The sequence below is a fragment of the Arvicola amphibius genome, chromosome 1 (assembly GCF_903992535.2).
Source record: "Arvicola amphibius chromosome 1, mArvAmp1.2, whole genome shotgun sequence".
NCBI classification, from domain to species: Eukaryota; Metazoa; Chordata; class Mammalia; order Rodentia; family Cricetidae; genus Arvicola; species Arvicola amphibius.
This window is the reverse complement of record NC_052047.1, coordinates 180418045-180562223: the sequence shown is the minus strand read 5'-3', so window position 1 is coordinate 180562223 and position 144179 is coordinate 180418045. Positions and strand designations below refer to the sequence as shown.

The 144179-nt window shown below is 42.1% G+C and overlaps 2 protein-coding genes across 2 annotated transcripts; both read right to left on the bottom strand.

The window, feature by feature from the left end:
• Nucleotides 1-32204: 32204 nt before the first annotated feature.
• Nucleotides 32205-51025, bottom strand: Ccnj (cyclin J). The gene is given in 12 exon segments (XM_038313736.1): nucleotides 32205-34456; nucleotides 34458-34502; nucleotides 34504-34621; nucleotides 35182-35215; nucleotides 35218-35342; nucleotides 35439-35572; nucleotides 35574-35597; nucleotides 35599-35716; nucleotides 41992-42000; nucleotides 44949-45163; nucleotides 50240-50349; nucleotides 50891-51025. Coding segments are annotated over 11 exon segments (1122 nt in total). The 5' UTR covers nucleotides 50309-50349; nucleotides 50891-51025; the 3' UTR covers nucleotides 32205-34225.
• A 3708-nt stretch (nucleotides 51026-54733) lies between these two features.
• Nucleotides 54734-137645, bottom strand: Cc2d2b (coiled-coil and C2 domain containing 2B). Its single transcript, XM_038316070.1, has 34 exons — nucleotides 137604-137645; nucleotides 133487-133544; nucleotides 132483-132553; nucleotides 131521-131586; nucleotides 128372-128455; nucleotides 124900-125098; nucleotides 124609-124745; nucleotides 124402-124530; nucleotides 112930-113139; nucleotides 109518-109615; nucleotides 107803-107943; nucleotides 104047-104140; nucleotides 103774-103892; nucleotides 100982-101159; nucleotides 99982-100132; nucleotides 97782-97929; nucleotides 95039-95177; nucleotides 94138-94341; nucleotides 92724-92816; nucleotides 90511-90602; nucleotides 87144-87314; nucleotides 85373-85469; nucleotides 84516-84625; nucleotides 80395-80491; nucleotides 75680-75778; nucleotides 72842-73024; nucleotides 72473-72670; nucleotides 71431-71520; nucleotides 67035-67148; nucleotides 64640-64774; nucleotides 64207-64329; nucleotides 58914-58972; nucleotides 57007-57181; nucleotides 54734-54922 (listed from the first exon to the last, which is right to left on the bottom strand). The coding sequence occupies exons 1-34, from the start codon at nucleotides 137643-137645 to the stop codon at nucleotides 54734-54736; spliced, it is 4293 nt and encodes a 1430-aa protein (XP_038171998.1).
• Between the last annotated feature and the right edge of the window lie 6534 nt (nucleotides 137646-144179).

Here is a 144179-nt window from a genome sequence, read left to right as displayed (position 1 = left end):
TTGTAAGGTTTCCAGCAATCATGAAACCAGTGTTGAACGGCTGTGCCAGACTGGTTCCAGAGAGGTCTCCTCTAATGGTTGATTTTAAATTGAGGATCCCCCAACAGATTGGTTGAAACTTACTTAGACTGTTAACAGTCTAGGACACTTTCACTAACCTCCCTGACCTCTGTCCTTCCCTCCTTAACTGTTTCAGACTTCGGGATGGATCTTTGAGCCTCGCCTGGTTCTCCTCCTTTTTCTGTGATGGGAGTTCCCTTTACACATTTTCTGCACATTTACTCTCAGTTCCTCCACCCACCATGCCTGGAGAGTCAGATTAACATGAAAAAAATCTCTTTTGGAAACCTGTATTTTGCCAATATCTCATTACAGCAGTTCTTTCTGGCTATGTTACCAATCAGTATAATAGAGTAAAGCAGTATGCTGACAGAAGATCAAGTTTTATTTTGCCCAGTCTGCAACAGATTGCTTAAGACTACATTTTTCCAAGGTTTGTTCCCAGCACAGGAAAATATTATACCCTCCCATAAAGTTATAATTAAAAAGCCGGGTCCTTGATTAAAAGCAGGAGTGTGGCTTAGTACCACTTCTTGGGCTACTGAGCTAAAAATTGCTTGCAGAGGCAACAATCTATGACGACAAGAAATAAGAATTTAAGTTTTCCAAAGAGAGAATCATCACGGAGAACAGAGTATCTGGCTTAGGCTAAATACTACAAGTATGGTCTTGGATAAATCGCTTGCCTTCTCTCTCAGACTTAATTTTTCCATATCTATGTAAATGGTAACAGCTGCTGTCGCCAGGATGGTCGAATCAGGCAATGACAGGGTTTGTGTTAAAGGCCACGCTCCTCCTACAGCACTGTCCCACCAGCAGCGGCCAATTGCACTCACTTCCGGAGACCACTTCACCTCAGTCTTCCTCGGCCCAACGCGTATCCTTCCGCGTCGCGTCACTTCCGGGAGCTTCAGGACGTGGCTCCTGATCAGACCCGGATGTAACTGTCATGGCTGCCGTCTGGGAGCGCCCGCAGTGGACGTCGAGCGAAGGGCTGCCCAAAAGGCGTTTGACGTTCAGGAGTTCGAAGCCTGCCATCTAGAGGCAGCAGAGGAGACTTCCGCGAGGCAGGATGCTCCCAGGCTGCGCTCCCGCCCCGCGCTGTCAACTTGTCAGGCTTTTCTAGAGAAGCTGCCCCCCTTGGCAGGGCGAGGCCGCACGGCCGGCTCAAGCCTGTCTCTGTGCGCCGAGCGTTTGGTCCCGTCGCAGCCCAGGCGCTGAGCAGGCATCGCGGCGGCGACGAGGAGGAAAAGGCGTGCCGGACGCGGAAGAGGTGGGGGCGCTGAGGACTCCGCGGCTGCGCTAGGGACCAGGCTCCTCCACCCCCATGGGGTCCTGGTCAGGTCTTTGTCCTTTCAGCCAAGAGTGTCCTCACTGTTGGGCACTTCTTTGCTGACCCAGCCACACTCAACCAGTCTGCCCTGCTCCAGACTTCTAAAGAGGATGGAAATTCTGAAACTTTAAAGTTTCAAGGATAGGTGTTGATTTCAGTGTGATTGGTTTCAGAGTTCTAAAACAAACAAACAACAAAAAGCCCTCCAATATTAGCAAAGTGTAGTACTTTATAATAAGTACTTATAATACTTTATAATAAGCTTTTATTTTTTTTTTATTTTTTTTATTTTTTATTTTATTTTTTTATTATAAGTACTTTATAATAAGTACTTATAATACTTTATAATAAGCTTTATAATTCAGAATTCATAAACAGATTCACATGTTGAGTCATGATCATGCTAGGATGTGATTTGAAACACAAGTGTTCTTGTAAAACAAGAATAAGTATGAACATTTAGAGAAGCTGAGCTGTGCCCCATGCAGTGAGTAGCAAGAGGAGGAAAGACGACCGAGTTTTCATAAGGTCGTTGTTGCCAGAGTTTCTGAAAGTATTTTAGGAACATTCTTTTTAGTTACTTTTTTCTTTGTGCGCTGGGGGAGGTGTCCTAAAGATCTTGTCATCAAGTAAACAGAAACAAACATGTGAATTGATGTATTTACATTTCATAGTATTTAAAGTCAATACCCATAGATTAAAAAACTCAGTTGAAACTGTTTACTTGCCTGAAATATGTAGTATAAAACATAGAATTAGCTGCCGCATTTATAGAAACAAAATGTAGACACTAGTACTTCCAACAGGCTTGTCTCATTTGAGAGTTCTGTAGTTTAGACTGTTACCTCAAGGCTCACAATTAGCAAAGATGACTTGGAAAGGGTTTTTTTTTTATTTTTTAAGTATAATAATAGTAAAAGAAAGAGCAATGAGAGTCATGACTCATTTTCAGAATATCCCATTATTTTTAAACATAAAGCAACATGACATTAGGAAGCACTTTGAAAAAGAGGTTTTTCTGAGATAGTCTTAAACTATAGTTCAGAGGAGTCTGGAATCCATTGTATCCCAAACTGGCCTCAAATTTACAGCAACACTCCTGCCTCCACCTTCCAGATTTCTTTTTATAATTATGTACTATGTGCAAAGCACTAAGTTGGTAATGAATGAGAAAGTGTTTTAAAATAGGCGTAGTAAATCATAATCAGTTATTATGCTTCTGGCCAAATTATGTGTCCTGTTACACTAATTACCAAAACTTGTGTTTCATTTTTATTCTCTCTCTCTCTTTCTCTCTCTCTCTCTCTCTCTCTCTCTCTCTCTCTCTCTCTCTCTCTCTCTCTCTGATATACTTGTACACAATTAGCTTTAGTTTCTTGTTGTTGTTGTTTGTTTGTTTTGTTTTTCAAGACAGGATGTCTGTATATCCCTGGCTGTCCTGTAACTCACTCCATAGAACAGGCTGGCTTCCAACTCAGAGATCTGCCTGGCGCTGCCTTCTGAGTGCTGGGACTAAAAGTGTGCCACTTCACCTGTCTAGTTTCAGTTTTTTAAGGAGAAACAAAATGAAGTATCTGTTAATATACTGTATTTTGTTCCTTGCATGTGTTAAGATTGGGATTTGTGCCTAATAAAGTATTTAATAATTTGACCATAGGTTGCCTAAATCCTTACTGTTTGTATGGTTTCTTGAATGCAGTTTTTCTGGGTCCATAATTTAGTTTTGAACAAAGCAGTGTTAAAATGACCATTTTTATTGCTTTCGTTCAAGCATTAATTGTTGTATTCATTTTTTATTATTTTAGGACTCAGACCTCATGTGATGACCATTATTTGTGAGATAATTGAGACTTACTTTAAATTATTTCCTGCTAAAATTTGATTGTAAAGACTTGCCAGTTATAGAGGACTTACCATACGCCAATATCTGTTACAGTACTGACTGTAGTATTTAGTTAATATTTATGTCAACACTGTAAAGTGGTGTTTTAACAGGTGGAAGAACAAGGCAAAGAAGGATTTGCCCATGGTCACAAGACTAATGCCATGTTCTTATGTACCTAACCCCTTTCCCCTGCTGTACTGTGGATTTGGAAGACATAAATTGTTACAGTGTATTTTCATTTAATGTTCATCAGGATTACAGGTAGCAGGAGGTGCTAGGCCCCTTGTCCTCTAGTTGGCAACTGGTGCCTGCTTGTCTCAGAACTCTGAGAGTTGGAAAGTTACAGATATCTATTATGTAACTGAGCCCAGGATCAGAGAAGGGGGGAATTGCAAGCCCCAAATGATTCCTTAAAATAGTCTCTGTGTCCTAACCCAGATAGGTGAGAAACATGGGAAGAGGGTAAGTCCTGACCTATGGGAAAAGGAAGTCAAGAATTTCCCAGGGCTGAGGGACATTACAAATCATTATCTTCCACCAAATCAGCCATTTTTGCCTTTTCTCTCTGCAGAACCGTCTATCAAACCTGCTTTGTCTGTACGAGTCTCTTGGATTTATTGTCTTACTGCCCATAGATTGAACCCAAGGCTTTCAACATACTAAGAAATGTTTATGTACTTCTTTTATCTGACGTCCATTTCTTCAAAACTGAATACTTTTGTAAAAGAATGAAAATAGACCTGGACTCAGCTTTACCTACCCTGAAAAGTCTGTTGGGCAAATACTTTAAATTCTCTGAACTTCATTATTCTCATTTTTAGTAAATTAACTCATTGAACCTTAGCTACCTTTAATCTTAAATTTATTTTAATTTTTGAGATTTTAATTTCTTGCTATGTGGCTCACGCTATTCTTGAACTTAGTATGTAGCCCTGACTAGCCTCAAACTCATGGTACTCCTCTTACCCCAGCTTCCTGAGCACTAGGATTACAGGTGTGCACCACTCTACCTCGCTGAGCTTCTGTATTTCTTCAGATCTTGAGTCATGGATCCTTGAGAGGACCTTTTCACTATGAAATCTTGGGTTCTCTTCTAAGCCTTCTCACGGAGTTCTCTGCATCTCCAGTGGTGGTATCCCCACCTACTGCTTAAGTATGATAACTCTAATTTCTGAGATGTCCAAGTTTAAAAGAATATTTATACATCTTGGTTCTAGGCAGCTTTCCCATCCTAATTTTATATCTACATCTTTATAGCATTTTATTGCTTTGTTGTGTGGTTTTTATATATAGAATTTAAAATTCTGTAAGCTCTTGCTGGCCATAATGCAAGCCTGTAACTCAGAGCTTGAGGGGCAGAGAAGGGTAGTAGTTCAAGACTAGCTTGAGCTCCTTGAGGTCAGGTTAGCCTTCATTGCATAACAGACTCTCAAAAACAAAGCAAATCAGAACAAAGTAAAAGCTTCGTGGTGATGGGAAAATAGGAACCATTTCTATTATTTTCACAATTAGTCATTAACACAATGTCTAATATGCAGCACGTTCTAGGTAAACATGCCAAATGAAAACATGGTGGCAGATGCTGTAACCCTAACATTGGAGGAGCACACATCAAGTTGGAGACCAGTCCTGCCTTGTCTGAAAAATACTCCCTCCCAAATTGCTAATAAAATAAACAAACCTTTATTTCACATTACAAATGCATTTTTTAAAAATTACATTTAGCTTGAATTTTACATATAGTATACCAAAAGTACAGAAGTAACTGGGCCTAGTAGCCCAGGCCTACAATCCTAGCTGTCCAGAGGATATCTCTATCTACTATCTATCTATCTATCTATCTATCTATCTATCTATCTATCTATCTATCTATCTGGAGGATTGCAAGTTCCTGTTGGCGTAGGCTGCTTGTTCATTTCCTGACCACCCAGACCTGAAATAATCACACAGAGACCGTATTAATTAAAGCACTGTTCAGCCTATTCGCTTGGGCTTCTTATTAACTAACTCTTACATCTTAAATTAACCCATTTCTATCATTTTATATTTTATCACGAGGCTTGTCGTTTACCGGTAAGGTACCAGGGCATCTATCTCCTTCGACAGCTACATGGCATCTTTCTGACTCTGCCGCCTTTTCTCCTTTATCTCTGCTTGGAATTTCCACCTTGCACTCTATTCTGCCCTGCCATAGGTCCAAAGCAGCTTCTTTATTAACCAACGGTAATAAAACATATTCACAGCATACAGAGGGGAATCCCTCAGCACCTCCCCTTTTCTGTTGAAATAAAAAGGAAGGTTTTAACTTTAACATAGTAAGATTACAAACAACAAAACAGTTATCAGGCAAGAATTATAACAAGAGTTAGTTCATTTACATTTTGCAAATTAAGGAAAATATCATTTATCCTATCTTTGTGAGTCTAAAGTTTTATATCTAATCCATCTTTTATAAGTATAACTATCTTCAACTCCATCAAAGGCTCTAGAAGGATGTAATATTACCTAAGTAAACAGGAAGTGCATTGTAAGAAACTTCTAAAATTCTAGAATTGACAGAGATATTTTGCTGCCTGGACAGTCACTCAAAGTTCTTCTGTAACATTGGGGCATTCATCTTCAGCCTACAGGCCCATAGTATCTGGCAGACATTTCCATGAAGCAGAAAATTTAAAAGACTGCTTTGCCTATATTGGCAGTTTGTCAGTCCCTTTCTTCTGCATCCTGCAGAATGTCTGGCAGTTTCTTCTGTAAAGGAGGAACCCTGAAGGACCATCCCGTCTTTTGGAATGTTCAGCCTTTCATGTCCAGTTCATACAGAATAGCATCAAGCAGTCCAGGCAAGAGTAGTTTCTTGTCCAAACTCCGTAAGGAGCCTTTTCAATACTCATCATTCTCTTGAAGTAACTGGTGCTTCCAGAAGCAGACATGTCCTACTGTCATGAAAAGTCCTAAGTTCTTAAAACATCTTAAATACCACATTCTGTACATCTTTGAAAGATTTGAAGAATACCTATCCATCTGAAATATCTCTGTACATCTAGAAAACCTAACTAACATTACTACAAGTTTGACTTCTATAAATGACTATTCATTAATCTGCATTTCTTAACTATACATTACATTTTTAAATGAGCTGCACAAACCCAATACCTTAAGCAAGAGCAGAAATCCATATAACTAAATTGACCTTAAATTTGTATCAGTAGATCAAGATCCATACCAATGTAAAGTATTCATCTGGGTGGCTGGGCAACTAACAAGCAACCTCTGCCTATACCAGTCCAGAAAATTTAAATTTAAAGATACATTATCTCATTTTCTTTTAAAGAAAGAGTGCTGAGGCTGTAGTGCTTGCCAAGCATGCCTCAGGCCCTAGCTTTAACACTGGTACCAAGAAGAGGAGGGAGGAGGGGCAGACATTATCTTGCTGCTTTTTTTTTTTTTCATTTAGAGAGCAAGCCTTGAATTGGGAAGATAGCTCAATCTGTCATGTATAAGAGACTTTCCTGGGCAGACACAACACACACACACACACACACACACACACACACACACACGCTCACACTTATATTCACACACAGGCATCTACTCACTCCAGAAAGGGAATTCACAGTAGATTACAGAAATGATTATACTAGTATTTAAGTTGGTGAAGCAATAACTTTTTCCTGGGGCTGCTAACAGGAGTATGGGTGAGGGGTTACTTACAGGAGCAGAGATGACCCAAGAGTGTCTGCCTCACAGAAAGGTAAGGACTCAGAGACGCTGCAGTGCCCCCGACAGTTAGGCTAATCTCCTCCAAAGTTGTTTTGCTCCCTTTTTCTTTCAAGTTTCTGTCCTTCCAGACAAGGGACTTTTTTTTTTTCCTTTCTAGTCTCATAAGCTGCTCCCTTCCTTCTGGAGGGGATGTGTTGATTCTGAGGAAAATGCTATAGAACATTGTTTTTTTGTTGTTGTTGTTGTTTTGTTTTGTTTAAAAAGTGTTTTGCAAGAATGAGGACCTAAGCTTCCTCTCCAGAATCCACATGGAAAGGCTGGGTACGATTCTGGGTGTTTGGAATCCCAGCACTGGGGAGGCAGAGACAAGCAGATCCCTGGGGTTACTAGTCATCCATCCATCCTGCTTTGTGAGTTCCAGGAGAGTAAGAGATCCTATCTCTAAAACAATATGGACAGCGCCCGGGGAATGACACCTAAGGTCACACTAGCTTTTACACACATGTGTACACACAAGTATAGACACATACACAAAGCAACATTATTTCCAAATTTCATTCTCTCTCTCTCTCTCTGTCTCTCTCTGTCTGTGTGTGGTGTGTGATTTATTTCTAACTGCTAAAGATCTTCACGGTAAGACAAGTTATGAAAATGGTGATGAGCTTATCAAATTCTTGTGTTATCGAAGATGTATTCAATGTACAAATAGCATGGAGGATTTCTGAGTTCTGAATTTCAAAAATGATAATTGAAAGATATTTGAAGTGTATGAATAAACAGAAAAAATGCTCAGATTTGGGTTGAGGAAGGGTATGATGGATGGAGCCAGAGCAACCTTCCCACCCTTAGTAAAGTGGTGCCTCATGAGGGTCAGTACTTCTGCTGAAATGAGGAGGTGCAAAGGAGTTTTCTTTCTGTCCCAACCAGCCAGTTCCCAAGTCATGACGCAGAGACTTCTTATTAATTATAAAAGCTCCAGCCTATAGCTTAGGCTTGTTCCTAACTATCTCTTATAATTAAATTAACCCATTAAACTATGTTTCTATCATGTGGTGTTACCTCTCTTCCATCTTGCACCTCCTACTTTCTCTCCGTGTCTCTTGTGTCCCAGTTCTCCTCCTCTTCCTTTTTCTCACTGGAAGTCCCCACTATACCTCTTGCCTAGCTATTGGCCATTCAGCTTTTTATTACAACCAATCACAGCAACACATCATCACACAGTGCACAAATAGCCCACAGCAAGGGGCTTGGGAATTACCATAGGACTGTAGACTGTTCTCTGTAGATATTCTGCTGAGTGGTCTGTGTTCTCTCTCTAATCTCACTCTTTTTGGTTTGATCTTTTTTAAAATATTTATTTATTTATTTATTTATTTATTTATTTATTATGTATACAATATTCTGTCTGTGTGTATGTTTCTGCAGGCCAGAAAGACACCAGACCCCATTACAGATGGTTGTGAGCCACCATGTGGTTGCTGGAATGGAACTCAGGACCTTTGGAAGAGCAGGCAATGCTCTAACCTCTGAGCCATCTCTCCAGCCCTGGTTTGATCTTTTTGACCCTCACATTGTCACTTGAAGTGAAATGGTAAAGTTTGGAAAACTGATTATTCTGACTAATAGGCCAGCTAAGGGACCCTTCTAAAAAGTTATTTTAGGGTTTTGTTTTTTTAATCACAAAAGCGCTGATTGGATTATTTTAGGTTTTGGTTTTGTTTTTCCTCTCTTCAGATGAAGCTAGGCAATGTCTTGGTATTGGCAGTCCTAAGCTCAGAGACTTGGTGGTGGGCCCTGAGGACTAAAGGCTTTCAAGGCCAGAGACTTGCAGCTGTAAGCACTTAAGTGGCCTGAGAGGCCTTGAGTGCCAGGGCCTAGCGCTCTGCAGCTGAAGGAACAGCGCAAGCTGCAGGTGCTGGGGCCCCAGCTCTTGACCTTTGGTGATGCTTTGGAACTTTTCCAATGGCCCGTCCTGGTCTCCTCGTGTTTCATGATTAGCTCTGCTGTTTCTTTTCTCAGCAGCCACAGTCACCCATAGGCCCTACAATCTCTCCTCCCAGCCGCACGCGGCTGGAACTCTTCGACCTCCTCCTAGGTGCTGAGTTGAGGGATTATAGCTTGGAAGTCATGAGGACTTGTTAGAGCTTAGGAGGTCATTCTGCCGCAGCCGTCTACTGCTGCCAGCCAGGGGCTTGTCCATTTTTTGTGTGTTTTCAACCATCACATTCTACCCGTGAATAAAGACCATTAAGACCATTTGAGGGAAGCTTTTCTTGGAGCCTGATGTTGAAGGAACAGGGTGCCTGGTGGAGAAGCCTCCTGGACTGACCCAGCGAGGCTGACGAACACATGGCTTATACATCTGAAGAAGGGTGTGGCGTGCTTGTGCACAGCTTCCAGGTCCAGCAACCACAAGCTTCACATGTGTACCAATCACAAGCTTTTCCTGATCTCTGAAGGAAGTGCTCCTCCCTCTTCCTAATGAGAACAGCTACAAGATGGGTGGGGCCATCTAGGTGTCACCAAGGTTTGTCATGGCTGTAGTGAAGTCTCCTGGAGCCAGGACAAGCTGCCTGGAGCTGCTATGTCCAGGGCTTCAGCAACAGCAGTGGCAGTAGTAGTCTTTGCACTAGAGTAGAGTTTCCTCGAGGATCCATGAAGGGTTCACTGCTCAAAATGCTGGGTTGCCTTGATGGACGTCCAGCCTGCAGCTTAAGAAAGAACTGTTTGATCTGCAGTTCCTTTTCCCGGCAGCTGTCAATCAAGTGGCTGGTATGACTGGTTCCTAATACCTGGCTACCTGAAAGAAAAAAAAAAAATATTAGGGATTCTTATGATAAAGGTCTACTGTGAAGTTAAAATTCTCAACGGTACTTATTGTGTTTCAAAAGTCAAATACCCATGTGGGGGGGAGTTGATTTTCGCTGATCTCACTCTGAGAATATTTCTAGTTTCTTTGTGCAGCAGAGCTTTCCCGGTTGCTGTTCTGAAGAAGGCAAACTTAGGTCTTCTATATAACCAGTACCTCTTTACCCTGTGATGGTTGAATACTGCCAACTTGGAAGGATCTAGAATCACTGAGGGACAAACTCCACAGTTGTGGGTAGCACTGTAAATGATGGAGTTCCTAGTCTGGATGAAAATCAGAGAAAGAGATCTGAACACCAGACTTCATTCTTCCCCTCCCACCCCCCTCCTTCCTGACTGGGCATGCAGTATGACCAGCCGCCTGGGTTCCGCTGCCAAGTCCTGTGATGAACTGTATTCTCAAATTGTGAGCTGAAAGAAAACTCTTCCTTCCTTAACCTGCTTTTGTTAGGGTTTTCTTCAGAACATGAGGAAAGTACACCTCAGACATCAAATTCTCTGTATGTCTTACACTTCTACACAACTCTTACCTGAATCTGAGACATTCAGTTTCACCAGCAAAAGAAACCTGTAGTGGAGAGGGAGCTTTCTTATAGCCCTCTCTCTTCCTGAAAGACTCCCTGAGGGGAAAACCCAACACTGTGAGGAGCAGTACACTATGACTGTAATGTCACCTGGCCCTCTCTGTTTTCCTGTCTCCGGAAGAGATTTATCTGTTTACTCGCTAAGTGAGGTAGGGACTGGTTTGTTCACACTATCCTCCAGTTCTGTTTTTGCTTCTTGGGTAGCTCGACTAGGGTCACAACCACTGCTCTGGTTCAAGAACTCCCAAACATCTACTTACCTCAGTTCTCCCTGTTCCTCCAGAGCGGCCCCAGCCCCAACTTCTTCGTTCCCAGCCGATTATGCCTGCGATTCCCAGAGAAGAGAAGATCCGTGACCAGGGGCTTCTCACATTGGTAGCACCGGACACGCCAGCATTCCCCTGATGCTGCTCATCCGGCCTTTGTTGTCTCTCTCTCCTCCTCTCATATGAAATACGCCTTCTCAATTCTGTTTCTTAGAACCTTGGCCTCTTCAAGTCCTGGTAGCTCCTTCCTGTTGACTGTTGGGTACTCTGAAACCCTCTCTCTACCTCGGAAGAAAATAAATCCAACAGCCTTTCAGCACCTTGTCTTTCCCCATCTGTGCTGCACCTTTTTTTCCACCCCCAGGGTTCAGGACAACATTGCCTCCACCCACGTTTTCCCACTTAGCACTGCCTCTCCTTGGTCAGCTGCAGTATTTTACCTACATTCAAATTAACAAGTTTTAAAGCCACCAGTTACCGCACTGTTTCTAAACTCACCAGACGTCTTAGGATTTGTGCGGCTTGGACTGGGTTCTCGGGAAGTCAGCTTAAACACGCTCTCCCTAAAAGCTGTTCCTCTGGCCTCACTAACAGCGTTTCCTGGTGGCCAATAGCTACTTCTCTAGCCATTCTTCCTTGGATTTCTAGAACATATTCATTCTTCTGACCTCTTATTTTCATGTCTATATCCTCATAAAGCATCTGTCACATGCCACTTACTGGAGACTTGGAGAAAAATATTTTTTTTTTGCAGTATTTAGACTCTCCAGAAAAGGCCTCTGTAGCATACATTCAACATTTAGCATGTGTTTTCAAGTGCCTCACAGTTATATGTGTTTGTTTTCATTCTAGATTAAAAAAAAAATGTCGCTTCAAGACCTACACCTTATTATAGTAGAAACTTTTACAGACACATTAAATGTTGGGGGGGGGGGTGGTCAGGGAGATGCCTAAGTAGATCAAAGTGCTTGCAGAGACCGGGGTTAGAATCCCTAGAACCCAGGGAAAAGTTGAGAAACTGTAGTACCAACGCCAGAGGCAGAGACAGGAGGACCCAGTGCAAACTGGCTATCTAGAACAGATATATATTGGCTTGATCAAGGTTCAGTGAGAGACCCTGTCACAACTAAAGGGTGGAGAGTGAGAAAACATCTGACATGAGCTCCAGGCACACTCACACACATGTCTGTACATAATACATACATACATACATACATACATACATACATACATACTAAAAAGAAAAGTGTCTCTCAAGAAGATTAAGTTAAGGCTTAGGCTCCAGCTCAGAGATAGTTATACTTGTCTAGGATGTAGGTGGCTATGGGTTAGATTCCCAGCCCTGCAAAAAAGAAAGAGAAGCCGGGCGGTGGTGGCGCACGCCTTTAATCCCAGCACTCGGGAGGCAGAGGCAGGCCGATCTCTGTGAGTTCGAGGCCAGCCTGGTCTACAAGAGCTAGTTCCAGGACAGGCTCTAAAAAAGCTGCAGAGAAACCCTGTCTCGAAAAACCAAAAAAAAAAAAAAAGAAAGAGAAAAAAGTTAAAAAGAGAGAAAGAAAGGAGGGAGGAAGGAAGGAAGGGAAAGAAGAAGAAAGGAAGGAAGAAGAAAAAAGAAAGGAAGAAGAAAAAAGAAAGGAAGAAGAAAAAAGAAAGAAAGGAAGAAAGAAAGAAAGGAAGGAAGGAAGGAAGGAAGGAAGGAAGGAAGGAAGGGAAAGAAGGAAGGAAGGAAGGAAGGAAGAAAGAAAGAAAGAAAGAAGAAAGAGGCATGTGGAAAGTAGAAATGAAGACAGCTGTATAAACTGAGGGTTTTGGCAGCAGATGTATAAACTGAGGACATGACCGCTCCAAGGTGAGTTATTGTTGATCTGAAGGAGGGTACAGCCAGGGACTCTCGAAGAGCCCAGAGCAGGGAGAGAAAGTAGTACACTGAATATTGGCAGCAGACTGGACCAGGCCATGGGTTGTGGGGGTGGGGTGGAAAGACTGTAGGCAAAGGAGACCAAGGCGGGGCAATAGAAGAAGACAAAGAGGGGAGACCAAGAGAACGAATAGCCAAGATGGTAGGCTATAAGGGAATGAGAAGCTGGGGAAGGAAAGGCCGTGAGCTGGAGTAGTTTAAGAGGGAGAGCAGGGTGAGAGGAGCCACAGGTACTGAGTGAACCTGGAGGCCAGGATGTGCTTTGGGATGATAACAGGCACCATGACAGCTGTTTGTCCCTTCTGACAGTGATAAGGAAATGGCTCCTTTGGTAGAAGGAAACAGGCTCCAGAATTTGCGGGAATGGAGTTTCCTTTGGACCTGACAATTATTCCCTGAAGAGAGAGATATTAAAGCCATTGCAAACTTCCTTCAAGCCGGGCGGTGGTGGCGCACGCCTTTAATCCCAGCACTCGGGAGGCAGAGGCAGGCGGATCTCTGTGAGTTCGAGACCAGCCTGGTCTACAAGAGCTAGTTCCAGGACAGGCTCCAAAGCCACAGAGAAACCCTGTCTTGGGGAAAAAAAAAAAAAAAAAACCTTCCTTCAAGCATGAAGACTGGGGAGGGGTATAGCTTAACATGTGTGTAGTGATGAGCTGTGGGCTGGCTTCCCGCTGCCCGGCTCCCAGATGGTTAGCTTTACACCCGAAATTATTACACGGAAACTGTATTTTTTTAAAACACTGCCTGGCCCATTATTTTCAGCCTCTTACTCACATCTTGCTTTAACCCATTTCTAATAATCTGTGTAGCACCATGAAGTGGTGTCTTACCGGAAAGATTCTAGCGTATGTCCATCTTGGGCTGGAGCTTCATCGCGTCTCTCTCCCTGAGGAGAGGCACGGCAGTCTGACTAACTTAGGAGAGGCATGGCAATTGACTAAGCCATCTACCTCACTTTCTTCTTCCTGTTCTGTCTACTCCACCCACCTAAGGGCTGGCCAAGGCAGTTTCTTTATTAAGGAATGAAATCAACACAAACAGAAGATTCTCCCACATCACATGTGTGAGGCCCTGGGCTGGATCTGCCTGTGGCAGAGGCTATAGCTTGCCATGTGGGAAGTCCTCAGTTGGTCTCCCAACCAAACACCTTTGAGCACGTTGTTCTTTCTCCCCATATATTCTCTGATTGTGTCACAAAGATAAAAGTCCGCCACTCATTTATAAAAGAGGAACGGAGTGAGTGATGGAGAGAAGCTAACTTGACTCTGAGAAGAAGTTGATATGGTGCTTTACCTTCTGCTAGAACAGAGAAGTGTTACAGAGGGGGCCGAATAATTCCTTCCTGAATAAAGTTATGTCTAGTGTCAAGCAAAGATACTGGTGTTGACATCTTGCAGTCACAACAGATGGGCTGTTTGCAACCTGGACATCATCCCCATATGTCCTCTATACTTCACTATAAGTGGGCACTAAGACAACCCAGCTCTGTGTGCCTGGCATAATATACATTAAAGAAAGGATTTTCTAGCTAAAGATCCCAGAGTAGGTTTCCTGCGGATATTGATAACAACAAAAGGAAAAAAAGGAAGTAAGATTCATGTGTCATTAGGGCCTAATGCAAAGACGCAAACAGTTAATGCTCTCCTGTAGTGGATAGCCAGTAACCCCAAATCACGAACAAATATAAAATGCAAATATATACCAAGAAATGCAATTAACGTGAGAACCGGCTATGTCAGGGAGTCAGGAAGTCTTGCTAAAGCCATGCTCAGCTGAAATCTGAAGACATAAGGAAATGTTAACTAGCGGAAGAGGAAATCAAGTATGCCCTTGAAGAGAGCTGAAATGGACAACACCTGCTCTCAAAGAGAGCAATCAGCGGAAGGAAGGGCTGGAGGAGAGCATGGGGAGGAGCTGACATCAAGGCCAGCTTCTAACCTTGAGATCTTAGCTACAGTTGCACAAAGGGCTCAATGAGTCAGAGAAGACACAAAGAAACATCCATCCAGGCATTAGATATCATAGCCCTCAGGAGTGGCAATGGACATTTAGAAAAACAAGTTAGTGATAACCTATTTTTGATATGAATGTTGGATGAATTAGACTGAATATAATTTTTTTTGTTGGTAGTTGAGCAGAAACTGGATTTTGAGTATTTCTTTTGGTAGTGAAATAAAAATGTTACTTATAGAAAGTTTTCATGAATATTATGCCTTTTAGGTTTAACAGCACTCAGGGTGAAGGATGGAGGAGCCTTGAAGACAGTATATCTTCCTCTAGGAGATATAAGAATAAACATTCTTTAGAAAACCAAAGAGGGAGGGGCATTGCATGCAAGCGTCTGTGTGTGTACGTAATGAATCTTCTAGCTGAAATTGTTCAGATAACCAAAGGACAGTATTTTTAGGAGGACATAATGAAATGTATTTATAGTTGGCCACATCGGAGATGTAAAAGATACAAAAATGTCTGCATTAGCTGTAGTGTGTTTGGCTGCAAGTAATAGAAACCCAGAGTCACAGAGTAGTACAATTACAGCAGTTTGAATAAGAATGTCCCAGGCATAGGCTCATAGATTTGAATGTTTAATCATCAGGGAGTGGCACTATTTGAAAAGGAATAGGAGGTGTGGCTTGTTGGAGTAGGTGTGGCCTTGTTGGAGGAAGTGTGTCACCAAGGGTTGATTTGGGGGTTTCAAAAGCCTAAGCCAGGTCCAGTGTCTCTCTCTTCCTGCTGCCTGTGGATACTGATATAGAATTCTTTTTTTTTTTTTTTTTTTTTTTGGTTTTTCGAGACAGGGTTTCTCTGTAGCTTTGGAGCCTGTCCTGGAACTAGCTCTTGTAGACCAGGCTGGTCTCGAACTCACAGAGATCCGCCTGCCTCTGCCTCCTGAGCTCCCTCCCCAGTACCATGTTTGCCTGCATGCTGCCATGCTTCCCACCATGACAATGGGCTAAAACCTCTGGAATTGTAAGCAAGCCCCAACTACATGCTTTCTTTTATAAGAGTTGCTGTGGTCGTGGTGTCTCTCCACAGCAATAGAACACTTAGATAACAACTTACTTATAGAACAGAGACTCCAGATGGCAGGGGGTGGGTGCAGGTTCAGGGTGGGTTGCTCCGATACACAGTGATATCATTAAAGACATAGGTTATTGCCACTGTCTCTGTCACTGCCCACACAACAGCTCCCCCCCACCCGCCATCATATGTGCCCTCCCCACACTCTGCAGGAGATGGAGCCCAGTGCTTCAGGGCACTACACAAACACTACACCATCAAGCTACACTGTCAGCTTTCTGTAGCACTTTTTGTTACGGTTGGTGGGTAAAAAGGTCATCACTTGAGTATCAAGCTGCAGCATTTGGCTGCAGCAGCTCCAGGCATCCCATGCAGAGCTGGCAAGGTTCCCTGTACACCATTTAGACAGCCTCTCCTGGACTCAAACCATATGTCTCATTGGCCCCAAGTCAACCGTATATCAACTTTTGAAACAAGAACACGTTCTGAAGAGGTGAGTATGTCTTTCTAATACCTGCTGGAGGATTATTACAGCAAACCTATTCTGGTGGGGAAGGCCTACAATTATTTTGCCCAGTTTTTCTGGCCAGGAATACTGCAATCTGTTATATTTATTTGAGTGGTCATTGAGTTAACATAACAGAGGCATGTCTTCACGTCAGGGTCTTTGAGTTCTAAAGCTGACAACTTGCTATTTATCTTAATCATGTTTCTCTGTATGAATTGACTTTGGTTTCTCCATGTTTAGGGAAGCAAAGGATAGGCTTTCGTGACCTAGAATCTAAACTGAATTTCTCTCTCTTCCTGGTGACAGAGGAGAGCTGAGCAGTGAGCATGCCTGGGAGAGACAGACAGCAAAGCAAGTTGACTGTAGATTCCCCTGGAAACTGCTTTCCTCTGCTCTGAGGTTTGAGGGACCCTTTTCAGGGGAACCTGCAAATACTATCCATCTGGATCTTCCTTTATCAAGGGCCCAGTTACACAGTCATAACTTTGACAGACACAATCATCTGCTAAGAGGAGCAAATGTGCCGATTGTGTGTGCTGGTTTAGAGAGCTCGCTGGTGAGCTCTAAGGACGGTTCTGCACACGTGTCGAAATATCCTCTCATCACTGTGTCTATGCCAAAGTCTCCCCAAGGCTGGCCGCAGCCATCAAAAGAAGTCTTGCCAGACACAACATGTACTTTTTGTTAGAACCTTGGCTTTGTTTGGGATGACACTGTGTCGATCTTGTGTCAAAATAGGTATGCGTCAGCACAGCAATCATCTCATTGTGCAAGAGCCTCATTAACTTCCTTGAGCCTATCGATGGCCTTGAGATCTGTTTCCGGATGATGAAATAAGAAGAAATCTCCTGGGGACTTCTGGGAGGACTCTTGCTTTTCCGATAAAAGTGACATATATAGCTCTTCCTGCCTGGAACATGGACATGAAATCTTGGCCATGGCAGCCATCTGACTTTGTTCTAATGATAGAATGCAATACATTACTCATGAAGTCCACAGAGAGCATTGACTCTGGTGCCTCATCACTTTGACTGCTGAGCCATAGTATCTGTACCTGAAAAAAGGCTGAGGCACTGAGAAATTTTATCTCAAAAGATCAAACTGTGACATGCAAATCCAGAACCAGCTACCTTTGTGTGTTTTTGTTTTATGTTTATTTTGTTTCAGTGTTCCGAGTACTAGGATTCTAGGGCCTGTGCTACTATATGCGGCTTGTGGCCTACATTTAACCAGTGGCTGACACTTTCCTGATTCATAGAAGCTTCAGGAAAATGTTTGCGGAATGAGAAAAAAGTTAATGGTTGAAAGGTGGATGACTTCTATAATCCTAATGCCGAGGAGGGGGAGGTAGGAGATCCCTGGGGCTGGCTGGGCCAGTCACTGGCCAAATTGGTGAGCTTCGGGTTCACAGAGAGATCCTGTCCCAAAAACTAAGGTGGAGACTGGTTAAAAAGAAGAAGACAGTTGGTGTTGATCTCTGGTCTCCATACATATGCACAGATGTACGTGTGCATTTGTGCGCACATGCGCACACACACATATGCGCACACAGACAAGATGCGTGGGTGAATGAAGGCATTAATAAACCCCCAAACTATTTAGTATTAATTTATAATGTGCTGTGATTTGTTCTTTTTGTTTCAAAGAACAAACAAAATACCATGCAGAAATAAAAGCAAACCGGGTTGACAAAGGTGGCTTAGCATACAAAGATCTTGCCTTGCAAGCCTAGTGATGTCAGACCCCACACATATCACACACAATAATAACAAATAAATTGATTAAAACTTTAAAAAATGGTGACTCTCAAACAGGATGGCAAATGAAAGAAGCCAGCCCCAATCCGAACATATGGTACAGATTCATTTGTTTGAGCCCTAAGTGTCCTGAACCAGTAGGAAAAGGGGTCCTGAACAGCAAGGTGTTGTATGGGAGGATCAAGGATGAGAAATAAAGAAGATAAAAGCAACAGTTGGTACCCAGGGATCTCAAAGAAGCTGATGACTTAAGCTGAGCAATTTTATTTAGAAGTACAGCATCATATATACTATTTACAGGGGGAAAACAACCAAGGACAGCAGAAAGTTAAGTCAGACAATGCTGGCAAAGAGAACACAAGACATCTCAGACACAACTGACTAAGGACTGATAACCACAGCCCAGGAGGAAGAGTCAGCTCCTCAGAAGCCACAACCTTGACTCTCTTGAGGCACTGGCTCCAGCCCTAGACCGGCCTTGCCAAGTCTACTCCTGGACAAGGACATAGAAGGAAAGTTCCCTTTGTCCTTTTATCAGGGACTCTGAGAAAGTCTTGGGTCGGCTTGACTCCCCGTATCTAGGAAAACTAAGCTGATTATACATCAGCAGGTCCTCACCTCAGGGTGATGTTCCTGATGGGTGCCTCGACTGTGGGCGTGGTCACAGGGATGACTGGGTGGGAAGGGACAGAGAGGACCTTTTAGGACAAAGTCTTGCTTGTCGTGGTCATCATACAGGTTTCTATCTGCCAGCGCTTACTGAAGGTGTGCATTCTGTTGTTTGTATGCTACATGCAAGCCAAGTGTGGTGGTGCACACCTGTAATATCAACATCTGGGGTTGAGGCAGGGAGATTACAAGCCTGAGCCTAGGCTGGGCTACAAAGTGAGACACTGTTTTTAAATAAATAAAATGGCTGGGCGTGTAGCTCAGTGATAGAACACTTGATTAGCATGGGTAAAGCCCTTGATGAGAGAGAGAGAAAGGAGAGAGAAAGACAGAAAGAGACGAGGAGAGGAGAGGAGAGGAGAGGAGAGGAGAGGAAGAGGAGAGGAGAGGAGAGGAGAGGGAGAGGGAGAGAGAGGGAGAGGGAGAGGGAGAGGGAGAGGGAGAGGGAGAGGGAGAGGGAGAGGGAGAGAGAAGAGAGAAAGCACAAACATGAAGAGTCAGTAGTAGGGAGGAATGCTAACGCTGAATGTGAACATGACTGGCAATTCACACAGTCATCAGAGTCAAGCAAACAGAACAGAGACTAAAGAGCTACTTTCCAGACACAGCTGGGGCTGGAGAGGTTGGCTCAGTGCTTAAGAGCGCTCGCTGCCCTTGCCAATAACCAGAATCCCAGTTCCAGCACCCACAATGTGCAGCTCACAACCACCAAGGCCAGTTCCAGGGGATCTGATGCTCTCTTATGGCCTGTAAATACACCTACACATAATGGTGTGTCTTAGTGTTCTATTGCTGTGGACACTATGACCCCAGCAACTCTTACAAAGGAGAGCATTCAATTGGAGTTTGCTTACAGTGTCAGAGGTTTAGCTCATTATCATGGTGTTGAGAAGCATGGCAGCACCCAGGCAGACATTGTGCGGCAAGACGTACCTGAGACTTCTACCTCCCGCTCCACAAGCAGCAGGAAGAGATCGACTCTGGACTTGGCATGAGCTATTGAAACCCCAAAGCCCATCCACTGTGACATACTTCTTCTAACAAGGAGCACACTTGTTCCAGCAAAAGCCACACCTTCTAATAATTACTCTCAGGTAGTTGCCACTCCCTGATGACCTGCTATTCAAATCTATGAGCCTGTGGGGGCCGTTCCTATTCAAACCACCACAGAGTGTAACATACTCACAGACATACAGAGACATAGTAAAAAAACTCTTTCCTAAAAAGAGCTGCAAACCTTCCAGTAATAAATCTTATAATACAAAAGACCCCTGAGTTTCTTCAAAAAAAAAATCTGCATGAATACCTGTTGAAGCGTCCATCTAGAACATTCTTTGGAGTAGAAGAAAATTGGTTCACTTCTTGACCTGAGAATTCTTCTCTAAAATAAAAAATATATTTTTTCATATAGTGTGTGTATGTATATTATCTACAATATGCATAAACAGTAGCTACTTATTGTTCTAAATAATTTTATTTCATTTAAATGTTTAGATATAAGACAAATACTCAGTGTATTTAAGGAAAAGGGTCTTGAAAACAAAATGTGTCCTAAAAATAACCATTCTTTAATATACACAAAGAGTTATCTAAAATACATCAGAAAATGCTGAGGTGCTGGAGTACAGGTGATTGCCATGCAAGCATAAGGAGCTCAGTTTTCAATGCTCAGACCCCTCCTAAAAGCTAATTGCAGTGCCAGCAGTGTAATCTCAGCCCTACTGTGGGTCAGATGACTGGCTAAGATGAAAAGAATCCAGAGCTGACATTCTAGTATGGCCAGAGGAAATCCTCACAAGGCCCCCACCCTTCAACAAAGAGCTAGAGATAGCTAATGGCTGTGGAAAGGAGAAGACTTAATCTTCTCATCCCCTAAATACATATACAATAGCACTAAATAGACTCAGCATGTTGTTTTTAGCACACAACGTTGGGCATACACACATGGGGGGAATCATGAAGTAGAGAGGGTATGGGGAAAACACTAGAGGAGTTGGAGAGGGGAGAGTGGAAATAATGTAGAGACAGTATTCATATATGAAATTCTCAACAATAATAAATGTTAATAAGCACATCAACTGTCTTAAGGGTTTTATTGCTGTGAAGAGACACCATAACCACAGCAACTCTTTGAAGGAAAATGTTTAATTGGAAGGGGCTTGCTTACCGTTCCAGAGGTTCGGTCCATTCTCATCATGGGGTGATGGTGGGGAGCATGGCAGTATGTAGGCAGATATAGTGCTAGAGGAATAGCTGAGAGGCCTACATATTACAGGCAACAGGAAGTTGACTGACTGTCACACTGAGGAAATTCCGAGCAAAAAAAGACCTCAAAACCCGCCCCTAAAGTGACACTCTTCCTCCAACAAGGCCACACTCCTAGTAGTGCCTCTCCCTTTGGGGGCCATTACTTTCTTTCAAACCACCTCATCAAGTATCCTAAAATTCATGTATAAAGCTTACAAAATCTCAGTGTTCATGTAAATAAATAAGAATAACCCAGAAAGTTCTAAGAACAGAATATTGAAAGCATTAAGCTTCTATTACTGTACACCTACATCAATGAATGAGTGATACTGGCAAAAGGGGTTGACAAAGTGAGACATAATAGAGAATTTCAAAACAAATATATGTAGGATTTATTATATATATGATAGACATGGCATCTTAAAGTAGTGAAGGAAAATGCAGATCATAATAAGAATTGAGTTGGGTCAACTGGGTAACCACCTGCAAAAAACTAAGTTGCATTCACATCTGAAAAAAGTAAATTTTGACCTAAGAAAAACCATGGAAGAATTACTTTGTAATCTTAAAAAAAAGTAACCTTTCTAAATTTGTATGAGAATTCTAAACGTAATGAACTGTTTACAGATCAATACAGTTATGAAACAAGACAGGGTAGATTGTTTATGTCACTATTATTAATAAGAGTGAAATATTTCAAATGACTGACATTCATTAGTAAGGGATTTACCTTACTATTAAAGTGTCATTAAAATTATAAAGTATTTCTGTATTACACAGAGATTTGTCTGACCCCTGAGATATATCAAAGGATGAAGTGAGGCATTTACACCAGCGCTCACAGGATCACACATATCTTACATGATCTGAATATCAAATATATAATTCATGTTCTACTTTTTTATTTCATGGTGGATTAGCACAACTTCTCATGAATTTAAAATAGAACCAAAACATACATATACATATGTATGTATGTATAGATAGATAGATAGATAGATAGATAGATTTGTTTACTTATTAGGTATACAATGTTCTGCCTGCTATCCAGAGGAGGGCACTAGATCTCATTACAGATGGTTGTGAGCCACCACGTGCTTGCTGGGAATTGAACTCAGGACCTCTCGAAGTGAGTTAACCACTGAGCCACTTCTCCAGCCTTGAACCAAAACATATTTAGAAAGGTTGTCAGAATAAATTCTATAAATGACTTTAGTAAACATGTATTTTTACTTCTCAAAAAAAATGGTTTGTAACCAAATGCTTTCATGCTTGTAAGCATAAGTCAAAAAATCTCACTTTTGGTTTCTTATTTCCTAATTCTAAGTGTAATTGAACCTCTTTGGAAGAGCTTATCAATCATATACTGATTTTTCTATGAAATAGCTGTTTGGGACAGGGTTTTTTGTTTTTGTTTTTCTGCCATATACAACAGGTTATCTGGCATCAGGCCAGTCATTGGCATCAGTCATTGGGCAGGTCTTGTTTTGGTGATTGTAGTGGTTTCAGTAAGAATGGCCCCCATAGGCTCATAGATTTGATTACTTTGTCACCAAGGACTGGCACTATTTGGAAGGATTAGGAGGTGTGCCTTGTTGGAGGAAGTATGTTGCAGGAGTCTCTGCTAAGTCCAGAGTCTCTCTCTTCCCACTGCCTGTGCATCCAAATGTAGAACTCTCAGCTCCTTCTCCAGCATGTCAACCTGAGTGTTGCCATGCTTCTTGACATGATGATAAAGGACTAACCTCTGAAACTGTAAGCAAGCTCCAGTTAAGTGCTTTGTTTTATAAGAGTTGCTGTGCTTGAGGCTGGAGAAGTAACTCAGAGGTTAAGAGCACTGGTTGCTCTTCCAAAGGTCCTGAGTTCAATTCCTAGCAACCATATGGCAGCTCACAACCTGGCGGCTCACAACCATCTGTAATGAGATCAGGTGCCCTCTTTTGGCATGCAGGCAGAACCCTGTATTCATAATAAATAAATAAATGAATGAATAAATGAATAAATAAATAAATAAATAGATGTATGTTTAAAAAATAGTTGCTGTGTTCATGATGTCTCTTCACTTCATGGCAATAGAACAGGAATCAAAATATTGTACTGCTATGAGTTCATGGACAACTCCCTGCTATGTAGAAAAGACACTCCTCATAACAATCTCTGATCTTACATACAGTCTTTCTTATATTTGCTGCTAGGCCATTCATCATCTTTTGGAGACCATTTAACTAAGTTTATCTTGCAGTAAGTCTAACTGGTCTTTGTTTGAACACATAAAAAACACTCTAATTATATACCATGCTGATCTAACTTATGGCCTGTATGCTCCCCGTTTTGTTTTAGTAATTCTATTGAGATTTCTATCTATGTATTCCTTCTGCAAATAGTGGTAATCTTATTCCCCCATTCCAATTTTAAAGTATTTTGTTCATTTAGCTGCACTCTATGTTTATATAAACATCATATTTGTACTTTGTGGTTTTTTTCTTTTGTAATTCATTAATTTCCACCTTTATTTCTTTCTTCTGATTTTGTTTGGTTTCTTTTTCCTTCTTCTAACATATTTAGTTGGATATTAATTTTCTTCTGAACACTTATAATTTTATCACAGAGTTCATGATGTGTTAGAAATTTCTCTATAGTGACTATTCCAGCCATTCTTAATTTCAGTTTAGATTGTTTGTTTGAACTGAAGTGACAGTGACCATGTCAGAGGAGCAGCGGTTGTACTTGAATTCAGGAATTTGGTCTACCAGAATATAAGGCACTGATGGGGTGAATCTCAAATAGGCAAGGGCCCGAGAGCTTTGGCTCCAGAATGTCTTTTGCTACTGCTGTGCCTTTGCATGTTTGCCATTGTCATTTTCTCTCATATTTGGCATGATATAAATGGATGTATGTGGGAGAGTTCTCACTGCCTTTATGTAGTGTGATTATCTCATGGAAATAACATGTTTCTACTGGGCATTTTTACTGTGGATTATTATGAAGATGATTTCCTCTTAAGTTGCACTGTTTAAAGTGTTGCCCTTGCTCCTGATAAAGCAAGGGCTGCAGAGGATAGAAAATAGGACCAATTGCAATGATTTCTGCATGCAAGAGGGACCTTGGCAGCAGGTGAGAAGTCACAGTGTGTGAGGGACAGATAAATAGGCCATGCAGACAGAGCTTAAGTGAGGAGTTTTATTGAGAAAAGGGAAGGGAGGAGAGAGAGAGAGAGAGAGAGAGAGAGAGAGAGAGAGAGAGAGAGGAGAGAGAGAGGGAGAGAGAGAGAGAGAGAGAGAGAGAGAGAGAGAAGAGTCTGCTGCCTCTTAAAGGGACCTTTTGCACCTGCATACAGACTAAATAGTGACATAAGCAGCCACAGGACCCTGGGCTGGCCAGGATGTTGCCTGAGTGCATCCTGCCAGGTGACAGGGGCCAGCATAATGCCTGAGTCATAACACCAAGGAAGTGTCACACAGCTAGGACTTAGGAGTTTCTTTTGAGGAGCAGTATAGACTGTGGCTTGGGTTAATGATTAAGGAAAACTGAGCCCCAGAAGCTAGGCTAGCTCAAGCTCTTTTAATCTAAATGTTGGGAGATGTGGTCACAGGTTTCGGTGTGCATCATAGCTGAAACAAAGCTGTAAATAATGACTTAAGGTTAGGTTATGATGTGGGAGGGTCTTCTGTTTTAATAAAGAAACTGCCTTGGCCAGCCCTTAGGTGGGTGGAGTAGACAGAACAGGAAGAAGGAAGTGAGGTAGATGGCTCAGACAATTGCCATGCCTCTCCAGAGTGAGGCAGACTGATGTGCTTCTCCTCAGGGGCCAGATGCGATGAAGCCAGCCACCAGGTCAGATGTGCTGAATCTTTCCCTGTAAGACACCATTCGTGGTGTACACAGATTATTAGATATGGGTTAGTCAAGATGTGAGTAAGAGGCTGAAAATAATGGGCCAGGCAGTGTTTAAATGAATACAGTTTGTGTGTTGTTATTTCGGGTGTAAAGCTAACCATGCGGGAGCCAGGCAGGACAAAAAGCAGCCTTGACCGCAGCTCATCACTACAAGGTTAAGATGTTTTTGTAAGGGCTAGAGAGAGATGGCTCAGCCTTTAAGAGCATTGCGTGGCCAGGCAGTGGTGGCGAACGCCTTTAATCCCGTACTCGGGAGGGCAGAGGCAGGTGGATCTCTGAGTTCAAGGCCAGCCTGGTCTACAAGAGCTAGTTCCAGGACAGGCTCAAGAAACTATAGGGAAACCCTGTCTCAAAAAACCAAAAAAAAAAAAAGAGCATTGCCTGCTCTTCCAAAGGACCTGAGTTCGATTCCCAGCAACCACATGGTGGCTCACAACCATCTGTAATGAGGTCTGGTGTCCTCTTCTAGCCTGCAGACATATATGCAAACAGAATATTGTATCCATAATAAATAAATAAATATTTTTTTTAAAGATGTTTTTGTAAGTGGCTTTGAAGTAGAAAATCTTGGGGAACAATTTAAGGTTTAGAAAGGCACACTTAATATTTGAGTGAGGGACTCATTGAGGTCAGGGAGCAAAAACAATGACAGCCTGGCTATTGTTGGCTGACATACCTTTTTTTTTTTGCTAGGATGGGTTGGTGATCAAAGGTGATGATGAATTCCTTGTGCCCATTTCTGCCTGCAGCTTCCTGATATAAAAAAACTGTGATGAGTGGGTATGCTCCTTGAGGGTTTAGAGCTGATCGTTTTTCATATATAAATGTTTCGATTTGAGATAAATAATAAAGTGATTGATCCTTACTTTGTAACTGCAAAATGTAGCCTGCCAGTAAAAGAACTGGCTGAGAAAAATACCTTGCTTGCTTACACTCTGTTAATCTATAGCAAGTTGCTTGAAGATGAATGTATGTGGGTTCTTGGAAATAATTTGTTTTTCATCTGTAATACATAAATTTTTTAACCATATAAGGAAAATTGGAAACATGCTTTTTTCACTTGTATTCACTAATCATTCACTTAAAATATAGTGTAACCATATCATAGATTTATACTGCTTAAAAGATTCTGATAGGGGTATGTTAACCGTAAAGGGAAAATACAGACACAAAGGGGATACCTCTACATCTGGATAGAGGTAAGAAAAGAAATAAAGAATAAAGAGAGGAGATAGAAAGACCCTAAACACGTGTGTGTGTGTGTGTGTGTGTGTGTGTTGTGTGTGTGCGCGCGCGTGTGTCTCCCTTCTTTGCTGGTCCCAGAGGGTTAAGCTTTACTTCCTTAGATAGAATAGTCAGACTGAGTGACTAGTTCGTCAACTCAGTGGCTCTCCCTCAATTCCTGAGCTGCTGAGCTGGTCCTCACAGCAGCACTAAAAATTGAAGTTTTTTTTTTTCCAGTGCCAGTGTTTGAACCCAGATACTGAGCACACCAGGACAGTGCTCTACCACTGAGCTACATCCCGGCCATATCATTTATAATTGGTGCCAGTCTGTTTGCCTGTTGGATTTTGTTATTTGGTGTTTGTGTGTGTGTCGTGGGGGGGGGGGGGGTCCTCTACAGAGCCCAGGCTGGCCCCAAACTCTCCTGCCTCAGCATCCTGAGAGTACAGACCTGTGTTTACACCCCCTGATGTTTAGCTGTGATTCCCTGAGTGTGTTTCCATACTCATTCTATTCCTTGGACTTGACTGCAGCTTGTTTTGTATACTAAGGCACAATCAGATGATTTTCATGTTTTTGAGAGTTCACATTATTCAATTATTAGTTCACTGTGTTGCAGTGGGAACTGGAAATGGGTTGGTTTCATTGGATACAATCAAGGGTTTTGGCAGCTGAAAACCATAGTTCTGTTCTCCTTGAGTAGGACTGCAGTGGCTGGGAATGGGCCAAGGAGCAAGTTACTGCGTTTCTAACCTTAGGCACCTATCCAGGCCAATAAAGAAATTTCAGTTACCTAAGACATGGGGAGCCTGAGAGCTTCGCTGATGGCATGGTGACAGGCTGTCTCCAGGTATCACTGAGTCCTTTGTTTCGTGCCAGGTTTGTGCCACCTTCCTTCTCAGAACTTCTGTGTCAACTGTCAGATTACCAAAGCGATATGCGAAGAGCTTTACCTTACGTTTAAAGGATTGATTCCTGCAACTGATGTTTGTTCTCTTTTATAATTTTCCATATATATATATATATATATATATATATATATTTGCTCAATGTTGCTAAATTATTTGCTCCCAGCTGCTCCTAACTGTTCATTCTTATTGCAGATAAACTTTTGACACTAGAATGTGTGTCTGTAGTAAGATTGTTTTTTCCGGTTTGAGAGCCAGGATCTCACTATGTGCATCAGGCTGGCTTTTCACTAGTGTTAATTCTCCTGCCTCAGCTCTCAAGTGCTCAGATTATAAGACTGAACCACTATGCTGCTTGCTATTGAAGTTTTGATCTTTGTTTTTCCTCTGAGTTTTTAACGGTAATCCTTAAATTTAATTTTTTTATGTTCAGCTTTTCCGAATTTTTTTATATCTACCATACAACACTGAGTTATGATTCCACTTTGTAAAGTTATTTTTTAAAATGTTGTTGTGTTATGTATGACATGTGCTTGTATATGCATGTGTGAGCATGTTTATGCTGAAGTCAGAGGAAGATGTCGGGTGCTGTCTCTTATTCTTTTCTGCATATTCCCTTGAGACGGGGGTCTCTCACTGAACCCGAGGCTCACCTCTTCAGAGAGGTTGGCTACCCAGGGAGCTCTGGGGATCCGCTGGTCTCCACTCTCCAGGTACTGGCTACTAAGAGAGTCCTGGGGATTCCAACCAGGTCCTTATGCTTGCACAGTGAGTGTTCTTAACCACTTTGTCTCCTCTGAAATTGCCTTTCCCTTAATGGTTTACCTGAGTTGTGTTGATTTGTTAATTTTGAACTTATGTTTTGCTCTTTTGTTAGACTCCTAGCTCTTAAACTTTAAGAAAAAAAAATTTAAAAGGTAGTTTGTTTTTTTTCTGTATTTTTTTAATAATCAAGATTTATGGTTTTGTTCTCATAGGTATAGCTATGGAATACCGATTGTATAATAGCCCGTTTTCTATTTATTTAGCCAGCACCTTAGTATTGGTAATTCACTCTTATAAATAACAGGATTCGTCTGTCTATTATCAATTCTAGCCTTTCCGGGTGTTATACCCATAGACCTCCACTTTCTGATGCCATCACTGCAGAGCCTCTGGACTATGGTCTCCTCACTAACCTACCTTTCTCAGTGCACTCTTTCTTCGTAAAGTCACTTGCATTACGTCACAAGCCCTGAGGTACGGGCGGGCTATCTGACGACATTTGCATTCATCGTGACTCTTAGAGTTCCATAGCCCAGTGTTAGCCTGTTTTCCCTTACCCGTATAGATCAGAATACTCTTTCTTTAAATCGGCACAAGCCTGTTTAGTTTATTGGCCATTTCAGGACTGTCTTTTGATTTACTCTAAGTTCCAAGAGTCCATGTTGTTCTAGGTTTATACATAGAAAGAATAAGTAAGACAAAGGCCCTGCCCATAAAAAACTTATTCAAACACCTGGTCAAGGAATACTACTCCAAACTGTAAAGTCATTACTGAGACTTTGCTGCAATTCAGAATTGCCTAAAAGAAAATCTCAATGTGATCTGCCGGGTAGGAAACTGTGGGGGAGAAACAGATACTAGGGACTACAACTTCTCAACATCTGTTGCAGCTGGGAAACAGAGAGAGGAAGAGGCCCCGGGGTCCCAAAGTCCCCTTCAAGGGCACTCTGTCAATGACCTTAACTTCCTTCCATAGATCCCATATCATAAGGGTTCCATCACCTCTTGGTAGCATCAGCAGCAGGGAATCAGGACTTTAACAGGGCCTTGGGGAGACGTTTGTGATCGGAATTACAAGAAGGAAAAACTAAGAAAATCTTGGGCTGGGGAAATGGTTTAATCAGTGAAATACTTGCATGCAAGTATGCAGACCTGAGTTGAGAGAGAGAGAGAGAGAGAGAGAGAGAGAGGAGAGAGAGAGGAGAGAGGAGAGAGAGAGAGAGAGAGAGAGAGAGAGGGGGGAGAGAGAGGAGAGAGAGGAGAGAGAGGAGGGAGAGAGAGAGGAGAGAGAGAGAAGAGAGAGATTGGGGAGATGGCTGAGCAGATAAAGGGCTTGTTGTGTTTGTCTGGATCCCCAGCATCACTGATGGTGGCCTGATGACAGTCCCAGCACACTCGGAGGCATACAGGATCCTTGGTTCACGGTGGTTAGCTAACTGAATTGGGAGCACATGTTCCGGTAGAAACCCTTCTACAGTAAAGTGTATAGTGATTGAGCAAGACAGTTGGTGTCAACTTCTGGTCTACACATGCATGCACACACACCCCCTCACCACATATGAATTTATAAAAAAAAGGAAGAATGGAAGGAAGGAAAGAAAGATAGGAAGAAAGGCAGGCAGGCAGGCAAGCTGGACACAACAAAGCAAGCCTATAATCCCAGCACTAGAGGGTAGGGACAGAATTCTTGGAGCTGCTAGCTAGCTGGTCTAGTCAATGAGCTATAGGAAATGGAACAGAACAGTTGAAGAAGACACCTGACATAAGCTTCTGGCCTCCACACACAGATGCACATGAACATGTGAACATGTATACATACAATCTGACTAAAAACTTCCAATAACGTGCCACTTGGTTCATTGTGAGAAAAGTAACATATGATATAAAATGAGTAAGAGGAGAAACTGGGTGTGGGATACATGGGACTCCTGTTAGGCTAATAAAAAGGAAAAGGAGCATATCATACTAGAGGAAGGTTAGCAAGTCAACCAGATGCACAAAGCGCTGTTGGATATCTTTAAACCAGGTCTCTGATGGCAAACTTTAGGGAGAGGATATTGTCTTTAAACTACATACCGAGCCAGAGGCCCATGACTCAAGGTAAAGAACTCCTTGAATTTAGGGTGGCAATGAGTATCTGACAGTGTCTCCAGATAGTTGAGGATGGGGGCAGCACATACCCCCCCCCAAGAGGCATGACTTCAATCTTTACACTATCAACTGACTGTACTTGCTACTTTTTGAACAGGAAATGAGGATTTTCAAAAGGAATGTAGAGTGATTCCTAAACCACCACAATTATTAAACAAGAGTACCATATTCTACATCCAATTGTTTCTAGTGTACCAGCCATATTTATGGAAGCCGCTTGTGGGTGGACTGTTTAGCAACACTTCCTGGGTTAGTCAGAGGGCAAAGCTTAAGGCCCTGTTTAGAACACTTGCTGCTCTTTTTCCTGCTTCCTAAGTTCAGCCCTAAAGAACCACATACTAAGTCTTGGGAGAGCAGGTGCCAATGCTGCATCAAAACCTGCTAAGGCTACAGCTGAATTCAGTGACAAATGGCATTTACACTTGGTGAACACATGCTTACTCATGGCTGACACTCAGATGACTGATCATTTTGTCCTTTTTTTCTTCCGATTTTTGATTTTTCAAGACAGTGTTTCGCTGTAGTTTTAGAGTCTGTCCTGGCTCTTCTAGACCAGGCTGGCCTCGAACTCAAGAGATCCACCTGCCTCTGCCTCCTGAGTGCTGGGTTTAAAGGCATGCACCACCACCACCTGGCTGTCCTGACTTTTCTTAAGAGCTCAGACTGCAGGTTTCCTGAAGCACCAGCTTCTAGGATACTACTAGAATTCACAGCTATGTATGACTGGATTTAAGGCCTACTCCAGGAGATGGAGCCCATGCCCAGCATTCACAGGCTAAGAATCCAGGACTAGAGAGGCCATGGATCTAGGGGGAACCAAATGCTATCGTTCTGCTAAAGAAATGTACCAAGGCCAGGCGGTGGTGGTGGTGGTGCACGCCTTTAATCCCAGCACTCAGGAGGCAGAGGCAGGTGGATCTTTGTGAGTTAGAGGCCAGCCTGGTCTAAAAGAGCTTAAGACAGGCTCCAAAGCCACAGAGAAACCTGTCTCAAAAAAAGAAAAAAAAAAAAAAGGAAGAAATATATCAACAAAATGAATCCTAGTGACATTCTGGTAACCCATAGATCAGTGTCTTGCCCAGCTATCATCAGAGAAGTTCCCACCTGTAGTAGATGGAAACAGACCAACAGTCAATGTGCAGAGAGAGAGCTGGAAATGCTCAATCCTCAATGGGCTATCTCCATCAAACCTCTCCTTTCAGGGTTCAGGGAACCCTGCAGGAGGTAGAAAGATTTTAAGAGCCAGTGGGGATGGAAGAGGCCAAGGAAACAAGGGCTTCCAGACACACCAGGACTGATGAAGGTATGAACACAGAATAGGTAGCAGCATACATAGGGTCTACACAGGCCCAAGCCAGATTGGGTCCCAGAACTGAGAGGGGAAGTAGACACACCCTCCATCTCTAAACAAGAAACAACAGCTCACAAAGGAAAATTTACTCCAATGGAGTTTCACTGAGTATACAAGCCACATTCAAGAGCAGGGCTAACTCACAATGAACTCATTGATACTCTGGGAATATTTTTGTCTCATGCTTTGTCTGGGCATTCCCCCCCTCCCCCATTGGCTTTTGCTTATATATTTTGGTTTCTAATTTTGTGTTTTTATGGTTTGTGTGAATGCATGCATATCTCTGCATGTTATATGCATTCTTTCTTTTTCCTGCTTTGTTCTGCTTGCTCTCGTTTCTTTTCTAAAGATTGAGAGAAAGAGGCACAGAATTGGATGAGTGGGAAAGATCTGGAAGATGAGGGAGGGACACTGATCAAAACATACTGTATGAAAAAATATTTTCAGTAAAAAAAATTTAGTTACTAACACACAAGTCATTTTAAGCTTAAAAGGCAAAGTTGTCTGATATACTCTAATGGGATTTAATGATCAGGATGTAATACATAAAGGGACAAATGTTTTCTGTCACTGTGACAATGTTCTATATCTGGAAGCCTCTTAGTAAATCCATTTGGGACTGCAAGTCTGACATGCACGACAACATGGCTGAGGTTACACCTGACAAGCCTGTATTTAAAACAAAACCAGCAAGACCATTTTCATGAAAACTACTTTTATTTAAAATCAAGTGCATAGCACTCATCTAACCCTGCTGTGTAGACTTAGCACCATACTCCTGTTCATGGTCAGTCAGAGCACAGATATTTTGGTTTGCAGTTTGTACTTGAATAGTGTTTATTTAAGGACTCTCGCTAAGTCCTTTGTACACATCATTAATCTTTTCACAGTACACATTTAATGATGGTCCAGTAATCTCAAAACAAAAACAACTTTTAAGACTAATTAATAAATTAAACAAAACAAAACCCACACAGCCCCCCCCACCCCCAAGCTAATTGCTGTTGCGTCCATTTATATTGAATTCTAAGGTTTTAAAATAGTCATGATTTTCCGGCTTCCCATGCAGCAATAGTTATCAATTACTTGACTACCCCCAAAAGGATTAATCCAGTGTTCTTCAGCTTTTTAAATATAAACTGGAAAAAGTGTTAATAAGCTTCTTAAAAAGGCAAATAGTCTTTGACAATAAGAATGACACAGAACCAATCACTAAAAGCATTTGACAAGACATTAAATTACCACAGGCACTGGCTGTTGTTTCAAGTTAGGATTTCTATCCCAATAGCTTACATTCATAGCATTACTGAGGTAGTTACAATACTGAAAACTGGACTCCATGTTGCTGGGCTCTGTCTGTGAATCTTTTGAACCTACTTTCTCCTAATAATTCAAGCTTTCCTAAGGTAAGAATTATAAAATCCAATTAGCAGCCTTTTTAAAGAGGAAAAGGGGTAACATGATTGAGAACTGCCATGCACGCTCCTCTGCATGGTTTTCAGCACCAGACTAGTAAGTCCACACTACACGTTCTGCATTCTAAATACGAAAGTTAGCTTCCTTTAAGGAAAGGACATTTCCCTAAGAACTCCTGTTGGCAGCAGCCACCACCGGCACTCACCCACCAGAGTTGCCTCCACCAGTCCATCATGCTGCGGAGCCCTTCCCTTCCCAACAGAGGCCACTGGCTAGTTACTAGACTCCTGCTGCACACCCCATCTTTAGAGTGAGTTCTCATCAACACACACTGGTAGTCTCACATCTGCCGGTTTCCCTTCTATTCAAGTGCTATCTTAAAAAACACAGACACGCCTTACTCATTTTAAACCACAAAGTTTCCCTCCACCAATTCTATCTTCTTCCATGGATAAGAGCACAATGTATATAGTTTATCAGTTATTTTTTACTTTTTAAGTTTATCTGCCCCCTCCCCCAATATTTTATGGCCAGGCTGCCCTTGCTGTAATGACTATTATTGCTGTTTGTACTCACTACCAATAGAATGAATTGTCCCAGGGCAGCTGCACAGCCAATCTAATGAAAATAGCTACTGAAATTTTAAATCAGTACCCTTGCTTGCTTAGCTTGACTTGCTGGATTCCAAGGTTGCTTACGGAACTACCCTCCCCATAACAAAGTGCTGCATTAGCCCAACCTGAGTACTACCCTGGCCACCCTCAACTCCAGACTCTACTCTAGTACTGACACTATTCAGTAAGCCTTTCCTGAAACTGGACGACAGAACTGATTATCAACCTCTGACGCGCAACCTGTCCCCACGTGAGCACCACAGGACCCACTTTAGAGTCTCATCCCAGCAGGAGCATTGTAGCCTCTGTCACACAGGTAGTTAACACACGAACACTGCAAGGCATGTTGGTTACAGCTAAGTGTTTCCAAGTACTACAAGTTCCCTGAGTTAAATGTACTTAATCCTGAAGAATCGGGGCTGATCACTTAGGGGGAAAACTACCAGAGTAAAACAAAAATTATGATCATGATTTCAAAGTATGTATCTGTTTCACCCCTAATTTTAGTATATAAATCTAGACATGTATATTATTTATGATAGGAAGTTATATAAAATCATCTGTGTTTTTTTAACTGCACAGATTAGTATACTTAGCAACTGGTGAGTTTGAACCCACCAGTAGGCCAAAAAGACTGAGCTGAAAGATTAAAACAATTTTTCAAAAATTAATACTGTTAACTTTCCTTCATAAAAGATGGTTTGGCAAGTCCACAAACAAACAGTAAGTCTTTGATGTATGTGCCAGCATAAGACTCCAAAGCCTACCACAGCTCAAATCTCAGAATGGCAAATTTTCAGCTGCATTAAACATTTTGAAATGTTTTGGACCATCAGCCAAGGCTGCAACATTTCTGTCACAGCCTTACACAGACTAACACCGTTAATGTCTGCCGAGTCCTCCTAGGTATTCAAGGCAGTGAACAGTCTCCTGGTGCTGGTGCCTGCTGCACTGACACTATCTGTTTTCCTTTCCTTTTGAAGAGGAAAATAAAAAGCTTGCCCCAGAGCTATCCATCTCAGAGGAGTCTGGGTCAGTTATGATCATGATACATACGTCATCACCTCTCAAAGCATGGAGTAATACATGGGAAATGTTCATTTATCTGGTAACTCCGGTTATAGGAAACACTAAGACAGGGTTTAACTTCCACTGGTATGGCCAGGGACATCCCAACACCAGTCTGCATGTGGCCCTGAACACTAGTTTGGAAGCTCGCAGGACAAGGCTGCAGGGTATAAGAGGAGGTGTGTGTGGCAGACACACTCTGCTGACGGCCTGGCTGCTCTGACAACGGGGTGTCGGCACTGCACCGAGGTCTGATGAAGATACTGAGGCCTGCTGGGAGTGAACTGGTCGCGAGGGCTGAGCTGTCTGAACACACCCAGCTGTGCTGTCGGAGGAGCCGATTGTCCCCTCTGTTTGGTTCGCTTCTTTCACATCATTATCGTGAGCACTGAGACAAGAGAAAAGAAACAATAACATTACCTGGCAAGAATGCTGCCAAGTCCCACGTCCCACCTGCGCCATAGCTCACGTCATAAGCAGTCACTACTGCTACCATAAGTAGCCATCACTGTGCCACCATCCTAACAACAGTGACGCCTTCCTCATAGCTTTCCTCAAGTGATTTATCTCAGAAACATTGCTGGAAGTTTGAGATTTTTTCAACTGGGAATTTGAAGTCACAGTTCTGCCGACCCTTAAATCCAGTGGTATGGAAATGGGAGTGGGGTGAGACCTTCCTGGACTGACCTCAGTGCTGTGGGGCCTCCACATATGCAACAGCTCCCTTTCCAGCCAGCTATGTAGAGGTCTTACAGCACGGAGCTTTTACCTGGTTCACGGCAAGAACGCTCCTTTTCTGCAAGGCCACTATTAGCGGTGAGGCAACTAACAGAGGTACCCTCAGGAACCGAACCTTGGGCCTTGAGAAGTAGTTTCTTCTAGGGTATATTACACACAAACGAAAATGTTAACTAGACATTACAAATGCGAGAGCAAACAGGCTTACACACCAATAGTCGTTCAATACACTGTACTAAGAATCCCAGGAGTAAGCAGTAAGACGATGCAGTCTGGTAGGCCCTGTTGGAGAAAGACGAAGGATTAATCCTCGAAGAAGCCACACAACCGCAGCAGCTACTAAAGAAGGTGCATAATTAGAAAGGCATAATCTGGGGATACACCAAAATGAACTTAAGCAACAGAATACATGCGTTATCAGTTGCACAGCCACATAGGGTATTCTAACAACTCACCTGCAGAGATACTTCCAGGAAGTATCTGCATATTTGGCCATGTAGAGTTTAGTCTTTTCCAAGCAAATCATTGGCCAGCCGTCATGAAGATCCGTCTCATGCACTGCTTCAGAGAGGTAATACTCAATGAAGTGGGCAGCTGTGGGGAAGGCAGAGGTTCCACTGAAAGGTTCTCTAATAGCAACAGTTCCATATGCAGCAGATTCTGCTTCGTGAGCACCAGATTGATGTTGAGTCATACAGCCCAGGCTGTTTTGAGCTGCTCCAGCTTAGGCACACTGTCTTCTTTTCTTCAAATTTACCTTGTAAGAAGGGGGAATGAGTGGAGAAAATGTTAGAAAAGTGATCTTTGGAGGTCTTACTAGTATAAATGGGACCATCATATCTTGCTAGTAGGACACACAGATTTAAGGATATTGTCTCCGTCTCATCAGGAACAATCTTCCAGTTTTTGCACATTGTCTTTCCTAGTAGCTTCCCCACCCTTTACATTTAACCATTCTCTGAAAAAAATGTGTGCAGATTTGGAACAGCTGGTCCTATGGCATAAGAAAATAGCTCATACAGGCTAATGAATGGGCGAGTAACTAACTAATTGATTTACCCCCCCGCCCCCGTGTCCTTTTTTGTGGGCAGTAGTAGCTGGGTTAAGAAAACCATTTTAGAGCACCGAGAATTATACATCAGAACTTTATTTTGGTGAGTGCTCACATTGAGCCCACATCCCAGGAATCCCTAACTTTCTTGGAAACTAGTCAGCATCACATATGTAATCTTGGCAGATTTTCAGCATAATCTCAATAGCAGAGAGAAAGGAACATTTGAAAGAAAAACTGAGTAAATGACTTTAATACAGGCACCGCTATTTCAAAACAAAACACACAAGAACAAGCCTACCTCTATTGCTTCCTCTTTCTGTAAGTTTATTTCTCAAAAAAGGGGTAGGGGGGGCTAGGTATGGTAGTGGTATAGGAGGTTCATCTATATGTGTGCTTTCATTGGTTAATTAATAAAGAAAAACTGCTTGGCCTGATAGGTCAGAACATAGGTAGGCGGGGTAGACAGAACTGAATTCCTGGGAGGAAGAAAGCAGGGTCAGAGATTGCTGCATGAAGTCAGCTGCTACTTGTTGCCATCTTCCGTAAAGATGAAAATACACAGAGAATCTTGATACTGTATGTTATTATGCTCTTTGAATTGTTTGAATGCTGAGGAAGGAAGCAACAGCTTATAAATGCTGCAGAATTAATCCAAGATAGGTATTTTGAAAATACCTTGACTTCAAAATTGAAGTCAAAAGATATGTTACTTACTTTGGAGAAGAGATTTGGCTTTTGTTTCCACAGGAAATGAGAGGCTGTGGATTCATTCTGAGTTAAGAAAAAATCAGGTTTGATCAAGGAAGACCACCTAAGAAATCTCCAGTAGAAAGAGATGGCTCAGATGTCTGAGTTCTACATCCAGAACAGATTCAAGACTGCTGCCTGAGATGATCAAGACTCACAGGATATTCTAGTCAGGACTTGATCATAATTCTAAATTTTCTTTAGGTCCCAATAAGATTATCAACACCCACAACCAGCCAGAAGTAACCTAAAATACTAAACCCACATTCCCAAAAAATGGAATATGGATATTTTTCTTTGTTTAAAAAAAAAAAAAAGAGGGGAAAGTGGTACAGGAGGATTTTCTGTATTCTGTCAATTGGCCAGGCAGGAAGTATAGGTGGGTCAACCAGACAGGAAGTAGAGGTGGGGTGATGACAACAGGAGAATTCTGGGAGGGAGGAAGCCCATTCCTCGCAGTCCTACCCAGACCACCGAAGAAGCAGGATGTGACCTGCCCTGCTGAGAAAGGTAGTGAGCCATGTGGCTAACACAGATAAAAATAATGGGTTAATATAAGATATAAGGGATAATAAGAAGCCTGAGCTAATGGGCCAATCAGTTTATAACTTAATATAGACTCTATGTGATTTTCTTTGGGACCTAATGACTGTGGGACCTGGTGGGAGGACATAAACCCCAACAAGCCTGACCCTCATGTTACATGGTAGAGCATGGAACATGACAACATGTCCCTGGGAAGGCGAAGGCAGGACAGTAAGTGTGAGGCTATATACATAGGCCGTATTGTGAGAACCTGTCTCATAAAGCTCAAAAGCTGGGCCAGTGAGGTGGCTCAGTAGGTGAAGGTGTTGGAAACCTGAGTGCAATCCCCAGAAGGGTAGAAGAAGAGATCAAACTTCACAAAGTTGTTCTCCCAGCTCCACACAGTGCGCACACCCAAGTGCATGCTTCCCTTCCCTCCAAGAATAAAGCTTTAAAGCGAACGGGGTGGTGGGGGAGAGGGGAAGATTCTTATCTTCTTTTAAATCCCCTTACTCAAGGCAGAGCAGGAGCAAAGGTGACATGGTAAGAGTTCGTAACTTGAAGCACCAACTTCTGAGGAAACACTCATCTAATGTTCCAACTACTCACTGAGTGAGATTTTCTTTCCACCTAAGAAAACTGTTTCAACAGATTATGAACCAACTTACATTTAAATTTCCAAACAAGCATTACTACACATAAAGCATGCATTCAGGTGTTTCTATAACCCAAGCCTGTCTCTGGGACATTACCATGTCCACAGAAGAACAGAGATTAGGGCTAAAGCACTCTACCTCTCAGTACTGTGTTCTACTTTACACTGATGTTTAAGTTATAATTACAGATTTCTCACAAGGGAGTTTACGTGAGTTCTTGTTTGTTTTTTGTTTTTTTTTTCCGAGATAGGGTTTGTGTCACTTTGTTGCCTGTCCTGGAACTAGCTCTGTAGACCATGCTGGTCTTGAACTCACAGAGATCCTCCTGCCTCTGCCTCCCAAATGCTGGGATAAAAGGTGTGTACCACTACTGTTAAAAAAGTTATTCCTCAAAAGCACACATTACATATAAAAATTGTTTCAATATCTTGATAATGATTTCAGTATCTGTTTTCCTTAGAAATCTAATTTTATTCTACCCATTTATAAACAATTTATAGGGAAAGGTAAGAAAGACTGCCAAAGCAGGGAAACTATCTTGAAGGGGTGGATTTGTACCACAGATGGCAAAGGCCAAGGCCAATCAGTTGACCAGGGGTGCTGCAGTGGGTAGCCGGTGGGGCTCTGCTCACACTGGCTCATCTGGGGGCTGGAAAAAGCAGTGCTGCCTACCTAGGAGTTTGCTTAGGAAACAGAATTGGGGTAGGTTTTGTCCTTGATGTCAGGAGACTCTAAACTCCTATCCTTAGGCTACTCCAGCTCTAGAGAGTCTGTGAACTTCTTTAAAACTAAACCCCTTGTTGAGGTACTGGGTCCTGTGAAAGTTTTATACATGTTAGGCAGCTGCTATACAACTGAGCTATACTATCAACCCTTTTCAATTTTAATTTCAAAATGCATCTTTTAAGTTGCCCAGACTGGTCACAGACTTGACATCCTTCTGGTCCAGTCTCCTGAGGATCTAGAATTACAAACATACCGCATCCCCAGGTTAAAACTACTCTTTAAAGACTACTGCAGAGAGAAGCAAAACTTACATAATTCAGACTTTAAGAATCTAGACAGCCTTTCGCAATTCAAATCATGCAAGAATGGCTTTTTATACCACAATGCTCTTCATGACCGTGATCAGAATCACCACTGAAGAGGAAAAGAAGTCATTGTTTTTGAGTAATAACGTGAAGTTATGCAGAAGGAAAATGATGCAGGCAATTGTTCAGTCCCTCCAGATGAAATCATCAGGGCTTTCAAGCACCTTGCCATTCATGTACAGCAGTACTAGCTACATACTTCAAAAGAATGCTATAAAAATTAATGAGTTTATTTATATCATGCTTTAAGTTCCTTTGAAGAAATTAATATGCCATAATTCACTGTAATTCAAGGATCAAGGGTATTCATATTCTCCCCTTGAAAGTTTCATCATCAAAAAATAAAACTGTTTATGGTCAATTTCGCAGCTCAAGAAACCAAGATGTTACACGAGGTCAGCCAGCTCACCCAGGGTCAAAAAGTTGAGTGAACCAAAACTGGGAGCCAGAAGGAAGACATTTATATCCTCAAATCTGCACTTCTAAAGCAAAACACCATGCCAGATTAGATGGGGGCAGCTGTCAGGATGCCAGACTTCTGTATCTGTGCTTATAAAAATATTTAAGTAAATGTCAAGGAGTTTATATTCTGATTTTCTTTCATATGCTGATTTTCAAAGTTAAAAATAAATTGCATAGGGCTAGAGAGACAGCTCTGCCATTAAGAGCAGTGGCTCCTCCAGAGGACCCAGGCTCAATTCTCTACACCCACATGGTGACTCACATCTGTCTGCAACTCTAGTTCCAAGGGATCTAACACCCTTACAGACATGCATGCAGGCAAACCACCAATGTATATAAAGTAAAAGTAATTCACTTAAAAAAATAAAATGCATGCCAGGCATGGTGGCACAGGCCTTTAATCCTAGCACTTGGGAAGCAGAGCAGGTGGATCCCTATGTGTTCAAGACCAGACTGATCTACATAAGAAGTTTCAGGCCAGCCAACTACATAGTGAGACCCTGTCTAAAAAATAAACAACATGATGCATAAATCACCACATTTGGGATTCTAATTCAGTTTTCAGTTTTTGAGAACCTTTTTTGTCATAGACAGTGGTATATACTCAACAAATGGACAAAAGTTTCCAAAAGTGTGATAACATCAATGAGTTACACGCATTCACATCTATCATTACTGTGTTAACTGCTATGCATAGTTTAAATTTACTTGTTCATACACTCAGACCATAGATCAGGGCTTTTTTTCACTTGAAAGGAAATACCAGAAGCCATATGATTATATTGATAAAGGACCCAAACAGGAAATGAAGATAAAGGCAATTCATACTGCTTCCCAGAAAAATAAAGAATTAGAGGCCAAAAGCAAAATACCAGGCTGTCTTTCCCTTATGGGAAATGTACAGACCAGCCACGGAAACCACATTTTAAACACAATAGCGAATGGTCCGCTTTGTGGCAGAGAAGATCGATACAATGAGTGGAGTGGATGATCCCGTATGGAGCTCAGCCAACATTCTATTCTTACACTACCAAATAGAAAAGTCATCTATACTAATATACAAAGAATTCTCACAAATTACTAAGACCATAAATTTAATAGAGAAATAGGGAAAGAACAGGAAAGGCAACCAATGGGGATAGGGAGGCTAAACTCATTAAAAATTAAAATGTAAATCAAAACGACTGTGCGATTTAATTTAATAATAAGTATAAAAATAAAAAATAAAGTAAAAAAAAAGCAACTTAATACTGGGGAGCCAAAAGGAACAAACACTTGTTACAAATTATAACAAATTATAATGAGAGCCTGTATCAGAAGCCTCATCTCCAAGGCTGCTTTCAAACTGCCCGTAAGCCTAATGCTGCTCAAATAAGCTGAAGCAAGCCAGGGAAAACAGCTAAAATATAAGAACAGTTACTTTCATGGACAAACATAGCTATTTTAGAAGAAGCCAGACCCTTTAAGAGAAAAAAAGCCAAGCTAGAGATTCTAGAACAGCATACTAGAAGAATTGGTCATCCAATGCTCAACTTTCTATACTGCAATTTTCCTATGTTGTCCTACTTGCTCCACACAGAAACTTACAAGCGAGGCATTTTTATTTCCATTTTATAGAGAATTAACCTGAGAACCAAGGGTTACTGAAATTTGTAGTTAGTGATTCAAACCTAAAAAAAAAAAAAAACCCATCATTATAATCAGACTCCTAAATACTATAAAGCACTTTCAAATCAGATAATGTGCAGGTCCTTTCTTCACAATTCCAGTAATGTAGCTACCCAGGTAGGTGAATAAGCATTAGCTCCAAGAACATACAAACTGTGATATATACAGCATCCAATTATTATATAAATGTAGACTCTGCCAAGTGGTGATGGCACACACCTTTAATCCCAATACTTGGAAGGCAGAGGTCAGTGAATCTCTGAGTTCAAGGCCAGCCTGTTCTATAGAGCAAGTTCTAGGACAGACAGGGCTACACAGAGATACCCTGTTTCAGAAAACAAACAAACAAAAACATCAACCAAAAAGAGAGAGAAAAAAAGAAATACTAGATTGGGGCTGGAGAGATGGCTTGGTGGTTAAGAGCATTGCCTGCTCTTCCAAAGGTTCTGAGTTCAATTTCCGGCAACCACATGGTGGCTCACAACCATCTGTAATAAGGTCTGGTGCCCTCTTCTGGCCTGCAGACATACACACAGACAGAATATTGTATACATAATAAATAAATATTAACAAAAAAAGACTGCAGTAAAAATAGGTGTCTAATTTGGAGAGTAAACAAACTAGATCAAGTATACTGACCAATCCATTTTTTAAAAAAATACTATATTCCACAAGTTTGTAACACATATCAAACACTGAAAACAGACTATCAGTTTATAAACATCCTAAGCATTTTGGATGTATTAGAGATGGAGAGGAGGATAGACTGCTTAAACTAAGTTCCAATGTCTTCAATTCTGACCTAGCGGAGGGCAACTGCTCCACTCTTACCTATCACTTACTTAGGAGGGCTGAGGCTTTGACGTGTACACTGAACACACCCACTCTACCTTGGAAAAGGAAGAATGTAAAACCAAGTCTCTCTCAAGAACATGGAGTTAAAGGTGACAGCAAAACTAAGGGAAGAGGTATCTGGTTCTAGTAGTCAGTGATTGTCGTGCTTTGAATGATAATGCTCCCAGAGGCTCACTCGTTTGAATGCTTGGTACCCAGGGGGTGGAACTGTGACCTTGTGGAAGGAGGTGTGACACTGGAGGTGGGCTTTGAGGTCTCAGAAGCCCCCACCATTTCAGTCGGTCCTCTCTCTGCCTCACAGCTGGTGTCTCAACATGTCAAGTTCTCAGCTACTGCTCCAGCACCATGCCTGCCATGGTCATGGACTCTACTCCCCTCTGGAATGGTGAGCCCCATTAGCAATTCATATCTGAACTACAACAAATATGAACACTACACCTTGTTTCTAGAAAATAAGCTTTAAAAATTATACATTGTCACAGTAATTACATCAAATAATCTTCCACAGAATAAAAGGATCACAACCATGCATTGCAGTTAGTAATTTAAATACAAGAACTGAAAATTCCATTTCAGCTATCCTAACACATTACAAGAATCAAGTTCCCTTCTTCTGTTAGGGAAATAGCAAAGTGTAGGAAGTTAGCATCATGATGGCCAGCACTACAGGGTGATCAAAAACGTTTCCTCCTACAGACAGGGTCTTGCAGTGTTGCCTGAATGTAGGGTCTGTCATGTCTGGCTTAAAACTCTTAGTAACCAACCAGATCTTGAAGCGGACTCCAGTAGTGCCATGTATAGAAGTAACACTAGTCAGTTTGGTAAGTTACTGGTAAGTAAACTTTACTCACAATGTAAGTTATTTTATGAAACTGTACTAACATCATTCTTTATTTATAATCCATCCAGCTTAGCTTCCTACTTGGTTCAATTCACAATACTCTAAGAACCACAGAGAGCAAGCTGGAACTTGGCAATGGTTGAGCAGATAATCGTAGGCCATAAAACTATTTTTTTTCATTATTGACTTAAAAATTTAAAATATTGCTTTTGTCTGATGGCCAGCATAGGTCTCCATTATGAGCTAATTCTGTAACCTAACATTCTAGGGGATAAAAACAGACAAATATATTACTTGTGGATTTTCATAAACCTGACCTGTCAAGCAGGGGTTTTTCCAATCTTATGTAGATAAAACTCTAAAGGGCTTCATAGCCAGTGATGAAACACATGTAGCATTTTATATATGATTTCCTATGAGCATAAAACTTTAATTAAAGTTAATTACAAATGTGTAAGTACTACTTCTCTGGCTTTAAGACGGGGAGGGGAACTATGTGTCTGGATCTTAGAGGAAAACAGATTCCAAAGGGAAATAAAGATATTCAGGAAGTAAACGGCATTCTGCTAAGAATTTGGCTCAGGAGGACTCTAAATGCTTCATCAACCAGTTCTCACCCGAACCCACAGGCGGTGGGAAGCCATCACTATAGTTGGATTTTATTTACTCATCTGGTTTCACAAAGGATCTGAAATAATTTAAAAAGTCATTAGGTAGTAGTCTTGAGCAAGTAAATAAAATTTAAGAGGCTCAGATCTGGAAATGATACCACCTAATAATGCACTGAGTTTTATGGGTTTATTAGTGTCTAAGCAAAAAGGTATTTTAGAAAGATTACTAGCTTCACAGCCTAATGGGAATGTGCTTACCACAGCAGCCATATTGGATGCCAACCTTCTAGTGAGATCAGAGATCAAGGCTGACAATAACAACTATATACTACTTTGAAATAAGGCTCAATGATATGGATAATACAAAAACAATATCAAATACAACTATCAATTCGACTTATATCAAATGTGATCTTTTTACTTTGTTGAATGAAGAAAAACTCAATTTTAATTCTTTTATATGCCCTCTCTGGTCAATGCAGATACTAGCAAACAAGGTGAGTGAGTTTCAGCACCGAGAGCCTAGCAGCACATTCTGTATGGGTAATAAATAAGAGTCTATCAGATTATATGCCAAAGCCACTTAGTATCAGCTGTAGCAAACCCGACTGAGTTCATTAAACTTACACCATGTAGCCCCGACAAATGGTGCAGCACCTTTGAGACAGTTTTCAAGCCCAGCTACACTCATGTTTGAGCCAGAGAATCTTGGTTCCAGGGACTTGTTCTTTGAATCCAGGGGGTTTAGCAGCATCCAAAGCATCTACACATTAGATACTGTAGTGTTCCCTAAGTTGCTTCTGGCTGTCAATCACTGATCAAGAACAAAGGTTCTCAACCAAAATTACCTTTGGAGTTTTTAAAGTGTTAAAAATAAAAACATCCAGTCCCTAATATTCAATTTCTGGCACAGTATATTAGTGACTTCTCTCATATCTGAGCACAGTAAGGTAAAGGAGAAGGATTTACTTTGGCTCACAGTCCAGAGCAAGGCAGTCTGTCATGGTGGGGAAGACACAGTGGCAGCAGTGGCTCCATCTGTAGTGCTGACTGGGAAACAGCGACAAGGGAATGGAAGGGGTCAGCTGGCTTTCTCCTTTCTCCTTTTTATTTAGTCTAGGCCCCAGCTTATGGGATGGTGCTACCTGCATTTGAGGTAGGTCTCTCCGGAAACTCCACACAGATGAGTAGAGGTGTATCTCCTAGGTAATTCAAATTGTGTCAACAATGGAGATTAACCAGTATATCTGTGCTGCTTAGAATTTTATTTGTATCAATCTTCAGGATGTAGGGCTTGGGCATGTATTTTTTTTAAAAAGGCCAGAACTATTTTTTAATATCTAGTTAACAAGCACAGTATATAATTCCTAAAAGCAATAAACTGAAATGACTGGGATTTGAAAACACTTCGCTATAGCTCTATCATATAAATATGCAGATTCTGAGTCATGTAAATCAGATCCATACTCACTTGCTAGAAGCAGACAGGAAAGTGCAACTAAATGCAGCTGCTGAATAGAGATGTCATAGCGATCCATGAACAGGTCCAGCAAATAGACAGCAAGGTGGCGGGCAGAAGGGCACAGAGTGAAGCGATTGCTTACAATGGCAATCAAATCAGCAAAATATCGCCTGAGACTCAGTTGAGGGGACTGGCCCTTGTAAGAAGGCAACTTCAGCTCCTAAATGAAAAGGAAGAACATTTAATCTATAGAAAGATCTTCATAATGCAGACTTAACGTTGTTTTTCTAAAATATTCTGTTGTAAGAGCTTAAAGACATGCTTGGCTTCAAGGGAATGTAGAAATAAAGTTGAGTGGGAAGAGGTTGTATGGCTTTAAGAAAAACAAACGCAAAGCCAACCACAGCCCAAATACACCCTTCCTAGGTTGAGAGGGAGCAGACTGGTGAGTATGTTCCTCAACTGTGTAGACAATACACTTCATATAGAGACCAGGACTTACCCATCACTATCTTTTAACCTTACTTCCCTTCTGTCATTAGGATCTTTACCCTGCCACCTTTCATATACACAAAAATTTTTAAAGCACCAGTATTCACTCTTAGGACAATATTATACAATTTGTTTCTAAACTCTGTATTATTAAGAGATTCTGGAACTGGAAATTTAGCTTAGTGGTACAGCATATTCTTATCATGTGCAATGCCCTGAGTTCAGTGTTCAGTTCTCAGCAACATGCAACATTACACACACACACACACACACACACGGGGGGAGGGTGTCCAAATATGTATCAAGATGGGAAGCTTTCAAATTCATTTTATGAGTGTAAGACCAAGAATAAACTTGCAGGTGATCACAACAGAATAAAGAATCACAAATCCCAAAAGCACATAGAAACAAAACAAAACTAAAAAAGGAGTAAGTACACTGAATTCATAAATAAACTGTATCTTGAAGGATACCATCAAGTGAAAAAAGCAGTCCACAGGATGAAAGAAAACATTTAAGATCATATATCTGATAAGAAGTTAGTAGTTGAAATATTTTTTAAGCTTTCTCTTTTTTCTTGTTCTAGAGTGCTAGGAATTGAGCCCATGGCCTTGTACAGACTAGACACACTGTTACTTAGCTATATTACCAATTCTTCACAAATTACAAAAAAAATTCCTATAACTCAAAAGTAATAAAACAACCACCTTTAAAGTGGGAAAATAAACAGACATTTTCCCTAAGAAAACAGGCAAGCGGGCTAGGGAGGTGGCTGAAAGGGTAGGAGAACTTTCTATGAAAGCATGAAGACCAAACTCAAATCCCTAGGACTTATATAAAAAGTTGGGTACGGCTGCACAGGTCTCTAACTTCAACATCAGGGAAGGCAAAGGCAGGCAAACTTCCAGGGCTTGCTGTCCAGACAATCTAGCCAAAATAAGTTCCAGTTTTGTGATAGATCCTTTCTCAGAGCAATATGAAAGAATGGTAGAGGATGATATCCAGAGCATCAATCATATACATGTACCATATATACAAAATTACAAAGTATTTTTACAAAACACAGAGACATACAGAGAAAAAACATAAAGTAACCAACAAGTACAGAGATGCTCAACACCATTAATCACTACAAAAAATGCAAACCCAAACCGCAAGCTACCACTTCATACTCATCTAGATTGCTATTATCAAAACCCCACCCCCAAAAGTGCCTCAAAGAGAAGTAACAAGTACTGACAAGGCTATGAAGAAACTGGAGTCCTTACCCATCACTAATGGTGACATAAGGGACGCAGCTGCTGTAGAGAGCAGTGTGGCAGCTTCCAAAACCTTAAATACAGAATCACCCATGACTCTGCATTTCTACTTTTAATTATGTATCTCAAATATTTGAGAGTAGAAAGACAGGTAGGTATTTGTACACTCATGTCCATAATACCATTACCCACAATGAGCAAAATGAGAAGGATGAACGAACACACACACACAAAATTCAGCTTTAGAAAGGAAATTGTGAAGCCAGATGGTGGTGGCGCACGCCTTTAATCCTAGGACTCGGGAGGCAGAGGCAGGTGGATCTCTGTGAGTTTGAGGCGAACCTGGTCTACAAGAGCAAGTTCCAAGACAGGCTCCACAGCTACAGAAAAATCCCGTATCAAAAAAGAAAAAAGTGACATATGCTGCACGGATGAACCGTAAAGATAATATGCGAAGTCATACAAATGGACAATTATTATATTACTATGATTTCATTTATACCAAGTATTTGGTCAAAGTCACAGAGCAGCGTAGAATAGTGGTTATCAGGGTCAGGTGGCAGAGGAACTGGAAAGAGTACAGAGTTTTAGTTTAGAAAGAGGAAAACTTAAAATTTATAGTCCTGGGGATAAACAATGGAAATTGTCTCAAGGCTCTTCCTAGCAGGTGAATTAAAATGCAGAGATTATTACAATACACAGTTGACATCACAGGGTATTAAGAACACCAAAGAAGACCTAGCTTGAGCTACGGGATAAGGAATTGTAGGGGGAAAAAGGGCTGAATATTACATTAGAAGACTAGGAATCACACCTGGAAAATATTGGTGGGCTTTATTTTTAACTATGCTAGTTTTACCAACATTAGTAAAAACAGCCCAGAACCCCAGGGCCATCAATGAGGTTTTTTTCATTCGCTGTTACTACCGTGTGAGCACATGGTGTTTGTGGGCTGACACACATGCCATGCTGGGCATAGAGACAAGAGGACAGCTTTGTAGAGTTAGTTCTCTCCATCCCTCAAACCACATGCACCCACTGCGCCATCCAATAATATCTCACATAACCTGCTGAGCTACCTGACCTGCCCCAGAGATTTTAATAATACGTCCAATGAAACCCCTTGCCGTTTTCAGTGGGAAGGATGAGCGCTGCGGATGACTGCTTAGCCAGTCCTCTTTACGCAGGGACTGCAGATGTGCAGGCGCGGAAAAGGGACTGTACCTTCCTCAGCCAGTTTCTTCTGCTATCTTTTCTTAGTCCCTTAGAACAGAACTCTTGTTTTGATTTGCTTCTCAGGAATGTAAAGGACCAAAGCACAGGAAAGCCAAATGCACCACCTTGAGTCTTAAGTCCTCACCAGCTAAGCACTTCAAATGACACCCCTACCTAGAACTCCCAAATACAACTGCAACTCCTGGGGACCGATACTTTCTTAATGCTTCTCACAAGACCGTGGTCTCCATTTCTTTGTAGCTCCTCAATCACCTTATGCCACCAGAGCAGAATGACTGAAGAACTGGGACAGGCCTGCAAAGTCGGTGTCAGCGGGAAACTGTTATTTACAAAAGTAGTACAGCTGGCACTCAGTGCACTTCACTTTCCCAGTAAACACAACGCTGGTCACATCAACTACCTCTTTACTGGGACTAAATATAGACTGCCTTTCACAGCAAATGAATGGCAACTGCCCCAGGCAAGAGCTACCTTCAGATGCCTTTGACTTATAAAACAGATTGTTGGAGTCTATGTAGGCAAGGGCCATGCCTGTGGCACTAAGCCACTGCTCAAACACCTTGCATATACTAAGTACTAACATGTTCCAGAAACAATGACTAAATCTCTGGTTAGTAGCTGATACTGGCATTTTATGAGGAAAGTTTAACTTCCTTGACTGTCGTGCACTATAATAGGGACCTCTTCGGTTGTAAAGTTCAAGTCCTACTAATTAGTGCAAATCCTTTATAAAATGTTACCATTCCCTGAAATCAGGACCATGGTCTACACTGAGCTTAAAGACAAGCCTGAGCAGTTTGCAACAGGTGGCCTGAGACAGGCTTCAGAAGAAATTCCTCACGTTTACCTGTCTTCTTCTGTGTCCCCTTCAGAGACTGCACAAAAGCAAACAAATCCTAATTTTAAAAAGGAAAATTCTACTTCTAAGATCACCTGCAAAAGTAATCCAGATAAAACTACCTACACGTAATATATTAGAAAGTAAAGACCATAGGGATCACCATGGGAAAAAAGTCTTTAAACTTCCACATCCACACAAAAAGGTATCATTATACCAACTAACTAGTTTGCTACATACTAGAGAGATCAGGAGACTGACACTTAGAAAATCCATATCTCTCTCCCAAAAATCAAAAGTGAATTGGGACAACTTTCCCCCTAAAGAATCGTTCCACAGCTGAACATTTATGTAGCGCGGTCTCACATGGGTCTGGGGTGGCTGTGGGGGAACTGGAGACTGAATGTCAGGATTAGTAAAGAGCAGTTAGGGATTTCAAGCTTTGGGGAAAAGGGTGCAAGTTTAACAACTTAAGCCAGGACTTGATGTCCCAACCTCCTTCATGTGGTCAGATACACAAGATGCAGATCCATTATCCTGGGACCCTTAAGCCTCAAGCTACATGAGCTTCCTAATGACGAGTCAGCTGTTTTGATTGTTAGTTTTCTACACTTAAGAACCAAGGTGAAACCGAATTAGAGATCTTTCTAGATCTCTCTTCTGGCTGTCAGAGAAGCAGGGCTATCCTATAAATCTGACTTACAGACACTTAAAGTAAAATCGTTCCTGAAGAAGCAACAATACAAAAACTTTGGTCCAAAAGAGTGCATTGTTTTCAGTGCTTATTAAGTATATGGCATCTACTTTTTACACGTGATATTACCAAAGAGTGGCTCTTTCCTTCCACAAACAGCCTCAAATCTGAAGGACCAGGTAACAGTAAGTTAGCACATAGCTCTTACTATATAGGTCGGGCACTGTTCTAAGTCCCTTTACAGTAGAGACATCAGATTTCACAAACAGCCCGTAAGAAACGCTCCAGCGTTGCTATTTGTCCTCTTACAAAGGAAACAGAGAAACAGAGAATTAAGAAGTCTGAAGTCTCACACCAAGTTTGAGAAAAGGCCGTGGAGTTGAGTTATGCCCAACTGTGGCTTACAACAGCTGCATGCAGCAGCGAGCAAAGACGGCTGTTCACTCGATACAAAGTCAGACTTGATACAAAGTCAGTGTGTGTGTGTGTGTGTGTGTGTGTGTGTGTGTGTGTGTGTGTGTGTGTGAGTATAAAATCCATGCTCCACCTGGCAACATTGGAACATCGTTTTCCACCTTCCTTCTCCCAACTACCACGCCCCCCACTCCTCTCCACAGTTACAGGTTCTTTTGATGCAGCCCAGGGAAGGAAGAGGTTAATTAACCCTGACAAGTAAGCGCACTCGCCTTCTTTGCCCTGTAAAGTGGAGTCAAGAACCCAAATGGCCTTTCCAGGGAGCACAAGAACCGGGATGGGAAGGTCGGGCCTCGGGGTTACCTTGTACCGAAGCGCCTGGTGAATATCCGCAGCCAGCTGTCCTCGCCACCACTGCCCCTCCAGCTCCATGGAAGCCGGCGGCGCGCCCGGCCAGACGCCTCAGCTTCAGTCTGGAAGACACGCCCCAGACGCGGTCACCGCCAGCAACCCCCCACCCCCACGACCCTCCGCGTCCCCATCACCAGCGCCGTGACCTCAGGTCACCCCGCGCGGCTGCTCATCTTCACCTGACCCGACCCCAAGCAGCCATCCTCCAAGGCCAGCAAGGCCCGATCTCCCCAGTCAGAGGCGCGGGCTTTGCCTGCGACCGCCAGCTGGAGGAGCCGCGGGAAGATGCAAGCTTGGGGAGCTCAAGGCGGGACGGCCGGGCTCGGGCTCTCCGAATCCCGGGTTCGAACGCCGCCGTCCCGCACAGCCGACACAGTCCGGACGCCGCGGGAGTGGAGGATGAGCAGCGCTCGGCCAGGTCCGCGCGGGCAGCCCGGCGCGCTCTACCACCCCGGGGTCTGAGGCACGGCCGCCGCCGCAGCGCCGCATCGCGTCCCCCGAGTGGCGAACAAAAGGCCGACCGGCCGGCCGTGCCAGGCGCCTCGCCTCCCCTCGCGACGCTGCCCTCCCGGCCAAACCTGCCCGGCTCGCGCGGTCTCTTACCGGGACCCACGGCCCTCACAGCCACAGCCCGGCCGGTGTTCGCGGGGCGCCGGCAGCGCTCATGCCGCGGACGGTCGGCCGCGGAGCCCCCGTCTCAGCTCGGGCCCAGCACCGGGCCGCTCGCGCCGCCCATTGTTAAAGGACCGGCAAGCGGCTCGGCGTACAAAGCCAGCGCGGGGGCACGGGCCGCCCCGCGCTGCCAATCTCGTCTCGCGATACAGCGGGGCCGCCCGGCGCCGGCCAATCGGCGGCCGGGCCGCGCCAGGTGCGACTCCGGCTAGGCGGCCCGGGCCCGGCAGGCGCGGAGAGACCGGGCTGCTCGGTTCTGCGGCCTCTGGAGTCTGGAGGCCCCCGGCCACTCACCTGCAGCGAGCCTTCCTCGATGGGTCCCGGGCGCGGGCAAAGAAAGTTGCGACGCCTCGGCCCTGCGCTTAACCTTGGCAGCGCGGACCTGGCTCTTAGAGGGGCTGCTCTCCCGCCCCACCCCCGCCCCTTTCAAATAGGCTTTAACTGTTCCCACAGTCCCTAAGCCGCTTTGCTAGACAAACTCTGCTCCAGTTCCTACTCTAAACCCAGTATTCTTTTAGCAGTCTAATTCAGTTCTTCTCGTTGCATTTGTTTCGGCGATTCTCAAAGAGTTGTGAGTGGAATTAACATCTTTAGTAACGTGGCTTGTCAAATCCATAATGAATGTAATTGGCCATCTGCGGTGGTCAATAAAGAAACCCCAAACTCTGGAAACACTCCAGCATCGATTAAAGGTGTTGATGGAGCTGGAATGTGAGTAACAGAAACCCCATCAATTGTATTTGGAAGTGTTTGGTGGACCACCACAAAGTAGGTGATCAGCTGGGACAGTAGTCCCCCAACTTTCCAAAGCCTATCGACCGACTTCAGTATTTAAACAGAAGTCATGAGACCGCACCCCTTCCTTTGAATATTTTGTTTAGAAAGAGGAAGGGTGATAAGGGGCTTCTACAAAATGAGGAGCCCGCACGCGTTGCAGGAGCGGGCTTATCGCACTGGCTTTTGCATACATCCTGGAGGGACGCAGCGACCTGTGGGTGGCAATGCTAATGCCCGGGGAAAGCAGGGATTCAGGAACTGCTGGCAAGAAGAGGAAAACAGACAAATGAAAGTTGGCAGGGCCCAGCCTAGCCCAGTGCAGTTCAGGAAGAGGCTACCCGCAGAGGAGAAGAACACATCAGGCTAAAATTTCCATGTATTTATGGAATTTAAATAGTACCCACATCCCCCGTTTCCAATTCATGACTACTGAGCAGGTTTATGGCGATAATTTGGCTTCCAAATGATTTAGAGTCTAGGCCTTTCTTAACCTTTTCAGAAAAGTGGTCCACAGCCGGTAATCGCCTGTGTGATGTAATGAGCCGGTTGTCCTGCAGTCTCTACTTTGAAGATGTTGTTTACAGGGAGATATTTTTGGGAAACCATGTATTATTTTCTAGACGTCAATAGCCTGTCATAAGATGGCAGTGTCCATTCTTGTTAACGCCTGTGTATGTCTCTGGTGGTCTTCCATTCCTAAGAGGCAAATTTCAGTCTTGCTATCTCCTTATTCCTTTAGAATGAGCTGGGTACGTAGCAGTTACTTAAGTGAACTCTGTTTTCTCATAGTTTACTCAAAATAAATGAAAGATAAATCCATACCCCATGGTAACCGAAGCTGTGAGGGAAACAAGGGTAGAAAGGTGGACCTTGTCTTATGATCCAGGAGCCATGCAAAGGCCTGAGGGGAAGTAAGTGACCCGTATCTATGTGGGTATGCCCGACAGAGGGGGGGACAGCAAATGTGGAAGGGGCTCTCGGGAGAAAACACACCTGAAAGGGAAACGGAGGACAAACCTAGGAAGTGACCAGCAAAGGTATGAAGCTTAAAAGGGCAAGACACCACCCGCCTGTCAGAGAGAGGGAACTAGAGGTGGGTTGCAGCCTAAGGCGCAAAAGCCTGGCTTGGCCGGAGATGAGGGTGAGACCAGATTCTCAGCAGATTTCCTAACTCTGGGAACTTTGGGCAGTAGGAAGCCACCATGCTCTGGCAGCATAGACACTAACATCCGAACGCACAGAGGGGATTATTCGTGAAGCTTTCTATACTTGATGCTTGTGTTAATCAAATGGTTTCAAGCTGTAGTACCACAAAAACAAAACTTTGTAAATCACATACCTAGAGTGTATTTAAAAGTTTAACAAGTAAATTTAATCGAACAATTAAATTGCTTTTAAAAGAGAAACTTTTAAATAAATGCATGCAAAAGACAAAACATTCAAACCAATATGAAGTAGTAAGTAAGAACCAGCAGATTCCTTCCTCCGGGAACCCACTTCTTCCCAGAGGCACCATTATTGCTGTGCCTTTTGTCATACCTTCTCAGAAACACACAGGCCTTTATAGCAACGCACAGGTGTAACACTTGCCTCGTTTTGTGTGTAAAACGGTACCTGACTCCATGGTTTATTGTGCACCTTGTTTCTGTCTTACATTCTCGTCTACTGAGCATTCAGGATTCTTTTGGATAGATACCAAATGCTAGAGGCCAAAAACCCTGGGCCCTGTTCTTGACTTGTTTCCTTGGTACAAATTTACACCTGTGTACTATTTAAGTCACTGCAACCACGATTCATACCCAGGATCTTTGCCTACAGCACCATCATCTCCCATTTAGATTTGGAGAAGCTCATTAACTGGACTCAGTGCGTTGACACCTGTCATCCTTCGCTAAATACCTGACCCTCAGCAGTTAGAGGCAGATCACACCTGCAGTGAACTTGCTATGGAAGATCCCAATGCTATTGCTGAGCCACTATGCTGCAGGTTGTTAAGGAGAGTCTTTACTCTCAAAAATAGGGCCCAAAGATTTGCAGTATTTAGAATATGCAATTTATCAGTGAGTACTCCAAAATTAAAAATTTACATACATTTTTACCTCTGGTTAAAATGGACATAGACTGATATTATTTACCTGACGGGGCCACAGGATCCCCGTGATCAAGCATCCTAGATACACATGTGAAGGCAGCACTGGATTGGCGAATCTGTGACTTGTTAAACTGAATAAAGCAGACTGCCTTTCTGAATGTGGGAAGCCCTCATGCAGCTGGCTGGAGGTTTGAGTAGAATTAAAAGATTGCCCTCCCCAATCCAGTAAGCGGGATTTCCTCTTGCTTAATTTCTTTAAGTTGGGACATAGGTGTTTTCTGGCCCTTTGACTCAAACTGAAACAGGCTTTTCTTACATCTGGAGCCTGCTGGCTTTCAGACAGGAACATGACCTCAGGGTTCCCTCTGGGGAATTTTTACCTGGAATTGTACCAGAACGCGCATCAAATGTACCCACATCTCATTGGTACTGACGACACTCTGCAAGGTCAGGCTTCTACACAACAGGGGATCACAGTTGCCTGGGAGCTGTTGAAAATACTGCTCTCCTCTGTGTGGTTCTGATTTGAGAAGTCTTGGGTGATCTGGGAATCTTCATTCTTAATAAGACCTTCAGGATGGCTCTGATGGAGATGGTGTGACCTCCATGACTGAGCAGGCCAGAACTGCTTCCTTTCCAGAATGAGATCTACCGTAGACTGGTACACAAAGCAGCCAGACTGCCTGAGGAGCTCCCAGAAGAGGTGGGTTGGTAAGGAGATATCTAAACTTACCCTCAAAGCCTGGAGAAGGGATACTGATGTGGTCTTCCTAGTTCTCAGTTCCACTCAGGAATCCAAATTATGTCCAGCATCGGTAAACTTGAAAATAAACAGCAAAATCTCAAGGTGACAGGACAGCTTGGATCTAGGAGACCACAGTGCTTTGCATTCCCCTCCTTCCCGCTCACTGATAGCGGACTAAGGACGCCAGATAGACCCACACGGATAATATGTTGTTTGGGTATGGATGAATGTACACAGCTAAAGCAAATTCCGTCTGGGGAAATTCAGAAGAGTGAATTCCAGTCTGGTAGACGGCATCAATGACTGACTGGACATCTGTGTAGGGCATCTGGATGGGAAATCCTGTGACCTGGATGAGGTTAGAACAACACAATGGCACGTTACGGTCTAGAGGAAGTCAGAATCACCATCTGCAGAGAGATCACAGAAGCCTTACTGATGTGGCAGTATGAACAATAACTGGCTTTCGTGAGTGGCTCTGACACCGTAGATATCATGTTAAATAAGACACAGATAACGTTATAAAGTAAGTTCTGTCATCACCCCCTCTCTACAGACTGCCTAGAGAACAGCCAGGGCTGTTTGACGCCAGAATCTGTACAGCTGACACAGAACAAACTTGGAACTGCCAACACAGAAATGGGGGTCCTACACAGGAGGGATTGGAGTGGCGCTCTTGAGGGGTTTATTCAACAGTTGTGTTTATATCGAGTCACTGCTGTGTGATACACTATTGAAGGAATGTGGTCTCAGTAATGTTACATAATAGCACACAGGTGACAGCCACGAACCCTTTCTTCAGCCTTGAGTTGCTTCCCTCGGGTGGGTTTTTCTCATCCTTAAATCTGCTCACATCACGTGTTTTTCCCGTGGGCACCGCCCTTTCTCCAGCTCACCTAACATTTCTTCTGGTCTCCTCTAGCCTGTCACCTCTGTGAAGGTGCTCAACTCTATCTTTACTGTTTCCTACCATAATTCCAATGCTTAGCCTAGGACCTAGCACAGAACGGAAATGATATTTAGCATTTTCTAAACACTAGACTTTGAGTGAAATATTAAGTGAAAACTCAATCCTCACCATGACCACAAAACAGACAACTATTTTTACTCCTGTTACCAATGGGACAAAAGGTATGGCTGGGTTAAATGACTTCACCTAGGCTGAAACCAGTGAGTGACTGAAATAGGATCTGACTACAGGCGCGGGGCTCAATGCTGACCCAATTATTGTCTACTATTTATTATTAGTCTGATATTTTCCCATAGAAACTCCAAGCTTTAAACCCTAGCTTATATTTAACTGTATTGTATTTATCTTTTTAATCCCAAATTCCATTAAAAACAAAGAAAAGTAAAAAAACAACTTCCTCCTATTCTTGAATGGATGGTACCCTCCCTGACTGCTGAGGTATTCAACTCTTAAGTCAGTCAGTCTCTCTCTCTCTCTCTCTCTCTCTCTCTCTCTCTCTCTCTCTCTCTCTCTGTCTCTGAGTCCTGGGAGACATCTAGCTTCCTGGGTGATAGAGGGGAAGCTTCTCACCCTTGGAAACTGGAGTTTCTAAAGCCCAGTGGACTAGTTCCTAGAGACCAGGTGGGTGTGTGAGGGACCGCCGCTGCTGGACGAAGGGAGGAAGACTAACAAATGTCCACCTTATTTGTTTATGGACTTGCTGAGCTTGAGATGCCTTCACTCTCCAGGGAGACGTCAGTGCATTGATGATGGTAAAAGGTGAGGCTGGGTGTCAAGGTCCAGGCTGGACATAAAGTTGGTAGAAATTTGCATACAGAGGTAGCTGAAGTTTCCTGGACTTCTCTTGACCAGAAACAATGATACAGAACCCAGTAGATTACAGGAGATCATTTCTCGGTTTCCTAGATTCAGAGAGGACTTCTCTCTTCAGAGTTCACCATTTATGTGTCATAAAACACATAGTTTGTTCTAAGAAAATGCCGTGCATGTAATGTTGAGTTTTGAATTTTTGTTCTCTAAGTAAATAGAATCAAGGCTGAAAGGTTCAGTCTTGACCTAATTATTGTCTGTTATGCATTATTAGTTTGACATTTTTACATAGAAATGTTAAGCATTAAACTTTGGCTTAAATTTAGCTATATTTTATTAATTTCTTTAATCCCAAATTCTATTAAAACAGAGAAAAATAAGAACAACTTCCTCCTTATTCCTGAATGGATGGTGTCCTCCCTGATTGCTGAGGTAACTCAATCCTAAGATCCTTCTTTCTCGCAGGGAGTTCTCCTGGGAGACATCTAGCCTCCTGGGTACTAGAGGGGGAGATTTATTCTCTGGATTTCCAACTCACCTGTCTTTGGTGAGCAAGAAAAGAGGCATTTCAGTGATAATTCAGATTGCTACTATTTGCCAGTTAACAACAGGTTAAAACCAAATGCCATTTACACGTTAAATCATATACAAACCCAGTAAAACTGTAGCAGCCTTTCTAACTCACTGTCCTCAAATGAGGCAAAACTTCCTGAGTAAAACTCTAGTTTAGGAAGAATTTGTCGCAGGACAGACGTGCACTGTCGATTCCAGCGTGTGGGGTGCTTAGGCCGCCATTCCATCATTTTACACTTGAGTGCCCTTTCCAGCCTGCGGTAAGAAGGCAAAGATAACTCCGTGACTAATTGTGACTCATTTAGTAAATGTCACAAGAACTTTGTCACTTCATGAATGAGAAGGAAAGTTTTGAGATTTACAGTAAGGGGTGCCAGCTAAGATTCACACTGATCCATCAGGTAGGGAGAGGCAGGCTCTTGTTGGTTCAGGAAGGCCAGAGGTCTCCATGCATAGCCAGAAATTAAATCTGCTAAGAGTATCTCTTCCAGACATCCAAGTATAGCAGTTGCTACTTGATAGCACCTGCCATGTGATTACTGGCTGATATTTTACCTGTCCCTTGCAAAGGGCATAGTGTTTCCAGGAAATAGCCTTTTAAAAAATCAGATACCTGGTATGGGGTATTAGCTAGAGCAGAATTATTAGTGCAGTTAATTCAGGGTGTGGACTTGGGAGGAAAGGAGGCAAGGGGCTAAATATGGCGGTCACATCCACCCACCTACCCTAGAATGTCATTCCACAGGAGCAGAGATTTAGACCAGCCCTGTAATGGTGCCTGGTGGAAGCATGCTAGGAAAAGGGAGAAGGGTGTTAGTTGGTTCACGGGATCCTGTGAGTGAGATGACCTTGTGGTGCTGAATCTGCAGGTTGTTATAGAGAAGCTACTGAAAGCCTCTTCTCAATTGAGTTTACAGTGCAACTCCCGAGTTTAGAGTATGTTGGCTGAAGTGTTAGATGGGCCTCAGTGGGGCTGACGTCTGAATGCTTCACCTTCTGATAATGATGCTAGTGGAGTCTGGGCCGCTAGAGCCTGTAGTGTAAGTAGTTCTGGAAGCAATTCTGATGCACACTAGTTGGGAACCCTTTCCCTACTGCACTTATTCCTTGTTTTCTTTCCTGGGAAATGGGGGCTGGAGAAATGGCTCAACAGTTAAGGGCACACTGGGTGTTCTTCCAGAGGGCCCAGTTTCAATTCCCAGCTCCCGTGTGGCGGCTCACAACTATCTGTAACTCCAGTTTCAGAGGAGTTGAAGTCCTCTTTTGGCCTCTATGGGCACCACACATGCATGTGGTAAATACCCATACACACTAAATATTAATAATAGTTTTTTAATCTCACAAAGGGGGTAGTAATGGCTGGGGATGGGAGTAAACTTGTATGCAATCAAGGAAAGGAAGTGACAAGATGATTTGGGTCCCACTGTTTTGACTGGCTGACAGTAGGTGACATTTCAGCCTGCTGTGTGAGTGTGAGACACTACAGGAAGTCCGATTCAGAAGCTGCTGGTATATGTGGAATAGGAGTGGGGCCTACTAAAGTCTATGACCCATCTGGGGCTTGACAAGGCTCTCCAAAAGGCAATGAATGGATATGTTTGGGGACCATCCAGGCTTGACAGTGCTGTCGAGTGTTTGTACTGTCCAATTGAGATGTTTTCACCACAACCAGGGTCATGGCCATTCGCCTTCATACCTTTCTAGAAGGTGTTGGCTTTTGCATTGCCTTTACTATAGGCTTATCAACTATCTACCCTGAGAATGTTTCAACCATGGCCGATGATGCCCAGAGTTAACGTCGACCGTCCTTTCAAGGGATTCTTTAGTTGGTAAAGGGACCGTTTATCAAAGCTAACACCAGAGACTGTGGATCAGCAGGACTAGCCGTTGTCATCTCCTTTTCATGCTCTGTTGCTGAGTCTAATGAGCACTTTGAACGGCTGGGCTAGGAGGTGGCGGACAAGAGAGGAGCGGGAGGACACAGTACCTGCTCTTCAGATCTTCCACCATGCTTTTATTAGTGTCAGAATAAATTATTTCTTCAGGCTGAAATGTAGACAGCTCAAAGTTAGACCACCTTTAGATCCCAGTCATCCCCTGAAGTCCTGGGGCTGGGAAGGCTAGACCCAAACTAGTCTCTCAAGGTAAAAGCAATCTCGAATTCCAACAAAGACTACACATTTTCTTTGATTTCCACATTACTTACTCATCATGGGGGCAGGGTTATGAAAGGAATACTTTTCATGGGTAAGACAGACTTGCTATTCTCATTTCTTCTTTAACCAAATATCTGGCATGCTTATTGATACTACCGAATGATCTCACAACACTGGTCTCTTACACTTCTGGGGACTTTGACAAATACAACTCTGTTTACCTCTCAGTTCCTGCTAGCCCAGCTCTACCTTCCCTGATTTCCTGACCTGAAAACCATTATCTACCCTTGGAGCAACTCCTGTGGATTAGTGAGTCCCTTCAGGCCCAAGTCTGTTGACTTGGTAAATCGTGGGATAGGGGTCTTGTGGGCTTTCCAGTTTTGTCAAAGGTACCTTTCTTTGCAGGAACTTGTGCTCCTCAGAACTACTAAAAGGTTGCCTGTTAATCTGGGCTCTCTGTGTCTGGATATGCTTGTATTACACAATGAAAGGTGTGTTCTTGATCATGTAAAATAGTGGTCAGAGATAGGCTTATTCTGGGATGGATGTGGTAGGGCAGGAGACTGACTGGAGAGAGACACAGCTCAACGGTAGTGCTTGCCTTGCATGCACAAAGCCCTGTGTTCAGTTCCAAGCACCATAAAAACCCACAGATACAAGTCCAACAATCACAGAAGCTTTTGAGAGCCTGCATTGGATCATGGCCTCCTGTAGTGATGTTGGCTTCTGACTTCCCTGAAGAAAGCTCAAGTCCCTACCAGCATTTTGCGCATCCCTCAACCCATCTCTGTTTATGCAGCAACCATGATGTTCTGGAAACTCCTGGAAAGATACTTCCTAGCCACTGCAGGTGGCCACTGCTAGCTATCTGTTGGAGGCCATTCTTTCCCCTGAAATCCAAGGAGGCAAATTCTGCTCTCTTAGCTTGTCAGTCACTTTGCAGAAGCCCTGAACTTTCTTCCCTCCTCCTGCTGTGAGCTCCCAAAGAACAAACAAACAAAACCGCCCCTCACATTCATGCCTTCTACAGCAGCACTCACCTCTAGCGTGGGCTAGTGCTGGGGGCCGGATTAGTTTTTTTTATTTATTTTTATTTTTTATTTTTATTTATTTTTCCTCCTTGAAAATGTAAGGTCAAAGAATAGGGATGTGTTTTTTACCTTGTGGCAGCTACATGTAAAACCACACCAATAGAAAACCACTGAATACCTCCTGACTGGACAAGAAATAACTAAACAGACAAAAACAAAACAAAGAAAACACAAAGCTCTCTCTAGGAGGCAGCAGCCCGGCTAGAGGGTAGTGGAGGAAGCGTGGACTGTACAGGCTGTATGTGTGGCTTGCTCAAGAAAGATAAGCACATTTCCCTTTTTTAAAAATGGCACTTCAAACAGGAAATACGAAAATACACACATATGCTTGATCTGCGTGGGGGAATGTTTAGGAGAATGCACAAGGACCTAGTGGACAGCGGTTGTTTCTTAGGAGATGGGGAAAGACTCTAAAGGTGGGAAAATTCTATACTCCTTGGTATTCTTGACTTTGGCCCCTGGAACTATGCATTCCTTTTGATATTATGAGTTGCCTTGAATTGACAATCATGGAGAATGACATATTAATACATACCCAACATATGGCCACATGGCCATGAATAAACATTAGGTTCCTCTATATTTGTTTAGATTTTTACTCAATTTTATTTATTTATCTTTATTTTACAGTACTGAAAATTGAACCCAGGGCCTCAAGTTTGATAGGCAAGTGTTCTACCTCTGAGCACCTTTTCTGGTCCTTACTTTACATTTTCTTTTAAAGAACAAAGATAAGCCAGCTCTCTATGAATATACAGTTCTAAGCTATTGCTCCAGTGTCTGCTTGAATGCTGCAATACTTCCTGTCATGATGATAATGGACTAAACCTCGGAAACTGTAAGCCACCTCCCAATTAAATGTATTCTCTTATAATAGTTGCCTTGGTCATGGTGTCTCTTGAAAGCAATAGAACAGTGACTAAGACAGAAATTGGTACCAGGGCTGGGCGGTGGTGGCGCACGCCTTTAATCCCAGCACTCTGGAGGCAGAGGCAGGTGGATCTCTGTGAGTTCGAGACCAGCCTGGTCTACAAGAGCTAGTTCCAGGACAGGCTCCAAAGCCACAGAGAAACCCTGTCTCGAAAAACCAAAAACCAAAAAAAAAAAAAAAAAAAAAGAAAAAAGAAATTGGTACCAGGATAGTGGGGTGTTGCTGTGGGAGACCTGAACATGTTGTTTTGTGGAGTTGATTGTGGAAGGACTTTGGAACTTTGGGCTAGTCAAGCACTGAGTGTTGAGAGCTCAGTGGGCTGTTCTGTACCAGTTTAGAAGATAAAACTGGATGAAAACAGTGCAGATGAAAAGGCCCTGGTTTGTGAAGTTTCAGAGGGAAGCAAAGACTGCCGGGCCATTTGTGTAGACTCTGTGGTGTCTGGTCAGCTGGAGCCGAAGACTGGGAAGAGGCCAGCATCATTGAGGAGATGTCTTCTGGGAAGTGTTTCCCTGGAACTAGCACACGTGCACACTATGCTTGCTCTCTGATATCGCTCTTTCCCCCCTCCAGTCTAAAGGTGACCTCTAACCTGAATTTGTTATTTAGCATTTCCATCAATGCCTTTCCAAATCTAGTGTATATAAAAGTGTATATCAGGAGAACATTTCCTAAATATAACCCCAGTAGCACAGACACTGAGAGAATCAATTAATAAATGGGACCTCATGAAAGTGAAAAGCTTCTATAAAGCAAAGGACATGGTCAACAAGACAAAACGACAGCCTACAGAATGGGAAAAGATGTTCACTAACCCCACATCAGAGGTGTGATCTCCAAAATATACAAAAAACTTAAGAAATTGGTCATCAAAGGAACAAATAATCCAATAAAAAAAATGGAGTACAGACCTAAACAGAGAACTCTAAACAGAGGAATCTAAAATGGCTGAAAGACATTTAAGGAAATGCTCAACATCCTTAGCCATCAGAGAAATGCAAATCAAAACAACTCTGAAATTCCATTTTACACCTGTCAGACTGGCCAAGATCAAAAACACTAATGACAACTTATGATGGAGAGGTTGTGGGGTAAAGGGAACACTCCTGCATTGCTGGTGGGAGTTCAAGCTGGTACAGCCCTTTTGGATATCAGTATGGCAATTTCTCAGAAAATTAGGAAACAACCTTACTCAAGACCCAGCAATACCACTTTTGGGTATATATCCAAATGATGCGAAATCGTACCGAAAGGACATGTGCTCAACTATGTTCATAGCAGCATTATTTGTCATAGTCAGAACCTGGAAACAACATAAATGCCCTTCAACCGAAGAATGGATAAGAGAAATGTGGTATATTTACATAATGGAGTACTACACAGCAGAAAAAACATAATACATTTTGAAATTTGCAGGCAAATGGATGGATCTAGAAAACATCATATTGGGTGAGGTAACCCAGATCCAGAAAGACAATTAGCATATGTACTCACTCATAAGTGGTTTTTAAACATAAAGCAAAAAAAAAAAATCAGCCTACAAATCACAAGCCCAGAGAACCTAGACAATAATGAGGACCTTAAGAGAGACATACATTGATCTAATCTACATGCCAGTAGAAAAAGACAAGATCTCCTGAGTAAATTGGGAGCATGGGGACCATGGGAGTGGGTTGAAGGGGAAGGGAGAGAGAAAGGGAGGGGAGCAGAGAAAAATGTATAGCTCAATAAAATCAATTTAAAAAAATAAAAAATTAAAAGTATATATATGTATATTTACACACAATGTAGTTTTCAAACTTAAGGAGTTTATACTTTGTGCCTTATTTCACATACTCCTCATTTTTCTTTACAGTACACCTTTTCTATCCACTCTTGTTGATGTGCATAGTTCTAGGCCAGTATTTCTCAACTTTGGCTGGGAATTGGAATTGGAACTGGGGAGCTAGAAGAGCTCCTGATATGCAGATCCACCCTTACTCTAAGGTAATACGTGCAGTGATGAGAACTTGTGCAAGCTGGTTCAGACATTTCCCAGTGCCGTGGGAGAATTCGCTGTATGATATTTCACAGTCCACAGACCAGGTTATAAGTTGTAACTGTTTCTAATTCCTTGCTATTTCATTCTCTTCATCCATTTGATTCTCTGCTGACCGCAGTGTTTGTCTCCATGTGCATGTTCTCCAGGGCACAGAGCTAGATGGTTAAACTGGTGGATGGTCAACTTTATCATGGCATCAGGCAGCTTGCACGTGCCCTCGTCTCTGCTTTTTAACACTTGGTATGATCACACATCCTTTTTCTTGTTATATTTCCCTGCTTATAAGTGAGGCTGCATATGTGAACTTCTGCTTCTATGATTAACCTTTTGCCTATTATCCTATTCTTTTCTGGCCTTCTCTCCCCCTCACTGTCTCCTTCCCCTTTCTCTTGGCTCACATAGCTCCCAGTTTGTGGACTTTGTAACTTCCTTGACTCTGGCACTCCATAGCCCTCAATCCGGACAGTGCTAGCGATCACAGCGCAGATCTGCTGGCCACAACATTTAGATCCTGGGATGGTTCTGGTCTCCAGTCTCCTGAACACCAGGCTTTTTCTTCCCATCTTATTTCAGAAGTAAGGAGAAGGAGCATTTCTTCCTTGTCCTTGGTTTCAGGGGGGGTGCCTGCTCTAGCTCCTTCTCTTGCTGAAGTGGTTTTAGACCTTGCTGCCATCCTTGCTTCAGCCCCACTCACCAGTACTATTTATGTCTTGTTTTCAGTCCACAAGATAACTTCTATGGATTGGAGTCCAGAGAAGCACTTTTATTTGTCAATTTTTTATATTTGATCACACCAGACATATAAACCTATTATGCCATGTTGAACATTACAAAGGTTATAAGATCTATATAACACTCAAGATGACATTTTCTTTTCTCAAATTCTTTTTTTTTCTGCAGATACAGGAAAGGGGTCAAAGTAGAACAAACAAAAGCTGGATGGCAGAGGATTCATCTTTGGTGAACATTGCCGAGCAATTCAACACCCAGGGGCTGCCACAACTGACGAAGATTAGAAGCACTAGTAACTCTCCTGCAGGTGCACTTGAAAGAGTATTTACCTGTACACTTTGGGCTTTTGTACCCGGGAAGTCTTTTGGCAGCAACTGTTTCCAGAAGCTTTCTTTTGAGTAGTCAAAATGCACAGCCATTGGTGTATTGTTTTGTTCAATATTAAACCAGACCTATAAATGTATAAACAAAATGTCGGTGTAATCCCACCGGACCACAAAACCCACAGCGGCTAAGAATGGTGCAGATGTTAGAGCCTGGTACTCAACAAAGTGGAGGAAGCCAAGGGAGGCCTGGGGAGAAGCATTAGCTTGGTAGTGCCATCCTTGGAAGCTCTACAGACTGGCTTTAAGGGTAAAGGATGGCCTGATCTCTGACCCCACAGACTTCTGAGTACCACCACTTCTAAGTTCCTGGGTGATTCTACTGCATGCTCAGGATGGTGTGAAGAAATAACTCAAAATATTTCCTTCATATACTTACATTTCTATCATTGAACAAACAATCCACACTTTGCAAGGGGCAAAATGGGTCAAACTGCTTATGACACTGCCCCGTTGATGGATTCCAAAGCAAAGACTCTCCAGTTTCTTGGGTTAATACAAAAGCCACATGGCCCTGCATAAGGAACAAGATTCAATCATATTTGCTGTATTTTTTACTACCTTCTATAATTATTATATAATAATTATTCTGAACTATAAAAGTTTCCTTGGGGGTTTAAAAACCTAGCAGCAAAAACAAAACAAATAAACAAGCAACACCTCTGAAAAAACAAAAATACCCAAACCAAGAAAGTTCCAGAAATTCTCAGATCCAGGTAGTATGATGATTTAAATTCAGAGGACCTGTGACCCAGTACCACCCTTGGGAGTTCTGTAGGGTACACTGATGGCAATAAAATTTATTACTCTAACAAAATCAATACACTTTGATGACTCTCTAACAGACTACGGTCTAGTAAATCCTACAGCAATCTGTGACAGGGTCACTTTTGTCTGATTCACACAAAAGAGCTGTGGGGCCTCACTTTGGTTAGAATATACTTGGAGACTCAATACGAGGCAGAGTAAGGGAAGTTAAACTGGCCTAAGACCAAGAGGGAATCATTAAAGGAGTTTAAAATCCACTAAACTGAAAGCAAGGCTTGGAACTAGAAGCTAAAGTATACAGGAAGGCAACCTAATGAATAAGAAGCCCAGGGCTGAGGAGCCGGCTCAGCGGGTGAAGACACTTGCCTTGCAAGGCTAGTGACCTGAGTTCCATCTTGGGAGCTCACGTAGAAGTGCAGGGACAAGTCCACAGAGTTCTCCTCTGACCTCCACATGTGTACCTTGGCATGCTGTTCCCCATACACACACTAATAATAATAAATATTTATTTAGGAAAGACACTAAGAACTAGTTATGGGACCAGTGAGGTGGCCTGACCCCAGGGACCTGTTTGAAGGCGGGAGAAAGCACTCCACAGTTTTCCCATGACTGTCATACCTGTGCTAGGCCGTGTACCTTCTCAATAATAAATACAATTTGAAAGGTTTTCACAAATAGTTATTTTGCTTTACATGTATCTTTTTAGTGTTGACACTTTCTTAGTGAAAAATAAATAATTCAAGTAATTATAATAATATTTAACATTTATTGTTTAGGCTAAGATTCACACTGACTTTCCTTTTAATCCGCTCTTAATTCTGTGAGGTAGGAACATTTGTTTTGGCCCTCTTTAGTGAGAAGTCGGAGTTTAAGGAGGTACAGTGGCTGCGAGAGGCAGGATTCCACTTCTGGGCAGAGGTTAGGATCTGAGAGGCGAACAAAGCTGTGCTCTGACCTAAGGGAAGCTGCTGGGTGCTAACACTTGTCCCGAACCCAGCCAGCCTCAACATTGCTCTCTGTGCCCTGACGTACCCAGTGTCTGCCCCAGAGCTCTTGTTCTTCTCTATGCCTCTCCATAGTGAGAGGGGGCTTCACCCCAACCACAGAACTCAGGTGAAACTAGCCTCCTATGGTGTTCCTGAATACAAATATATGTATTTATTGAGTTTATTTAGTGAGTTTACTGCCATCTAGTGGCACTTACAGCTACAGCAGGGGACCAATGGGCATTAACAAATTTGACAAATGATGAGCCATGGCAAAACAACAGCAACAAGACATAAGGCGAGGGTGGAAATGCTGACATGTGGACAGACAGCCACGCAGGAACAGAAGCAGCTACACAGGACAGCTTCTGGAAGGGTATATATTCTGAATATACAGAAGTATATAAACTGAGTTGTAGAATGTTTCCCATCGGTAAGGATGTATTTTGATCAGTTCTCGTAAGGTTAAACCCTGGAAGACACTATTGGCGTGTTTGCTCAAGGCCTTCCAGTGTGATATCTGAAACCCTGAACGATGGTGGTGGATGAGGGCAGCCGCAGCTCCATGCAACTGATGCTACATAACCCTCATATGCCATAAACAGCTGCTGTTGAATGATGTAATTTTTTAAAAAATATTTATTTATTATGTATACAATATTCTGTCTGCGTGTGTGTCTCCAGGACAGAAGAAGGCACCAGACTTCATTACAGGTGGTTGTGAGCTGCCATGTGGTTGCTGGGAATTGAACTCAGGACCTTTGGAAGAGCAGACAACGCTCTTAACCGCTGAGCCATCTCTCCAGCCCGAATGATGTAATTTTATAGTGCCAGTGGCCTGATCAAGCAGCACTGTTTCACAAGGAGGAAAAAAAATCCCTATTCTCTACCCTGCAGAACTTCTGGTGAACACCGTTATCCTCAAGTTACAAATGTTTGCCTATGAAACTCTCTAGTTCGCCCCAAGTCTATCGAATACACAGTTTAAACCTGGTTTATTCACATTTTCCCAGCACTTACTTCTAGGACTGAGGTCCCCAGGAGCACCAACGCCTTCTTTCCGAAGTACAGAAAGAAATTACAGAGAAGTATGGCATGTTCTTCCTTACTTCCAATAGCCAAACTGATGCAGCACTGGGCAAAAGAAAAGGAACAAACATAATGCAATATATTCTGAAAGGAGGAGAGGAAGAGGAGAGGAGGAGAAAGGAAGAAGGAACACACTTAGAGCCTTACCCTTCCTTCCTTCCTTCCTTCCTTCCTTCCTTCCTTCCTTCCTTTCTTCCTTCCGTCTAAGTGTCCTGACTTTATCAGCTGCTATTGACACGAAAACAAAACAGCGCTCTGGCTCCACTGAGATGCGAGGAGAAAAGAATAGTAGCTTGGAAAGCCAGGCCACTCTGATAATGAGACCTTTAATATGAATACTATAGAGTAGCCAGACAATATACATCTAAAACGAGGCATTTTTGTGGAGAACAAGTACTCTACTGCCCTGAGCTCCAAGGAAGCATATCTGATAAGGAATCACACAGGATCTGGGGAAAAGCAATACTTTGGGCCCTGGGGCTACCAACTGTCCTGTACCAATAAAGGGTTTGACTCAAAAAAAAAAAAAAAAAAAAGAAGAAGAAGAAATATGGGGCTGGAGAGATGGCTCAGTGGTTAAGAGCATTGCCTGCTCTTCCAAAGGTCCTGAGTTCAATTCCCAGCAACCACATGGTGGCTCACAACCATCTGTAATGAGGTCTGGCGCCCTCTTCTGGCCTGCAGGCATACACACAGACAGAATACTTTATACATAATAAATAAGGAAGAAATATGAGTTAGATAATGCCAAATAAGGAAGCATAATAGAAACATCTTTACCCTAAAGAGCTGAGCAGCTGAGCTAGAGGTAAGAGATCAGATATAGGACAACAGGTAAGACTGTATAGCAAGAAGCAATGGGGGACAGCAGGAAAGGCAGTCTGTTGGTTTACAGCTCACCATCATAAGTATGTTTTGTTTGGTCCCTAGAATTTTTTTGTTTGTTTTAATTTTTTGATACAGGGTTTCTCTGTATAGCTCTGGCTGTCCTGGAACTTGCCATGTGGACCAGGCTGGCTTCAAACTCACAGAGATATGCTTGCCTCTGCCTCTGGAGTGCTGGGATTAAAGGTATATGCCACCATGACCTGGCCTTAGTCCCTAGAATTATTTTAAAAGGAAAATTTTGTGTAACACTCTGGATTTCTACCTTCTGTTGATGTGGCTTAATTGTTCAAACGATAGCTAGCTGTTGGGTCTCTTGGGCTGTTCATATATCCAGAGATGAGCTCAAACTGGACTAGAGGACTCTGGTGCTTAGATAAAAGCCAGCGGTCTTCAGGCACTTGTGGGACCTGCTGCTGCCTTCTGCAGAAGGAGTCATTTCCCTTACCTCTGGGAAGGGACATATGGCTGCCGTGCTGTCTACCACCATGTCAGAGCACATGCTAGCCTCCAGCTTCCCTCAGTGTCACAGGCGTCTGTTTCACATTACAAGGTCCATGCAAGCATCCTAGCCCTTCCCACCTCCTCCCCACCCTAAGCTCCCTCCAGCTTATGGGTTTCCCTCCCCTCCGCCATTCATCTTTCCTATAACCTGGCTAGTCCTACTATTTTCTCTCTTATGTACATATCCTCTCTCTATCTCTTGCTATTCTCTCTCTCTCTCTCTCTCTCTCTCTCTCTCTCTCTCTCTCTCTCTCTCTCTCCCACTAACTCGCTCTTATCTTCACTATTTCCTCTCTTTATCTCCTGCTGGCCACGTTCAGTTCACTTCTTTCTCTCTCTGCCCTGAACACCTTCAGATGACTCTGGGTGTTCTCTCTCATATCTACAACAAAGGCCTTAGCCATATCGTGGAGTGGTCACGTCAGCAGTTTCTTTACTGTGCACCCTGAGATACAGTAGCAATCTGCTGCTGAGTAGCAGTGACTACGTGCTGATGAGACACACAGTCCCCAGGTCATTCCAGTCCCAGAGAGGCCAGGCAGATGGGGTGGGGTGAGGAAGCTGGCAAGCTCCTGGCATCAACTGTTTACTCAACAGTATGGAAACATTTTATGGAAGCTGAACAAGAGGTACAGCCACATCAGTGTGTCCCTGCTGCATCTGACACTAGATGACAGGATTAAGAGAGAGAGAGAGTAAGAATAGACACTAGCCAAGAAAAATCTCTAACACGTAGTAACAGCTTAGTTATGGGCACTGGTGTGGCAGGGGAGGTCATGCTCCAGGTAGGACTGAATGCTTGTTTTCACCTCAGCTTCTTCAACATTCAACATGACCATAATGCCCTTGAGCATGTTTTGATTAGATAGTCTCAAAAGAATCTAGATTAAAAAACAGCATTTCTGCCAGGTCTCAATTGTTTGGCTGGAACCTCCAGCTCACGTCTGCTTGATCCAGAAAGCCCCATTCTTCTTTCTCCAAGCCCTACCCTCTCAGAGAATCTCCAACAAAGAAAAGGCACAGAAAGCCCAGTTTTGCATTCTTGGTAGCCACAGTAATTCCTCTCCAAGACCTGCCTAAAGTATACCATACTTGGGCACAGACCCAGTTCATGGAGGATACATCATCACCCCTTGCCTAAATGATATTTAAGCTTCCTCCTTTAGTTCAGGCACGTGATATTTTCTGCTCCTTCTCCTGCCTCAGTCTCTGGGGACTGGAGGACTCACCCAGGAGTTACTTTGCTCAAAATAAACCTTGTCAGAGACCAGCTTCGACAAGTATACCACTTACCAGGGTAGGGGCATGGGGATTAGAAAAATAAGTAAAGAGAATGAAGATGCAAATGAAAATAATGAAACAGAAACAGAATAACCTGGAGGGGGTTCCAGTGAATACTGACATCCCTGTGTTTAATTTTCCATACATTTTACACCCCAATACAACAGGGAGCAGAAGACAAAAGACTACTTTAACATGATACAGAAGACAACTTGAACAATTACTTGCTCTAAAACTTTAGACATCAAGGCATTAATTCTTGAGAAAAGCATTCTGTTGTTTATGTAGTGAATCTACCCTAGACCAAGTATCCTGAAGGCAGTCATCCCTAAGTCAAACTTTCTAATTCAAAAGAAGGAGCAGAAGTATGCTAGAATTCTCTGATCAGGGTGGAGTGGACCCACTTGCATGGACCATCTTAATGTCTAAAGCACTAAGTAACCACACCCTAGGTCAGCGTGAGTAGCCACACCTGTTGTCAACAACTCTGAGCAAGCTAAAACTCTCTGACCTCAGACAAGGTGGAAATAGGCTCACATTTTTGGGCCTCCACAAAACCTGTTCTTTTACTTTTTCAACTCAGCTTGATCTGATTTACTATGTCGGTGGAGACCTACTATCGAAGTACAGAAAATCTATTATCAATCTTTGGATCCTGGAGCAAAACTATTTGCATATGTCCACTTTAGTCCCACCTAGTGGAAGGCAGGGAAGTCAACTATTAAGTTAGTTCTGTATGTCTTAGTTCGTTTTAGCCCCAATCCAGCCCCTTCAGGAAGTCCAAGTAAAGCTAGCAGAGCCATCAGCTCAGCTCCAGATCATCCGTTCTCTCCCAGGGATTTTTTTTTTTTTTTTTTTTGGCAGTCTCACTACATTTCTCTGGCTGTGCTGGAGCTCCCTCTGTAGACCAGGCTGGCCCTGGACTCACAGAGATCCACCTCCTCAGTGCTGGGATTAAAGCAAGCACCACCACACCAGCTCTGTCTTATATTTGTACTATCCAATTGAAAATACATATTGGATGTTTAACGCTAAATTTAAGTATGAGAGGAAATAAAAAACGTGTCCCTCTGCTTCAAAGAGAGTACAGCTGAGACACATGTTTATACAGTATGAGTGTGGGTCAAGTTAAAGCCACTCAATTAAAGCTAAGGGAGGAAGGAAGGTTTCCAGGTTTGGAAAAAATATAGAATCCAAGTTAAATGTAAATTCCAGATAATATTAAGTGTGTGCCAAATATTGCATGGGTCCTGTATTCCACTTGGCAATCTGTCTGATGATGGTAAGGAAGAGCACAGTTGCAGGAGCTCTCCATTCAGAGGAGGGGACAGGGACGCACCTGAGAAGTGACATGCTTGCTGTAGACATTAGTCTGACCGTTTCCACAGAGACAATCCACACTGCTCTGGAGGATGTCCTAATACTGCACTGCTAAATTCCCCACGGAATAAAAGTATTCATGAGGAATTACTCTGAATTTTGAAAACAAATCATCTTAATGATTTATTTCCATAAATTATTAGGGAGCCTAAAGCCTCCACGAGTTATCAAATACTTTCACATTCACAAGGCAGAACACTGCACAAGAAGCACTATTTTAAGAGGAAAGACAAGTGAGAAGCATTTCACATTTTAACTATACAATGTCATTTCTTACCTCTGATGTCATCCATATGTCAAAACCATCATTCTCATCAAATGTTTCTGTTGTAAAAGGAATCAAAGATACAAATCGAGCGATGAGGTCCTGGAATAATAACATTAGCTGACATCACTGAGTATGTCCATTGTCCAGCCCAGTGCTTTACACACGTTCTCCCTCAGAGCACATGGCAGGCCTCTCAGGGGACCAGCGAACAAGCTCAGAGTAATGAAATAACTTGTTCAGACTCACAAAGGTAATATTCTCCATGAGGCTCTGGGGACTGGGCCCAGATGGCCTGACCCAGAGAGTACTGGCTAGGCACTACGTTATAATGCAATAAATTATTAGAATTTAAAATACTGTAACACTGCATCAACAGGTCAACATTTTTAAAAGGTGCAAAACAGCAGAGGTTTGACTTGCTTTGCTTCAGAATCTTTCTGAGTTTCTTTCCTTATAAACTTACTCAGAACTGCCGCAGCTGGAGAAGGGGATGTGTCCTGCTTCCTCGACAACACGAGCCACACTGAGGAATTCCCCTCCCCACCAGAATGCCGCAGACTGAGACCCAAAGGTAAAAAGGAGGGCACAGAAATGTCTTTAACATTCAGAGATGTGTGACAGATCCCCTTCATGCACAGCCTTGACTCTGCACTGACAACCTCCTGCGGTTTAAGTCACACGCCCCCCCAAAGCTCCACAGATGCTGGAGAAGATGTTAGCTTCATGCAGTCAAGTCACGTGACCCCAGTACTCCATGAGCACCCGAGAATACTGTTAGTTCCAGGGTAGTGGGTATTAAGAGCCACCGGCATGAAGAAATCACAATGGAAAAGCAGAGTACAGTAAAAAGCAACCTAAATCCAGGCTTTGATTTTTAGCTCCCAGGGTCCTGTTAGGAGAGCTCTGTAACTCACAAATAACAAATTGTCTGAAGAGAACGAATCACCTAGATTAATGCCCAAATAAAAGATATACCCGACTCTTCAAACGTGCTCTATAATCTCCACGAAGCTGCTAAAAACAGTAACTGAAAGAAAAAAATGTCACTCACAAGGGTAGCATTCGAGTCCTGAAGAAATATATCCAGAAGCTGCTGCGGTGGATTCAACGCCTTGATGTATCTTGTTACAAAGACCTGCATCCCTTCGCCATTAAAAACAGTGGTCACGACTCTTCGGTTGGGAAACATGGCCTTACAGTTCCTGGCAAAAGTCTGTGCTCGCTGCAAAATGTCTATTTCATCTGAAAACTAGAATCAGATTTAAAATAGTTCGACACTGTGCCACTCCCCCCCGCCACACACACACAGAAAACAAGAGAAAAACCACTGCTTACTTACAACTTTGAAATTACAACTGTTTTTTAAAAACAGTTTCCATTCTTTTGATGTTTGGTTTCAGAAAATCAGTGTGGAACCTACCTCATCTAGTTTCGGATTGAACGTGATATATGATATCTGAGGTTCAATTGTAGCAAAAATATTTAGGAAGGTACATTCTTTTGGATTCTGCCCACTGTAGTCTTCTCTAGGAGGGACGTAAGTGTTACTCCAGGTGTACCCAAGCAAAACGGGTGGAATGTTCACTTGAAATGTCCCGCTAATCTGAAAGAACACGTGATGAGAATCAGTATCAGCTAAACCTATATCTCAGATCAGTCTTCTCCCCAGGAGAGAACTGGCTTCCAGGGACATGGGCTCTTGCTGGGGATAACCAGGCTCTCTGGGGTGATCAATGGGCACCCTTGACACTTTGGATCCCTGACCAATATGTGTTATGCAAAGAGAGAAGAAATAAGAAAAGGGAGAACTAAAGAAGCAGATTACCACATCACAGTGATTGGTTAGAAAATCTAATTTAAGGTACTGGAATGAAGGCTCAGTAGTTAAGAGTGTGTCCTGCTCTTCCAGAGGATCCTGGTGTGGTTCCCAGTGCCTATGTCAGAGGGCTCACAACAGCCTGCAACTCCAGCTCCAGGGGGTTTGATGCCCTCATCTGGACTCTTGAGCACATACCCACACATGTAGACAGAATCCAAAATAAGATGAACCTTAAAACAAGAAAATCTAATTCAGGCTCAAAGAAGATGCTGAAAGATCACATTATGTTCTGCATTTGAGTCTGGAGTATGTGTGTGTGTGGGGGGGTATGTAATGGCAGGAAAAACAGCCCCGCGCAAGATGGAAACAGGGATCATGAATGTAAATGAGAAATTGAAGGGGCAGCAGCACCTAATGGTCACTGAGGTTACTGAGCCCGTGCTATGTGTAAGACCCTGTACCAAGTGCTGGTGCAGGGTTTTCTCATCAGTGAGACCCTCATCTTTATTGAAAGTATTAGATTTGAGGTTCTAAGAGTTGGTAATTTGTGAAAGATCATAGAACTAATGAGTAGGGGAGCCAGGATTATAATCCATATTTGTTCATCTTTAAAACCCACACTTCTTAACTACCTGCCCATCACCCAGCCTGGTCTGAGGCTGAGAGATGTCTGCAGAGATTCACAACTATAGGAAGCCCTGCACCTCTGACCACTTGGATCTCATTATCGGTACTATGTTCCATTATGGCTTTGTGTGATTGCCTATAACATCTTCCTACCTTCCAGCTATTATCAATGATCTGCTTCTAAAAACAAAACAAAAAAGTCAACAGTTTCGGTTGGTGCCATGACAGAAGGGCTGTGGTCACATAAACAAAATGTAGGCAGAAATCTGGATGGTTGGGGAACTCCTTCCCTGAAATGGGGATGGTCGCCCTGTTTCTCCCTGCCTCTGGTAACAACACAGCTATGAAGAGTTTGCACTCCTGAGAATAAAGGTCACATAGTAAGGACAGTGGAGCAGAAGGATAAAGACAGCTTGGGTTCATGACAATCCTTGAGCAGCTGCCCCGGAATCTTTACTTGGGAGGTAAATAGATACCCAACTTACATCAGCCATGCTTGGTTTCCTGTTGTACCTGACCTAATCAAGTCCTAACTAATACACACATGATTAATTCTTACTTAAATGCCCTCAAGTGCCTGTGAAATTCATTGAAATATTTACTTCAATGAGTCAAGTAAGAAAAATTGTGATCAAACTTTTCTTTGGACCGCCAGCTCACAAATAAAGACATGGACTTATTATTATTTATGAAAGCTTGGCCTTAGCTTAGGCTTGTTCCACTAGCCCTTATACCTTCAATTAACCTGCTTTTATTAATTTATGTTTTACCATGTAGCTTTTTACCTTTCTTTCATTCTGTATGTCCAACTCCTCCACGGCTCCTTATGTCTCCTCAGCGCCTTGATTATCTCCTCCTACTTCCTCTCTCTGCCTGGGAGTCCCGCCCATACCTCCTGCCTAGCTATTGGCCATTCAGATTTTTATTAAACCAATCACAGCAATACATCTTCATACAGTGTAGAAGCATCCCACAACAACAACAAAACAAACAAGTTACTGAAACATTCTTCTCCTGTTACCCTATACCTCCATTGTCCCAGTGACCCAGGAAGAGGAAAGTTCTACTCTTTATACTCACAGGACCCATCCCCATATACCACCAAAACACCATATACCACTGAAACACCATATACCACCAAAACACCATATACCATCAAAACACCATATACCACCAAAACACCATATACCACCAAAACACCATATACCACCGAAACACTATGGCATACCACACCAGACAATGACCTTGAGGTAGGAAACTCACTTCTGACTTTTCAAATCCTCCCTGTCTGACATAGCTTCTGGGATCTTAGATACCTTGCTTAAGATCTTTCAGTAAGGAAGTAACTGAGCCTAAATTGGAGCCTAGACTGGAGTTTCTCACTTGCTGGTCATGCAGGCTCATTGCTGCTATTGAACCGAAACAGTGAAGCCCCCAGGGTCTTGCAGAGGCCAGAGCTCATAATCACCTGACACAGCTGATAAACAAGGCAGTGAGGCAAAATCCTTGGCACCTGGGTCTGGCCTTAGAAAGGCCTTTCTGCAAATAGAAATTTTGCTTTCTGACTTAGGACTAGATGATTTTTTTTTCTGTCTTAATTAACACTTTCAAAATGTAAGAAATAAGTTGACAGGTATCTCCTAGAGATAGTCACACTCTGTAGGTACTCTAAACCCCATGGCACTTGGTAATATAGGTCATTTTAATACCCTTCCAACCTGTCAGTCACAGACTCTGACTCGATAACATCAGAAAGTGCTTTCATTAGACAGAAACAAATCTTGGAATAATAAGTAAAGAACTTTCTGTTACCTCAGACTGTTGCAGAAGAGCTGAGAAGGGGAAGCTGACAGAGCCCAGCCAGTTCTTTTGTATGTAGGAGTGAGCACTGCAGCTTTTAAGACAATGGTCCTGTTAAAGCAAATTGAAGTCAAACTCAAAAAATGGCCCCTGTAAGATGGATACCTTTACAAACTCATAGGGAGCTAGAACAATTCGTTTTTTGTTTCTCTCTCTCTCTGTGTCTCTGTCTGTCTGTCTGTCTGTCTGTCTCTCTCTGTGTGTATGTTTGTGTGGTGTAGTTGGGTGCAGTTTGCATCCCTCTTTTATTGGGTGTCCTTCTCTCTCACTCTGTCTTATTCCTTTGAGGCAAGGTCTCTCCATGAACCCATGTATGTAGTTGAGACTGATTTTGAACCTATACTTCCTAAGTGCAGCCCTGAACCACACACAGTTAAGAATTTTATTTTCAAGGCCACCAGTTTGGGAGCCCCTTGTGTGTGCTAGGGCAGGCAGGTCAGCAGGAGGCAGATCTTCAAAGAGGCAGTTTAACACTTACAATGCTGCCATTTCAGCGCCTAGGCCTTGCAAATCAAAATGACACTTTCCTTTTGTCTTAGGATGTGACTTCTTTGTAACCTAGCCTGCCTGGCGGGGCCTGCTCTTTTTATTAGCCTATGTTAAAGGGCTGCCGCAGAGTGGGACCAGTGAGTCCACAAAACTTGGAAACAAGAAAGTAAATGATAATGATTGCTCATGCAACTAAAATGTAAAACTGAAAGTTTACACTACAACCTCTCAAACATTTGAGAATGTAAACACTTAATATACAAAAATTGTAGACTAAGGAAGAATACATCATAAAAAACATACATAGAAAATAATGCAAATTAAAAATAGTAGGTAAGTCAGGTAGAAAATACTCAGTCTAAGATAGTGTGAAGATGAGGATGGAGGTTTAGAATGCTTCTATTATTTAGGATTGAGTCAGAGACCAAACAAACAGATATTGAACACATTTTCTGAAATAAATTCAGAACTCATGGTCACAAGGACATTAGAAGAACGTAATAAAACTTCAAGCAGAAATAATGAAACGGAAAACACAGAATGAAGTATAAAATTTCAAATAATTTTTTTCAAAAAAGTTGAGAAATCTGGTAGAAGTTCTTTGAAGTTCTAAATTTTAGCACAAGGGCCAGAGGAGGAGGGAAAAGAGGGGACATTAATCAGTTAACAAGGCACAATAGAATAGAACCAAAGCCATCAACGCCACATGTTGCACAGCCTGCTGACGAGGGCAACCGAGCCGAAACAAGTCTCTCTAGTAATGGACTCTCCTCCTGTCTCAGCTTTTCCTGCCCTTCTTGTATCCAGCCAGTGTAAGTTTAATGTGAGTGATTTATGTTCTCCTAAGCCCCATTTTCGCTATAAAAATGTTCTGGCTTTTGGGTCCTTTTGACTTACTTGCAAGTGCTGTCAGGCTTTGTCACAGGACCCTGCCCAAGGACCCCTTGTGATGAGGAGCTGTGATAGCTAAATAAGCTCCCACCCCCTTTTAGTTCAGAAATCCCTGATCTTGAAGAATTTGAGTGTGCTGATGCATACCTGTAATCCCTTCCTTTGGGGGACTAAGGCAGAAGAATCATGAGTTCTAGGCCAACCTGAACAATATTTTAAGATCTTGTCTTAAAAACAGACACAAGGGGCTAGAGAGACAGTTCGGTAGTCAAAAGCACTTGCTGCTCTTCCAAGGGACCTGACTTCAGTTCCCAGCACCCACATCAGGCTACTTACAACCACCAGTAACTAACTCCATCTTCAGGGGATCTGACATCCCTCTGGTCTGTACATACACATATACATAAACACACATGGACACATAAGTAAATAGTAACATCAATCTTTTTAAGAAACAAACACAAATAATAAAATCAGAACACAAAAATAGAAGTACTTGGATAAAGTCAGGAATGATAAGAGGCTAACAGTATATTGAAGATTGGAAGACCACTGATAATGATATGCTTGTGATGTGAACTCTTTAAAAAGAATCCTTTCTCCTCCTTTGTCCTTTCTTCCCACCCCTCACTCCCCCTCCCCTCCCCTGTACTCTCTCCATACACACTCCCCAACCCCGCTTTCCTTTCCTAAGCATTTAAACCATCATCTGAACACTGGGTTCATTTAAGTTCTTTCTGTAGCTGTCATATCACATTGATGTTATCGTTTAGTTAACCCAGGCTCCAAGCCTGGAGTGCCCAGCCCAGCTCCAAATGCAGTTCACAACAGCTCCGTCATCTCTAGTGCTGAGAATCTGTGACGTGTCTGGCAGACTTGTCATGAAGGGGAGATCCAGGGGAGTAAAAAGATTTGATAGGAGGCAGAAAACACATAGGAGAAAAGAGGAAAAGAGGCATTTACGAACAGAATAGTGATCAATAATCAACCCAGACTCTCTTTCAAATGGACGCTTATCTCGTCACTTGTTCTAATCCTTCGTGGGAAAATGGAATGCTTAGTCTATAGTTACCTACAGCACGGTCCATGATGAAAGGCCGACAAGGACAGTTTCCTCTTCGAAACAGAGTGCCAACAATGTCTCAAGCACATCTTAACACCTGGTGTGTGCAGACTGACCCAGAACAATGCAACGCATTATTACAACGGAGTTCAGTGTCAGTCAGCTTATTCCCATCTGTCAAACCAGCCACTGAGACAGAACCAGAAAAGTATTCATAGTACATCCTTGGATGCAAGCTGTCAACAAATGGCCATTTAGTACCTAACCTTTGGCTTTTACTAAGAATCCGTGTAAAGCTGTGATGTGAATGCTCGTACACTCTTGGGAAGCTGGCTTGAGGCGCTGCCGCTAAGAGTTTGTCTGACAGTCTAATCTTGAGCTCTGCACTGCAGGGTCTCATCCATTCTCCGTGACGTAGAGCCCCTACTCCCCAGATAGAGTCATCTGCCTTCAACCAACTGCGGTAAGAGGGCCACTTCTCCAGGGTGTCGTCCCCAGTGGAGCGATTCCACTTCCCTTCCTGTTGTCCTTTTTACAAGTTGGTTGCACGTCCCACGTCAATTCTTTGGCAAGGTCTGTCCCTTTTCCTTTTCCCTGGCATTCTAAATCCTAATGTGTGAGTGTCTATTTTTTTGATGTCATGTATGATGTCACCTGTAAGTGGGTTAGGGCTCATCATAACTATTCCAGGATGCATGTGGCCTGTGGGTCACAGGTTGGACATATCTAGAAGAGAAGTCTCATTTAAATGGCTAAGATATTAAATAATAATTCTTTCAATTTAGATTAACACTGGGTGGTGGTGGAGCACACCTTTAATCCCAGCATTCAGGAGGCAGAAGCAGGTGGATCTCTGTGAGTTCAAGGCTGGCCTGGTTCAAAGACCAAGTTCTAGGGCAGCCAGGGCAGCATAGAGAAACTCCATCTCAACAAAACAAAAAACTAACAAAAATGGATGTGAGTGTGATCTGTCTACAACATTTGCCACCTCACCAATCACCATGCTGGCTAGGTGGTGTCCCCTTCTTCCCTTGCCAAGGGTAGAACCTTCTAACAAGCTTTCGGTTTAGATTCACATAACCCAGAACATCTGTTGACATTTATAACTCCCATTCCGTTTTGTTCATCACAGAACACACACATGTAAACTGCTGAACAGATTAACTAGCGGGTGTGTGTGTGTGTGTGTGTGTGTTGGTGAGTAAGACCTCCGTCTAAACAGAACTACAGGAGATAACACCAGGTGGCTGAGAACCATGGCAATGTTCCAGAGAAACAAAAAAGAGATACCATGGATGACAAAGGCCTAACTCAGCGTGTAGTCTGCCAGTGGTCATTTCACTAAGTATCCTTTCCCTCCTGGTAAAGCCCTCCGCACATACGAGCTCCTCAAGATTGAACTCTGATCTGAGGAAGGCTCTTGAGTGATCCTGATTCCTTTCTACCACCTGCCATCTGCAATACTGGCTTGAAGGCAGTGAGCAGGGTAGACCTTACCGCTAGGAATTGTTCCAATGGTTTTAAAGCAGTTTATACAAAAGTATTTAACTTACCTACCTGAACACAGCAGCTATTATATTTTTTATGCCAAGCTAACTGGAAGGAAACTAACACTTAGTACAGAGCTTGCTATGGTGCTAGGCACTGGGTTGGGACTTTTCACTAATGTACAGGAAGGCAGTTATTCGTTTTGAAATTAAAACAAAATTCTGGTCCTAAAAATAACTTGGTGTCTCGTGTAATGCGGTATATTTTATTTGATCAGATAATGAAAAATTTATGAGGTTTTTCTGCCTATCTTTCTTCTTTACTACTAAAAAGCTCATATTTAAATGTAATGGTTAGTCTTAAGCATCTGCTTCTCTCAAGTCCTGGCCCGTTCACGATCCTTCCTCCTTATAGGTTGCTATGATTTGTTACATTTTGAGTGGATTGTCATGTGTCTGACTTTATTGCACATTGACTCAAACATTTTTAAGAAAAATATTACACATATCACATTAAAGCAAATTACATGGGGCCTGGTGGCATACACTCATAATAGGAGGGTTACAAGTTCAAGACCAGCCAGGGCCACACATTGACTTTAGGCCAACCTGGGCTGCACAGTGAGTTCCTGTCTCAGAAACAGACAACAAAATAAGCTTACAAATATGTTCCAAGATTTCATTCAGTTTGACCTCATAATTAGTTCAACATCAACCAGATATTTTCCCTACGTTACCTCATGTTTCTCAATTACCACTTCATCAAAAACGTTGATATGTATATTATCTTTTATTTTCGATAAACTAGAGAAGCTGTAATCATGTCCTGGTGAGCTGAAAACAAGAAAAGGACACTTGAATATTGAAGTTTTTTTTTTTTAAATCCACTTTTTAAAAAGCACATCATTGATAAAGTATAATAAATTACCTATGATCTTTTCATTTGTAAAGTTTAAACTTAGAAAAAGCTATATGTCTTGAAGCCTGGCTTATACTGTTCATCAGAACTAATGTGTGTACTATAATTTACCTTCTATTCCTCTTAAGATGAAAATAAAAACTGACAACATGGGTTCAGCTGGAGATTATGTTAAACAAAACGAGCCAGGCAGAACAGGACAATGCTTGGCACAGGAGAAGATGCACCAGAATGACCGAGGCTCCAGACATCTTTGGATTTACAATTCCCAGGCCAGCCAGTGACCGCTACATTACACCAGAGTGTATAACACCCTTCTTTCTCTTTAGTTCTGTTCAACAACTATTACAAAACATGGACATTGCTGGGGGGATTAATCTGCAGAAAAGTAGCCTCACTGAAGAAAATTTAGGAATTACTACCAGGAGGTCAGGTCAACTGAGATGTGCCGGCAACAGATGCAAAGGAAATGCTTGCCCGGGTTGGTGATGGCTCAGCCCAGCCTGTAGCCTTCCTGCTCCTGGTCTCACTCTACTCCTATCCCTACCATTAAGAGCCCTTTGTGGCCCTGAGTTTCCTAAGATAGAGCTTTGGGGATGGCAGCTCCCTGATCCCAGGATGCTCACAACCCTGAGGTTCCAACTTTTGGCTGCTGAGTAGCAAGCAGCCCAGCCCCTTGCCTGGCAATATTTTCACTTTTTACCACACAATTGCTACTGACGTTGTTAAAGTTTTGGGTTTGTTTGTTTGTTTGTTTTAATCAAGTACTATTTCAAGGAATCTCCAATAATGCCCATACTTTTCTGATAACGGTGCTGGCACTGACCACTGAGAAACACTGGTTATGTTCCTTGACAATTTTAAATTGAATGTTTCTTATATTTCCAAGAAATAAAATAAGCTAATTCTCCTATTTTGTTCCTCTGGGATTTCATTTCATGGTTGGAATGCCCAGGCCAAGGCAGGGGAGGCTATGTGTATTTACAGCACTCTGCTAGCACAAGAAAGGACAAGAATCACTTCAAGACACTTTTCAGTTTGTCCATTTGGTATACCTTAACTTACCAAGTCCTCTGCATTATCTTATGTTATACAGTCTATTCAAACTTGCCTCAAATTTTGCCACCATTCATCTTCCAAACTAGACCTCACGAATTATTCTTTATTTACTGTAACCTATGTGACATTAGCATGTAGGCTTTTTTCCCTCCTTTTCTAGTGCTAGGAATTGAACCCAGAGCCTCATGCATACTAAAGAAATACTACAGCACTCTACAGTCCTGCATATAGTTTTTAATCACTGGAATGTCACAGGGAACAAGGAGTTAGAACAGAATCTTCTATTACAGACAACAAAAAGTAATAGTTGGATCCTTAGGTGACTTTCTGGTTCCCACTGCAGTTTTGGCTTATCTAACTGTTAGAAAATTGTTACAAAATTGTTAGTATTCAATATTAGTATATTATTCCATTTAGTTTACTTAAAAATTTATCTTTCTTACTGATCCTTTTATGTTTTCTTTATCAAATTAATGTAGTGTATCTATCTGGACATACTGGCACATGATTATAATCCAAGCACCCAGAATGCTCAGGCAGAAGGAACAAGTAAGTGTTCAAGGCCAGCCTCATCTGTATAGTGAAGTCTAGACCAGTTTGGGGACATGGCAAGACCTTATCTTAACAATAAACAACCCCAAAGAATAAACTCCAAACTCTAATATTTAAATTAATAATCTAAGTATTTCCAAACACACATGATCATCTACCTTACTTTACAAACTTTTCCAGCAAATATATTTTCTTTTCATTTTTTTCTCCCTACCCATCCTGTTCCTTCTCCCTCCCTTCCCTCTTCCTCTCTCCCTTTCTCTCAAACATCCTGGTCAGTGTCTGGTAGTTTTCATTTTGAGAGAGGAATCTTGGATAAAGAAGCCCATATAGCCGGTGTCATGTTATGATAGAGAACATGTAGATAGTTATATCAATGTTTCCTTAGCATTTGTTAGAAGTGGCTTTATGTTAATATGTGAACCAGATAAAACATATGAACGAAAACACTGCATGTACAGGCAGCCTGTATATGGCGGTTCTGTTGAACTTGTCCATATTGGGTTTCATGGTCTAAGTTGAGGAGGACAACTGACCAGGTCTCTGCCTCAAGAGGGCACCAGATCTCATTACAGATGGTTGTGAGCCACCATGTGGTTGCTGGGAATTGAACTCAGGACCTTTGGAAGAGTAGGCAGTGCTCTTAACCGCTGAGCCATCTCTCCAGCCCACAGATATAACATAAATAATGTCAAATCATATAAACAATCACATACAAAGATTATGATGCCATATGGACTATGAAATAATGTAAAATAATCATATAAAATGATCTTATATATAGGAATAAAAATTCAATTTTCCCACTCCTCAAAATAAAATTATATTATTTGAAAAATGTTTAGGTTTTAGCAGCTCTGGATACTTGATTATGAAGTAAACAGTAAATGTGTACCCACAGTAAAGCACAGTGATATCAGAGAAAATGATGTGGAGTGGCGTGCTTCTAAACACACTTAGTTATGGGATTGGTCAAGCCCATGTTCATCTTTCTTTTCTTCTTTGAAGCAAGTGGAAACTTGGGGACATGTTTCTTCTGGAAGTTGAAATCTGATTTATCAACTTTAATTAAAATGTCTTTTACATAAAGAAATCTTGTAGGGAATATGGTTTTACTCTTTCTTAACAAAATGTAAATAATCTAAAATATTAATATAAATGGCTACAAGTTTTAAGAAAATAAAGCAAAGGAAATACACTGCTGATTAAGCACATACATGCTGTACAATCTTGATCGATGTGGAATTACTGGGCCACATGGTAAACCTACAAACTTAGAAACTAAGAAGGAAGGTCCATATATCTATGTTTAAGAATCTGTCTAGGGGACTATGATGTTTGAGAGCCACTAACTTAAAACAATGTGCTTTAGAAGACAAGTGCAGGAATGTACACAATAGCACTGTTTGCAAAGGGGAGTAAGACAAGAAAGGGTTAAGCAATCAGGGTGTTTTCACTCAATAGTCGACTAAACAGAAGTTCAGATAAGGGATGGAAGTGTCTTAGTCTATTTAATGTTGCAACCACAGAACACCTGAGACAAGTTAACCCATAAAGAACAGACACTTATCTCTCACAGTTCTGGAAGCTGGGAATATAGAGGTATGCAGTATCTGGTGTGGGTCTTCTTGCTGGCTCTTCACATAGCTCAAGAGAGAAACCCGTTCCTGCGAGCCCACCCCTTTCTATAACAGTATCAGTACCCTTATAAAGGCTGGTGAGTACTAGGACAATGAGATACTGTGTGTTCTATAGTGATAGTCTTGGAACTGAGACATTTCTATCCTAGAGGGAGACTGTTTAAGACTCGTGAAGTAAACAACTCACAAATCTCAGGAAGTCCCTGAAACATACTAGATTCACAGGTTCCACCTCTGAGGTTATATAAGTAGTCAGGATTGCTGAGGAGTGCAGACTCTGACCCATCAAGCTTCCTGCAGGCTCTGCAGAGCACCCCAGGACTTTAGTTTTCCTGATGTCACATCCCGGCTGGGGTGGCTTTTCTGGTGATGCAGCTACCTTGAGTCATTCACGCTTCTGCAAGTAAGCCCTCACCTATACTCATGTCAGTAGCTACAATACACTCATTGCTTTTCCAAATTGGATTTTGTAGAATTACTTCTTTGGCCTGCCACTGATTCCCTATCTGTGGTGAACAGACATTTGTTTGTACCTCCATACAAGGAGTCTCACACAACACCCCCTCCCAAGAAAAAAGGTGGACGTTACTTACCTCCACATGCACACTCACCCAAGCATACGTGAGCATGCTCCCTCACTGCAGAATCACTCTGACTAGAAACTGCAGGAAAATGGACTCCAACTTACATAAAATCTACTTTGATTTCTTCATTCCAGCATGGATGAGATCCGCTTGCAGTATTGGTTTGATATACAGTGTGTTGAAAAGAAACTTCTATGAAAGGGTGCACAGTACCCTGAAACGCAGAGCAAACACTGACTGGATTTTTTAAATATCTTACATGACAGAGGAAAGCAAGAAGTTAGATCATTGGGCATCTTGTTTCCTAAGTTTCTATAGTTCTTCTAATAGCCATTGTTTAGTCAATGACTTAGCGAACACCTATTGCTCTTCTTTTATGTCAGGCACTCTTCAAAGATCCAAAGACAAACAGAATTTTTCCTTAAAGGTTTTAAAGTTTTTCAGGGAAAACTAAACAGACAAGTTAATAAGAACCATGAAATGTAAGCAACAAAGCAAGAGAACCAGCTTGCACCTGGGGGGTCTCAGGAAAGCATAAGGGTGTGTTTCTGAGGTGAGGCCAAGATGAACGTCACAGAGGAAATCCTGTTTGAGCTCAGGCTTTGAAACACTGCTGTGCTTATCTGGTTAAGAGCATGGAGATAGGTGGAGCCATTTCCAGCAGAGGGAACAACTACTGGAAGCCAAGACAACATAGCTGTGCAGTAGACAGACATGAAAACAGCTGGCAGAAGAAGAGCTAGACTATCAAAGATTCTGTGTGTGAGTGAGGAGCTTATACCTTGTTCTGTGGGGCCTGAGAGCAGAGAGTGAGATGATGTGAATTATATTAATCAACAATACCTTTCTTTTGTTAAAGGAAAATAACTGAAATCTGAAGAATGTAGATATGAAGAAACCAGTCGGAAGCCAGGCGCAACTGAGAGCAGTCAGCCAATATTGTACATAAGATGTTAGGTACCTCATTTAAGAAGTCATTCGAGGCTATAGATTTGATTGCTTCTTGATGTCTGTGGCGAGACATGGATGACCTCAAGTAAGTAGATGTACCCCAAGTTCTTCAGGAAAAACAATATCGAGACATAGTTTTAAAAGTAGTGTTGGTAAGCATGAGGATTACCCTGGGTCTTACTGAGGTATCTATCTATCTATCTATCTATCTATCTATCTATCTATCTATCTATCTTATCTACTTATTTATTGTCATATCACATTGGCGAGCATCACTGGTCTGGAATGTGGTTCCTGACCACTGAAGTATAAGAGGGATCTAATGGCAACATGCTCACTGGGTTTCAGTATCAAGGGGAAAATGTGATATTTGGGGAATATAGTCTTCCTACTTTGTTGTTGTTGGTTTTTTTTTTTTTTGGTGTTAAAATACTTTCTTCTGAAGAATGATGGCTATAGAAAATGACAACAATTTTATGTCCTTTCTTTACAAACAGCCATTAAGATGTGCGTTGAGCCGGGTGGTGGTGGCGCATGCCTTTAATCCCAGCACTCGGGAGGCAGAGGCAGACGGATCTCTGTGAGTTCGAGGCCAGCCTGGTCTACAAGAGCTAGTTCCAGGACAGGCTCCAAAGCCACAGAGAAACTCTGTCTCAAAAAACCAAAAAAAAAAAATGTGCATTGGTTGTGAAAACAGTTGTGTCAAGGAATAAGGTTGTACTTTGTAAAACAAAGTCAAAATCTTTAAAAGGCTTTACATACAAATGAATAGCCAGTAAGAAAAGTGTCTGTTTTTCACAGATAGAATCCATGAATTGTACTAAGCTTATCAAAGCAAGCAGAGCACGTATGTGGTAAACATGGAAGAGGAAATGCTTGAGATTCCTGGGGCATTTGGGTAGTAATATTCATATTTATCAATAATCTTTGCCCCTAAATATCCAGGATACATTTCATGAAATAGGTGCTTAATATTCACAGGGCCTTAATTTGATTTGCCTTTGGTAGGAAAAGTCTATTTTGATCCCAAGAAATACAAATAAAACGTAATCGGTGCATACAGGAAAGACAGGTGATGTCCCACTTCAGTAGAGTTACCTACGCGTCCTAGGCAGAACAGGCCGTAGCTGCAGGGACTCTGACCACAATGAGCTTTTCTACATTGGAAGACTTCCTGAAACAAAATGCGTGTCCCACCTGCTTTTCCCACCGTTCTGCTTCCAACACTGAGCATAATACCGCCATGACAGTGAATGAAGCGGCTGGCCACAGAAAACTTCAGAAACTCGCAGTAGGGAACAGGACCAAGAAGAATTCACTTGGTGACATGGAGGATGCTCATGTGACAAGTGCCCCAAAGCACATGCTAAGGCTACTCTGGGAATCCTATACCTCTGCAACGTTTTTGTTTGGTTTGGGCAGTTTGTTTTGGAACAGGGCTTTGAGTACGCTATGCAAACACTCTACCTCTGAGCTACTTCAGAAACTTTTAATGTGTGACACCGTGAACAGGTTTGACTAGCCAAATGAGGGGTTAAAAGCTTACTCATTTTATGCATGTGATTTGTAGGTATGGGTGTGTGTAAGTATGTGTGGGGGTGGACTTTCAACTCACAACATTCCATGTGCTGGGCAGGAGCTCTGTCTCTGAGCCACATCTCCAGGCATTATGCATTGAAACATTAATGAAATACAAAGTTTCACAGATGAAGTAGTGAAGATGTTTAGCACCTTTAAGAGAGACCTTCTGCAACTTCAGACATTGGAGCCCGTCACCTTACCTGTGAGTTATTTTTTTTCTGGTAGGAATGTTGTAGGCCCTCAGGATCCTGACCAGAATCTTTATATCCCCGTCAGAGACAGTCTGTGCTGTGACTTTTCTTCTTTCTTTCCTCTGAGGCTTTAACTTCCTTCGTGGTTCAGTGAACTTACAAATCGCATCTGTCAACTGGCTAAATAGTAAAAAGTGATCAGCTCCACATACACAAAATAACACTGTTTCAAATATGCTAGTGTTTAAGATAATTGCTAATAAGGCCATTATTATGAACCATATTGTGTCCATTACGGAAGGGGACAGAGCTCTCTTCAACCCGAAGTAGAAATTATTTCTGAGCTTTGAAAGGAAGCAGTGCCAGATCCCCTTAGACTGGGTGGGCATATAATTACACCAGCTCTCTGGTTACACACTCCAAAAAGAAGCCAAAAGCAGCAAGATAAAGTTATAAAACATTAACCTTTCACCACAATTATTATTTTTTTAAAGCAAGCACTTTCTCAAAAATGACAGAAAATCCACTGCTCTAAATCATTTATTTGCTCCTGATGACAATCTAAATCCATAGTCACAGCAGTTCTGCTCAAGGTCTGAAAATACAAGGCAGTGGATTTCAGTACCACACAGCAATCAGAACCTTACAGGTGATGCTGAGAATTTGCATGTAGTCTCTAGAGGGGATCAGACCCACTCCTGACTCTCCCCTTGGGCTTCATACTGGGCTCTGGAGAATAGAGATAACCCAGCAAAGGCTCTACCACCTGCCCCTGTGCAGCTCAGTGCCCTGGCAGCACTGAGATGTTTCAGGATATTTAATTGCACTGTGAAACCCCAAGAAGGTGCTAATACAAAATCAACCTTGGATAAGGGTCTAGTTGACAGAAATTAGCCATGGAGAGTAGGGAAGAACCAGGAAGATGGCCAGAGAGACACACAGGAAGAAGGGAAGGGCTTGGAGTTTTGCCGTATTTTTAGTTTGGGACAGCTGGAAAGAAACTCTCTTGCTTGATCAAAAAGGAGGGCCACCTGGTTGTTTCTTGCCCCTGAGCCAGCAGGTTTTCACCCCAACATCTGACACCTGAGTTTTTATTAGTCAATAGAACATTAGGAACTTAATTACTAACTACATTTGGTGGTGCCAGCAGGTAATCCTTTGCCATCAGGAAATGCCCCGAGGGCCTCCCAGAGGCCCCAGTATCAAATTTGGTTCAATTGTTTCAACTGAACAGGGGTCAGCATTGGAGAGATTCATCCACAGAGCAATTAAAGGACTTCATGTCTGTTGTTAAAAAGCTATACTGCTATGGATGACAGAACAGCTTCAGTAGATAAAACAAAAAATTCAGGCGCAACCATAAAACAAGTATTTTGGAAAACTTCTATAAATGATCAAAGACCAAAGCTAAAAATATGAATAAATGGCATTGTAACTGAAGGTTTGATAAACACAGGTGCTTTGTAACAATAATTTCACCAAAATTTTGGCATCCAGATTGGCCTCTTCAGGAGGTAAATAGGGATTGGAACTTTATCTCAGGTAAAACAAGTACAAAGTGGGTTGAGTGTATAGAACCAAAAAGAGAGAAATGAAAATTAAATTCATATGTGGCTAACATAAAAATTAATTATGGGAACATGATTTGTTACAGCACTGGAAAACACCTATTAACATTCCCCAACCTCAGAAACAAACCATAAAATAATGATTCTGAAAGAAATATTAAAAGGTATTATCAAGAATAGTCACCAACCATTCAGGTTGTACATAAACAGGGCACAACACCTGTTGGTCTTTCAAAGGTACCAACAGCCCTACCTTTAAAATGGCTAACTGACAAACCTATGTGAGTGGAACAATGGCCTTTGCCATCAGAAAAATTACACTCACTAGAAAAGCTGGTCCAGGAGTAACTAAATGCTCAACATATCGAAGAATCGGCCAGTTCTAGGAATTCTCCTATATCTGCCATTAAAAAAAATCTGGGAAATGGAGAATGGTAACAGATCTGAGAGCTATAAATAAGGTGATCCAGCCAATGGTCTCTTTACAGCCTGGAATTTCCTTGCCTTCCTTATTACCTAAGGAATGGTCTATTACAGTGATTGATTTAAAAGACTGCTTGTTTAGTACACCTATACAAGAACAGGATAGAGAAAAATTTGTCTTCATGGTGCCCAATTATAATAATTCTCAACCTGTTAGAAGATATCAATGGATGATCTTGCCACAAGGAATGTCAAACAGCCCTACATTGTGTCAATATTTTGTATAACAGCTGTTAAAATAATTCACAAACAGTTTCCTCAATCTATAATTTACCATTGCATGTATGGTTATCTTACTGGCTGACTCAGACACAGATACCTTAGAAAAAAATGTTTGATAAAATAAAGAGAATTTTGCCTTGTTGGGGATTAAAAATTGTTCCTGAAAATACACAAAGAGGAGAGTCTATTAATTACCTAGGATATAATATAGGTTTACAGAAAGTTCAACCACAGAAAGTACAAATCAGGAGAGAGCAATTATGAATTCTTCATTCATTTTCAAAATTTGCTGGGAGATATAAACTGGCTATGGCTTGCAATTGGGTTAACAACTCAAGAAGTAAGTAATTTCAAAGCTTACAAGGTGATAAGGACATAAATAATCCAAGAAAATTATCATCTGAGGCTGAGAGAGAATTGGCTCTGGTAGAAAAGAAATTACAAGATGCACATATGTCAAAGACCAGCCTCAATGAAATTTATACATTCCAGGGTAGGAGCGTGAGGATTAGAATTTTAAAGCAAAAGAAACAGAGATATGAGAGAAATAAGAGGCTGCAACACAGAGCAACATCAGGAGGGACATTCAGTGAATCCTTTTTATTTAGTCAATACCTGATAATTATTATTGTATATAGTTTTATTGTGTTAGAGTTAAAACAAAATTTTTCTTTAAATTAAAAGGAGGAAATGTTGTAGGATATTTGATCATACTGTGATACTCTGAGACTGTGGAAATAAAGTTAAGTGAATCAGGGGGCAGAGATAGCAACTAGCTGACTGGAATTAGCCATGGAGAAGCCAGGAATACAGATAGAGAAGATGCACAGGAAGGAGTAGGGAGGGACTTAGAGATTTTGTGGTCTCTGATCTGGGAAGTGCAGAGAGAAGGTCAACTGGTGACTCCTCTGCCACTCTTTGGATCTGTTAGGTTTTCACCCCAGTATTTGACTCCCAAGTCTTTATTGGTAATAGAACAATTTAGACAAACACATCACTGTAGTTTTGACATGTGACATAATATTTTTAAAATACAGAGAACCCAGAGGATTATGATGATAGTAGCTTAAGGGTTTTCTTGCACATTTTATAATCTAAAGTACCTTGTAGATACAATTTCTTCATAGTCAGCCACAATATCTGATAAGTTAAATTTGCTGACTTTGATGATTCTTTTCATTATCAACCTTCTCACCTAAAGAAAAATCCAGAAGTTAAAAGAAAGGGAGTGTTTCTGGTTTAAGGCTATGTATTTTCAATGTTTCTGGTTTAAGACTATGCATTCACAATGCTTCTGGAACACTATGTATTTTACCCCTTGAGTTTTCAAGCAGTGAAAGGAAGTTAGGTAAGTAGAAATATTGCTATTTCTACCACTATTAAAATTATTCTCAAAGCTCAGTTATGTCAAAGAAAATTTCTTCTATACCCTTACCTTTCTTGTTCCTTTCATTGTATCCAAGTTCCTTGCTCAGTTTTCCCAGCTAACTCATGGTCTGTCTGCACTGCTAGACACAGTTTTCGCTAAGAAAAAAGATAGTCCCGGGAGCTCATTTCTACAACAATCCCTAGTGCCTAGCACTAAATCACCTGCACTTATGACTCCCTCCAGTCCCTCTAAGGCTAAGCACAGGTCCTATTCCACCAGCATGGCAAGAGTCAATCAGAGCTGAGAGTTTCACTGCTGCTGCTATAAACCTTGATCTTTTCTTCTTCTTTTTAAAATTGGAGTCAGGGTCTCAGTATATAGCACAGGCTGGCATGATCTTAAGTGGTCCAAGCTGTCCTTGAACTTGCAATCTTCACTCAGCTTCCCAAGTGCCGGGATTACAATTATGTATCATGAAACCTGGCTCAAATCCCCATTCTTCTATGACTACAACAGTCTCAGGAAACTCTTCCCTCTCCTCCAACTCCAGTCTTCATAGTAGATGTAGACTTTCAGACGTGAACCCAGAAAGTAGAGTTGGTGACTTTTAGCTTTCTGTCCTGCCACACATCATTCTGGGGACAATGAAACCTCAAGCTTGATTACCTGCTTGAATTGTTTAGGGAATGGAGTGGTGGCAGAGAATGGGCAAAATATCCTGCCACACAGGCAACAAACTGCCCCCTTGAAATTGAACTAGATCTCTCTTCCTGCTGGCATTTTACATGTAGAGTTCTATTACCTGGAACGTTCTTTTCCAGGAAATTCTATGATTATCTTCCCCACCTAGCTCGGGTCTAAATGATCAAGTAGTGAGTTATTGACCAACTATTATCTTCCTATGGGCTTCCTTTCTTGACCATGTTATTTATAATTATACCCCCTAAACACACACACACACACACACACACACACGTGAAAGACAAAGTTCATATCATTTTCTTCTCTTTCCCCTAACATGTTTAATTCTCTCAAATATTTATTTTTATTATATTTATTTTATTTTATTATGGCTTCTTCTAGAATATAAACTTTGGGAGGTCAGGACTCATAGCAGATACTCAGTAATGGTCACTGAATAAACAAATTGAAGACCACTCTGAAGAAATGCACTAGCTTCTTAGATGTTATCATTTCAACAAAACATTATCGAATGATCCTTGAGGTAGCTGGGACTGTACACCTTACAACTATAGCTCCAGCCTTGGCTACCCATGATGCTATAGCTCCAGCCTTGGCTACCCATGATGCCCATTCAACAGCAAAAAAATCTAGTGCACACAACTTATGTCCCATGGAACTGATATAAAGCTCAACAGCATGCAGCAAACACGGACAGTCACTCGAGTGAGACCAAGGGTTAAGAATCCATAGACCTAATAGGTCTCCAGGGTAAACATTTTCCATTATCTGGGTTTCTAGTATTATTGTGTGAACCTGCCAACCTTGCAGGTCTAGACTAACCTCAGATCACAGTCTTTACACAAGCTTACACAGCTTTCTTAGTGCTCCTCCCTAGGATTTGTTCACGCCTATCAGGCATCCTCAGCAATTGCTCCCTTAGCCCTCAGTAGAGCCAGCTCACCTCCTTCTTGGATGTTCCACAAGGTGTAAAAATGATATGAGTTCTCTTTCTTTGGAAGTAAGCACATTTCTCCATTTTCCAATATGGCAAACTCATTATTAGAGCATATCCTAAGCCTTGCTTTTAAAGTGCAGTGTTAATTAGGATGTGGTAAGAGTAAGACACCGTAACTTTCTTGCTTCAACAGAAGCTAGGTCTGTGCTCTCACAGTGAGTATCTGTGGAGACTATCTACCGTGCACCCAGCAGAGGGGTGCTCACCCAAGTAAACCAACTACATTGACAATATCATGCTCTCATTACCTTTCTCAGGAAATTGACAGAATTAATCCTTTGGGCGGTGATAGAGTTCACATCTGAGATGGGTATATCCTTCTGTGCCTGACTTTCATACTCCTATAGAGAGAATGAGGTTAGTTTTGCCTGAATGTAATATGGGAATCAAATCCGAAGTGCTCCAACAAAAATACTGTAAATTTGTTTCTGTCCATGAACAGGGATGGTGGCAAACACTCCTCAGAAGGAACTTCCTCTTTTGATTCTCTCACTGAGAACTGGCCCAAACCAGTTTATAACTATATCCCGTTTTCTTCTGGCGTGAAGTCGATCGATCTTTTACTTGTATTAATGCATTTAGTATAAGCACTTGCACGTGGAGGGCAGTTCGCAGGAGTGGGCTCTCTCAGGGATCGAACTCGGACTGTCAGGCTTGGCAGCAGGTGCCTTTATCCTGAGTCATTTACAGGCCTACTGATCTTCTAAACTGTAGTGACGACCAAGAGAAGAAAATGAGGAGATGAGAAAAATCATCGGTTTACCTTCCTTCTTTCCCTCTGAGCCACGCCTAAGGAGCACCCACGACACGCCTGACTGAGCGAGGACACGCTCCCACTACAGCTTAAGTTTTAAATATGTTGAGAGGGGCCCTGCCTAATTTTGCCTGTGTAGCTTCCAGATGACCGAGAGGATATCAGAATCTGGCCTTTTTACTCAAGCTGGCTGTCATCACCCTGCAGCGGCAATTCCACTGGACAGGAGTCTCCGGGCGGTGGGAAACAGTTGTCTTTGAACTCTCTCTCTGAAAAGCTCCAGTGTGGGGTTACGACGGTGGCTACTTTCCCAGCCGTCCTCTCTTACAGTCCCCTGCTATGAGACTGGTGGGAGCTGGTAATGTGTTTAAAAGCGGTCCTTTTACTCCCCCAACTGCAGACAGATTGATGGCAGCCACCAGGAACTCCCGCCCGGAGTGGCCCGGAAAGCACGTGTGTAATGGGCCATCACTGGCTGAACTCAGCGGGCTGCAGCATACAATGCAACGTGACCAGCACTTCTCTTGCCTCTTTTTCGGATTCTAAAGATCTGAATTGAGATTTGTCCTACAACTAATATCTGTATTCACTGTGATAGTATTCCTTTCCTGACTCCTCCCTGGAACCGCAATAAATTGGTGATATATTTTATGAATACATCAGTCCCATTAATCTGGACGACAGCGAAAGAATTTGAGCTGTGAAGAAGATTGGATAATACTACATTGGAAAGTCAAGCTAAGGCCATGATGGGACTTAGGTGATCTGTACATTTTTAATATCTAAAGAGAAAGGAAGGGTCTGAGTGTTGATTATTAATTACCAAAATGAATAGAGCTGAAGACAGGTTTAAAGCAGCAGGCTACCGACTCTCATACAATGAGCTGTGTCTGAGTGGAAGCCAGTACCTGGAAGACTATGTCTGGAATCTCCTTGTCATAGAGGGGCATCTGCTGCAGAAGGAAGAGATCTAGCTGGCCGGCGTTTCTCAGCTGCAGCAGCTGGAAGCGTTTGCTCCTTTTCATTTCTTCCTCAGACACAAAGTTAAATTCATCTTGCAACTGCTCAAGACGGAAATATTTTGGGATTTCCTGCCCTTTATGTCTCAAATACTGTAAAACACAAACACGCAAAGTCTTTACTTAGGAAATTATTTTTGACTCAAGAATTATTTCAGAATACTATTTTCGCTCCATCAGCAGTGAGGTCTGTTGCAGGCTGAGTGGGCGGAGCCACTGGACCTGGGGAGGCACGCGACCTGTGGAAATACATGCTCTGGCGGGCATGCTTCCTAACGTGACTGATCAGGACTCACACAGAAAGAGAAAATGCCGATGTTGCATATGAACAAAAGGCAGAAAGGGGCATGTGGATGGACTAGGAGCACCAGAGCTGGAGGGTGGCTGTGATAGACACTGTCAGTGTGACATGGACGAAGGGAGGTCAAAATAAAGCATGCTGGGAACACAGAACAGTTCGATTGCCTGTAGGGATGAGCACAAGTGGCCACATAATGGTGTCTGCGTGCAAGAGAACCTTTTTAAGTCCTCTTGATATATCACTTTCAGTATCTACTAATATGGCTGGTGTGTAACAGACGCTAGCCTAAAGGTCAGCCTGCCAACCACCAGGTTTAAAGCAATCGTTTCAGCTGATGCATTTCTAATGTCTTTCCAGTACTCTGACTGAAAATCGTATGTGCCCCCAATTCTACTTTCACATGCACCCCGAGCCTCTGAAAAAATAAACAGCAAATAATGAAAGAGGAAATAAAATATGTTTATAGTATTGATAGTTTCTAAAACTTACCATAATAAGCTCTGTTATATCGGAATACTCTGGATTATTTGGATCGATCCTGATGTCATCTGCCCAGTCAGAAAGCTTTTGCGAGTTCACGGGCCACGGGAGTCCAGGAACACCTCTGGCATCAACATTCCTCAGCACACTAATGTGGAGAAGATATTCTGTGACTCTACCTACAACATACAGGTTACACACTGCACAGGCTAAAGCCCACCCATGGTGGGAACCTAGAGGTGAACCCACCCACATCCTGTATTTAAGGATAGAAGAAAACCTTTCTTTATGATACACGGACTGGTGCTCCTCACCTTCTAGTCCCACCACAGTTTTCTGGTAAATGGTAAATTGTAGTGAGGAGCTGTGGGCCGGATTCCTGCTGCCCTGCTCCCGCATGCTTAGCTTTACACGCAAAATAACAACACACAAATTGTATTCTTTTAAATACTGCCTGGCCCATTATTTTCAGCCTCTTACTCACATCCTGACTAACCCATATCAAATAATCTGTGTAACACCACGAATGGTGTCTTACCGGGAAAGATTCAGCACTTCTGACCTGGTGGATGGCTTCATCGCATCTGGCTCTCTGAGGAGAGGCATGGCATCTAACTAACTTAGGAGAGGTGTGGCATCTGACTGAGCCATCTACCTCACTTCCTTCTTCTTGTTCTGTCTACTCCACCCACCTAAGGGCTGGCCAATCAAATGAGCCAGGCAGTTTTTTTATTAAAACAGAAGACCCTCCCACATCAGTAAATGACAATAATCTTGCTAAGGATAAAACTCTACAGGTATTCCATCTGTGCCGTTTCCAATTTGCAGAGGAGCTGGAATGCAGTGGATGCTTAAGTGACTAGTACTCTTTGGTTGTATCCTATAAATTCTAAACATAGTAATGGGCTAAGTATTTTATGTGATGTACAATACTAAACTTTAATCCAAATAATTGTTTGTGTAAAATCAAGAAAGCACACAATGGAACAAAATGAACCTAAGGGGCTGGCAGCATGGTTCAGTGGGTCAAGGTGCTTACTACCAACCCTGATAACCTTAGTTCTATCCCTGGAGCCCACACAGTGGAAGGAGAGAACTCTTCTAAGTTGTCCTCTGACCTCCGTGGGCATTGCAAGCATGCATGTGTAAGTAAATGTGAAAATAAAATAAATATACAAAACAAATAACTCTAAAATTTTTTTAAAAAACATTGTCTTTAGGTTGTATTGTCATCACTGAAATATAACAAAAAAATGCAACTAAGTATGCAGTTTAGGCCAGGAGAGTCAAGCACTGGGATAGCTAGATTCACGATATTTAATTTAACTCTAGACTAAGAGCAGAAAGAAGGCAACCTTAGAGTATGTACTTGGAGTTCTCAAGTAACTTGATGTTTTCATAGATATGTTTTTACATCTCTGATGGCTGTTATCAAGCTGTGGCTGACCCACCCCAGGACATGATGACCACAAATGAAGTCACAGCCATGACAGCTGGAGTTCGGGTCAGTCTTTCAGTCTTCCTTTTATTTCCTGTTTCTGAACTTGAATTCTCTTTCTATCTTTGTTACAAAAGATATCCAAGACCTGACATCCTTGTTATCTTGCAACATGTTTTCCTTCCTCTTGGGACAGTGTTAGCCCACATGCCCCAGAACACAAGGGTTGAGGCAAAACTTGAATGTTCACAAGTAGACTGGAGAGAGAAACTTACACAAGATACCTTCTAAGGAAGGAATATGTCATTGGATTTCACAGAGTTCCATGACACTTGCCTCACAAACTATCACGAACCTCAGAACCATGTTGCAGTGACTTCCCTGGATACCCCACTGGCATTCAACTATGGCATCAGTGGCGAACCACTTCTACCAACAAATGCCAAGTCGGCTGCACTGTCTCCTGGCTCAAGGCCGGTGGGAGAACTGAAGACCGCACTGTGTGGATTAAGATAGAGTACTGCAAGTACATTCTAGAAGTCTAGGACTTTCCTTCCACCACGCGATCCAGAATGAGTGGGAAAATGTAAACCCTCAGTAACAAACTCTTTGAGTGTCTGAGTCTTTGCAAGTTGAGGACTATGGATGGAAATCCCTCTCTAGCTGTGCATGTGACTGTAAACCTAAGCTGGGAAGAAACACGTCCTTTACACAGAAAACAGTGCCACAGTGTGAAGAATCAATGAAAAGTTAGCAGCCTACAGCTATCTACAGCCCCCTTTACTGAAAAGCTTCTGCACCCCAATAAGCCTCTCTGCCGATGCAATAATCCGAATCAGACCAAATCAAATCAAGTTAAAAAAAAAAGCCAAGGTTTAATGGACACAAATGCTCCTGGATGGTTTTCCAGGCCATCCCCACCCCCACCCCCATCCCCATCTCCATCCCCACCCCCCCACCCCCATCTCCATCCCCACCCCACCCCCCACCCCCACCCCCAGAGGAGATGGGAAAGGAAGACCAGAAAACCATGTGTTTGCTTTCTGGGGGCATTTTAAATACCCCGTGGGAGTGTTCTTGAGCATCTCTGGGGAGGGTTCATTCATTGGCAGACTTTGTCGGGGCAGAGTCTGGACTGAGGCAGCTCCAGGGGAGGGGGCTTGGGATGGAGCTTCCATCAGAACATTCCAGACTCTTTGGGTATATGGATGCCAGGGGCTGGAGCGAAGCCTTCACCCAAACATTTACACGCACATTTTATGGGATGTCTGGCTGAGATGTAGAACAATGTTTCAAACATGAAAAGTTTATTACCTACAGTACGCAGATCGCAATGACTGCGATACAGGTGTCAAAGGGATTCCATTTTCATCTAAAGCCCATGAGAGAGAATAGCTAAGTTTTCCTGAGGTTAAAAGACAAAGTTCTTCATTCTCACTTCCCTCGAGATTAAAAGGCACATCTGTTTACAAAAGACATTTAGAACACATCACTGGTTTAGAAATCCACAAGCTGAGGGATGGGGGAGATGATTGGGTGGGCAAAATGCCTCGCGTATGAGCATGAAGATAAGTTTGGATCCCTAGAACCCATATGAAAGCTTTCTGTGACCCCAGAGCTGAGGAGGCAGAGACAGGTGGATCCTGGAGCTCAACTGGGTGGAGAGCAACGGTGGAAGTCACCCATGGCAGCCTCTGGCCTCCATCTTGCATCCTTCCTCTCCCCTCTAAGGTACTACAAGGAGGATTGTCTCAGACTGCAAATGAGAGGAAAATGTGGAGCCAAACACAGAGATGAGCATCTCACCATTTCTTATGCCTGGGAATAGCAGATACACCCTGTAGCATCGTTACAGTCATTAAAAAGGAGGAAGTCAGAAGCAAAGTCCCCCCCACCCGCTCACTGGACTGGGAGATAGCTCAGAACAGGACCTTAGTGCAGCTCATCAGCACCCAAGTTAAAAGTTGGGCATGTGACACACCTACGCAGTCCCGACTAGGCACACCTGTGGCACACCTACGCAGTCCCGGACTAGGGAGGCATGTGGCATACCTCACCAATCCCAGACTAGGAAAACGGGTAGACAGATTTTTGGAGCTCACTGGCCAGCCCACCTACATTCACTAAGAGGCTTTGTCTCAAAATAAGGTAAACAATGACTGACAAAAAGATATCTACCTACACACACAAGCACAAACACGCATACCACACAAATACATAACACACATACCTACACAGACACATACCACGTAAATACATACACACCACACAATTACACACATACACACACTAACACTCCCACATTCAACACAAATGCACACACGCCCCACACAAAACACACCCATAAAGACACACACCACGCAAATACACACTTACACCTCACGCACACCATACAATACACGCTTACACCTGCACAGACACCCAAACCCCACACAAACACATGTACACACCCCAGAACTCACATTCCAGAGCCCACGCTGCTCCTGTTCTGTAGGACAAGGAGAAACACAGGCATTCTTGGCAATGTTTAAGTTTCCCAAAGACCTGATTCAAGACAAACTCTTAATCTAATTTTGACACCTGGATAATTTTTTTTTGTAATCAAATACTGTAAATGAGTTTTGTTTTTGTTTTTGTTTTGCGGCGGGGGGGTTCCTTGTGTAACAGTCCTAGCTGTCCTGGAACTAGCTCTTTTAGACCAGGCTGGCCTCAAACTCACAGGGATTCACCTGCCTCTGCCTCCCGAGTGTTGGGATTAAAGGCGTGCACCACTACAGCCCAGCCAATTTTTTTTTAAGACTTGCTATGGATCCCAGGCTGGCCTAAACCTCATTATCCTCCTGGGCCTTCTGAGAGCTGGGATCACGTACTACCATAGTTAGTGTTGCGTAAATTTCCTCCAGAATGAAGCATTCTGCTTTGCAGGGAAACAACTCAAAATAGCTTCAGGAAGTCCCTGAAACTGACCAGATTCACTAAAACCGCCCCCCTACTCCCACCCCTGGCAAAAAGGAGCAATAAAAGTTGAGAAGCCCCCTGAGAGGAAAGGAAGTTGAGCTTCCAAGAAGACTCAGACCAGACCAGTTGCTTGGGAGAAGCAGAGACCAGCCAGGCTGCCCAGAAAAGTTTAGACCAATGGGAGCACCTGGAAAGAATGCCCTCAAGCTGTTGAGCTGCCTGCAGGCTGTGCGGCGGGCTCCAGGTCCCCAGCTTTGTGAGCTGTCACTCATGCTGGGGTGGGCTTTGGTGATGCAGCTGTCTTTCAGTCATTTCTGCTCCTGTAAGCGACCTCAGTACAAATCACTGGTTCACAAAGTTGGACTTTGGTGGTGTGCACTTTGGTCTGTTGTGGGCTCCCTATCAGTGGTGAATAGATGTGCATGTTGCATCTCCCCCAGAAAAGCTGTGTCACATAACACCCAGCTAGGATTCTCTACTTATGAGTGTGATCCAGGCTCATTTAGGACTTGGTGCCTATGAAGAAAGCCCAGGAGAGGAGATGTTCAACACTCACTGCTCCCTACACCTCCATCCATCGGTGCGACCAGTTTATTGGAGCTAAATTCTGTGTATTCCAGGGTAGTCTTGTCTTTCAGCTCCGTCTTGTTAGGTAGAGGCAGATAGAGTTTAACCAGTAAACTTGTCCTCTTGCTTATTTCATAAACCTAAATATAAAATAGATAATTGAGAATTCAACAAAATGCAAAACAGGAACAACAGAAAAATAGAAGAACTCTCAATAACACACCAGTATCATTTTTGAAAAATACTATATAAAAATAGCACTGTTCTATGACATTTTCCTTATACAGTAAAGGTGTGAACAGGAAGCTGGCAGGTCACAGGGCGATGGGCTCACAAAGCAGCAAGAACAGGAAGTGGGGACAAGCTACAAAACCTCAGTTTTGTTTTCACATTGACTCACTTTCTCCAGCAAGGCTCCGCCCCATAAAGGTCCAACAGCCTTCCCAGACAGTGCCACCAGCTGAGGACTAAGTAGTCAAACACGCGTGCCCGTGAGATCAGGGCCTGCCGTGTGTTCGTCTGTCCACTTTCTTAAAGGGATGCAAGATAAAAGCAACAAGGAAGGACGAAAGAAAAAAGGATGAAGAACAGGCATGGCAAGAGTCTGAAGCCACCAGGTCTGGGCTGGGCAAATGTGCAGCGATTGTTTGACGCTCGTGCTACGCCTAGGCCTTACTGTAGCTTTAATCAGGTCACTCGCTATGAAGAGAAACACTGCATGTGCAGGGCTGACAGGAGCATTAGTAAAACAAAGATCTGAGGATCAAAACCAGACAATTCTGTGCTTAAGACATGAAAGCCCACAGCAGAGGTAGATTATGCATTTATTAATTGTAAATATATTACTAGCTATAGACATAAGGCATTCCTTAATATAAAAGAAATAACCTACTATATATATATATGTATATGTATATATATCAGGCATTAACAAGAAAAATGACACACTTGTCATAAAATAAGACACAAAATGAATGAAAATGGCATACCTTCAAGCAAATTGTTTCGGGCCAGTATAACAGTTGAATGTTAAAAATCTGTTGAAACATGACTTTAAAATCAAGCTGTAGGGGAGACACGGAAGTGCAAGAAACCTGCTTATCATTGTAAAATATTTTGATAAAATATTTGAGCTTTTGAATTTTGGCTCTCCTTTTTTGCTCATATCTAAAAAAAAAAATCAAACAAGTCATTAGATGACCCACAAAATCAGAAACAATGTAAGATGCTATTTTTTTCCTCAAAATTACCTTAGGAAGTTAAAAAAAAAGAATGACTATTTCAAATGATAAATTCTATCTTTAAGTCAAATAGCACCTGCCTGCGTGTGATAGAGATGTTCTCTTTATAGTTAATCGTTTTTGAAGAAAGACAGATGTACATTCAAAAATAGAAAGGAACTAAAAGCAAGGTTTGGCTGTTAATTCTGCCTAGCCATATCTCAAAGAAACTATTAACACCCACCAGATGTCTTACAAGAGAGGGAAGGGGAGGCTATAGTGAGGGGTGGAGGGTTTGCATAAACAACAGAAACACACACACACACACACACACACACACACAATTGTAAATCCCTTAGGCTCCAGGCTGTGCCCCTTTCCTGCAGGGGCAAACACCATAACAGGAGAGAAATGGGTCACTTTCTCTATGGAAACACTTGTTGGTCATAAAATGACCTAACCCGTGAGGTTAGGCCCAGTGAAGAGTAAGGCTTGATTTTAGAACTGTTCTTTGGAGCTAAGCCCTAGACCTAGGCCTGAAACCGCCTGCTCCCCATTGCCATAATCAATTTATGGGCCAGAGTCTCTTCCCATTGTTTGTCTACTCCTCATAGCCCTCTCAGGAGGTCAGGGGGCAAACTATGTTTATTGTGTCTCCCCTTCTCTTTCATCTTCCCAGTTACCCCCGAGACAGCCACCCTGTGTGGTGCTCTCAACAACATAAGCACAGATTGCACACTAGGATGTAAGTATAAAACCACCTGGTGCAACTCAAAAGTTGTACTGTGTGACCTGAAAAACAATGCCTAAGCTCACCGCCAAAGAGGTAGGCCTCAGGAGCAAACCCTTGGCAAGCCACCCCACAGCTCAGATACAGCCTAGCCCAGCACAGGCCTTGATATGCTGAGAACTAACCCCAAGGTGGCGATGCTAGGCTGGTGAACCAGTCCCCAGAGGAGAGCCCTGATAGCCCGATAACCGCACAATGGCCTGGTACAAGAACTGGACCTCTGGGAATGGTCTCTAGAATCACACTGCTGTGCTTCCAAGACATGGCTTCTCTAGCCTCCGTGTTGATACCCATCAGCAAGGAGTCTTTGAGATTCTGTGTGGCCAGCCCTTTTTTAGGTTCTCTGACATGTAGGTCCTCTTTCCTTTCTCCTCTTCCCTCTTTCAGGTCTCAGGCTCTCCATATGTCTAGAAATGAGGTCAAGCTGAACTACAGAAGGATTTCTGGCAGTTAGACAGAAGCCAGCATTCCTCAGGAGCTTATAAAATGGGTTTTTCCATGCCCCAAAGGAGTTCTTCCTCCCAGCTAACCTCCATATAATATAATATAATATAATATAATATAATATAATATAATATAATATAATAATGCAATACAATCAGCTCCCTATAATCCACACGGTTTGTCCACCCCTGCTCTCTGTGCTGCCTCTTCTCTACTCTCTGCTCTCTGGTGTGCTCTCCCCTCTCGTGGATAGTCCTGGCCATGTCCAGTCTACTCCCCTTTCTCTCTGCTCTGGACTCTTTCAGATGTCTTTGGATATTTTCTCTCCCTTATTTACAAAAACCTTCCCCCCAAATGGAGCGGTCATGTTGACCATTCCTTTACTGCAGCCCATGGTTCGTTTCCCTTCCTTCTTTTGGATGGGCATTTTGTACACATTTTACCTAATAAATTATCTTAGGCTCTCATTAAAGGGCCTAATAAAAGGCTGGGTTTTTTTTTTTTGCTGTACCTCTCAGAAAGAGGTTGTGGTGCTAATTGTGCTTTCTGTCTGCTAGTCTTTGTGTTTTCTTTTCAATCCATTTGCTTATAAATGTGCATATTTACTGAAATATTTTGTCCATGTTCCAGCTCTGGGCTAAATGATGCATTCACAGTGCTCAACAATGAACTCGTCTGCCTCCTCTGGGAGAGAGAAGTAGAAAACTAGATGCAGTTCGGCGTCCTAAGCTGCAATATCCTGTTTACGGGAGATGGAATCTGTAAGCCTAGTGGATGGGAGAAATCGTCTCTTTATTTACACATATCGTCTTAGACAAGGACAAGGAAGAAATCTGGGAAAGAATGAAATCTGTACTGTCAAAGAAAGCAACTGTCCAAGGGGCCCTCTTGATATGGAGCAGTTTTCATAAATGCCAGGTGCTCTATAATGAGGCAGGTGACTTTATATCCCCACCCCTACCTGAATAAAAATTACTATCATGACAAAGTATAAAACTTACTAATATATTGTGCTAGCTAGTAAAAACAGTATAGGCTTTACTGCAAGTTAAAATGATTAAAATGACTGAGTTCTCCCTCAGGAATGTATTTGATATGTGGCCTAGAGCAACTTAATTATAATCTTATTCCATTAGAATAAACTCCCCCACTTCAAAGATGAGGATAGCATCACACTCCATAGAGCAACGGGGACAATGGAACGTAAAAATGCACATATGCAAATGTAGCAGTGTCAAACAAATGGTACTCAAGAAATCCTACATCGTTATTCGAAATAATACAACGGGCAACTGATGAGAAAGAAACAGTTTGCTGAGGTGCTTACAATGAACACTTGGATACGTTGGTTAGCTCTGCTGAGAAAGCAAGCCATGGCACCAGCATAATCGGCTTCATTCTATCCATTTCCATTCCTTCCAGGTCTGAAGCTGGATAGGGGCATCTCTAGAAACCAAAAGAGGAGGACGGATAATTTAGCATGGGAGCTGTTTACACTTGGATTTGTCTGCTATCTGTTGCAAGTTCCAAGAAGCATGTAGCAAGCCACGGGAGACTCCAGCAGGTTAAGATGGCCGGTGTCATCACGCACGTTACGTACCTCCCGTCTGTCTTCACTCTGAAGTGACTTTTCTTCCCCAGACACTCCTGACATTTCTGCTTGGTTCTGCTCATTCCATGTGTTCGTTTTTATCCTAATTAACAATAAATAAAATTCTTTAGAGCAGAAGTAATGTAGGTATTTGGGAGTTGCTAGAGAAAATTTTGAAAAAAAAAACCTTCCTAATTTTTTCTGCAGTTTTCACCGGTTTCTTCTTTGTGGGCAAATCTGCCACCAGCATTTGCAGACTTTTCGAAGGCCACCTCTCCTCAGGTGAGAAAAGTAGCCGGAAGAATGGGGATAATGTAACTGAAGGTCATGCATCTAAAATCCCATTTTTTCTCTCTTGTGGTTTAAGGCATGCAAACAAGGCCTGGTGTAGAGGTAGAACAAGGAAGGTAGCCAGTGGGAGAGCGTGGACCTGCTCCACCTGGGGCTGATGCACTAACAGTAAGAAGGTCACAGTGCTGGGACTGTTTCTGCTACTGTTGGCACTGGCTAACTCTCAGTACTTACTGAGCACGTGTGTGCCCTAAGTACTTGATACACATTGACTTAAGTCTCACAGCCGCGTGCAGTGGTCACTACTACAACTCAACAATGCTCTACTTATCTGGAACACTTTTTCTTCATTGACGGGTTTTGTGCTTTTCAGTTCCAAGTTTTGGTTTTTATTTTGATGCTTTCAGAAGAGAGTCGTTTGGGACGATGTATGCTCTGTTCGGAGTGTAAAAGGGCACAGCTACTCTGCAAAGCGGTTGGGAGGGTCCTCAGGGTGCTAACCAGATTACCATGTGACCCAGCAATTCCTCAGCGAGGCTCAGTCACGAGAGAAATGAAACCTCTCCATGCACATCAAGACTGATTACAAACAGGAAGGTGGTTACTTTTCCGGGTGATGTAAGTGCTCTACGGCTCTGGAATATATTTAAAAATCGACAAACTGTCAAGGATATCCTAGTAGAGCTGTTTGCCTTTCTGAAACGGAACACAGGGAGGCTACTGTGTGTAATACCTGTACAGGCTTGAGACAAGGGCATGCCTTCTGAAAACCCAGCCTCGCCCACAGCACTGCAGAACGCAGACCAAATACTGAAGTGCTCTAGGCCTGCTTGCATCTGAAAGTCAGGCTGATGTGAGGGCTGAATGCAGTTGGTGGGTGCTTTATGTGAAGTGCACAGCCAAACATTCGCAGAAAGACCAAGGGTAACCATTATTGCCTTTCTCTGATTTACAGCCACCAATATGCAATCAGCGGACTTACTGTACTTTAACGTAATCGCTCAAATGTTATGACATATTAAATCACTTAGGGAGATTCAGTTTTAAGACTCTTGGACTCAGACCATGCACCACACCAATTAAACAGGTACAGTGGCCGTTACAAGCCCTAGGTGATTCTAATGGACAGTAATTTGGAGAACTGGTGTTATTAATAAGTTCTGAGGCTTTTATATCTAGAATCCCTTTGGGATAGTTATTGAGGTAGAGTCATCTTGGGTTTGTGGACTCCTTTTTATTCTGAACCATTTGGAAAATGCCAAGATTTTGGTTAGTCTAGTAAGTGTAGGGTCTCCCCTTATGTGACTTCCATTCGTCTTCTCACACCTTCAAATCCTAAGCACTTCTTAGTGATCTGAATCCCCTCTAGGAAGTAGTGGCCAACAGAGAACATAAGTGAAGCCAATATCTACGTGAACCTGAGCTCTCTATATTCATCAGTGCTGTGGTTTGGAGTCAGTAACTGGTAGCAACCAGCTCAGACAGTTTCTCTCTACCTTTTAAAATGTGTGTGTGTGTATGTATGTATGAAATATACATTTATTTCCATGTATTTATTTATTTAGGTAGGGTGGGTGGCTCATGCATGTGAACTCCATGGCACACATGTAGAGGCCAGAGGACAACTTGAAGGACTCAGTTCTCCTCCTACTGTGTGGGTCCTGGGGACTGAACTCCAGTAGTCACACTTGGCAGCACATGCTGTCACCCACTGAGCCATCTCGCCAGCCCAGGTCTCTCGAAGCTTAAGGAAGTGGTGCTCACACTTGACAAGGTGAGTTTCCAGCCTGAATGAGATGAGCAGCTTTATCTTCAACTTCCTGCTAGTTCCCGACAGCCATTGCCACCTTATAAAACATGCGCCAGCTGAGACTGCCATTTCCTCCATGTCAGAGATCCAATCAGTCTCTCAGAATCATTAAGCGTGGTTAGACATTCTTTCCTGCTGTATATGCAGTGCCCCCCCACGCACACCCCTGCACCTCTGACTGTGGTAAAGTGCTCCCTGGCATTCCCTCTGTCTTGTGTTTGGGTCTCTCCCCCTCTTCGAAGCCACTTAAAGCCATTTCTCAAGTATCTGTTCCTGAGTCTCTCCTAATCTTACTCTCTCCCCTTTCCTTAAGGAGTATCATGCACACTGGTGGCATCAGCTGTTAATATAAGCTACCACCTTCCACGTAGCTGTTCACTCTGCTGCCTCACTGAGGGTACTATGAGGGAACGTCAGATTCTGTGCCCCAAGCCAAACACGAGAAGGAGGCAGCATATCGGTGTCACACATTCCTGTCACAAGTCGTCTTCTCTGGAGAGGTGGCTACAGTCTTGTTGAGTTCGGATCGACCAGGACCAGGCTGGTTGGTAGGACAGGAACAGTGAAGTTGTCCAGGACAGAGAGTTCTCAGGAGCATTAAACATGCTGCTTTCCTGGTTCATCTGATGGGTACTTTAGGATCACTGGGGCTAAGTCGTGCTAGGATCATCCAAGTCACTGACACTTTGGGATTTAGTACAGGCGTTTCTAAGTTAACAAAAAAAAAAAAAAAAAAAGCACCGTGGCAAATCCCAGCCCAAATTTGTTTAATGCTAGGAAAAGTCAACAGTGAGGACTGCAGTTCAAAGCAGTGGGAATAAGACTTGGGGAACACATACTATGTGCTCAAGGTCTCAATTCTGAATAGCCTTGTGGTGTCTGTGGCTGTCCTCTGGAGTTCATGGTGCATGGGTGTGTTGAAACAAGTTCAAGTTCATATTGATTTGGGAGTTTAAGATGAAATCCCATGCAGTGTTTGGGTTTAGGCACTGTCAGAAATGCTTTTGTTAAAAGCTATGGCACAGTAGAGGAAAAACAGAAAACACACCTCCCCTACTTGCCTGAAACGACACTCACCCTTAGCAGTTTTGGAAAAGATAGACGCAGGACAAAGACTTGTCAGGAGGGAACTTAAAATGCGAATTCCCATATTATAGTAGACACACTTTTATGACTCAGTCTAACTTTTTCAAATATGTTTCATTATTTTTTATGTGTGGAGTATGATTGCTGGATCCATGTTCAACTTTGTGAGAAAGTGCCAAAGTGCCTCTGTGCCCATCAGCAGTGTGTGGGGATTTTTGCTGCTCAGTACCCTTAGCGGCATTTGCTTGACTTTTTGTTTTCAGCCATTGGACAGGTTTGCTACACTGTTTCATTGTGGCTTTAACTTACACATCTCTCTGGCATGCTGCTACTTGTGTGCTCATTTGTTCATTTCTTGTCCACTTACATCCCGGTGTGCATCTGTCCAAACCCTTCGCCCACTTTTCAACCAAGCTACCTTCTAGATGATTCGTAAGATTTGTTGAGATCTTCAAGACACAGGCCTTTACACATAAAATCACCGTGCTCCTTCGACATCTTTCTCAGTGAGTGTGGATTCTCCGTGTCTGCAGGCACTTCCTCGAGGACTAATGAACACAAACAGAGCGACCACTTACCTATGAAACTGCAGCTTCACTGGGGTGCTTGTAAATCCTTGCTTTTGCCGGAGAGATTTCATCTGTTTCCAAGTCTGCAAAACACTGTGCAGTAGGGCGTGGTCCTTTTCCCTTTCTGCGTCGTACAGTCGCTTTGTGTCACTGTGAAAAGAATTGCAGACCGAGAGTGGGCTGCTAGGCTAGAGCTGTGGGTCACTTGGAGCATTGTAGAACATCATACTGGACTGAACCGATCTGCTCCCCCTACTTGATGCACATCTGGAACCTCAATCTTAGGATGCTTTCCTTTTGTCCACTGAAAATGCAGCAGAAATGGATTCTGCAAAGGTTTTTTTTTTTTTTTTTTTTTTTTTTTTTTTTTTTTTTTTTTTTTTTTAATTGCTATTCAAAAGCGCTCTGCTCTGCTAAAATGTGAGCTTTCTGGAAAAAGGGAAATCTCCTAGCTGAAGAGTCAGAGGCATCCCAAAGGAATGGGCAGGAGATGCCGGAAGAAAGAAACCATAAAGAAAGGGGCTGGGAGCCCTGACATTTTGGTGACGTTTCTTGCTATGTGACATTGAGATCATTTGTGGTTGGTACTCTGCTATTTATGACCCAAAGTGTAAACCAGTCAGTGCTTTTATTTGCTTGAATATAAACTTATAATACATAAGTTTTATGTTCTATTTGGACAGCCCTGCAGCACTAATTTAGGAACAGTTCCTACATGTTCAGTTTCAGGATCTCAAGAGACATTGATGAGAAGTAATGATGGGGATGATCCTGCATATCGGTCATTCTAGGAAGGAGCTGGAGAAAGACTGTGGTTATTTAAAATTACGTGGGGGTAGAGAAATACCATTCAATATTCAACCTGTATCACTTTCTTGGTGGGCAGAGCCTGCTCTCAAAAGTCCTTTTAATAAGACATTAAAACCCACCATCCATGACCATGTTGATGTCCTAATCAACTTTAAAGACCCCACCTCCAAATACTGTTATCAACAACCCATTTGGAAACTCCACTGATAATACTGTTGAGTGACTAGATCATGAGGATTCTAACTAACTTAACTAAAATCTGGTTGTACCACTGGTTGGTGGTGGGGCCTCGCTGGAGGAAGCAGGTCACTTGAGCATGACTTTAATGGACACATCTAGCATCTTACTTCTCCTTCTGCTTCTTATCTGCATGCTATCAGCTCAGTATCCTCCTCTGACACATTCTCCCCTGCCATGGCTTCAAGCCTCCTCAGGACTATCACATCTTTTGGAGCTCCCTATGATGAGTATCAGTCTAGGTAACGGCTCTCAGGTCACCTGGGCTGATTTTCTCTTTCACAGACTAAAGATCTTATCTCCAAGGTCACAGACTTCTCTGTCTGCTCAATCCGCTTTTAAACCAAGTCCTCCTGTGAGTTTCCTTTCCAATTACTCTACTTTCCAGCTCCAGACTTTCTCCTCAGGAATTCTGCAAAGTTTTCCATCAAGAAATCTTTCATTGGTAGATATTAAACCTACCAGTGTTTTCTCATGGTAGGTCTACGAAATGTTTCTACACAAACACAAGCCTTAAGGAAAGACTGGCGACATCTCTGTAATATGTAGAAAGTTCTAATTTTTGAATTATATATATATATATATATACATATATATACATCCCAGAGCCAAGCACAGCTTATCATCCAATCTACTTAATAAATATTTGATGCACGCAGGACTCACTCAAAACCTACCTTATCTGCCAGTAATAATCTTGTAATGTTTCCCCGGTAAACTGGTTTATTTCTGTGTTTTTGCTAGCGTGTTTGGTAGTCTCTGTCAGTGCTTTGAGCTGCAATCAAGAAAAGAGGTTTTTGCTATATTTCATATACATGTGACTGCTGCTCTAACTCATCTGTAGAAACCTAAATCCAGATGTGTGCAACGGAAGCACACAAGTGTGTGCTTATCCTACCTTACATAATTTAATAGTTGTTTAGTAATGAAAACAAGGTAAGACTAGACCAATAGATGAGTAGAAGAGATGGTCTTTATGCACATAATAGTACATAAATATATTCATCAGACTACAGTAAAGACAGCTCTTCAAGTCAGTACAGAAATGATGCTGGTAGCCCCCAGGCTCAACTTTGGAGACAAAGCATCAAGTTTGGAGCTCAATTTTATCCAAGACACACATAGGCTAAGGGCTAGAGTTATACACACATATCATAGTAATACATGGAAGAGTATTTATAATTTAGCCTGTCAGATTCCGGACACTATTAGCTGCAATTAAATGATCATCTTTCTTGGTTAACAGAATAAGGATTGATTTGTAAGACTACAATGTGGAAATATGTGACAAACTATGATCTCAAATAGCTTATTTTATGTATAGGGCCATGAGTTTGAACAGTAAAGACAAAGCCACTTTGTGAATATATTCATGGACAGTACTCTATGGAGATAAAAATTAATGTTGCTACGGGTATTAAAGATGAGATAATTTCCCAGGTTTTCTAGCCACAGCCTGTGAAAAAGCTCCAGGAACACCGCAGCACCAACCAGGAACCTGGCACCAGGCGGTTGGGCACTATTATCTCTTTGTGATTAGGAAGCATGGTCCTGCCCAGGATCATGACATTCTAAGCAGGACAACAAGTCCCATACACAGGCCTGGCGCAGTCCACCTCAGGCTTCAAGGAAAAGACATGAGCCCACTCAGAAGCTTACGGTGGCAGGCAGACGGACACTACTATGGTGAGCAAATGTATGGTGTGGTATGGGAGAGAGAGACAGAATGGGTCATGTCCTGTGGACAGGGGCATAGCTGAAGAGCTGAAATAGGTGAGGAGCAGGTTGAGGTGGGTAGCTTGATTGCCACCCAGGGCCATGGTGATGTCTGGACCCGAACTGTTGCCAGGGCCTACGTCTGGGTTCATGGCTCTGATGTAGCCTCAGTTTCTGTCGATGTCCATGGCTCCTGGTACCATCAAAGGCTGAGAAGATAGGGCTGTACAGAGTTTGGCCCAGCCCCTCACTGGCTGCAACACTAGGGAGAGCTGGTTCTGCCCCTCACTGGCTCAGCAGAATACTCAGGAGGAGACCTACACCTCACCTGGGCAGCCAGCACAATAGAGCTGACCCTGAGGGCATGTAAGCAGGAGAACTGGCCCCTCTCCTTGGTCACTGTTGCAAGGGACAATGCAGGAGAGCTCACCCTGGTGGGGAGGATGAGGGAGAGCTGGTGGGCTGACCAAACCTGCAACTACCCAGGCCCAGAACCAGGGTTATGAGTTGGCCCAGTCCAACATCCACCTCATCCATGATCCACAGGTGCACGTGGAGGGGCCAGTCCTGCAGATCCAAAGCTGCAGGATCTCCACAATGCAGGATATCTAAGAGGAGTACCAGTGATGGCCCAGTACTAATAGTATAGCAGAAACCAGAGGCTTCGAACCAGACCAATGAGTCTTTGCAACGAACACTTACAAGTAAAGACATATAGATGAAAGGGCTCATTGTGTGACTCCCTGTGTCACACTGCAACTTCCATGACAATTTTTTTTTCTTTTTTGCTCTTAAATTTTATTTTATTGGGGGAGCATTGCAAGGGCAGAGGGCAGATATGAAGGGACAGGAAATGAATGAGATCGAGGTACATAATGTAAAAGACACAAAGAATAAATAAAAGGAAAGTTTAAAAAGAGATGAGATAAGTATTTGTTAGGCACATCATATAGAGCAAAATCTGTAAATAAAATTACTCTCAAGGACCTATATCAACTTCAGAATCAACTCCTCTGTGTGTGAACCACTCTATACTAAAACCTAGAATTTTTGGTCTTCACAGGGACTGTTCTCATGTTACTACTCTATTTCTTCCTCCTATTAAATTCGCTCACACAATCAATAACATATAATTTAAACAGATGAACCAAGTTCTGGTATTTTTGCACCACCACCACCACCACCACCACCACCACCATCATCATCATCATCATCATCAGAGAAGGTTTCACTATTTATCCCAGGCTGGTCTCAAACTGAAAGCAATCTTCCTCAGCCTCCCTGAGCTGGAATTACAGGTGTCTACCATCATAGCAGGCTACACCTGTAACTAACCAACGAACAGTCATTGAAGTACAGTTCATATAAAACTTTCCTGAGACACCTGGTGGCTCTGTCAACATTGCACAGTTAGTGAAGTACTGTAGTATTTAATTTCAAGCAAACTCAGTTGACTGAGATCTACATTTTTTTTTCTCTGAGAGAACATTAGTTAACAAAACACTTGGGTGCCAGGAGCCCAAAGAAAACTTAGAGAGGTGACACAATAGTCAATGGATACATCTCTAATGTTTCTCTAGAATTTATAACTCTCTTCATGATGTCCATAGATAACTACTTCAATTAGTCATCCTCAGAAAAAGACTGTTCAATTTCACAGGAAGTTCAAGACTGCTACTTATTTGAATACAAATGCTAAATTGCAAGATGTTAAAGTCGTGCCTCTTAAAGCCATTTATGGTGGTTTGAAAGAAAATGGCCACCAAAGGGAGGGCACTAATAATAGGAGGTGTGGCCTTGTTGGAGTAGGTGTGGTCTTGTTGGAGGAAATATGTTACTGTGAGGGTGGGCTTTGAGGTTTCATATATGCTCAAGCCATGCCTAATGTATCAGACCACTTCCTGTTGCCTGTGAGTCAAGATGTAAGAACTTTCAGCTCCTTGTTTAGCACCATGTCTGCCTGCATGCTGCCTTGTTTCCCACCATGACAATAATGGACTAAACCTCTGAATGTTAAGTAAGCCACCACAATTCAATGTTTTCCTTTTAAAGAAAGAGTTGCCATGGTCATGGTGTCTCTTCACAGCAACAGAAACCCTAAGACACCATTATAATTTCAAATGTTCTTGCATCATAGAGCCAAGAGCAGCATGGACTAGTAGATGTTTTATCTGTGGCAAACATCCTATGGGGCAGGTTTGAGGCTATCTCCTCAACAAGTCACACCTTCTCCTTTGTTCTCAGATCACTGTTCTAGTGGGTTAAATCTTTAAGCATTAAGAGAGAAGGTTCTCTGCTAACTGTTCTATTCCAAGAGCGTCCTCTTTTAGTAATAAGTGTTGGGCCCTAGAAAGTCACCAGGAGCCCCCTCACCTTCTCATAGAGCAGCTGCGATATGCTCTGCTTCTGCCTGTCCTGGAAAGACTCACAGAGCTGGAGCAGCCTGGCACATAGGACTTGTTCTTGATTGAAGAGCGGGTGATGGCTGAACTGCAAGCCCACGATGTTAAGATCTAATTGGTACATTTCCCTTTGACCATCCATTCTGTTCCTAAAACAGCATCCCAGGTCAGATTTCACTGCCTTTTAAAGAAAAATATGTCCAAGTTTATTTGATTCTGTTGCCTTCAAAACCACAAGTAACTTTTTCTTATAAAATAACATGCCAGGCATATTTAAATTCCAGAGCTTCAGAACTGTAAAGGCAGCAAGTGGTTCGTCTTTGAAATTATTTGCACTCTTAATTTAATAAAATAGTTTTATATTACATTTTTCTTTTTTATTACAATATCTTATTTTAGCACAGAATCTTAATCATCTTTCTATAAATTATTGTCATCTACATCATTACTGTTTACATGGATGTTGAACTTTCAATTTACAAGACCCAAAATAATTTTTATAGGAACACCATGGCAAATTGTTACAACTTTTGCATTAAGAGTTTTGTCTTGTGAGTCAGAGTTAAATGGAGTTATCTATTAAAATTATTTATGAGTGAGTATACTAGGAATTGTCTGAAGAGTCCCTTGAAGGAAGCCAGGCTCTCTAAGTGGTCTAAGGACATCATCCTCTTCTCTACAAAAGATGCCTCCATTTGGACACTAGATTTCACCTCTGATGTGGGATTCTCCTCTGTATGCTATGAATATATTTTATTACCATTGGTTAATAAAAAAGCTACTTTGGCCCATAGCAGGGCAGAATATAGGTAGGCAGGAAAACTAAACAGAATTCAGGGAGAAAGAAGGCAGAGTCAGGAAGACATCATGTAGCTGCCAAAGGAGAAAGATTCCAGAACCTTACTGGTAGGCCATAGCCTCATGGTGATACATAGATTAACAGAAATGGGTTAATTTAAGATATAAGAGCTAGCTAAAAATAAGTCTGAGCTATATTGGCCAAACAGTGTTGTAATTAATATAGTTTCTGTACAATGTGCAATCTCCATTTATACACCTCCATTATAATTGTTTCAATCTGGAGCTCTGAGATTATAGGCAAAATGTTTTATCTTTGACTCAATCCGCTGTTTTCAATTTAAGCATGTGTCTAAACTTGTGTGTGGCTGATTTTTAGTGATGTTATTTGAGAGAAATGATGAGTTACTTAGCATCTGATTCCCAGGACTGGATCCACCTCAAAAGGACAGGCCTGAGTCCCCCTCTAGATCAGTCTGGTGTGAACTCACCTCAGAAGGACAGCCCTGAGGCCTCTCTCTGGATCATGCTGGTTGTGAACTCACTTTAGAAGGACAGCCCTGAGGCCTCTCTCTGAATCATTCTGGTGTGGACCCACTTCAGAAGGACAGCCCTGAGTCCTCTCTCTAGATCATGTGTGTGTGAACCCACCTCTGAAGGACAGCCCTGAGGCCTCTCTCTGGGTCAGTCTCGTTTAAAAGACCTACTGCTGGAGTTGAATGGGGCTTTTTTCCTCTGAAGCTCACATTGAAACTACTGCTAACAGTTATTTAGAAGTAGCACCGAGTGGGACTTTTAGGATGTTATCAGCCCTCTTTTCTCACTAATCACATGATTAGTAGCTGCGTTTGATTAATGGTTCCTTAGTCTGCTTTCTATTGCCATTAATAAAGAACAGGGTTAAGAACAACCGGGAGAGGAAAGGGTTTACTTGGCCCACATGCCCTATAGACTTGGCCTACAAGTGGAGACATTTTCTCAGTTGGGGTTCCTTATCCCAGAATAACTCCAGTTTGTGTTAAGTTGACAAAATCCTAACCAGGACAAATGGATGAAATAGTTCCCTCAAGAGTGGGTCATCAGCTGTAAAAGTCTATTTTGCCAAGTCTCTCATGTGCCCTGCCTCTTGCCAGGACATGCTGCACTGTCTTGGGACTCTGCCAGTGCTGTAGGAAATCCTTCATCCAGTAGACTTTAAGTTACCTGCCCACTTGGGCATGGCCTTTTATACTATAAATGCTGATGTAAAGCATGCCTGCTCTCTCTTCCTGCTGTTGGACTCAGCTGCTGTTTTCCTGTTCGAGCAGAGGACTGTGATCTCTGAGTCCACCCCTAAATAAATAACCCTGTATTGTACTCAATTCTGAGCTAGTGTGGGTTTTCTTTTTAGTGCCAGTAGCTGTCAGAGATGACTTACCCAGGGTTTTAGCTTCCTACCTTGTAATCTACTCTGACAAAGCATCAAGTTCTAAATGCCCAAAAGGATCCAAAAGAAGGTAGATGGATACCTATAGGAATGAATGATCTAAAAGAAATTAAGCAAGCTGTTGTAATTTATGGCTTGCATTCCACATTTCTTAGGGAGATGATAAAGACATGGGCTTCTAGCAATAAGGCTGCCCCACATGACTGGCTTCAATTAGTTTTAGCAGTCCTGAATGATGGACCCTGACAGCTGTGGAAATGTTATTGCAAGAAGAGGCAAAAATTTTAGAACAACAGGGAAAAGCAAAAGGACTTGAGTCTTCACAAGATCAAATTCTTGGTGAGGGCACACATGCTGTCCCACAGGCTCAAGCTCTTTATGATGAACAAATCTCGTCCCTATGCCACAAAGCAGCCTTAAATGCTTGGAACGGGATTCAAGAACTAGTAAAAAAAATGAATCATATACCAGGGTTAAACAGGGCCAGAGAGAAAGAACCCTTTAGTGACATTTTACAAAGATTAACTAAAGCTGTACAAATAGGAGTAACAGACCCAGAAGCTAGATAAGTACTTACTGAATCTCTGGCTTTTGAAAATGCCAATTTAGAATGCAAAAAGATACATTAGATCAGCACCAATGGATGAATGGATCCTGCATACAATGAACATTGAGACATTTGACTATAATACTGAATCTTGAGTAGGAGAAGCAATTTCCAAAAGTATGAGGAGATATCAAAATGCCAAATGTTTTAATTGTGGTAGAATAGGACATCTGAGAAGGGATTGTAGACAATGAATTCCTAGAAATAATGTCTCCTCTGGGAATGACAAAAATAAAAGTTATCAACCTTCTGGATTATGCAGAAGGTGTGGCAAAGGCCAACATTTGACCAATGAATGCAGATCACAAAAGACAGACAAGGCAACCCAATACCACCAGGAAACTCCTTGGGGGCCTCTCACAGGCCCCCAAGGCAAAGTGGTCCAGTCATTCCCAGTCACTATGAGGGTAAGTCTCACCAGAAAAATTTTAAAATCCAGAACCTTCTATAAAAAACTATACTGTTCTGGATGATGGAACAAACATGAAAAAGGAATCAAAAATCCCAATAGGATACAGGAAACATATTCTGGCAGACTTCTATAGATGATCAAAGACCAAAGCAGAGTATGCATATAAATGGCATTGTAATTGTTTGTTTGATAGACACAGGTGTGGATGTGAGTATCATTACTCCAGAATCTTGGCATCCAAATTGGCCTCTTCAAAAGGCAGATGTTCAATTTCTAGGAATTGGAACCCTATCTCAAGTGAAACAAATCACAAGATGGATTGAAGGACAGAGGTCCAGAAGGACAGAGAAGGCTGAGACCATATGTGGCTAATACTGCTTTGAATTTATGGGGTCGTGACCTGATGCAGCAATGGAATACCCATGTTAACATTCCTGCAGTCCCAGAAACTCATATTTCTGTGAAGAATAATATAAGGTACTATACACAAAGGTCACCAGCCATTCAGGCCGTACAAGAACACAAAGCAACTAGCAAATTTTTAGAGGTACTAATGGCCCTACCTTTAAAATGGTTAACTGAGAAACCAATATGGGTTAAATAGTGGCCTTTAACAGAAGACAAACTGCAGGCTTTAGAACAGCTGGTACAGGAGCAACTAGATGCTCACCATATTGAAGAATCAACCAGTACTTGGAACTCTCCTGTATTTGTTGTTAAAAAGAAATCTGGTAAATGGAGAATGGTGACAAATTTAAGAGCTGTCAACAAGGTAATTCAACCTATGGGCCCTCTACAATCTGGAATTCCTCTGCCTTCTCTATTACCAAAAGGAAGTCCTCTTATAATTATTGATTTAAAAGATTATTTCTTCACTATACCTTTACAAGAAAAGAACAGAGAAAAATTTGTCTTCATGGTACCTACTTGCAATAATTCTCAGCCTACTAGGAGATATCAGTGGACTGTCCTCTCACAGGAAATGCTCAATAACCCCACCCTATGCCAATACTTTGTAAGTCAGCCATTGGAAATAATATGTAAAAAATTTCTTAAATATATAATTTACCATTACTTGAATAACATTTTGCTATCTGATTCAAATGTAGATACTTTAGAATGTTTGAAGAATTAAAGAAAATTTTGCCAAGATGGGGATTACAAATTGCTCCTGAAAAAATACAGAAAGGAAATTGTGTCAATTACCTAGGTTATAAAATAGGCTTATAGAAAATTAGAATACAAAAGGCACAAATTAGAAGACACCGATTGCGGACTCAATGACTTTTTTTGTTTTTTTTTTTTTTTGTTTTGTTTTTCGAGACAGGGTTTCTCTGTGGCTTTGGAGCCTGTCCTGGAACTAGCTCTTGTAGACCAGGCTGGCCTCGAACTCCCAGAGATCCACCTGCCTCTGCCTCCCTAGTGCTGGGATTAAAGGCATGTGCCACCACCACCAGGCGGACTCAATGACTTTTAAAGATTGTGAGGAGACATTTCCAGTCTATGACCAGCTGTTGGGATAACACCTGATCATTTAAACAAAACCTTAGATGGTGGCAAAGACTTAAATAGTCCCAGGGAATTAATAGCTGATGCAGAAAAGGAATTGATTGTCATTGAAGAAAAATTACAGGAGGCACATGTGGATAGGGTGAATTCAAATCTTAATTGTATTCTAGTCATATTGCCTTCCAGAATTTCCCTTTCAGAAATTTTAATTCAACAGAAAGAAATTATCTTAGAATGAACCTTTTTTACCATATAAACCAAGTAAAAAATTAAAAACTTCTGTGGAAAAAGTCTCTGAATTAATTATAAAAGGAAAATTGAAACTTCATCAACTAGCAGGTATAGACCCAGCAGAGATTATAGTGTCTTTTTTACTATTGATGAAATTAAAAAATTATGGGAAGACAATGAACCTTGGCAAAGAGCTTGTGATAATTTTTTAAAGAAGAGATTAATAGCAATTATCCCCAAAGTGATAGAATTAACCTTATAAAGAGAACTACTTGGATCCTTCCCCACATTCCCCAAAGTGATAGAATTAACCTTATAAAGAGAACTACTTGGATCCTTCCCCACATTGTACGGGACACACCACTAATTGGAGCCCTTACATTCTATACTGATGCAAATAAATCAGAAAAAGCAGGTTACAAATCAGAAAATTTAGGTAAGGTGGAACCAAGCCCTTATAATTCTCTCCAAAAGGCAGAATTATTTGCTATTCTCATGGTACTAAGGGATTTTAAAGAACATTTTAATATAATTACTGATTCGCAATATGCAGAAACAGTTGTCTTGCATATTGGAACTGTTGAATTTATGCCAGATAATACAGAACTGACTTCATTATTCATACAGGTTCAAGATATAATCAGGAATAGGCTTTGTCCCATATACATAACACACATCTGATCCCATACAGGTCTGCCAGGTGTTCTAGCATAAGGTAATGCAGAAATTGATTGATTATTGGTTGGAAGTGTGTTGAAAGCCTCAGAATTTCATAAAAAAAATCATATCAATAGCAAAGGTTTAAAGAAAGTGTTTTCTATTACATGGCAACAAGCTAAGGGGATTATAAAGAGATATTTTACTTGCTCTTTCTATAACCAAACACCGCTACCTGCAGGAAGTAACCCAAAGGGTACTCAAAGGAATGAAATCTGGCAGATGGATGTGTTCCACTTTGCAGATTTTGGAAAATTAAAATATGTACACCACACCATTGACACTTATTCAGGTTTTCAATGGGCAACTGCTTTGAGCTCAGAAAAGGCTGATTCAGTTATCACACATTTATTAGAAATTATGGCCACCATGGGTATACCTGCACAAATAAAGATAGATGATGGTTCAGCATATGTCTCTAAGAAAATGAAAGAGCTTTTTGCTTATTATAATATAAAGCATAGTACAGGTATACCAAACAATCCTACAGGTCAGGCAGTTATAGAAAGATTGAACTATAAAGGATATGTTAAAGAAACAGAAAGGAATGGAAAATACCCCCAGAAATAGATTACATAATGTTTTATTAACCTTGAATTTTCTTAACATTAATGTGAAAGAAACAACAGCAACAGACAGACATTTTATAATATTCTTCTGAATTACATCAGCCCGTGTATTTCAATGATGTGTTGACCTCATAATAGAAACCAGGAGATGTGTTACATTGGGGAAGGGGTTTTTGTTCTTGTTTCCACAGGAGAAGAAAAGTTATGGATATCATCAAAATTAATAAAGATTCAGTTTGAAAAAGAGAAATCTCTTAAGAAAGAGAAATGACAGCTCATCCACAGAGGTGACAACCATACAGGTGAAAAGAAAACCTCATAAGGGTTGGTGCAATGTTCTGTTCTTGTCTTTGCAGGGAAATACTCATTTTTAAAAAGTCAAGATATCCTGGACATCTAGATGCCTTAAGAGGAAAATATAATTATCCAGATAGGATCATCAAGCAAAGAGAATTATGACTTATGAGGACAGGTCATCTGAGAATAAAAATCTCTGAATATAAACTAGAATAATAGTCATGACTCATTTGAAAATCAAAGCTGGCTTTGGAGTTGGACAATGGCTCTGTCCTTTAAATTCAAGCATGTTGTTAAAAGAAAAATTCAGAGTTTCTGTCTCATGTCAGGAGCCATCTGGTATGGGACAGAAAGAAGAAAGAATTTAGAAAAAAATTTACTTTTCTTTATATGTATTTTTGTCTCTTTCATTCCTTTCATTGAATATATGTCTGTATAAATAATGTTTAAGTTTTCCACACTGAACAATGAATTTTCCTGCAATAAATTTTGAAGTTTCCAGGATGAAAAATGGGGCCCCACAACAATGACTCCACCTGGTTGACATGACATCATAATGCTGACAGTGCTACTATAAGACTTGTTTTGGATACCAGATGTTCAAGATGGTTCTAACATGGTTAGCTGAAATGGTGCACCTTTTTACAACGTTTTGGCCAGAACTCCAAATAGGAACCTCAGAAAAACCCTACTGAATACTCAGAGACTATTTTCAATTATACCAGACAGTAATCTTGAAACTTAACCATCATTTTACTTTCACAGGATCCCATAGAAAGAACATCACCCCCATGACAGCTGGAAGTAACTCTAGGAGACAATGTCCCTTCTCCTAACAAAGTTTGTCCTTAGGGTTAGGGACAACAATTAGGGTTGATTATAATTGATATAGGATTGGGGGTTTGGGGGAAATTTATGTAGGCTCAGATATCTCCTTTAAAAAAAAAGGGAAATTGGATGGGATAATAGATTAGTGTGAGCTTACTCACACTAATAATAATAGTGAGTTATAGAGTGAATACTTGTGAGCTATTATTTATAGGCAATTTACATTGGTATAGATTCTTCTATACTGATACAAACTTAAATTATATTGGATATGTTCCTATTTTTGTCTACAACATTTGTATACCTAGGCAAAGTTATTTTGTCATATTTTATGCAGGCTTCTACCTCTGCTTAAGACATTTTGTATATTGATACACTTTGAGGTCATAGTTGCACAGTTGTTTAAAGATTGCTTAATATTCTAATATGAAGTCTTAGTTTTAAAGTTACATAGGTATTAAGAATTATAGGTCAATAGTCATCTATGTTTGTCATATTTATAGTTAGACTAATCAAGTTCTTTAGATACAAAGAGATTGTATTCTGCATAGATAGGTAATCTTCAACCACTTCAAAGAGCTGTAGAATATGGCATTTAAATAACTTAGGGTTCTATTGACACGAAACATGATTGCTCCTGACAGCACCAATCTATTCCTGAGAGAATGTTGAGCACCAAAGACACTCCACTTGGAGCTTGTTTTCCTCTTGGAAAATCTGGCCTTTGGGCAAGGAACTCCCCATGCATCAATCGCTGACAAAATGCATGATGCCTGTACAGGACAAGCAGGATACAAACAAAACAAAACAAAACAAACAAACAAAAAAACAAAAAACAAAAAAAACAAAAAACTGTCAAATCCTGCCAAGACAGTTTTGAAAATTTTCCTGCCTCTGAAAATGGTCTGTCAGTTACTCTAGGCCTTAGCCAGAGGTTGGTTGCTCCAACATTGCAAATAAGAGTTTGGGTGATTGCCCAGATAGCCAGTTATCTCTGTCATTTGTTACACATTTTAGAAGTTACTTGACTGCACTTCCTGCTTACTCAAGTAATATTTTCCTTCTCAGGTCTTTGATGGGGTTGAATACTAGATAGTCATAGTTACTTTCCTCTCATGACTTGCCCAAGTTATTTATAATACAAGTCTTAGACTCCTTAGGATAGGATAATTCTTGAAACATTTATCGCGTTTCTTCTTTGATATTATTTATGCTGGCTGTAATTCTAATTTTTATAGTTGATATTTGTACTTATTGTATATAATTTTGTATTAGGTTTAGAACTCTCTTATTTAAACATAAGGGGGAGGTGCTGTAGGATTGAAATCCTTCAGCCAGTAGCCTTTAAGTTACCCGCCTACTTGGGTGTGGCCTCTTATACTATAAATGCCAACGTAAAGCACGTGTCCGCCCTCTCTTTTGGTGGCCGGATTCGGTTGTTGTTTTCCCGTTCGAGCAGAGGACTGTGATCTGTGTGTCTACCACTAAACAAATAATACTTTATTATACTCAATTCTGAGCTAGTGTTGGATTTCTTTTCAGCATCCATCTTCCTGCCAGGAACGTCATTATCATATGTGGTCCCATGACCTTGGGGAAGAATCAAGGTCTCAGTAAACTTCTTTGTTTACACAGTCTGTAATTCTGTTATTTAAAAAGAAAATTGACAAAGACTTCGGTCATTGCTATCACACCTTCTGTTGTTCCGGAATAAATGATGGGTCACCCCAAACCTGGTATGGCAGACTGAGTGCTCCCTAATAACTAGAGGCCACCAGCACTGATCCTAAACCTCTGCCTCTCTGCTTTTTATTGAGTTAGCAATTCAGTCTTAGTGTCTTCAAGGAGGAAGGAGAAAAGTAATAAAAGCTTATTTTTTATTAACCATGTCTGCTAAGTCCCTGTTCTCTATATAATGCCCCGCTCGAGGCCACCTAAGGACCTGATCAGTTAATAGTACACTGGTAAGCTGCCCTGGAAAAACACCAAAAAGATAATCATTTCAGTTTAAAACTATTAGATGATAAAGTTGGAGGATCAAGTTAGAGAAGCTTGTCTTGTTTAGCACTAGCTAGCTAAGACACACACTTGATTTTATTTGTTCTGGTGGGGAGACATTAGTCTTTGCTTGGTCTTTGCTTACTCAATACTGATGTTAGATTCCCCTCTGTATGCTATGAATATCATTGGTTAATGAATAAAGAAACTTTCTTGAGCCCATGATAGGGTAGAATGGAGCTGGGAGGGGAAAACTAAGCTGAATGCTGGGAAAAAGAAGGGCAGAGTCAGGGAGAAACCATAGAGCTGCTGCCAGAGACAGACTTTCTGAAACTTTGCTGGTTGGCCATGACTTCATGATGATGCACAAATTAATAAAAATGGGTTAAATTAATATGTAAGAGTTAGCCAATAAGAAGCTAGAGCTAATGGGTCAAGCAGTAGTTTAAATAATATGGTTTCTGTGTGATTATTTCGGGGCTGAGCAGTTGGGAAACAAACAAGCGGCCCTCCTCCAACACAATACTTACTGGCTGTGGTCCTCAGATGCTAACACAGTAACTGAGCTGATGGAATTTCTAATAACAATCTTAGGACATGAGTGAGTTTACACTGTAAGCAAAAGCTAAAGGAGGGAGTGACTACAGACTTCAAATAGTTCAGCTGTTACAGGGGTAAGGTGCTTCATGAGTTCTCTGTAGCCAGAAATGGTCAAATACGTAGAGCATTCAGGAGGCAGATTTTAATTCGACAGTAGGAAACAATTAGAACTATGGGGCACAGGAATGAATTATCTTTTGAGTTACTAAGTTAGAACTTCCACTTCCAAAAATTCTCCATCTTGGCATACAGGACCAAAGTTCATTCGTGCAACCCATAAACCAAGGAATTTCCCTTTCTCTTATCAACCACTGTCTTCATCACCGTTCTGTTGTGTGAGGAGACACCGTGACTATGGCAACTCTTAGAAAAGAAAGCATCAACTGGTGCTGGCTTACAGCTTCAGAGGTTTAGTCCATTATTATCATGATGGGGAGCATGGTGGCACGGATGGTACTGAGAGCCACATCCTAATATTCAGACAGCACGGAAGAAGAGAGAGGGACAGAGAGACAGAGAGAGACACAGAGGGAGATAGAGAGACAGAAAGACAAAACTAAACATACACAAAGAAAGACAGAGAGAGGTAGAAAGAGAGACAGAGAGGGAAAGAAAGTTGGAGAGCGGGAAAGAAATGGAAAGCGAGGAGAAGGAGGAAGAAAGAAAGACTGGGCCTGGCCAGCTTGGACTTTTGAAACCTCAGAGTCCACCCCCAGTGGCGCATGCTTCCTCCAACAAGGCCACGCCTCCTGGTCATTCTCAAATACAATCACTCCCTGATGACTGAACGTTCAGATATATGAGCCCATAGGGGTCAGTCCTGTGCAAACCACCACAGAGGCTCTTTGTCATTATATAACAAAATTGAATGCATACAAACCTAAAACCAGCATTTCTAGTCTGTGGTATTTACCCAGCAGAAAGTACACACACACACGTCTAGTCAGAACACGTGTGTGGACCTTTCTCAGAACTGTTGTTACCATGACGAACAACTGGATACACTGGACATCCATCAGTAAAAGGACAGATAAATAAAATGTTGTCTTCATACAACTGATTTCAATACAGGAAAAAATAAGCAAACTATTACCTCATACAAATAGCAATTTTCTATGATTCCATTTATGTAAAAGAGACAAAGCTAACAGGGGAGAGTAATGCACAGTGCCAGCACCTATGGCCGTCGTTCCCCTGAATGCCATTCTCACAAAGTCAGAATCATACACATTTTCTATTGTGGTTTTCGCTTCACATTGTGTTTGAGTATTTCCCATCATTAAACAGACCTCAATAATCTTAAAGATTACTTAATATTTTATCCAAGTTTGTCTATTCTATGACTAGGCTCAGTATATTTAGAAGGTGAAATAAAACCATAAAACATGGGATAACTGATACTACAAGAGCCGTTATCCAAGCACGATTACAAACAGATTACTGCCGCTTACCTTCCTGTGTATAGTCTTCAGTGCTGGATTCAAAGATTCCTTGCTCGTGCTGATCCTAAAATTCCAAGATTGTCTAATAGGTGAAGGCAATGACATTATCTCTCCGCTTTCTTCGAACCAACACTTGCCCTATCAGAAATATGTACAAAATCTAGTAATTGAATATTTCACTAAAAGCAAATGTCACATGTTAGCTGGTACACTTGCCTCCTGGAGGCTGAGCAGGCGGTTTTCCATTTTGTTGCAGATCTTCTTACACGTCACTGGCTTTTGTTTAGTGTAGAATCCTTCGTCTTCTAAGATGCGCGGCATCATGCCTTTTGGCAGTTTACGCTGGTTGGCCACTTAATGACAAAACTCAGATAAGCACTTTAAAGTCCACAGTGGGCTAACTAATACACATAAAATCAGTATCTTTTACCGCTCCAACATGCACATAAGTCAGCGCCCTATAACACAGCACATGCACGACTTGTGTATTTTGGGGCAGTGTATTACCTGGAGAACTACTTGGCAAAAAAATATTTGCCTCCTGTTTTTGTATCTGCTCTTGATCATCTTCATATTCCGCAGCTTTCACTTCAAATAAATCCATTAAAATGACTTCTTCTGCAAAATCCTCATCTTGGCCCTCAGCAACGTTTTGTGAACTATCACCAAATGCATAGGGTTTGAAGTAACTATCACTGACTGATTTCTGTTGGATATCAAAAAGGAAAGATCAGTCTGCATGCTTCCCCTCCCCATGACCAGTATGCAGACAAATGACACATTATGTTTCTCTACTGTGGCCTTCCAATTCATCTAGCCCAGATCAAGTGCTTGCTGAAACTATAAAATATGTTGTTGATAAAATATTTCTATAGCTCAATGTTCAATTCCCCAGTGACTGTTGCTGAAACAGAATAACACCATAGGCCCCGTTCTGCCCTAGGGAAATGGTTCAGACACAGGACCCATACGGTCCTACAGAGATACAAGACCTACGTACAAGTCTTCATCAAACTTCCTCTGTTGTAAGGTATTTGATTGCACAGTGACACCTGAGACTGTGTCAATAAAGTTAACCTTGAATCAGGGGGCAGAGCCAGCAACTGGCTGACTGGAATTAGCCATGGAGAAGCCAGGAATACGGATAGAGAAGATGTACAGGCAGGAGCAGTGAGGAGCTTAAGAGATTTCCTGTGCTTTCTTTGATCTGGGAAGTATGGAGAGAGGATCGGCTGGTCACTCCTCCTCTGCCACTCTTTTGATCTATCAGGTTTTCACCCCCAATACCTGACTCCTGAATCTTTATTGATAATAGAGCAACTGAGATGAGCACATTTTGGCATCCAAAGTGGTTACAGTGAAATTCTAAAATAGGATTATTTATAAAAGTTGTGTAAAAATCTGAGTATAGGAAGAAATAGATATATTATTTTGATATCTTTCTATCATGGTCATAAGTATGGGTCTACTCACAAAAAATTAATAATTCACTTGTTTCAGGTGACTATGTAATGTAAAAATCTTTACATATTGAAGAAAATAGCATCCATTAAAAAACTTTCAATTCTGAAAATGTACATTTATGGTAAGCAATAAAATAGAATTACAGAATCATTTTTATTTTTTTATTTTTTTATTTATTTATTTATTTTTTTTTTTGAGATAGAGAGTCAGTACGTTGCTCTGGTTAGTCCAGAACACACTGTGAAGTTCACACTGGCCTGAAATAAAACATGATCTCCCTGCTTTGGTTCTCGACAGCTGCTGAGCTGCATACGCATCCAAAGTGTGGTCCAGCACTCCTGGCTCACAGAAGTCTTGTGACTCCAGACCCTTACCTGGTCTTTGATCAACCCTAACAAATTTTTGAAAGTATTTTGGAGTTGGGGACTCAGCAACTTCTCGTTTTCATTAATGATGAACTGGGTTTCATGATGACATCTTTCAGTCACGGTTTCTCTGTTTTTCTCTCACCCTTCTACCTCATTTCCCTCCCAGCATCAACATGAAGGACAGTTAACTGTCACTCAGGCTTGTCTACCATCATTCCCCACTCCCTACCCTTCCCCCCCCTTTTTTGGAAATCACAGAAATATTTTCTATCTGGATATCTTTGAGGAATGTCTTTAGAATTTGTTGTATGATACCAACAAGCAGAAGCAAGATTTTTTTTGGGGGGGGGGTGGGGGAATCTCCACACAGAGGAGCTCCCTAAATATTCTTATCACCAGCTAAGAAGGGTTCTCTGCCCCAGCTGGTGTTTCCATGCCAGTGTTCCTCTACACCACTGGGGGCACAGCCAGCGTTCTCAATCCGGATGTCTGAGTATAGGGGGCTCCAGAGTGGACCCTGATGATGGCTCCTGACCTACAGGCATCTTTGAGAGCCTCATCTAACCTGTCTTTGTTTTCATCTTGGGTCAGGCTACAATCTTAATTCAATAAGCCCTGTATTTCTAACTCTTTCTCACTTAGTCTAATCCAACTGCTATCCCAGATCATCCCTTTCCTGGTCTTCAGTGTGCAGCTCACAGCAGAACACTCCTTGTGCTGTCAGCTGCTGGGTGATAGGGAGCCTAAGCTCGGAAGATCCAAACGTAGATGGACATTTGAGCACTGTGTGACAAGAGGAGATGCTGTCTCTGACTGTCTCAAAGGAACATCTGTCCCTGGCTGTGGAGTGATGAACAGAACCTGCTGAGAGCATCCTCAGACTTCACCCTGAGTGCAGGGATTAGGTTGGGCCACCCAAGCACCTTTCTCTTAGCAGGAAGGGGTCATACTCAAATTTGGCCTCCTGAAAAGAAGATTTCTTCTCTATCTGACAGGAATAGTGGCTTCCCACGGCCTTCCATTAGGAAGACAGGTTTCCAAGATAACCCTTGTTGGCATTCTTCTAACCTGGACCCCAGCATGCCCAGCCAGGCCCGTGGCCCCACCCTTGCTGGCTTCTTTCATACTTGCTCTATGAGAAGGAAAGTGCCCCTGGCTCCTGCGCTCTGCTGGGTGGGATGAGCAGGGACAGAAGTTTCTCCTTTTCCAGAAAATACTACCCCTTAGCCTATATCTTAAGATGCTGGAAGGTCAGCTGGCTTAGTATTTAAGATCTTGGAAGGACTGAAAAATAGCTTTTTTATATGCAAATATTGGATGAGTCCTAATATACTCCAGGAAGAAAATAAGTAGATGAAAACATCTGTATTGGGTAGCACTAGGACTTATGGAGAAAAACAAAGCAGGGGAAGAGCTGGCTGGGCTAGGACTATTATTTTAGATAGGACTTCCAGGCATAGTATCTTCCATCAGACACCCAAAGGTAGTGAAGGATACAACATGAAGAGAAGTCAGGAGCTTCCAAGGCAGGTGAGGGTGCACGTCTGCAATCTTAACACCCAGGAGGCTGAGTAGGAGGTTCCAGAGCTCCAGGCCAACCTGTTACAGGGAAAGACTCTGTCCCAAAACAAAACACACACACACACACACACACACACACGCATGCACACATGTGTGCACGTGAGAGAGTGGTGGAGGATGTTGTGAGATAATTGATTACACTGTGTAAAAGATGCCACTGTAATTGGCTTAATAAAAAAGCTAAATGGCCAATAGCTAGGCAGGAGATACAGGTGGGACTTTCAGACAGCGAGAGCTCTGGGAAGAAGAAAAGGGGAGTTGCCAGCAGGAGGCAGAGGAAGTAAAGCATGTAGAAGGAGAAGTAAAAGCCATGGGCCACGTGGAAGCACATAGATTAATAGAAATGGTTTAAGTTATAAGAGCTAGTTAGAAACAAGCCTAAACTAAAGGCTGAGCTTTCATAATAAATAAAAAAATCTCTGTTGTTATTTGGAAGCTGGCTGGTGGGACAGAGAAAGACTCATGATAAATGGATCCATTTCCTGTCCAGCTCTTTCATTCTATGACTTTAATAAATTGCTGGTTTGGGGAAGAGTAAGGATGTAAAATAGAAAAACAAATTCAACCTGCAGTGCAGACCGGCTCACGACTGAGTCTTCTTCCCCACTCAGGACGAAAAATGAGAGACCTTCATCCAGCAAGACTTCAGTCTGGGGGTTAAACAGCATTAGACAAGTGTTTAATGAAATAGATACATGCATTGTCTACATTGAAGGTGAGAAACACTTCCATAATAGGGCAGATGGCAGCTTAGTATGTAAATGAAGACTGCTTGTATGTTCCCAGCCACCCAGACCTGAATAATCAATCACACAGGAACTCTATTGATTATAACACTGTTTGGCCAATGGTTCGGGCTTCTTAATAACTAACTCTTACAACTTAAATTAACCCATTTCTATTAATCTGTGTATCGCCACGAGGCTGTGGCTTACCTAAGGTTCTGGTGTCTGTCTCTTTCAGCAGCTCCATGGCATCTCTCTGACTCTGCCTACTCTCTCTATGTATCTCTTCCAGCCTGCCATAGGCTGAAGCAGCTTTATTCATTAACCAATAAGAGCATCATATATATAGAACATCCCACATCATTAGTAGAAAATATGAACAATAGAGCAGCTATTTTATCAGATTATATTATTTAGCTTTGATTCATAACTTACCTTTACCTCTTCGCTTTTTTAAGTGTTTTGGTAACTATAGTGAGAACCAAAATAGAGTAAAACCAAAATCCCCTTCTCTACCCTCTCATGCTGACCCTAATAGTTAGAGAATTATTTCACTATTTAATCGAAATGCTGCTCCATGTCAATGCTCCAATTTTCAAGTGTTCTAATGACATATGCTCACCCCCACACGCCATGCCATCCTATTCCCACAATATTGAGTGGCATATCCTTAGCTGCAGACCTCATTCATAAATAAATCCTCCTTTGTCCATGCTGCAAATTCAGATCCTTTGGAATACAAATCATACCACTTCTTTCTCATGCATATTTATTGCCTTAAGAGAAGCTTAGAAGGGACTCAATTCCATGAAAAAAGTCACACTAGAAATCAAAGAATTTCAAAACACATGAAATGTGGAAATTTACCTTGTATTTTGTTTATATCTAGAATTTAGCTTCCACTTGCTCATACAAGCTGTCCCATTGTCTCTGCTTATCACCAGCTTCCTGAACTCATAAACTTGTATTGAGTGTGGAAATTCTTATTATATTTTTATTTTATTATTATTGAAGTCTCTGGGTTTTTATTAATCGTGCTTTACTTGGTGTCCAATGTGGGGGTATGAATTCACACACACAAAAAGCCATCTACCTGAGGCTTTTAGCCACAAGCACAGGCCAGAGCCAGATCTAACCCTAGCCACCTGGTTCAGAGAAAAACTGAACCCAGCTCCCACCTACCATCTGCCCATCTTAGCTTCCTCACCTGAACAGGCTTCTTGGTGGTGGCATGACCCTAGACATTCCACAGGGTTGTAACAAAAAATGTGGCTCCCATCAGCACCTCCAACATGAAGCTAGACTCTCAAAAAATTAAGGAACAGGGTGGACCCAGCCGCCAAAGATATAGATTTAATCCTAGCCATATTGTTAGCAGATTAAGAACTAATGTGGTCAGAAAAGGAAATGTACAATAGAGATTCAGATGAAAAACAAAACCTCTAAACAGTGTGTTAAAAAAATATATGTAAGCTTGTGAGAGAAAAGAAAAAGAATAAAGTCCTTAAGAAAGAAAGAAAGAAAGAAAGAAAGAAAGAAAGAAAGAAAGAAAGAAAGAAAGAAAGAAAGAAAGAAAGAAAGAAAGAAAGTGTGGTGGCACAAACCTTTAATCCCAAAACTTGGGAGGCAGAGGTAGAGGCAGAAGTAGGCAGATCTCTGTGAGTTCAAGGCCAGTCTGGTCTACAGAGTGAGTTCCAGGACAGCCAAAGATACACAGAGAAATCCTGTCTTTAAAAAAAAGTAAAAATAAAATAAATAAGAGGGTTTTGGGGGTTTTTTGTTTCTTTGTTGTTTTTTTGTTGTTGTTTTGCCGTGTAAAGATAGAAAATACACAGAGGGTCTGGATACTATATGTTATTGTGTTGTCTTTGAGTTGTTTGACCACCGAGGAAGGAGCAACAGCTGCTAAAAGACATTTGATTATAAATGCTACTGGATTGATCCAACCTATATATTTTGAAAATGCCTTGACTTTAAAATTTAAGTCAAAATATATGTTACTTTGAAGAAGAGGGTTTGCTTTTGTCCCCTCAGGAAATGAGAGGCTGTGGATTCATTCTGGGTTAAGAAAAATAGGGGTTAATCAAGGAAGTTCCCTGAAAAATCTCCAATAGGAGCAAATAGCCTAGGTGATCCAAAGTTTTAGAAAACCTCTGTTGCAATTACCTTTGAGTTCTACATCCAGAACAGCTTCAAGATTGCTGACTGAGATGATCCAGGCTCACAGAATACTCCAGTCAGGACTTGATCATAACCCTAAATTTTCTTTGGGTTCCCCATAAGATTATCAACACCCCCAATCAGCAGGAAGTATCCTAGAAAACTATGCCCACATTCCCATAAAATGATTACGAATGCGTGTCTTTGTTTAGTGTGCTGGTTACAAGTTGTTATGGATAATGGTCTTGAGAAAAGCTAAACAAAGGAAATTAGATTCAAGGTTCTTGTTTTGAAAAGAAAAAGAGGGATACAGATATGACAGGATAAAAAGGTAGATTATTGAATCTGCTCTGAAAATCTTAGTTTTCAGTCACAAGCTGCCAGCTGAGTGGTTACCAGGGACACTGCAGTCGCTGCCCCCCTTTCTGTCTTACTTCTTCAGGATTCCCATGACCTCTTTCCCTTCATGCGCCCCAGGTGGGTCCCTAACCCCTTGCTCTCTGGAGCTGCCCAGTTCATGAGTTGCTATCTGCTTAAGAAAACTCTGTGAAATGTTAATGTGCTTACGTTTATCTTTTAATAACATCTTATATAATGTATTAGGACAAGAAGTAATGCCATGTGGGAAGAGTGATTGCAGGTGGGCATGGGGGGGTCTTTTATGGGACGATACAGATGGCCTAAAACTGGGTTGTGGTGTTGATCACACAAGTCTGTAGTTTAACTAAAAGACTGTATCACATGCTAAAAATGGACAATATTTTTGTTCTGTAAGATACACCTCCATAAAGACTTTAAAAAAAAACATTTTTCAAAAAAAAGTTATTCACCTTAGACCATTGATGAATCTTTGTATCAGTGAACAGCTGAGCTGAGGACTTTTCACCTTGACTGATCTGAAACACAAAATTTTACAGAAAATAAGCATAGAAGACCATGTAAGTCTTCGGCCCAAAATGAATAAAAATAAGAATCCCTCACTGTTTTTCTAAAGTGTGTTAATGTATATATACATGTAAACATTTATCTTTACTGGAATGTCATATGTAATTACTGTGACCGGATTGACTTCTCTTGGTTTGGGTTTTAAAATCACAGTGGGTATGTGCTGACTGGTCTTATGTTAACACCAGCTAGAGTCATCTGAAAGGAGGGAACCTCAATTGAGAAAACGCCTCCATAAGATCCAGCTGTAAGGCATTTCTTAATTAGTGATTGAGGGGGAGGGCCCAGCCCAGTGTGGGGGATGCTATCCCTGGGTCTGTGGTCCTAGGTTCTATAAGAAAGCAGGCTGAGCAAGCCATGGAGAGCAGGACAATAAGCAGAACCCCTTTATGGCCTCTGCATTAGCTCCTGCCTCAAAGTTCTGCCCTGCTTGAGTTCCTGTCCAGACAGCCTTAGATGGTGAACAGAGATGCGGATGTGTGAGCCAAATAAACTCCTTCCTCCCAAACCTGCCTTTTGTTCATGGTGTTTTGTCACAGCAATAGAAACCCTAACTAAGAAAGGGTGTTAAGACATAAAGAGAGAGAGAGAGAGAGGGAGAGGGAGAGGGAGAGAGAGAGGGAGAGAGGGAGAGAGGGAGAGAGGGAGAGAGGGAGAGAGACAGAGAGGGAGAGAGGAAGGAAAGATGGAAAAAAGCAAAGCAGGCTTGAAACTGAAGCCTTTTAGAATTGAGCTATATTAAGACAATGTCAGCTCTTTCTTGACATTAAAAATAAGGTTTATTATAACCCGTGTTTCCCTAAAAACAGTCATTCTAAAAACAGGAGAAAGCAATTAGAAGCATTACCTTAGCATTCTTTAGCTTTTCTCTTACTTTGCCTCTCAGTGTCTCTGTTCTGTTTCGATTTTCTTCCGCATCTAAACCACGACACCAAAGTTACATAGAGTTCACATGATTTTATTATAATTGATCAGCAGTAAGAGCAAAAGTACTCATTGTACATCTTTGCACCTGCGCCTAGCCATCACGATGAGCAGGAAGAAAAGGCCAGGGTCCCACAAGCACTCAGAACCCTGTGTCTCTTGCCCTTTCTCATGGGGAATAGTTTTATCTGTGGTAAATTTTATTCTTTTTGTAACTTTCCCTTAATCCTTCGTTGTCTTCTTTTGCTTCTTCAGATATCGGCCAGAGTCTTTCTTGAATACAAGCAAAACATAAAACAGCTCAGACAAAGAACCTTTGGGGTTGCCTTGATAGAAAAAAAAATCCCTTGAGAACACTTCTATTCCATATAGAATGCTCTGAGGTATGAACCAATGTTGAAGACACACAAGGTTGTTATTATTATCATCATCATTATTATTATGGAAGAATGGACTCTGAAAGGAAGTGTTTGCACACAAAGCCATTTGTTACTTTCTACCACAAATAGGATGTTCTGAGAAAGACAATGGTTGTATAGTTCTGAACACAACGTAAAGAAAAAGGGAAGATGAGTTGGTCATGTTCCCCTGCAGTTCGCTCTTCCTCCCCTTCCTGTTGAGCTGTGCAAGTAGGAAGAGGGGGTAGGAATAGAACTAAGTCACAGGAGGTCTTCTGCACCCACACCTATTTAAGGTCTAACCCAGCTTCAGACACCAGCAAACCCTCCACGTATACAGCTAACGATGGAGAGAATGGAGCATCAGGAGTTCAGCTTCTATCTAGTTCCTTGAGCCCATCCTATGTTATATAGGAAGCCTAGTTTGTGTTTATACTCTAGAATCCTGAAGCTCTAGGGTGGTAACAATCATTTATGCCTTTAAAACTAAAACCCAAGGATGTCAGAGTGTGGCACACTTATGGAGGACCTTTTGAGAGATGCCTGTCCATCATTTCTTCTGTACTGCTGTACGCTGCTCCTGACATCTGCTGGGGAAAGCAGGGAAGGTTAGATGGCATCTGGCAGTTATTGAACAGCTTTCTTATGATCAATCAACCTTCCAGACCTCATCTCCTGTAAGATATCAATTCATATTCTTCATCTACTCAAACTTGAATCTTTTTTAGTAACCTATATGAATTCTTTATATATGATTGATCTTAAAATTAAGTAACTGCTACCTGTAATATCAGAAAAACTTTAAATGACAAAATCTGACCGAGACTTAGTTCTTTGTACTTACATGCTGCCAGCCTCATGTTTCTTCTGGAAAAGTCTGATTAAATTACACACATACAAAAGTACTTTAAAAACCAGCGTCACACCAGTGTCATGGCTTGAGGATTTCTCTGTAGTGTCTGACACACACACACACACACACACATCTTCCTTCTGAAAACTACGTTGCCTTCTATTCTTAACTACTTTCTCCCTAGTATCTTCAGTGGCCACGTCGTTCCCTGTTGCAGAAAGTGTACTCAAGGCTTGGATGGTACACTCCATGGCCTCTCAAATATGTGTCCTTAGCTCTGACTTCCCTCCCAAACATCAGAAACCATTCCAGCTGCCTAATGGTAGGCGGAACTGAGTGTCATCATTCAAAGTTCAGTGTGTTAAGATAAACATTTGTGCCGGGCGGTAGTGGCACACGCCTTTAATCCCAGCACTCGGGAGGCAGAGGCAGGCGGATCTCTGTGAGTTCGAGACCAGCCTGGTCTACAAGAGCTAGTTCCAGGACAGGCTCCAAAGCCACAGAGAAACCCTGTCTCGAAAAACCAAAAAAAAAAAAAAAAAAAAAAAAGATAAACATTTGTAGTTTCTCAAAGTTCAATCTCCTAAAGCAACTGTCCTCGCACTGTGGAGGTATGGAGTGAGAGCTGGTTTTAAACTTTAATTTCGAGATATATTATTATATATCTTGTAATTACATACTCTTGAAAAAGCAGTTATACCTGCTGACCAAAACAGTGGGGACCTGGAGTGGGGAAAGTAAAACGATGCTCATTAGCTTCACAGTTACACTACAGACACGGATCCAGGAGCTGGTGAGACGGCTCAGGGGGGGAAGGTGCAGGTCACCAGTGCTGGCGACGTGAATTCTGTCCCTGGGCCCCACATAATAGACCGAGAGCCCTAATACCCACAACTGTCCTCCAACCTCCACAGGTGTTCTATGGCATGAATATGTATGCAAAGATACACACACACATACACATACACACACACATACACACACACAAAAAAAAAATTAAGATTGGATTCATGTTGAAAATCAAAGCAGGCTATCAACATGATCGTGGTTTGAAAAAAATTAATATAACAAGAATCTAGTCAATGGACTTTACAAAAGAATTTCAAAATCTGCCAGTGATTCCTGTATCACAGTTAAAACTCCCGAATGATGTCACCATGAGGTGATATGCCCGTTCTCACTAACCACCCACGCCATCCTCAAGACAGCTAAAGATACCACGATAGTGACGCAGAAGTGATGGCAGGAGATTGGTTGAGGGAGATGTAGTTTTAATTTCCAACAATTTTGTCAAACATTCCTCAGTGGGGAGGGCATTCTGACCTAACTTGTTTGGATTAAGGAGACTGGCACCCCTCCTCCCATCTACAAAGCTAGCATTAACAGACAGCCAAGGGAAGAAGGGAGCAGCATGCATCCCGACTAGGAGAAAATGCTGTCAGGAATATTTTCTACTTCGTTGCTTGTTTTCATCTTTTATTTGGAGTTCTAATTACTGCTTTTGATTTTCAGCCATTTAGTTGTTTTTAGCTCGATAAAGCCTTAGCAGATTCAAAAGGATCAAAGTGATTTCTTGTATCAAGTCATAGAATGAAACTTGCAATTGACAGTAGCTGAAATCCTAGAAATTACAAACACTTGGAGACTGAACTGTCTCTCGAAGAAACAGTGCATCCTTGAAGAAATCGAGGAAGAAACATAAAAGTTCCAGAAGTCAAACGAAAATAAAAGTGCAACTTATCCAAAGCCCTAGGCAGAGGTTCTCAACCTTCCTAGTGCTGTGACCTTTAATACAGTTCCTCCTGCTGTGGTGACCAGAACCATAACATTATTTGTGTTACTACTTCATCACTGTAATTTTGCTACTGTTATGAATTATAATGTAAATATCTATGTTTTCTGATGGCCTTAGGTGACCCCTGTGAAGGGTCCATTTAACCCCAAGGGGTCGCGACCCACAGGTCGAGAATGGTTGCTCCAGGAGATGACTGAGGAAGAGTTACAGGTACAAAGGCTTTTACAACGAGAATTCCCAAATAAATAACATGATGAATTACTTCAAGGTCTTAGGGAAACAAGCCAGAAATTAATAAAATGAAGACTAAAAGAACAACATGCAGAATCAATCACAAAAGGAGTTGATTCTTTGGAACAAAATAAGCCAGGCTGATAAGCCCTCCAGTGGTTAATCTTGGCTGTCAACTTGAAGGAATCTGAGATTAAGCAGGAGACACACCTGTTGGGCAGGTCTTTGAGGGTGTTTCCCAGAAGGATTAACTGAGGGGAAGACTCTTCTCAAAAGTGAGTGGCACCTCCCAGCAGCAGCCCAGGAACAAGATGAGGTGGTCCAAAGTCACAGCTTTTGCTTCTCTCCTTGCTGGTGACATCTGCCCTGGCTGCTGTCACAGCTGCTACTACCTTGGCTGACATCAGAACCCAGTCTCCTTAGTGTCCCAGTGTGGACTCAGGTCTCGGGTATAAACCCATACAGCTGGAGTTGCCCAATTTTTGAAAAAGGTGTCAAAACATACATTGCAAGAAAGACATCTTCAACAAATGATGCTGGGAAAACTATGTACACGTATAGGACAACTCACATCTCTCTTGTACAAAAATCAACCCCGAATGGATCAAAGACCTTAGTGTAACTTTTAAACTGCTAGACAAATTGATTAGCTTTTTGAAAAAACATGGACAAACATTTCAAGATGTGAGCATAGGCAGAGACTCTGAAAAGGACTCTGTCAGGCAAGAAAAGGACTGGATGCTCTCAGGACCCACTGCCCACTGTTGCCACTTGGGGACCTGCGGCGTTTCTGCTGCTATAGCTGCTGGAGATCCACAGCATTTTAATTACTCCATTACACGGAACCTCTGAAACTGTAAGCCAGCCACCTCAACTAAATGTTTTCTTTATAAGATTTGTCATGGTCATGGTGTCTCTTCACAGCAATAAAAAAAAAATCCTAACCAAGACAGTGTACTAAACAGCTCTCAAAAGAAGCAACGTTTCAATATTTGAAAAGGTGCTCAAAACTCTCAGCCACCAGGGAAATGTAAATTAAAACTGGTGTGAGATCCTATCTCATCCTGTCAGAATGTACATCATGAAGAGAACAAACAATGAATTCAGGCTGTGGGTATGTGAAGAAAGAGGAACTCATACATGCACTGGTGGGAATCTAAACTGGGGCAGCCACTAGGAAAACTGTATGCAGCCTCTTCAAAAAAAAAACTGAAGATGCAACGATAATACAATTCACCTATACTATTCCCTAGAATAGGATAGACTAGACTCAAGTCAACATATCAAAGGTATTTGCAGCCAGCCATGGTGGCATACACTTATAATCCCAACACTCAGGAGGCAGAGGCGGGAGAATCTCTGTGGATTCAAGGCCAACCTGATCTACAAAAGAGAGTTCCAGAACATCAGGGTGAGAAACGCCTTGTCTCAAAACACAAAACAAAAAACAAAGACGCTTGCACATTGATGCTTATTGCTGTACATTATGAATGATAGGTAAGAAATGACACCCAGTAGATGGACTCCCAAGATGAATTCCCACTGCCTGGGAGGAAGCAGGAGATGCTTTTAATGACCTCTATAAACCCATTTTCTCTCCAGTATATCCAAGTTGTTTACAAACTATTTAAGGATCATAATGTATAACAAGAGACCACAAAAGCAACTGAATGCAAATGAACACTGTTTTTAGGAAAACATACCTCTTGGTAAAATGCTACAAAACTTGTTTTTTAAAAGCCCTCAAAAATCCCATTAATATTTTACCTTTTTAAAAATCTCTTCTCTTCTCTTTGAGATCCTTTTCATGATGACTCTTTTGTTTTCACTTTCTAAATAAGTAAGAATGAGAAACTGTGTTATTAAAACAAGACTACTGTGACAGAATTGAAAACATGCTGGAGAGATGGCTCAGTGGTCAAGAGCACTAACTGCTCTTCCACAGGACCCAACTGCTCACAACTGCCTATAACTCTAGTCCCAGGGCATCCAGTACCCTGTTCTGTCCTCCCTGGCAATGTATGCACATGGTCCATAAGACATACATGTAAGCAACATGCACATACACATTAAAAACAAAAGATACGGCATTTGAAAGTACAAAAAGACACAAAAACAAGATGAAAAATACTGTTATTTTTCTCTCTATATATGTAATACTTAACATTATTTAGGTAACATATATAATATATATAATATATATGTAATACTTAACATTTTCTTTTTATTCTTTGGTAGAAATTTCAGTAAATGCCTGATGTGTAGCAAGATCCTCTGATAAAACCTTACATCTTGGAAGGAAGCTCCTTAAAGCATAGAATGTTTTAAAGGGAAGTGAAATATTCCACCTTGCATGGAAGCTCATTAAAACTTTGGATGTAGGCAACTAGAAAACTTCAGGAAGTCCCTGAAACTTAGCAGAAGCACTAGCTCCCCCACACCTTTCAAGCTTATATAAGTGTAAGGACTGCAGAGAGGTACCCTCCAACTTGTCTAACAAGTTGTACAGTATGCTCCAGGTTTCTAGCTTTCATGATATGTCACCCTTTTGGTGATGCACCTGCATTTGAGTCATTTTGAGCCTGTAAGTATCCCCAAAACTCACTGGCTCACTAAGTTAGATGTTGCTAGTATCCTTACTTTGGTCTGTCATCAATTTCCTATCTGAGAAGAATTCACATCTCATCAGGAAGAGTGTCACACAAGGCCACTCTTGGGTTGTGCCCAAAGGAATATAAGCTGGCATATTAATAGAGATATGTGCACATCCATTTACTGTAGCACTATTGACAATACCCAACATATGGACCATCAATGTCCATCAATAGATGGATAAATAAAAAATGCGACATATCTCTGTATCCATATATCCATCCAACCATCCAATAAAATTTTATGTAGTCATAAAGAAAAATAAAATTATCACTCTCAGGGGAAAAATTACTGGAACTGAAGATTATGATACTAAGCAAAATAACCCAGACTCTGAAAGATATGTTCTCTTATATGCAAAATCAATCTATTTATGACATGAAAATGAAAAGGGAGGTTGAGGGAGAAGAAAGCTATCAAATGAAAATTGACAGAATCAAGAGAGAATAATGAAGGGAAAAAGAAAGACAAATGACACATTTTCTTACACACGCACATGCCCATGTGTGCACACGCGCACACGCACATACACACACAAAGACATTGCATGAAAGTACAAAGGGTAGGGCATGATGCTGTAGGTCTTTAACATCAGGACTCTGGAGACAGAGGAGTGTGAATCTCTAGGCACTTAAGGCCAGTTCTGTCTACATGGCGAGTTACAGCCAGTCAAGACAACACAATGAAACTCAGCCTCAAAAATCTAAGAAATGTTTTTAAAAAGCAGAAAGGGGAAGGAAGGAGACTCCTTGGGGCAAGGGGCTGGGGTCAGACAAGTGAACGGTAGTAATGGGGTAGGTATAAGCAAATACAAGGATGTGTGTATGAAAATACCGTAAGGAAACCAATTACTTTGCATAATAACTAAAACAACTTCCAGAGTGAAAAAAAGGAAAAAAAAAGAAATATTGCTTAATGTCCTAAGACATGCAAGAGTTACTGTTCTTGGGAGGGGAAGGTAAGATTATCATCGCTTATGAATGACAGATGTGCACACATTGAAAACCCAAGGAACATAATGGAACAATTTAGAGATAAATTAGAAAGTCTTTTCTATAGAGGGACCAGAACTCATTACAGATGGTTGTGAGCCTCCATATGGTTGCTGGGAATTGAACTCAAGACCTCTGGAAGAGCAGCCAGTACTCTTAACCTCTGAGCCATCTCTCCATCCCTAAATTAGAAAATTTTTCAACAGGAGACTACACAAGATACATATAAAGGTTACATATACGATAAAGTTTTTTGTTTGATTGGTTTTATTTTTTGTTTTGTTTTGAAACAGCCCTGGCTGTCCTGGAAAATCTCACTGTATAGACCAGAGTGGCCTCAAATTTACAGAGACCCACTTGTCTCTGCTTCCTGAGTCCTGAAACTAAATATGTCTTAAACATATCCTAATATGATGGAAAAATTATCATATCAAATTGTTTTCCTTATTTTTTTCTCCCCAGACATGGTTTTTCTGTGTAGCCTTGGCTGGCCTGGAACTCACTCTGTAGACTGGGCCGGCCTCGAACTCACAGAGATCCGGCTGCCTCTGCCTCCTGAGTGCTGGGATTAAAGGCGTGTGCCACCACCCCCCACTCATATCAACTTTTAAAATTTCTTAATACCTAGGAATGTAGTTACATGGCAACAATACGAGTGGGAAATTTTGATTAAATATAGATGTATTTCACAGAGGCAGAACACTTTTAATAGTCCTAATAAGAAATACCAGAGGGTCTGGAGAGATGACTCAGAGGTTAAAAGTCCTAGCTACTTTTACAGAGGACCTAGGTTCGATTCTCAGTACCCAGATGGCAGCTCACAGCCCTCTGTAACTCCAGTTCCTGGGGATCTGTTGGCCTCCACAGGCACTGCATGCAAGTGGTGCACATGCATAAATAAGGCAAAACCCCTATATATGTAAAAAGAACAATTTTTTAAAAATGGTGAATGGTGGCTGTCATTTAAAAAAGAAGGCAATGCTAGCGAACTGAATTTAGAAATGACGTGGGAATGGAGAGCAGAGACAGATGCATATGAGATACTCAGGGAGGAGATCTGGACGGGATGGAAAAGTACTGGATAGATTTGGAATAGAGAAGAGTCAAGTCTAAGTTACCGGGGGTTTTGTTTTGTTTTCTTAATTAGTAGATAGGACAGTTCAGTGACTGGCTTAAGGCCACTTAAGATTCTCACAGCTGATGTGCCAAGGTTAGACACACTAGGAATAGGATGACAAGAAAAGCCAACTTCTAATTTACCAATTCTTTCCATTCTTGAGGACCTAAGAGGAACCCCAAGCCCAGCATGATGGTGCACACCCACCCATAACCCTAGCATTCAAGGAGGAGGATCCTAATTGGCCTTGTGGTCTATAGAGGGAGACCCTGTCTCAAAACCCCAAAAACACACAATAAAATGAACTTCAGCCGGGCAGTGGTGGCACACACTTTTAAACCCAGGACTTGGGAGGCAGAGGCAGACAGATCTCTGTGAGTTCGAGGCTAGCGTGGTTTACAGAGCGAGTTCCAGGACTGGCTCCAAAGCTACAAAGAGATCCTGTCTTGGAAAAAAACAAACAAACAAATAAAAACTTCAAGTACTTGACTTTCTGATGCATGTGCAAATTTTGCCCACAAATTACAGAAAACATTAGCAGTCATACATCCTTTACATAATAAAACTTTACTGATTCATTAAATGAAACAGAAAACAAAACATTGAACCATTTTTTCTGCAAATCTGAAGGTATTCTTAGCCTGTTTTATTCCATAAAGGATATAAGATAAATAAACAGTTATCAAGAAGACACTGAAGAAAACTGCAGCAAAAGAACAGCATTTGCTGTATTAAAATCTCCCTCATCAGCGCTTGACATTCTCTCTTTAAAAACTGGCTGCGGGTATAGGCCGGCCTCTTTCGAATATTGCCATTAATTTTTGCATTTAAAGCTCTTTCTAAAAGTTGAGGAAATCCGAGGGTTATCAATTTCTGTATCAGATGCCCTACAAGTTTATAGTCAAAGCACAAGAAATAAAGGCAGGAGTTCTTATAGCTGATTATGGCCCACAGCAAGCAGGTGGCAATTTTACTAGCAAAAGGTTCTGCCCCTGCTTGCCATTCAGAACCCCTTGGACGCTGGGATGGGAGAGATGGCTCGGTGGTTGAGAATGCTTCCAGCAATGCGTTTCTCCCTGGGCTCTCACTGCACTTCTTTTTAAATGTGTTAATTGTCCCCTCTTCCCCCACTTAAAACACACTTCAGTCCTGTGTGGTTTTCTCTTTACCTCAGCCAATCTACTGTAACCCAGCAGGAAGGTTTGGAAAAGCTGTGTTTCTTAAATCAGGTTCTTCCAGATTTCTTCGAGTTAAGTTAGGGATGCTGTGCCAAAAAGATCCCAGTGAGAACTGAAACAGCGGGCAGCATTTTATCCAAATTCAAATCCACTAGACATACAGCATCAGCTACCCTTTAGTACAGAAAACGCAGACTTTAACGAAAGCATCCCTCCAGCCATAGTCTATAAAAAGCGTCAAGATCCTCAGATCCTCTACTACCAGACATGTTCAAAATTCCCATCTTTTCATTAATTGAAATTTTCTTTCAATGATGTAAGTGGGAACCGTGGCCCAGGCTCAGCCTGGTGATGTATGCCTAAAATCCTAGCATAGGAGGGGCTGAGGCAGGAGGACCGAAGGAACACACGGTCTGAAAAGAAACCTGAACTGGAAATTGGCGTCTTTGGAAAGCATCAAAGTTAAGTTCCCCTGTGCTCCCAAGCCCAAGTCGGGAATCACAGCCTGCTCCTGTGTGACAAGATTTCACCTCCATGAGGAACGTGTGCTGGAAAGAGTTGAAACAAATATGGAAACAGCTGACATAAACTGCCATAGACTGAAGGTTCGTATTTAATATAGCCACGGCAATGGCATTCTCCTGTCTGGAAATTGATCAGAATTATCTCATTTACAGCGCAAACACGCCCACCAGGTCCAGTAAGCTGGTGGGAGTCCTGGGCTGTTTAGATACTAGCCTGAAGAGCCGCCATCTGTGGGTCTGCATTTAGTCTCAGTTGAAGACAATCCAGAGGCCCTCGGGCCACACTTGCCACTTAAACACTGGGGAAAGACTAGTATTTATTTTCCCTGCCACCCCTTTCCTTTGAGTTTTGCAACCTGTTTCAATGGACTGAGTGCTCCCTCCCTCCCTCTTTTCTTTCTTTCTTTCTTTCTTTCTTTCTTTCTTTCTTTCTTTCTTTCTTTCTTTCTTTCTTTCTTTCTTTCTTTCTTTTCCCTGTGTAGCTTTAGGAGTCTGTCCTGGAACCAGGCTGGCCTCAAATTCACAGAGATCTTCCTGTCTCAGTCTCCCGACGGCTGGGATTGAAAGTGTGTGCCATCACCACCAGGCCTAATTCTTGTTCTACAGTCTTCTGGGGACTTTCCCTGGCTCTCGTATCCGCCTTTTGTTGGCCCTTACTTTCTACCTTTGAAGCTCGTATTTCCTCTGATTCTAAGGTGTTATCTTAATGTCTGTACCAGCAGAGAGTTCAACTCCAGCCAATCACCTTCCTCCACTCAGGAAATAGTTTTCTGACCTGAACTTAATCCAAATCGCACACTGACCTCGAAGCTGGGGAACACACAAGCTTTCAGCCCTATTCCTCATGGGGATGGCTGGCAGGAGGCGTGGTTCCGTGTTATTCCAGCCTCAAGATTCCGCACAGCGCAAGGCTCCATCCCTAGTGTGTTCAGGGACCAGCGTAGGGGCCTTAAAGGACAACAGGACATTTACCTGACGGACACTGCTCTTTCGACGTGCCTGGGAAGTGAAGGCAGATCACCAGCAGCTACCAACGCCCACGGCCCAAGAGCATGCGCAATGCAGGTTCCCTTCCGCTCTCCAGCCACTGGGTCTCAGCTCCGCCTCCAAGCACCAGATCTCCCCGTGCGCCCCAGTGTCGTCAGGTCAGCCTCACGTGCTCCTCCTCCCGGGGGGGGGGCAGTGGGGAGTGGATGGGTGGAGTGGGGATGAGGCTTGAGAGCCACACCTGCCACCGAGAAGGACAGGAGCGCTGGTTCAGAGTGTGAGTACATTCATTTCTGCTGACCTGAACTATGACCAATGCCTACAGATTTCAATTCAAGCGATTTGTTTTCATTTTCAGAGTTTGCAGTTTATGTCACAAATTTATTATCTTGTAAGTCTTGGGCTGGGTGCTAGAGAGTTTAGTGTGTAAGGGCACTTACCGCTCTTGTCAAGGTTTCCAGTTCACAGCACCCAGTTGGGCCGCCCACAATCACTAGTAACTCTGACTCCATGGCGTCTGGCGCCCTCTTCTGGCCTCAGTAGCACCTGAACTCACACATACATGTATTCTCCCACACCCATAACACATAATTAAATAGATTTATTTTAATTAATAAATCTATTTTAATTAAGTAGATTTATAAATTAAGTAATTATAACTTTAATTAATGTTAAATTAATTAATGATTGGGCTGGGGAGATGGCTCAGCACATAAACACTTGGTGTGAGTTCAGTGAAGTTCGAATTCCCAGGCAAGTGTGGAGGCAGAGGCAGGAATCCCTGGGCCAAGCACTGGAAATAAACTGGAGTATGATAAAGAAAGCCAACCATTGTGAAACTGTGGTCTCCGAGTGCACCTATACTGTAAGTGTACCACTCAGGCAATAAATAC

Excerpts from the sequence above, each read along its gene's own strand:
- Cc2d2b (XM_038316070.1), bottom strand. The coding sequence starts at position 137,645 with ATGAAAAGGATCTCAAAGAGAAGAGAAGAGATTTTTAAAAAG. Across the intron at positions 132,554-133,486 it reads GGACAGGCATCTCTCAAAAG|ATGCGGAAGAAAATCGAAAC; the intron begins GTCCTCCATAAG and ends GTCGTGGTTTAG. Across the intron at positions 107,944-109,517 it reads GATTATTACTGGCAGATAAG|TGACACAAAGCGACTGTACG; the intron begins GTAGGTTTTGAG and ends TTCTTTTCACAG.